This window comes from Ciconia boyciana, chromosome 27, assembly GCF_034638445.1.
Source record: "Ciconia boyciana chromosome 27, ASM3463844v1, whole genome shotgun sequence".
Lineage (NCBI taxonomy): Eukaryota > Metazoa > Chordata > Aves > Ciconiiformes > Ciconiidae > Ciconia > Ciconia boyciana.
This window is the reverse complement of record NC_132960.1, coordinates 1,311,974-1,443,083: the sequence shown is the minus strand read 5'-3', so window position 1 is coordinate 1,443,083 and position 131,110 is coordinate 1,311,974. Positions and strand designations below refer to the sequence as shown.

At 49.1% G+C, this 131,110-nt stretch overlaps 8 protein-coding genes, 1 long non-coding RNA gene and 1 pseudogene across 15 annotated transcripts; 6 read left to right on the top strand and 4 right to left on the bottom strand.

Annotated features, from left to right (window-relative positions):
* The first annotated feature begins 13,229 nt into the window (after positions 1-13,229).
* On the top strand, positions 13,230-19,497 carry LOC140644348 (interferon-induced protein with tetratricopeptide repeats 2-like; annotated as a pseudogene).
* On the bottom strand, positions 16,873-25,506 carry RACGAP1 (Rac GTPase activating protein 1). 2 transcript variants are annotated; one of them, XM_072847352.1, is made up of 17 exons: positions 25,418-25,506; positions 24,031-24,119; positions 23,368-23,570; positions 22,884-23,020; positions 22,607-22,676; positions 22,335-22,388; positions 21,546-21,623; positions 21,292-21,409; positions 20,966-21,096; positions 20,566-20,730; positions 20,049-20,144; positions 19,609-19,807; positions 19,170-19,275; positions 18,826-18,958; positions 18,539-18,674; positions 18,170-18,278; positions 16,873-17,848 (listed from the first exon to the last, which is right to left on the bottom strand). In XM_072847352.1, the coding sequence occupies exons 2-17, from the start codon at positions 24,113-24,115 to the stop codon at positions 17,773-17,775; spliced, it is 1,896 nt and encodes a 631-aa protein (XP_072703453.1). In that variant the 5' UTR covers positions 24,116-24,119; positions 25,418-25,506; the 3' UTR covers positions 16,873-17,772. The 2 variants fall into 2 exon arrangements, with proteins under 2 accessions (XP_072703453.1, XP_072703454.1); XM_072847353.1 differs by having other exon boundaries at positions 24,031-24,115; positions 25,418-25,463.
* Positions 25,507-39,353: 13,847 nt separating this feature from the next.
* On the top strand, positions 39,354-60,192 carry LOC140644502 (acid-sensing ion channel 1). Of its 2 annotated transcripts, XM_072847388.1 has the most exons (13): positions 39,354-39,726; positions 39,846-39,960; positions 40,378-40,772; positions 41,852-42,047; positions 55,513-55,663; positions 56,152-56,279; positions 56,503-56,653; positions 56,745-56,801; positions 56,882-57,035; positions 57,121-57,212; positions 57,475-57,554; positions 57,682-57,786; positions 57,992-60,191. In XM_072847388.1, exons 3-13 carry the CDS (start codon positions 40,408-40,410, stop codon positions 58,094-58,096), a joined length of 1,584 nt encoding a protein of 527 aa, XP_072703489.1. In that variant the 5' UTR covers positions 39,354-39,726; positions 39,846-39,960; positions 40,378-40,407; the 3' UTR covers positions 58,097-60,191. The 2 variants fall into 2 exon arrangements, with proteins under 2 accessions (XP_072703489.1, XP_072703490.1); XM_072847389.1 differs by lacking the exon at positions 56,745-56,801 and having other exon boundaries at positions 39,354-39,960; positions 57,992-60,192.
* On the top strand, positions 45,551-55,066 carry LOC140644490 (uncharacterized). The gene is made up of 2 exons (XM_072847361.1): positions 45,551-47,739; positions 54,389-55,066. The coding sequence occupies exons 1-2, from the start codon at positions 47,482-47,484 to the stop codon at positions 55,064-55,066; spliced, it is 936 nt and encodes a 311-aa protein (XP_072703462.1). The 5' UTR covers positions 45,551-47,481.
* A 315-nt stretch (positions 60,193-60,507) lies between the features above and the next one.
* Positions 60,508-64,237, bottom strand: LOC140644527 (uncharacterized). Of its 3 annotated transcripts, none has more exons than XR_012039799.1 (3): positions 64,064-64,098; positions 63,193-63,335; positions 60,508-61,721 (listed from the first exon to the last, which is right to left on the bottom strand). It is a non-coding gene; the product is annotated as an uncharacterized lncRNA (long non-coding RNA). The 3 variants fall into 3 exon arrangements; XR_012039798.1 differs by lacking the exon at positions 64,064-64,098 and adding an exon at positions 64,124-64,237 and having other exon boundaries at positions 60,509-61,721; XR_012039797.1 differs by lacking the exon at positions 64,064-64,098 and adding an exon at positions 63,548-63,655 and having other exon boundaries at positions 60,509-61,721.
* Positions 64,201-71,450, top strand: SMARCD1 (SWI/SNF related BAF chromatin remodeling complex subunit D1). The gene is made up of 13 exons (XM_072847444.1): positions 64,201-64,368; positions 64,495-64,682; positions 65,642-65,684; positions 65,781-65,903; positions 66,205-66,327; positions 66,811-66,927; positions 67,258-67,359; positions 67,444-67,605; positions 67,716-67,813; positions 68,491-68,626; positions 68,981-69,103; positions 69,348-69,449; positions 69,682-71,450. Exons 1-13 carry the CDS (start codon positions 64,201-64,203, stop codon positions 69,733-69,735), a joined length of 1,539 nt encoding a protein of 512 aa, XP_072703545.1. The 3' UTR covers positions 69,736-71,450.
* A 664-nt stretch (positions 71,451-72,114) lies between these two features.
* Positions 72,115-79,589, top strand: GPD1 (glycerol-3-phosphate dehydrogenase 1). The gene is made up of 8 exons (XM_072847445.1): positions 72,115-72,481; positions 72,676-72,853; positions 73,496-73,636; positions 74,015-74,153; positions 75,098-75,210; positions 75,542-75,775; positions 75,966-76,072; positions 76,357-79,589. The coding sequence occupies exons 1-8, from the start codon at positions 72,126-72,128 to the stop codon at positions 76,451-76,453; spliced, it is 1,365 nt and encodes a 454-aa protein (XP_072703546.1). The 5' UTR covers positions 72,115-72,125; the 3' UTR covers positions 76,454-79,589.
* Positions 79,590-79,705: 116 nt separating this feature from the next.
* On the top strand, positions 79,706-80,442 carry COX14 (cytochrome c oxidase assembly factor COX14). Its single transcript, XM_072847447.1, has 2 exons — positions 79,706-79,852; positions 79,956-80,442. Exon 2 carries the CDS (start codon positions 79,964-79,966, stop codon positions 80,120-80,122), a length of 159 nt encoding a protein of 52 aa, XP_072703548.1. The 5' UTR covers positions 79,706-79,852; positions 79,956-79,963; the 3' UTR covers positions 80,123-80,442.
* On the bottom strand, positions 80,420-100,325 carry CERS5 (ceramide synthase 5). The gene is made up of 10 exons (XM_072847446.1): positions 100,040-100,325; positions 93,455-93,560; positions 91,195-91,325; positions 90,129-90,186; positions 89,442-89,492; positions 88,659-88,751; positions 87,168-87,296; positions 86,776-86,882; positions 84,717-84,873; positions 80,420-81,732 (listed from the first exon to the last, which is right to left on the bottom strand). Exons 1-10 carry the CDS (start codon positions 100,237-100,239, stop codon positions 81,580-81,582), a joined length of 1,185 nt encoding a protein of 394 aa, XP_072703547.1. The 5' UTR covers positions 100,240-100,325; the 3' UTR covers positions 80,420-81,579.
* A 2,125-nt stretch (positions 100,326-102,450) lies between these two features.
* On the bottom strand, positions 102,451-130,055 carry LIMA1 (LIM domain and actin binding 1). 3 transcript variants are annotated; one of them, XM_072847189.1, is made up of 11 exons: positions 129,949-130,055; positions 126,059-126,194; positions 123,322-123,367; positions 120,815-121,273; positions 115,337-115,445; positions 113,954-114,126; positions 111,445-111,552; positions 109,075-109,132; positions 108,221-108,336; positions 105,084-105,217; positions 102,451-104,667 (listed from the first exon to the last, which is right to left on the bottom strand). In XM_072847189.1, exons 2-11 carry the CDS (start codon positions 126,175-126,177, stop codon positions 103,665-103,667), a joined length of 2,325 nt encoding a protein of 774 aa, XP_072703290.1. In that variant the 5' UTR covers positions 126,178-126,194; positions 129,949-130,055; the 3' UTR covers positions 102,451-103,664. The 3 variants fall into 3 exon arrangements, with proteins under 3 accessions (XP_072703290.1, XP_072703291.1, XP_072703292.1); XM_072847190.1 differs by having other exon boundaries at positions 113,954-114,114; XM_072847191.1 differs by lacking the exon at positions 111,445-111,552.
* Positions 130,056-131,110: the final 1,055 nt, after the last annotated feature.

The window sequence follows — 131,110 nt, the reverse complement described above, 5'->3', positions numbered from 1 at the left end:
GCTCATAAAGGCTGTGCCTCCTGCCCACACCTCTAGCCAGGACCCCAGTGTCCTGATTTGAGCCTCTAAGTCCAGATGATTTTCCTAAAGAGGAAGGGATGAGCAGAACACTCAGAAAAGTCACCCACCCCAGGCAAGGATGTTTCATGCTCTTTGGTCTGTTCACTCCACCCCTCTTAACATGCTGCTCAGACACAGCATGGAGCAGTTCATTGGAAAACAACCCAGAGAAGCTAATTCAGGCATGATAGCTGCTAGGAATTCCTGAAAATTACCCCCTTCACACTCAGTTTTGCCCCTGGCTTTATTGTGCCAGTTTTAAGACAAGTGCTGTATCCCATCAGAGCTGCTCAATCCAACATGCCAGAGAACGATGCTTCTCAAGCTTTCTCCTACTGGCAACCTCTGCTCTCACCAAACCATTGTGCCAATCCCATCATAAATTTCTGCTCCAAAAATGGCTAATTCATTTTGTGAAGCCAGGAGAACGGGGACTCTTCTGAGCATCTTTATCACCCACGGGGGAAGCTTCATACCTATAGAGTCATTGGATGGCTTGGTAATGAGACATTTCTCTTCTGAAACCTCAAGTCCTGTACCATGTTCTCTCTGCACAGGGGGCATTAAAACTTCTCTCCCTGTTCTGCCTGCTTCAGTAATGGACGTTTTTCCAGCTTCCTTTGAGTTCTGAGAGCTGCCACATGGGCACAGGCATCTAGTGGGATGCAGAAAATATAGGACAAAACCTGGGTGGCGACAGGAACGTGGACACAACTGAAGGAGTGAGAGGGCAGAGAAAGGGAAGGCTCTCAGGAGAGGTCTTCATGAGGTCCTGGTGGACCTGATGCTCCCTGAGAACACTGATTTTGATCATTCACAGATTGAAATCTGACCATTAATAGCTCATATTTTCCCTATCAACCACCACTTCTTCAGGGTTCATTTTCTGCCAGCTGCTCTTCATCCATCTCAGCCAGGCCCTTGGAGAGCCGGGACAGTGGCACAGACCTTGAGAAACTCTGGCTCTGTGCAAATGCATTTGAAACCCAGAACTTCTTTTCCGGTCCCCAATTTGCACCAGCCAGTAGGGATTTAACCCCTTGTTGTTTTGTCGCTTCCATCTCGATCCTGTGTGCAGGCAGGAGAGGGAGAATGGGGGGGAAAGCATCTGGTTGTGCAAATCCCTAGTCAGGAGAAGAAGTTTGATTTACTGAGGCCAGAGGTACTAAAGAGCTTGGACAGGAATTTGCATTAAACCTTTGACACACAAGACATTTCCCTTTCTGGCCAAGACAAACAAAGGAAGGAAGTGTCTGGGACTTTTAAAGCGACCTAGTGGAGACAGGTAAGGGCAGATAAGGGCTGAAGGAAGAGTGGGTTGGGTAAGGGAAGTATCTAGTTTTAAAGATTTGTTTGAATCCTTAGTATTCTGCAAATCAGACTTAGGGGAGGCAAAGCTGCCTGGGGAAGAACTGCTTGCAATGCGAGAAACAGGCTAAACATCCCTGAAGTGCTGAGTACAGGGTTTCTATTCGCCCTCCACTTTTTCTCTTTTTCCACATACTTTGCAAAGTTCTCCGTGTCCAATGCTTATCCCATGACTAAGGCTTACAGGGTTTTGATGCTCATTAGCTGACCACCATCAGGCTCTGTAAAGTCTCCTCTCAAACGATGCTGGGCTCAGGTGCCTGGGTGATGTCTGCTGGTACCATTCCTGTAGGATCCTATGATTTCTCAGCTTTATTGCTTGGTGTAAAAGAGTTTTTGCCCCTTTCCAGCACCTGTTCAGATCCTCTAGTAAAAAGAACAGCTGAAGCTGTCCCTGCCCTGCAAAAGGGAGAAAAACACTATATGATGGAGGGATTGAAGAAAAAACCCATGATTAATGGAAGGATCAGCTCTTCATTAATGCTATTCTCTGTCCCCATACCACTTGTATGGGGGACACAGGGGATCCTCATGTTTCCAGTGCTGGGAATGGGACCAGCAAGGAGTCTTCTGTAGGACAGCAGTCAGGATGAGGCCTGGCTCCTCCTCAGCCAGAGCATCTCTGCCTGACTCCAAGAGCATGGCTCCAGAGCATCTCTGCCTGCACCATCAGCTGCTGTGGGAAGTCAGGCATCTCTCCAGCCTAGAAGCAAACAATAAGAACCTTTCCCAATTTAACGTCACTGATTCCTCATCCCTGCAGCAAATCATTGTTAGAAGACTGTCCCTGCTGACAGACTTAAAATACAAGGATTAACATTGCCCGCAGAGGGTTGATTTTCCTCTCAGGGTTTCAGTTTCTCCTTGGAGTTACCTGTCTGGTAACTCCACAGGTCCCCAGCATGAATCCCTCCATTAACTATTTGCTCTTTGACCTCAACTCTCCATTCTCCACAAAATTGCTCCAGTTTCTTTTTAACCCTTTTTTTGACTCAGGATGCAACACAGCAATATCAAGTCACAGCATGGGGAGGCTGCTGATGTTTCTCTCTACAGTACTCCAAAACACAGGATGGATGGAGGATATATTTTGGCAAGATCCAAGGGCCAGAGGGACCAGGAAGGTCCTCAGTGCCCACAGCTCTCCCATGCCGCAGAGTCACAGATCCTGCTCCTCGGTCTTATCTTGTTGGGGTATTTTGCATGCTGTGAGTCATTAAATAAAATGCCCGTCCAGGGACTGGTCTCCCTGGCCCTGGCTGCCAGGGTTCAGACAGGCACTCTGCTGAGGTTCCTCCGCATGTCCAGTCGGAGATCATGAAAACAAAGCTGCTGCTTTCTGGGTTATTTATAAAGCAAGTTGGACAAATAAACTTTTCCTACCCAGAACAGTCAAGGTTATGAATCCATAGTTCTCCTTTCCTATGGGGACCTTGTTTGTGACTCATTCCCGGCAGACGCTTGGGGGCTTCCAGTCCATGAGCTGGAAGCAACGAGCCTTTCGAAGGGAGGAATGGCTTGGCAGAGGCAGCTGAAAGCTCCCTGCAAGGGCTGAGCCCAGTCCACCCTCGTTTGTTACTATTAAGCAAAGACCTGCACAGAAAAGCCATCTGTAATGTATGCAAATTCTTCTAAAAACCCAGAAAATTGTCTGGAGCACCATCTTGAGGCAGTTTCTGGAAGCTGTGGGCAGATCATCTCTTGTAACACCTTTCACTGGGCTGGGGGGATGAAGATGGGGGTGTCCCTCTGTGAGCACTGCTTGGGGTGACATGCAGACATCAGCGGGGAGCCGCTGCACAGCCTCCGGACTGCAGCTGGATCCAGCCAGGCTGAAGAGCTCCCATCCCACCAATAACTACAAGGATACAGCGTGACCTTGCGATTCAAGGTCCTTGAATAGCAGGTCATTATCCTATTCTTCCTTTCTTCAGCCGGGTACCCTTGGACAAAGTCTCTGTTACTGGATATTCTGCCATGTCATCAGCTAATCTGGCAGGTGGCCCCGAGATGAGGTTTTTTCACAGTCAGTCTCTCCTGTGTCCCTAGAAACCAGGAGGGAGTCCCTTGCATCATACTTTTTTCCTCTGCTGACTCTAATCTGTGCATTTATGTCATCTGTGACCATGGTGTAACTTTTTGCCTATGTTTCTCTGCTCTTCATTAGTGCTTGTGACTGGAGTGCAGGTGGGTCTACCTGAAATTAGGAAATGCTTCTGTCGCTTTTCCAGAAATACTTGGTTTGTTATTACTGTGCTTGATTTGTTATCGATTTTTCTAAGATTTTCTTTCAAGATCCAGACTGCCAAAGAGTCTGCCTATATCTTCTGCTGGTTTTGACCACAACTTTATTATCCCACTATATCTTTTTTATAGTATTTGGCCAGTGCAAAATGCTGCTTCTGTTTGCCCTCTGCAAGTAGAAACTATTATATTTTTTAATTCTGCTGATGCTGAAAAGAGCTACAATTTCTAAGAAGTGATCTTGTGCATGCCCTGACATGTTTCACAACTCAACGCCAAGCAAGCTGGGCTTTGCAGCGTTCAGTGAAGAGGCTGGAATTGTTTTTTTGTGGGGATTTGCTTTCTGTAATCTGACCATTCAGGTTGTTCACAAAGACGACTTGATTTTTCAATACGCGCAAGTCCGTGATCAGCTTTCTCCATGGCTGATCAAGGTTTCCTGCACAAAGAGTCGACTCTTTGTTGCCGATTCCTGAGGAATTCTTACCAAATACTGCACGGGCTTAGAAAACCTTTAGCCTTGCTGCGCGTGCCCTAAGCTCCAAGGCCGCTTTGGGGATGCTCACCCTTGGCAGCAGTGAGTTAACAGCTCAGGGCGTACAGCTTTAAGGGTGATGCATCTTGAAGTGTTGTTTTTCTCTATATGTCCTATGTTCACAATATTAAATACTTCCTTCCCCTTTGGCCCTGGAGGCTGTTCTGAAAGCTGGAAGCCCAGTGTCTGTTTGAGCAGGGCCTCTCTATCACCAGAATCTGCTTATCTGCAGCTCAAAGGAAATTCTGCTTGGCTGATGTGTTCCAGCTCCGGATGAAACGCCTCCTGCCTGCACACACAGAGAGTTTCATAAGCGAGGGCCTGAGATGCTGTGAGCTGCTGCGAGACTGCTTCTCAGGAACGCCGTCTGTGAAAATAATCAGGGGTTCTCGTTTCATGCAGTCAGCGATTGTGGGGCCAAAGTCGCCGCTGGGATCATCTGAGCACCACGGGACTCCTTCAAAGCCTTTCGGGCAAGAGATTTCAGGAGTTCAGCACTTCAGAGAGAGGGGGTTGAGGAACTCGATAAATACTTACATGAGGAGCAGTGTCTTGAAAATGAAACATCAAATAAAATCCCGTCAAATGAAATACAATCGCAAAGACTGAATTAAGCCACGAGAAAGTCTGGGAAGGTTTAAGAGCTCACTTCTGTTGAAAGAGGGAGTTTTATATTTTCAGGTGTCTTCGCATCACCTAGCAGCATGCCTCAAGAGCGTGCTCTTGATGCTGTGCTAAAAATAAACCATTCAGGAAGGCTCTGACAGCCTTCTCAGCGCTTCAGGTACTTTGAACTGAAAAAGGAAAAAAAACACAAGAAGAGAAAGTCTTCATGGGCCACCTGGGTGCCACGTGACCCTGGAGAAGACTTTGGCCAAGCAGTAGACAGCAGATACAAAGCCAGTGTCCACCATGGTTGTACCAAGTTGTGTCCCCAAATGTGGGCTACAAAGATGCTATAAACATGAGTACCACACGTTTCTTCTTGTCTAATTCAATGTATATTTGAAGCCACTAAAACAGCTGGTGGAATGGTACTGGCAGATATACACAGCACCATGTCTTTGCCATGCACCAGTGATAGCTGTTGGCTGAGATGTGTCCTGGATGAGAACAAGTCGATGAAGCAGAAGCGAAGCTTCCAGGAGATGCTGTTGTGAGCGGCTGAAAGCACGTGGGAAAACCTGCCGTCCTGGTGAGATGTCTCGTACAGGATTAGGCCATTGGACTTGCCTAGGTGAGAAATGGCCAACTTCAGCTCCGCTTGATAGAGAAGCGAGCAGGGAGCTGTCTTCTCACTGGGTGGAAATTATAGTTTATATAAAACAACTTCACCTCTGTCACTTGGTTTCCTGAAAGCTGATGGAGGAAGAGTCAGAATTAGGGAGTGATAGAGTTTGTTTTCTTTTTCTAGAAGACATTGTATATTTTTATTCTCCCCCTTCTTTTTTTTGTGTTTAGATAAAAGTTAGGACAAAAAGATTTTGCTGAATTGGTTCCAAGTTAAAGCCCAAGAAAACAAGCTTCAACCTTCAAGGCTGAGAGGTTCACTGGGTCGTCAAACCCAGTTTTGCTCGCACAGGAAATCACACCATGTAATCTCTTGTTTGTGACTTTGGCCAAGGGTAGAATCCTTCTCAGCAAGGGTGTGCTGACATTTCAGAGAGCTACATCCCAAGAGAAACACAGCATTTGAAGGAGTAGGGATTTTTCAGGAACAGACAATACAGTGGAGATGTGTTTGCAAAAATATCCAGGTTCCATCCCTGTTTGGGAGAGCAGGCATCCAGGCTCAGTTTGAGCTATTTCTTCATGAATTAACACTTTTAGAAGCATCTTTCTGTCAGTAGCTACTTTACACTACATTTTTGTTATCTTTAATTAGTTAAAATTGCTGACAGCTTGTTGCAAGGTGTGTTTTACTTTCCCACTTGCAAAAAAAAAAAAGCCAAAACCAAAAAAATTTTTTGTTTGTTTGTTTCATGACAATTAAAATTGCATTCTTTTCCAAAATATCTACAGCAGTCTCCATCAGTAGAGGTGAGAGAGAAATATTCTCCTGCCCAATCAAGGACCAGTTACATTGTTCCCGACCCATTTCTTTAACCTGCTCTTAAAAACTTGCTTTGCTTCTATCCTTCCACTTTGCAAGGAAACCACTGGAAATTCTCCTCTGCATAGGGCTCGTCACTCAGTCTTGGATCTACTCTGGAGTGATTTTATCTGAACTGTTTCTTTAGCTTGCTCGTGTACCATGTGGAACAGTGTCAAAAGCCATAAAACTGTATTTACTGCCTCTTCTTGGAGTGCAGCGCTCATAACATCATTGTAGAAGTAAATTATCTTCACTTGGGATGGCTGGATCTTGCCAAATTACTATTGCCTGTTACTCATTTTCTTTGGTGGTGTTCTTTAGGTGCTGACAAACAACGTGTTTAACTGCTTGTTCCACTGTTTTCCCAGATCCCAACACCACATAATTCTCTCCGGATCTTCAGTCTCCTTTTTAATGGAAACCTTGGGCATTTTTCTTGACCATTTGCCATCCTCCCCAGGTTAGTGGAGGCTCCCTTCTCAGCTTTCTCCCACCCGTTGAGTGAATTTAATCTTGCCCAGATGACCTGAAAGTATATAATGAACATAAGTGCATTTCTAGCTTGTTTTTTCCTTACTGTTGTGAGATTTCTTCCCTCTTTACCACTCTTGTCAATTATGATGTTTATCTGATCAACTGACCTTTGAAGTTAGACTGACCCATTTCAACGTTCTTGGCATTACCCGCTATTAGCTTCTTTTCTTGAGAAAGGCTTAGATCTACAGTTTCCTTGGTCTCCCCTCTCCACGTACAGAAATTTCTCCATTACTTTCCAGTGAAATAATCTCCTACCCAAGGAAGAATCCAAGGAATTGTAGAATCAGCTACGGTTCATCTCAGATACACCCAGAATAATAGGTTGTCCTGAACTGACTGGTCACAGATGTCTGGCAGCCCTTTTCTTTGTTTCCATGGGACTTTCTATAAGCTCAGCCACATTTCAGAACTTTTACATTCTTTAAACCTATGCAAAGCACCTAAACATTTCACTGGGGAAGATCTTCTTGCCTACTCTCACCCACAGCTGCTGTTAACTAGTCCAAGTGTACCATGTTCTGTTTTTTCCTAAGTTGTGCAGGAATCAGATTCATTCTTCAACAAGTATATTATTTTCATTAACACATTAAATCATCCACTGGCTATTTTTTTTTTTTTCTTTCTACACATTACGTTGGGTTGTCATCACTTCAGCTTCTCTTCTTTTCCCATTGCTCTCTGAGAGTTTGGCTCAGAACTATTGCAGCATATTGCTGCTGCAATCTTATCACAATCTTAACAGTGCAATTTCTCATTACTTTTCTGCCACGATAGTAGGACCACGTGCCTTTGGACCAGCAGTTGGCTGCTGGAATCAAAGGATCTGATTTTCTCTCGTGCTCTGGCTTTCATTAGTTAACAACCCTGCAAATCCCATGGATCCTCTTGTACCCTTTCCTGTGGTCTGGAACTGGAGTTCAGCCCCAACCCTTTTGCCAGAGTTAGGGCCATTTGCTGCCTCCTTCGGCAGCCACGAACGCTCTCAACGCGGAAGGCTGCCAGCCGTGGTCATCTCAGATGCAAGTCACTGCTCACCTAGGCAGCTCTGCTGTCCTCCTCCCTTTGCTGACCAGCAAACTCACTCCAAATCCAGAAAACAAGGAGAGACCCTCCCCTAGCCACAGAAGAGAGATTCCAAATCCAGTGAGAGAAATACAGAATTAGATAAATAGTTGGTTTGGAATAAAGAAGGCTGGAACATTGTGTCCTCTGCCCCAGGCGGTCATTGCTGTGGGAAGAGTTATGACCAGATAGGAACTAAGATTTCTGCAATGCCTTGGCTTCTGAGAAGTGGAGGATTTGGTCTTATTTCTGAGCTATTGCAGCCAGCTGCCTTCCCCACATGTCCTTCTCCCACCTCCTCATCAATCATTTCTAAAGAACAAACCAGGCACACTCTCTGTGCCCCTGTTACACTCTCAGCTGAACCATCCTTAGTCCCCTTGAATGATATGACTGGGTCCTGGCCATTTCCACCACTGGAAAACCTCTGCTCCCCAAAGCTCACATCCTCACTAGCGTTAAGAGCCATCTGAATTAAGCGACAGCTACTGCACACAGCACAAGGGGTGCATCAGTAAGAGCCACTTTTGGCTTTTACTGCCCATGCTTGCAAGGTAGCTCTGCACTACTGTGTCTTGGGAGATGGCATGAAGGCTACAGCCCCTTGCAGGGAATGAGCTGGGTCAAAATGGAGAAGGAATTGTTAATAGCTCTCTGGATCCGAACTATTCTGCATGCTTACAGCAGGGCTGGGTCGTTGCTGCTCTCCACTGCCAAGCTGCCTGCCCTAGATCAGACCCTGGTGCTCTGGAGTTTCCCAGCCTCGCTGAATAGCAAATGCTCTGGGCTTATCACCGCATCAGAGCAGTTGGAAGACAGTTGAGTGTCTCTCTAAGTGCTGATAGAAGGGAAGGCTTTGCTCTTGGAGATAAGAAGCCCTCCCTGAGGAGCCAGGGGAGTTCGTTGGTATCAGAGTGTCTTCCAGCACTTTGCAGACATACCCTTTGTACGTGGAAGATGGTGAGGCGGTCACGTAGACAGCAGACATTGAGGGCTTTGTTTTTGAGGTCAGTTAACTGAACCCCTCACTATCATCTATTTTCTTTTCCCTAGAATTATTTTTCTCTTGTTGATCAAGCCTTTGCAGTAACCTCATTGGCTCACCAAGCTGTAAACAGACAGTCGAATCCTCATCTTTTTGGACATAGATTAATTCAGGAGAGAGAGGCACTTCAGGAAGATATTTCAGCCTAAGATTTTGAAATGCTTAACAGCTCCCTTTTTCTCCTCTCTGTATGTGCTTGAGAAGCTGCCTAGTTCTTGCTGCAGGTTATAGAAGACACAGTTTCATAAGCACCCCCTGTCCAGTCTGGGGGGAAACCAGGAGCATCTGGAGTGAAGCCATCACTGCCATATCCAGATAGAGCTCCTGCGTCATCCCATGGCAGCAAATCCAGTCTCTGGTGGTTACGTGTCATCTGATGCTCGGGTATCAGTAAAGCAGAATGTCTAGGCCACCTTTATCAGGAGGAATTCAATAGATCTAATTGCCAGTATCAGGTAATTTGGATGAGTGTAAGAATCAGGGCATGCACAGAGAAACTCTTCTCTGCTATACACTCAAAGCATTTGAAAACAAGGTGGTCAAATATTTTGGTGAGGCAGAGGCTGTTTTTACACAACGTTGCTGCCATTAGATGGAAAAAAATATTTCCTTTTTCTTTTTAAACTTGCTGCCTGGTCATTTTCTTGGGCCCTTCATAGGTCACTTGTGAAGAAGGACAAATGCCCTCCACAGGCAGCTCATGCTCTCTAAGGTCCTGGTCTGTTTTCCCTCCCTCTTTACACCCAAGGAAAACTGCCACATTCCCAAATGCAGGTCTTTTCATCCAAATAAGGGGCAGGGAGGGAAACGGGAATATTGCTAAAAAATAATTGAGCTGCAAGGCAGAAATCTAGAAGTGGTGCAAAAGCACAGCTGCTTATTCACAGGCTGGAGAGAGAATGGCAATGCAGACACCCCCACCTTGTGTCTTACAGCTCATTGATGGAAATCCTCTGCCATCTGCTGGTACAAATTACTAAAGAAAGTCTGTGGTTAGAAGCGATCACCTTATAACATACAATAGGAGAAAATAGGCATCTTTGAAGTATATAAGCCCTTGTCTAGGGGAAAGGTTACCTATTTTGGTCTAGTAAGAGATACTGCAAACCTCTGTATATCCTCTAGCTTCCAAGCAGGTAGAGACCACAGGCTTTTGGCAACATAGCTCTCAGCCAGGGATTTGTACAGTGACCAACAAAGCTGCATGAATCAAATGCTTCTGTGCAAGTATTGATAGACTGGCAAAACTCTGCTTTTGCCACCTTCTTGCCCTGGAGGAGTGTGTACATCCACATACAAAACTGCAAGTAGCACAGCCTGGAGTAGTAGAGTCAATATGATCCAAAGAAGTATAATAGAAACTGAAACCACCTTTATGTTTCTACAATAGAAACTGAAACAACAAAGTTACCTGCCTTCTTACTCATAGAAGCCTCACCTGTACTTGCAATGCCAACAAGGAAGTTAGATACAATTAACAAGAGAAAAGTTTTAAACATTCAGCCAGGACTCAAACTTTGTCAGGGAAAGCCTGCTGCTGCACTTCAATGTATTTTTGGCCTTTGCTACTCAGCTGAAGCTCCTTGAAATGTCCTACCCCTGCAGGCACTGTTTTCAGGAGAACAGCATTTCCAGGCTCTAGCTTTTCTGCTTCATGTTGCAGGCCACTTCGGGGGTTCAGAGCCCTTTCATTGTGTCCAAGAAGAATCAGGCTAAGAGTCTGGATTTTTGTTCTTCCTTTTCCTGCTTGATAAAGGACTCTGAGCCTACAGGCCTGTCTGCATTTCCTAATCAGTTCATTCAGTCTTATAAAGATTATTTATTCCTACAGACCACGCCACATCTCTACTCATAGATTATCGCAAGTACAATAGCGATTACAAAGGAAGATGAAAACCGAGGCTCAGACGTACAGTCTTGCCCAGTAACAGCAGCAGACTGCTGTGGGTAAAGGAACAGATTTGAGAGGAAGCTTGAGAGGAAGACAGGCGGTTCATTTCCAAGGCACGGAGGGGGTTAGAGCTCCAAGCTGGTTCAAGCCCTCTCCATTCCTGAGTAGGCAGCAGAGGAACTTTATGACAGACAGCTGTTTTTCCAAACTCGGGAAATGTCTGGGCCAATAAACCAGGATTTCCTTTCAATCAGCTCAGAGAATTTGATCAGTATTATTTGATGTAACATAACTGTTTTGGAACCAAGGACTGTTTTCAAGCTGTCTCCAAAGCTATTTGTATTCTGCTTCTCTGCATCTTGTTGCAGCTCTCTTGCTTTTCCTTCCCACCCTTTATCTTTCACAACACCAAGCCTTGCCTGTACTTCCTGTTTGGCTGTGTGGTTAGTAGCTTTCTCATTTGCTGTTATTTTTGACTTCCATCCAAGCTTTGTATGATATTAATAGCTATTTCACAGAACCGTAATCTTCCTCTAACCAGTCCTAATATTAGCAGAAGAAAGAGCCAAGAACCACTGCCGAGGCCCGAGGGACTTGAGCTCTGAATTTCTCCTCCGTTCTGCCAGCACAGCCCACAGCCCAGCTCAGCCCCTGCCCCAGGGAGTTAAAACCTGTGTCCGTCACGCAACTTGCACAGCCCCATCCTGGCCACGACAGGCAACGGAGAAGCAGCTTGTGCAAGCCAAAGCGCACAGAAAGAACATGCTTATGTAAGGATTCAAGAATTAGAACTTATTGGTAGTCTAATTAATGCCTGTCTAATCAAGATCTAGCAATCACTTACCATTCATCCAGTCACAGCAGTGCTAACAACTAATATCCAAATTACTCAATTTCTACTAAAGGTTGCCAGTAATAGAAAAAAAATAAACACAGTAGATAAAAGTATCTACCCCATTCTTCTAATGATAAATTTTCTCTACTTCCTTTGCATTGCTGCAGTTGACTCATCAGCATCCTGAAGGGGGAAAATGATATTGATAGGTTTTTTCTTCTTCTTTGCTGGCAGGAATAGGATTATAAGGTTGATGGTTTCTTCCTCCTTGCTTTAGGGTCTAACTTGGGGCTATTTTTTTTTTTTAAATGTATTTTCTATTACTCTCTATACTTGAATCTCTCTTCGCAGAGCTGCAATTCCACGTTACATCCAGATATACTATATATATCCTATGTTTTACCTATATTTTTTCCTGTTAACTCTAACACTGGTTTCTGTCATCTGCCAAAACTGTGTTCTTCAATGATCAGTAATGGATCACCCATGAGTTGCTAACAGCCCTGGGCCCATCCTCTGCTCAATGACTTCAGACTGACCCTCTGTTAGCGCTGCCTGCTCCTTAAGGAAGTACATCAGATTTATCACAGGCATCGTACCTCAGTTACACAAAACTATGCAAATTCAATCACTAAAAATCAATCAGATAGCAGCCACCTTGTTGCTAGGCAGTTGCTCTTACAGGTAAACAAGCTAAACTATAGCAAAGTTTCAGGCAGGCCAGGACAGATCCAGGCAAAACCAGCCCGACATGCCCCAGTGCCAAGGTCTTACAGAGTCATACGGAGCCTTTGGCCTTTTCATGATAACGGCAATGCCATATTTACATTCTGTAGCCCAGTATCTTTCTCTTCTATCACCTCAGCCCTGTTGCTTTCGAGAAGCTTTAATGCTAACAAAGTCCTTTTCAGTGGGGAGAAGGTCTCCAGGGGGGAGTTCGGATCCTGCTGCTCTGGCCACTGGGTTTCCTTTCTTGTTTATCCGGACTCCCATCCCATTTTGTGAAGGGAAGGCAGTAGCTTCAAGACAGGGTGACCAAGATACTTTCTTTCCTGGTTTAAGCTTTTGTCTTTCAATTGTGTTTCCTCCGAGACAAATTGTTTAATCGGACCCTGCCCAGAAGGAAGTACTTTCTCTATTTAAGGATCAGTCAATAAATTAGACTCTGTACTGCCCAGTGTATCTGCTGCAGTGTGGAAGAGGCACAGGCTAAGCCATCGCTCCCCGACGGTGACGCTACACCCACAGCAACAGTGAGGTAAGTGCACAGCATCCATTCTTGTAGCGGCTGCCAGAAACAGTAGCTTTGGGTTGACAAAGCTCAGCACAGTGTCCTTGTTCAGAACCACAGAATGGTTAAGGTTGGAAGGGACCTCTGGAGGTCACCTTGTCCAACCCCCTGCTCAAGCAGGGCCACCTAAAGCAGGTTGCCCGTGACCACATCCAGACAGCTTTTGAATATCTCCAAGGATGGAGATTCCACAACCTCTCTGAGCAATCTCTGCCAGTACTCTATCATCCTCAGAGTTAAAAGAAGAAAAGTTTCCTGATGTCCAGATGGAGCCTCATGAGTTTCAGTTTGTGCCCACTGCTTCTTGTCCTGGCACTGGGCACCATTGAAAAAAGCCTGGCTCTGCCTTCTTTGCACCCTCCCTTCAGGTATTTATATACATTTCTAAGATCTCTCTGAGCCTTCTCTTCTCTAAGCTGAAGAGTCCCAGCTCTCTCAGACTTTCCTCATATAAGAGATGCTCCAGTCCAACATCTTTATGGCTCTTTGTTGGACTCTGTTGAGCCATCTCTTGCTGCATCCTTCAGATGAAGGCACAGCCCCCATTTCCATGGGGAGCAAAGAAGTTTTCATCCTGTGGTTTTGGCTAGCTCTACTCTTTCAATTTCTCGCAGTCCATCCCAGGCCCTTTGTCTTAGGTAAGAAGAAAGAGCAGCCCTGGCTCCAGGCACTGGTGACTCCCCTTTGGAGAGCAGCAAGCCAGGAGTGAAGCCTCCCAGATGCTTCCCTGAAAATGGGCTGATTGGAACAAAGATTCACAGGTTCTTTAGTAGCTTGAGTGCAAGGGACTTGTTGAACAAGTGGGGAGAACCCCATCCTCCACCCCTCCCTCCTTTTTCTTTCATGTACAGCTCTGTGTGGGTACCACAGGACCCCACCCCTCCGCATGCTGCCTTTTCATAACCCACATTTTCCTCTTTGTAGCAATGAACAACTGGAGGAGGAGCTGGATGCCCTTCAATGCCATTTCAGCTGGCATTTGGGTGTAACAGGCCATGTTGAACTGACACGTCCTGCAGAAGCTGGCTGTTGAAATCAAGCAGACACCCCACCAAAACCAGACAGCACTCCTGGGGCTGCAGGCATACCCGTACCAGCTGAAAGGCCAGAACAGAGCAGCTCTGCAAAGCCTTAAAGATGCTCAAGAGCACAAGAGACAAGATGAGCAGCAGGCAGCTGCTGCTGGTTCTTTGATTATCTGTGGGAATTATACTTGGATTCACTACCTTCAGGCCTCTTATCAGGAGGCTGAAAGCTATCTGGAATGAATTCAGCAGCTCTGCCCAACTCCTTGGGATGCACAGCTGATCCCGTACATCCAGGCCCAGAAAGACTGGTCCCTCTTGGCTATCAGAGCCCATAATGGGGAACAGACAAGAGAGTACTTTGAAGTGGCATTGATACTTGAACCAGGGAATGGATATTTCCATGCTGGGCTCAGAATGGCTCTTTATTCCTCCTGGAGTTACTTCTGCTATCCCAATATTGCAAGGAAAGCCATAATCCAATTGCAAAGAACTGTCCTTGAGCAGCCAAATAACTACAGACCCAAGATATATTTAGCCAAGCTACTCGAACACATGGATATAGAAAGGTCAATTGGCTCAATAGAAGAAAGTGCAGAGAATAGCTCCGATCCCCGATGTCCTCAAAGCTTCAGCTTTGTTCTGGCTGCCGACAGTCTACAGAGCAAGCAATTGAGATATTACAGCGAGCCTTGCAGCAGAATCCAGGTTACCACCTTCTCTACCAAGCCTTGGCCAAGTGCTAGAAGATAGAGTGGCTTACTGCAAAGAAGGAAGACAAGAATAATATACTGGAGGCAACCAAAGACCTCAAGCAAATTCTTCAGAAACATCCAGACCTTGACCTCGTGTTTGTAAAGCTGCAGTTAGCAGAGTTCTATGGCACAAGACACCCAGCACAGGAAGAGATCTACAAGGACCTGCAGGAGAGAAAGGACACCTTGAACCCCAAAGGCCATCAAGCCCTTAGTCTCTGCTGGGGAAAGTTCTTCCTCTACAAGAACTCCTCACTTGATGAAGCGAAGTTTATGGATGGTTACAAAATTCCCATGCTGACAGAAGAGGGGAAGGAGTGCACACAGAGGCTGACAAAGATGGCTTGGCACTGTCACAGCGATGATGCTGATGCTACCCACCGCTTCATCCAAGAGACTGGCCACCACTTGCCCACAGAATTTGCTGGAACCGATCTAGACTGATGGTGGGAGCCCCAGGGTATCCTTTTTGCAAAGGTAGAAGGCATCAAGGACTAGTGTCTATCTGTCTTCCAACAGCAGGCCCATCACCTCACATAGATATAAGGGTTCTGTCAGCTTCTCAGACCATGCCATTGCTCGTCCATCAAATACAGGCCTACCCACACACAACTGACCGCCCAAAGTTTACACCCACTGCCCTCAGTCCTGCTTCTCAGAGAGGAGGGAATGAAAACAAAGGTGAGGAATTTGGCTTATGGGGTCTGAGCACAATCCTTTGCAGGTGTAGACCTGTGTCACTCCCTTGGAGTTGCTGTAGATCAGAACTAAGCGCTGCTTAGGGCAGCGTGAAAAATTAACGCTCTTCAATTATCAGAATTCTATCACTTGCAAAAAATAAGAAGGTGGCTTCCTCCATAAGATCACTAACTGCTGAGGGGTCTCGATGAGGGTGTGAAGCACTTGCGTACAGGACAGAGAGATGGTCTCGGGCCTGTCCAATTGCATTAAATGCAAATGTAGCAAGAGCTAGCTGCTGATTAAGGAGCATATAGTTGTGATTATACCTGCATTAATCCTTGGAAGTGTGCACGCTTGCCCCTGCCAGAACATAAACAGGGGGTTTGCTTTCTTGCACTGAGGAATTACTAGGAACAATGTATTCATCACTGTTTCTGGGGCCAAAGTGAAGCTTTTAATATTCTTTGATCAATAGATACTTCAAATTCTTTTCTACATGATTTCTCCTGTGCAACAGCTGGTGTCTCCTGGCAGCCTAAAGCAACCAGAGCATGGACTGCCAAAGATACACCCTTGCTTCACAGTTTTTGCCATCCATTGCCCCCAGGCTCACGTTAGGTACAGCCCTTTCTCTGCAACGTCCTATCCACTTGCACATCCCACTGTGGAACTTGTGCCCTTCCCTGCAGGCACAGGTGGGCACACACCCCCCCATCCCAGCACTGCAGCCACGTTTCCAAGCGCTGGCAGGGCCACCTCTGTGCCCAGCAGTAAGCAAGTGGGGCTGGCTTGCTAGGGTGTCCCCAAGCCCCATCTGGCCCCAGAGAGTAGAGCCATGGGGACCAGGGCAGATGTCCCCCAGCAGATCCCGCTGCAAATCAGTTTCTGCTCCAACAAGGAACAGGCAAGGACCCAGTTTGGGAGAGGATGCTCCAGAAACAGACCAAGCCAAGTGTGTCCAAGACACAGGATGGGGGGGAAGGGGAACATGTCTTAGTGCCCCCCTCATGCACATCTGGTGTGCATGAAAACATCAGAGGCCAGAAACACCCACCTGCCCTGGGGCCCGCAGCCCCCAGCTGCCCCCTCCCCTTCAGTGGGTCAGAGCTTGGGTGAAGACATGGAGAAGACTTCACTCTCCAGACCCTGCAACCAAAGGGAAGAGAGAGAACCCAGGCCACCACATTCAGCCCAGGCTATTTCACCTCCTGATACAATATTGGGGACCAAAACTGTTCTTCTCCTTCTTCCTCGGGACCCATGAGCCACAACCTAGTGCATGATCCTGCACCCCAGCAGCAAAGACTGCCAGGTTCGTTAGACCTTGGAGCAGAAGCTACTCGGAGCACAGCACCTCAGCATTACAGCGTCACTGCCTCCTGTAATGCTACACAGGCCCTGGTTAAAACTCTTTAGCACAAGTAAAAAGCATTAGCCAGAGTACAGAATCATAGGTCACACAGAACATCATTTACTTAACTGCACAGATCAGGACAGTTTTCCAGAGCTCAATAAAAACAGCCACTTTATGAATTTCTGTATGTATTTCACAAGTCTTTTCACACAGCACTGGGCAAGGTCACATATCCTGATTTGGGAAAGCAGGGACTCCCAAAAGCAAGGGTGCTATTAAACTACCCTCATTCCCCTCACCAGTATGAGCAGCACTAGTAATTCATTTAGACTACCCAGGAATCCTTTAGGTTTACATCTACAGACAGTCTTCCACAAAACTTCCCCTTGTAAACACAGTATCAGGAAACACTTCTTTAGAAAGAGTTACAGTCCCTCCGGCAGTTAATTAAACAGAGCAGCGTTTGCCCATCAGACAAATGCAACACTGCCATCCTCAGGATTACAGGCTGCACGACCACAGCGCGAGTCAAGAATTACAGAGCTGTGTGCTGCTTGAAAGACTGGATTCTGACAAAGTTCAATGGGGGTGTCACTGCTGTGTGAAGAACAACCTATGGAGTTTTTAAAAAAAAAAAAACAAAAACCACCACACAAACAACTTATGATCCTTGTATGACTGTTCCACTTCATAAGGGTAGAAGACTGGATGCCACTAAAAAGTGTCAGTGAGTTCCTCTAGCAGTTTTTTATTAACGCTTTGAACAAGTCTCCTGCTAGTTACTTTCTTCACAAATACTAAATTCAGCACAGCGTTAGATAATAAAAATACATTGCACAATAAAATCCCATTAAAAGTCTTAGTTAAGCTGAAAGATAAAAGGAAAAAGATCTTATTACATAAGCTGCCAAGGGCCGCGGAGAAGACTTGCGTTTATTGTACTCATGCATATTGGTGTGCAAATGCTAGGACGACACTAACTCCCAGGTCCACTTCACTTCAGCATAGGAGAGGCAAAGAAGTTGCCCTGATGCCCAAGCTGGGTTGTTGACTTGCTTTTGCTCCCAAATCTAGTTCAAGAGAAGTAGAAAATATCAGGTTTGGATTTGGGATCTAGAGGTCTAACACTCTCCCTTTTCCCAGGGGTCATTCACCCAAATTTTACCCACCTCCCAAACAAAGAGTTCCTCTCCCTACCATAAGACGACACTCGCTAACCATTATGCAGCTTGCACTGTTACTACAGCACTGATTAAGCGAGAGTTGACTGAGTAGTAAATCCAGGCTGCTCCCAGAACTGGGTCCAAAAGTCTGTTTTTAGTTCTCCTATGAATACCCAAACCACCTGCAGTCATCCCATCATCTCCACAATAGCATCCATTGGCACTTACTTGGGGGTGGTTTTGCTGAAGGTAGACCGGACCCTCTGGGACAGGGAGCTAGACGACGGCGTCTTGGAGAGCTGCTGTTCTGGAGTAGTGAGGGGTCCAAGCATGCTCACTGTCAAAAAAAGCAGCAGCAAAGTGAGCAACATGAGGACAGCTGAAGTTTTCATTGCCATGCAAGGAACATTAGACATTCCCTAGCATCTGTCAAAAATGCTAGACAAATCTGGTATTTCCTGGCACGCTTTTCTTCCCTCTTCCTCCATAAAGCATGCAGGCATGGCTAGCTCCAACAGTCTCGCAAGCAGCTTTGACTGAGGGTCATTATTTTTAATACAGCAGCTTCACAGCCAATAGAGCAGACCCAGGGGCTACCTTTCACATCTGGTGTCTGTGGAGTGGAGTAGGCATTGATATTCTCAATTACGTGCGCTGGGTCAATGTTTTCTTGCTCCACCATCATCAACTGGCTCCAGTAGTCCATAGGCAGCAGCAGAAGTCGCTCCACTACCTACAGAGACACCCGTGAGTAGCTGATGTTACAAACCAGCACACAGCTTTGGCACACTGACACCAGGCATTGCCTCAGCTCCCTCCAGCAATTCATTTGAATTCTTTAAGTGGGATACATTCACCCAAGTCAGTCCTTTCTGCTGACCTACCTTGGGTTGCCGCTTAGTGTCTTGTAGGAGCGTCATAGGGTCAGGATCAGGTACCGCATGGGCAACTATTGTGGGGCCAAAGACTTTGGCCAAGTTGGCAATGTCCATTTTAGTGTCCGGGCTCTGAGCCACCCTGTATTAAAAAAAAAAATATTAAGAGAGGATGTAGCTTCTCCCCTTCACTTGTCATACAACTCCACCATCCCACACACACTTCAGCCTCTGAATAAGCACGTTTTTTCCAGAATGAAGACTTTATGCTCACAAGCAGAAACAAGAGCCAATTAGAGAAAGCACCAGTGGCAACATCCCCTTTTCAGAACTACCAGTCCATTTGAACATACCTCTGCAGGTGGATCATGAGGAAAGCTAGGGTATCCCTATTGGCCTGTGGAAGTTCACCAACTGCTTGGTACATAGCAGCGACACTGTTGTCCTCATCCAAGATTTCTGGGGAAAAAGTGTTTAGACCTCAGAAAGTGGTCCCAGAGGCACAGCTATAACAGTCCCCTCACAGTAAGGGCTAGCCTGTGAAACAAGGAAGCCAGAAACTTCACATGCCATCATAATAATTTTGTATATCCTGCCCAAGCACTTGAACTTGTTTCTTTCCTCTTCCAAAACAGTACAGCAGATGAGATCTTCCCAGCGTATTGCACATCAACACAGCTGCAAGCTTGAGAGCTCCACAGAACGCTGCGGTCTGCCAGTTCACACGACAGCTAAACCTGTGACCATCAAGCCTAGAGAAAGAGTTGGAGATGTCATTTAGCAACTCCTTACCTGCAGCTTCCATAAAAGTCTTGTTTAACCGGAAAGTGAGAAGGGGTTCTTTCAGGCTGCGTAGAAAGTCCTTGAGAAGACCGCAGATAGCATGGATATCATCCACTTTACTGAGCAAAGGAATATTTTTTGCTCTAAGAAACTTCTCTTTCAGTTCCCTCACTGTCTTGTCACAGCCAGATATCCGGTAAAGGCCTGTCTGTTAACAGAAAGCATTGCTTAGAGGCAGAATATCAACTGCACATGTAAAGCTGACATTCTTCTGTTCCCACTTTCTCTCCACACCTGAGCACTCTACACAGACACTGTTACTCACTCACAGTCACCCACTGAGCAGCACTACACACACCATAAATAACAGATATTTGGGTTAACAATTTGTTTCCCTAACACCACAACCCATTTCATTAGCACTGTTTCACACCTAGTCTTCTTTTTACCTCATGCAGCCCTCGCTGCTCGATCTCATTAACACAGTGCACTATGATCGAAGGGATCATTGGAGGAGTAGAAGGGACAAAGTCCATCAAGGTCCCCTAAGAGGCAGAAGAGAAAATTAAAAAAAAAAAAAAAGATACTGAGTCTTCAAGACATGGAAAATACTCTCTCAGGAATTCACAGTGAGATCTAGGCTTAAAAAACAAGCATTGTTTCTTCTTCATCAGCCCAGAGAAGAGCAACACTATATCCATCAGCACAACGCTGCAGGATTGCTTACCCAGAGCTGCCATGTTCACAACTCAACACCCTCCTAACATCGCATCCCTACCACCCACTACCCTGGTTACTGAATGATACATTAGCAAGCTCATTTGCGTTTTATTATGCAGCTCTGAGCAACAGGAGCTCTTCTGTAAAGGCAGACTTGTTGGAACCTAAGCACGTTCTAACTCTAACCAAACGTTAGCCCGTTTGTGTTGGCAGCCGTACTGCCCCGAGCTCACCCTACAGACTTACCTCTCCAATCCTGACAGGAGTCCCTGTCAAGGTGGGGATACAGGGAAGAGGACAGCGGTCCCGACACTCTGGATGAGCGACCACACGGCAGTCTCTGCACTTCAGAGAGATTTTCCCAAACTTTACTCTCTTTCCACATGGAACACACGATTCTGGCTTGATAACCTAATGATTCAGAGCATACAGATGGGAAGAGATTAGTGCAATGTAGTAACTCAGCAGGACTTAAACTGGATAACCGTATAGGATAACATATTCCCTGATCCATGCAGGTAACTGGTACAGTTAATATTGACTTCAGACATAATGCCTGGTAGCCTCTTATCAACTAGCTTGGTATCACACACATTTAAAAATGGAAGGAGCTGCTTTTTCAAGTTCTTCCTGCCTGTAGACCTACCGTCTTCGAAACAAATTCATGCAGCCTCACTCCCCCATTGTTCTGCGGGGTGCCAGAGCCATCAGTCTCCGATTTGGATTCCACCTGCTTGCTGCCCATGCTTGACTCGCTGCTCCAAGGCTGCAAAGGACCTGAAAGACAGAAGAGGAGGAGTGTTGACTGAATGGAATCACCCCCCTGCATAACCTTTGCTTCAAAACAAGTGCGTTGTAAACCACAGGCAGCTGCCTGGGTCCTGGAGGGAGGTAACCGTAACATTTCAGGATAGCCTCCGGCCTACAAAGTAGTTGCTTCAGGACTAGGACAAACAGAGACATGACACCTACCACTCTTCCTCCGGCTTTTCAGACTATAAGGCACAGTCTGGATAGTAGAGATCGCTTCAATTGGGCCACCATCATTGGGGACCATGACAGTTGTCTTTGCTACTATGGATTCATTTCCCTGTAATGAGAAATATGCAGTTAGTGACAGCAATACTGACAGGACATGGGATTTTCTAGTTCATTGGCCCTAGAAACAGGTGTGCAACATGACCAGCTACTTTAAATGCACACAAACCCAGCTGGAACCACCATACCTGATCCACCGTGGAGCCAATTGATCTGGTTTTCTTCCGAGGACCTGGTGGGCCTTCAACAAACTGCCTGGAAGACCGCTGAAAAGACACAGTATATTTTTGTCTATGAGGCAGGTATGCTGTTAGCTTGGTGTTATATTAGTGCAGTATAACTAGAAGGACTGAACAATTGTCCGCACACCCCACAGATGCATTAAGTTCTTCCATGGTACCTGTTCTTCATGGCAACCTTGAAGAGTATCAGGACACCTCAACATACTGCTCTTTCAAATAACTTTCCTAGCCAGCTTTATAATCCAATTCAGAGAAAAGAAAGAAAGAAAGAAAGAAAAAAGGGGACAACTAAGCAAATCCCAGACTCTTCCAAACTCTGCTAGTGATGATTTCAGGCTGTCCTTTCCCACCTGTGCCTACCACATACTAACAGTGGACCAGAACAAGCACAAGCTCCTTTACAGAATAGAAAAATATCAACTTCCTACATGATTTTCCCTAATCTGGTAGCTGTTAATAATCTTCAAGTGCTTTCTTGCAAACTCTAGGCTGTGACAGAACAAGATATGCGAAACCCCACTCCAGTCATTTTCAGTAGACAAACAACATCAGAATTAACTTTCAAGCTAAATCTACACAGCAAGTCTGAGTTATAGTAGAAGCACATCCATCTGAAGTTTGACTGTGATTAGTAGCTCAGACATCATTACAGGTGGCTGTGAGATGACAGATGGTGACATTGTGTCAGCTAAGGCTAACAATGGAATCTATTTGAAGGGGAAGAATTGAACATACCCGCTTCTCTCTCCTTTTCAGTCTGACAGCTTTCACCACAGAGGAATCCCAGTCCTGTGGGAAATACACAACACTGGTTAGCTCAGTGTAAATACCATGCTGCCTCTGGCCAGGACTTTCATTAAGTTTAGCCAATAGCACACCAGAGAAATGCAAATCAGCTCTACCAGTTTAATACCACAGTAATCTAAACACAAGGCGTCTCTAGAGATTACCCCACACCCCTAAGGTTTTACAGTGGAGGAAAACTTTAGAACTTGGAGTTACATTACCAGTGACTCATCAGTCTTGTCAAAGCTGATGTCTGACAGAATTGAGCCAGATTCATCTATTGTAGACAGCCTAAAAAATCAAAAATTAGGAGAAACTTGTATCAGTTTGGCTTTCAGTCAGCCATGGTTCCAGAACAATCTCACTGACTCAGAAGAGCTGTCTTTCAAACTGGAATAAAAAAATAAAACTCTGTTGATATGGGTGCAGTACATATCACAGAGGTACGCAGCTGGATTGATATTTGACACTTACATTGCTCAGACATATGTTGCCTACCTTTTGTTGCCTGAACCCCCTATAGAAACCTGTGGCCTGTTAAGAAAGGCGAGGGCAGACTTCTGTTCTTCACTTAGCTGAATACTCCCAGATGCATCACACATGAGTAGCTCTCGAATCAGTTGTATTTGCCTCTCCTGTAAAGGTAGATAATATCAGAAGCTGCCACAGGACAAACTACATTTAATTACTGTATGAACTAATCTGAAGTGTTTGAGATGCCACACAGATAGTCAAGTTCTGAGAGCCTGCTAACGGAGCCCGTGCTCTGCAGCCAACAGGTAATGGCAGCTCAGCTCCAAACAGCAGCCAGTCGCCTTTTTCCAAACCAAAGCAGGTGGCTACTACAAGGACCCAAGCCAGTTTCCTCCCCGGGGAAAAAAGTTCTCATGAGTGCCAGTCCTTATTTTCCATAGATCAATGCAGTTTAATCCCCGTGTCTCCACACTCTAAAGAGCTAACTGGTAATAAAGGAATTACTCACCAGCTTTTCACAGTCCGTTTCAGCTTTTTGCCTTCGTTTGATCTCCACATCCACTTGATTGCGAGCGTGTTTCAGCTTCACATCCAAAGCACTACGTTCAGCTTCAGTTTTCATGAGAAGATCTCTGTACCTGCCAAGCTCATGCTCCGTTTTCTGCAGTTTTCTCCGATACTCTTCAAAGTTCTTCGCTAACTGAATAAACTCTGGAGAGAAGACATACGCATCTTTAGCTACCCAGACAAGCAGACAAGATGCAGCAGCCCTCCTTTCGCTGACAGCAGATATCTATTAATATAACCTGCTCCCGACTGAAGAGCGGAGAAGCTGGCCTTTTGGCAAACCCACCTACACTCTAGATGTTCATGAGATCTTGCAGTTTTTCAGACCAAGTCCTTCACGTCAGTATCAACCAGAAGAGCTAGAATATGAGACCCTGCGTGGATGAAGTCAGCTTGCTACAAGCAGAATGCGCCCTGCCTAGAAGTTCAGCCCGTGACTTCATATTTCTTGACAATGAAAAGCCCCTCAAATCTGACTACCTGTAGCAGTCTTATTACCTGTAACATCATCGACAGATTCTTCAATAACAACTAATAATGTTTATTTGCATGTTTATACTCTTATAGCAAACGCAGCACAAGCCACTTCAGAAACAGAACTTACGGCATTCGTTTCCTTCACTTAAAACTTCAGCCTGGCGCATAAGTTGATCATACAGACTCCGTAAGTTCAGCATCGCAGTCTCCATCTTCCTGCCAAGAAACCAGAGCTAAACAAACAGTCCAGCCCTTTCTTCCCACTTCCAAACAAAAAACATTACCAGCCCAAAGAAAAGAGAATCAGCTTCAGAATTAATGATATTTTTTTTAAGGTGAGTTTTAGAAGCTGCACAAACAAAGATACATTAGGAGTTATGTTTTATGGAGATATAAGCATCTAAATTCTTTCCTAGGGAATGAAGATCCTCACTCCTCCACAGCTTATGGATAGCAGACCCACAGAGAGAGGCAGTGTAGCTCCCCACCTTATTGCTTCAAATAATCTCCAGTATACTACAGAGGCTCAGAACCCAAGGCAAGATAAGGGATCCCAAATCATTATCCTTCTGGAAGGCTGCAGAACACAGCTCACGCCCTGTCTACAAATAACTTGGTACTATATAGGCCACTAAAAATCTGCAAGCTCTCAGAGCTTCATAAGATAAAAATAGGAGCAACATTCTGGAGAATTTTAATACAGTTTTAAATTTAGCTGCATTTTAAGTTACAGCTCCTACTGCAAATAGCTGTTAAAATTCAGACAGTCAGCACATTTTCCTCAAACAGTAGCAACAATGGCATAAACAGAAGCAATGAAGAGGAAAGTCTCCAGCTCAGCAACACAGACATTACTTCGCTAATGCAAGAGGTTGCTGGGGCACACAGGACAGCCTTGACTAATAAATTAGCACTAGAAGCAGGTGCAGAGAGAGCTGGGAGAGGTGCCAGGAGGGAGTACGACACGCCAGCTTAGCACTCCCGAGGCCACCGTAGAAAGCTTTGAAGTACTCTATTCACAGTTACAGCCTCTACAGACACACGGATATCTCGGGACTTTCTGTAATACGTGGACTACAAGGTGTGGGAAAGCCCTCTACTAGAAGGCCCTCCTCTGTTCCTTGTAGTCTGCTTAATTCATGGCAAGGGGCACTTCAACGGTTTCGTGCTTTAATTACCAGCACCACGATCATAAGCCCCACGCCCAACTCGACGGCAGAAGCCGGGGAGGGCGAAGGAACAAGGCCAGCCCGTAAAGCACCCACAGCCGCCCTCCAAGGCGCGACCCCTGCCTGGGAGACAGCGAGGGAAAAGGCCTCTGAGGAAACCGGCGCCGGGCCCGCCCAGGGCGCCGGCCCGCGCTGCGCCAGGAAGGCGGCTCCCCTCGGCCGGTGAAGGGGGTCCCGCGGCCTGGGCGAGGCCCCGGTACCGGGAACCCGCGGCCTGGGCGAGGCCCCGGTACCGGGAACCCCACCGCTTGTCCCTCAGCCACCCTCACGCTCCCGCGCACTCACCTGGCCCGCCGGCCCGGCGCGAGCGCCGACTCCAACCGCCCAGCCTAACCGCCCCGCACTTCGGTTTGAATCCCTCCTGCCAGCCAATCCCAGCGTGCTCCCCGCCCTCCCGGCCTCTCATTGGCTCTGTTCACTGGGCGTCTGAAGCCAAGCCGGCGCCATGTCTGCTGAGGGCGTGGCTTCTCTGCTCCACTCCCCGGCGCGAGGGCGGACGCGGGCCCGAACGGCCGCGTGCTGAAGCCGGCCAGGCGCCATCTTTACTATTGGTTGCTGACTCCAGCCCCTGTTGCTTAGCAACAGAGCAGGCCGGCGACGCCGGCGGGGCCTAGGCCCGCCGAAACCGAGGGCTGCTGCTTCTCTGAGAGCCCAAGCGCAGCCATTGGCACCGGAGGGGCTGTTTTGGGGAGAAAAAAACTGTTCTCAGGCCGAGCCCCGGTTGCGATTTTAAGCAACACCATTGGCACACTGTGCGGGTGGGCCTAAGCCCCCCGCGCGCTGGTTCTGCAGAGTGCCGTAAGGCCTGCGCAAGGGGCTGGATGCAACCCACAGCTGGTTCAGAGCATCGATACTTCACCGGTAGGTCGGTTATTAAGTGTTCTCGCTTGAGAAATGATGCCTCAACTGACTTTTGTCTTTGAAACGTTGATCTGAGTAACAGCCGGCAATCCGTCCCGCGTGCCAAAAGGCGAAACCCCATTTCAAGCCCTGTACAAGTCTTCCATTCGCAGGCGTTTAATATGCAAACCGATAAAACACAAACCAAAACCCAACAATTACAAGAAGCGAAATCACATAATCATAAAACAACAATGCGTTTTAATCTTTTAAATCTGAAACAAAACAGCGGGTAATTGAAGAATGGATATTAGCAATTAGAAAGCAGAACTAAATGCTTAAAATTGCTAAGTGGAAAAGGGAGTTTGTAAAGCAGATTGCTCTCCAACATCCAGCTGCTTTGTCAGAACTGCTTTATTTAGGTTATATAGTCTGCTTTAACTTAATTAATAATAATTAATTCATAATAGATTGTAAAAAGCCTCAAGGTCCTCTGAAAAGTAAACATTAATGAGGCTTCCTTGAGGAAGATAGTCAAAATTATCTATATTTTATAGGGGAACTGAGGCCCAGAAGAGACACGACTCATCCTCCGAGTCAGTGGCGAAGCAAAAGAAAGGCACTGACCTTGATATTTGACCTCGTGGCACGGAAAATCATCCACAAGCCCAATTTGCCCCAGTCTGGAAAGCAAGTTGGAGGCTGATAGTTACACCTGGCTCTGCTGAGAGCCTCTTGTGCATGCACATCCCATCCGGCACCTCCTGCACACCCATTTCTGAGGAGGTTCAGCTGTTTCAGTGTCAGCCTCGGGGCCTCCTGCAGCTCCTGCCTGTAATTAAATCTTCACAGCTAAGATGTCTCTATTGGCAGATCATATTTATAGGCAGGTGAGTTGGTTTAGCGTCATTCTTAAGAGTTACGGAGGCTTTTGCTCATAAGCAAATGCTCTTATCTTTTAAATTGTCATCCGCAATCTCATGCCAATAAAAAGGCACATTATTTTTGACTATTGCCCCCGTGGTGCTTGTAGTGAGTTACTGCGTTAGGTACTGGGTTTCAGTGTTATGCAAATTAGATATGTCCATATGTGTTCAGACGTCGTACTTCCAAATCCTCCTCTGAAACGTGATGGGTGGGAGCTCCAAGGGCATCAGGAACTGAGTACCCCAAAAAAGCTTCTCGGAAAACCCCTCACCTGCTGATGCGATGTGGACATGGTAAATGGGCCATGTCCTACGGCACACGCCACTTGCTCGGTCCCAGCCCTGGTCCCTAAAAGCTTTGTAGAGTTTTTCTTTCCTTCTTCCTGACTGATGCATGATGAGACCAGAGAGGTCAGAAGCACCTTTCATATATAGCTTTATTTCAAGGGAGAAGAAAAGGCAAAAGGATTGAGGGCTTTTTCAGGAGCTGCTTTATTGCAAAGTAATTATATTCTCTTTTGTTTGTGTCGGGGAGGGGAGGGAGAAGCCTTGAAATGTCTCATCTGGGAAACCGTTAATAGAATTTATGCTAATTTGATGATTCCGGCGATTACTGGCGGAAGCACTTCACATTTTCAGGCAGCAGAAATTCTCCTCCAGTTCCTCCTGCAGTCTCGCTCCGTTTGGTCTTTAGCCTATTTGCCTCCTCCAGCCGCCGGAGACTCCCTTGCTGGGCAGGGCTTGCAGACCCCATGATGTGACCAGGATTTTTGCTTATGACGATGCTGATGGGCTCACTGGTGACGCCATGCCTTGATGTTTTGGGGCAAGATGCAAAGAAATCTGCCCCGGTGCCTCACTGTGCTAGCAAGCAGCCCTGCAATAACAAACCTTTCCCTCCCAGCCTCATCCTCTGGTGGAGCTTCACAAAGACAAATCTCTCTGCCCGGCTCCTGCCTAATTAACTCCAGAATTGCAAACCCATTTGTGCAGCTTTGTGCTCAGGGGAAACCTTTATTAAGTTCCTTTTAATCCAAAACCAGTTAAAGGATGATGGTCTTCATGAACAGTCATTCAAAAAAAAGGGGGGGAAAAAGAAAGCGGAACTAGAAACTTTAAGACAGCAAGCTTTCTCCAGGGGAAAAAAAAAAAAAAAAAGAAAAAATTATCTTAGGTGCATTTCTCTTGATGCGTTAATACAGCACTGGTTTCAAAAAGGAATGATTCAGTAGCGTGAGGAAAATACCCGGCAGGCGGAGCAGGGAGGGCAGCCTGGGTTTAGCCGGAGGAAGCTGGACATTTTTGGGGAATTAATTCCTAATTTCTCACGCCTGCCCGAGCCGCAGGCCGGCAGATGGCATCACGCTCATGCCGTTGGGTGGGAGCAGGAGCTGCGAGGCCTCAGCCGTCGCTCGTCTGTGCAAAATATTGCTGGGCGCATCGCCTGTGCGGTCTGCAAGGAGGGTACCAAAGGAGCCGTGGTTGCACCGTCGGTCTGAACGATGAACCAGGTTTATCTGTGATCTGCCTGCGTGAACCCGGGATAATTCCTCCAGCGGTGACGGGCATCGGGGTAAAGAGCACTTGGATGGGATCAGCCAAACGTGTCTGCAGCGACATGCGGTCCATCCTCTCTGCTCCTCGTAGCGAAACGGTGCATTAATGTCAGCAGAGAAGCCATGGCCTTATCCTGAACTCGTTAAAAAACAATGGGAGTCTCTATTGCCTTCATCTGGCTTTTAATGAATGACCTCTTGTCGCAGGGAGCTGCGTGGAGTGACAAAGGACCTTTGTGGGTTGATATTTATGATTTCATTTAAGCCAGGGAGTAAGCTAAGGGAGAGGGCTGGAAAATAAGAGCTGAGCTGATGTTTCCTGCTTTAAACTCAAGGGATCTTTATCTAGTTTTTGTATTAATACAGTTGTCATCTCTTAAATATTTGAGCAACCCGCAGCCGTGAATGCTCCCACACTGGAAGGACACACAGGTCACGCTTGGCGGCAGGGCAGGGAATGACTCCTGCTCTCCCAAGCCCAACACATTCCTCTGGGCCCTAACACTGGGGCGGGGGGAAGGTTTTGCATTTTCCTAGTGCCCCCCAAAAATCGCACACACATCAAGCATGCCAAGCCCTGCTGTGAGAGCCTGCGACCTGCTTGCGGGGGGCCGGCACGCAGCCCTGGGCTCAGCGCAGGTCACCGGGTCCGAACACCCCTCCCCAGCAACTTGCCAACGCTGATAAATTTTTGCCTTTTCCTTCGGCAGGCCTTGGTGGCGGATTAAGCAGCTGGGAGTCTGGAATGAGAGCGCGTCCCCTCTCCTTTGCCATGCAAACAGACGAAATTAATCTTGCAGCTTCCTCTGATATTTGCGCTGAATTACAAGCTGGGAGCGGAGATAAAGCACGGGCAAAAGGAAGGTACAGGTACAGCCGAGAGCCTGGCTGCCTGGCACAGGCCTTTGTCTGTGCAGATAACGGCTCTCCTCCCTGTGTCATGCATAATTCACCAGCACTGCCTCCCTCCAACCTGGTCATCCCTCTCTCTGCTTTCACTGCTCTTCTTCTACAGAAACTGGAAGCCTTTCGTCCAAGCAAGCCCGTGCGTGTTGGCTGCATGTGTGGGTGCAGAAGCACACTCATGCATGGGGAGCAAGCACACGTGCGTGTCCAGAGGCACAGCAGCAACGTGCAAATCTCAGCTGCAGCGTAGCTCTCTTTGCAGGTTTGCCCTGGGACAAGGTAAGGGGACGTTGTCCCCTCTGCCCGGAGGTTGACGGAGCTGGGGTACAACGCTGCCGCAGCCTGTACTGGGACAGGCCACCGGTATCCTGCACGCAGCCCGGCAATACCCGACACCAATCCAGCTAAACCAAACCAGCACGTCAACTTCTGCAAGGGCCTAGGGGGTGATTTCGTATGCCCATCACATTTCAGCTTCACTAACCATGCTGTCTCCCTCTGATGTTATAGTTGGATAGAGGTTACATCCTTTGGGATACCAACCCCAGCATTAACAGACACCAACTGCATTTTATTTGGTCGATCGTCTGGCGGCTTCTCTCTACTTTCTTGACAGAACTGTGCCACACAGAGCGGAAAAGCCATGGAGGTTTTCCATAGCCGCTGAGAGTTTCTTTCCTGGAATAAAGCAGAAATAACCCCGGTCACTCCCAGCCAAACAATGAACATAGACACCTGCTTAATTATTTTTGCTTTGTAAATGAAAGCAGTGCCGTGAGTTTAATAACCACTGCTTGGGAGTAATTGGGGTGATTGTATGGCCCAGAGGGAAAATTGCAGCTTGTTATCTCCAGGGAGTAGAATTAGGATCCAGCAGATAATCAGAGGGTTATTTGTTGCACTTTAGATGACATTTCTCCTGGATTTAGAAGTGATTGATAGTGATCAAACCATGTTGTCAGAGCCACCCCCAAACTGGGGAATCTAGAGACCTCTGAGCTAAACAGCATCTGAAGCTGCCCGGGACAGCCGCTCTTCCAGCAGGACAGCACAAATAACAGACATACATGCCATATTTGAGCTCAAACACTTCCAGGTCTGAGTATCACTCATCTCTTTTTTAAAATTTAAATTTTTTTAAATTTTAATTTGATCCTAAGAGAGATGACACTCAGGATGCTGCATGAGAGGATGCAAAGGGGAGATATCAGCTCTAACAGATGCCGCCAACCAGATCTATACGCAGTGATAAGGTTGCTTGAGACCTTCCCTCCTCTGTTTTTCCCTCCTCACCCCAATCAATAGCCTCTGCCTGTCCTCTTGCCTACAGCAGCCCTGAAATTTGAGGCTCACTCAGGAGCAAGGCTCACACATTGCTGCAGCATCAGGACTTTTCTCTGCATGGTCTCACAGACACCATCAGCACTGGGCATCCTCTCCATGCATTCCACAATCGCTCCCCGTCGCACAGCTGAGCAGCTCCCATTGCTGTCGTGCTCTCCATAAGACATTTGTGCACCTTCAGGTAGCAGCTTTCAGCTCCCGGAGGGTTTCTGAGCTGGGGGAGCCAGTTCCAGCAAACCCAGACAGTGGTGGGTGGGCAAGATGCAGCACAGCTCCCAGCAATAGCTCCCAGACACTACCCCTTCTCTTGGCACCCCAAACTGTGCTCATCCAGCCTGGCCACATGGGCAGAAAGAGGATTTTTAGCAAGGCTAAGCCCAGCCAGAGCCTCTGGTGCTCTCTCTTTTGTAGGTTTGCTGCACAGGAGTGTCCCCAAATCCTGGTTTGGGCTCTGCTCCTGGGGACGGGCTCGTAGATGACACGGCAGCACCTCGGCCCCTGCACAACACCAGCGAAGACGACCCTGCCAGGCCCAAGAGAGCACTGAGCCAAGGCAGGCTCTGCTATCGATCCCCCAATCAATGACAATTCAAGGCCTGGAAATGACAGCGCCTTTTCTTAATCCTCAATTCCCACCCAAGGCTGGGCACAGGGAGGAGGGAGCTCGCTCAGAGGTTTAGCAATAATCCAAAGCAGGAGCAGAGACGGGAAGAGCCTCTCTTGCAGCAGGTGGGTTGTTTAACAAATTGGACACATAACGAGACAAAAGGCACAGAGGAAGGAGATCTGGCGGGACTGGACCTTTATCTCCAGCACGTTGGCAGCCAAATCTTTGTGCAATATTTATCAAGGGTGAGCGGGCAGGAGAATTGGCAGTCGATGCATAAGTGAGGAATTAAAGCCACCGCCATCCTTATCTCCCAGGCAGATACGCAAGGGGAGGGGTGGACGGGAGCTGCGAGCCAGCCCAGGGCAATCGTGTTTGAAACCCTTTGCGGATTTAACAAGTCCGAACTTTATTAGCTCAGCTGATGAGGAGCAGAGCGGAAGCACCAAGGAGGGCAAACCAGCACATCCGCATCCTCCTGCTGCCAGAGCAGAGCACGCTGCCTCCAGGCAGGCAATTTGGCTGGAAAGACCCTCACATCGCTGGGGAGGCATGGCAAAGCTGCCCCAAAGGCACACCAGGTACGGGGCCAGTGGTCTTTCAAGCCCAGTTAAAATTCGCTTTTAAACCAGGGAGTTTAGGAGCTGCTACTCTTTCTCTCCCAATTTTGCTCAGCAGTGAGACAAAGGCAAAAGATGCTCTGCCCTCAGGGATATTCGTATTTTCAGTCAGAGCCACAACTGTCTTGTGGAGAGCAGACTCTGCTTGGCACTTCGCAGCCACCCCGTGAATATGCCTCACGAGACACAGCCAGGAAAACTGCAGGGAAAGGGACAGATACGACCTCGATAATATCTGCAGAGCTCCGAGTCGGTCTGCCAAGGGTTTTTGCAGGCAAGCCATCCCCAGGGAGGGCAGCTCAGCTCCCTTGGTGGCCAGCTGGGTCCCCTGGCCCCTCCAGCATGCACAGCTCCCGCAGCTGCGGATGGCGAGCAAAGGGCTGCTTCGTCTCCACAATCCCCTGGGAATCCCCAGCTCTCACATAACACACTGGTAATTAACTCACTTATTGGCTTTGCTTTTGCTGAGATTGCACATTCAAGATGGGCTCCATCTGCTCCTTGCACAGGCTTGGCTGCCAGGGGGAGGGTAGCAAACCCCCCCTGTTTATGATGAGAGAAACATCTCATTTCTGTAAATGGGGGACAACAATAAGGCCATGCCAGGGACCAGCAGCACCCCTCCAACAACGGCTGCGGGTCCAGGCTGCCTAACTCCACCAGCCCTTTCACCACACACCAAGCTCGTGCCAGCCAGCCTCCTTCCCCAGGCACCCACCAGCCCTGGACCCAGCTCCACCAGGGCCACCGCAGCCACCAGCTTCATTAAATTGTTTTAGGGGATTTGTACGTCTCCATTTCATTTCTCTTCAAGGCAAATAAGAGCACAGGAAGCCCAGTGGGACCTCATTTTTGGAGATGCTGGACTGCTCTGTGTCAAGCGGTTGCTGGGAAGAAGACGCACTGATCTATATGCCTGGAGCATATAGTGCTATATTCCCTCCCTGCACAAAACAGTTCCTCCTGGAGAAATGGGACACGTTTCTCCTCCTGGAGAAATGGGAGCAGCAATACCAGAGTAACTCCCAGCTACAGCCCTCCCCAGGCAGGTTCCCCCTTTGGCCCTGATGTGGTTCCCATAAATCCTCCCCAGGTTATTCCAGCCGCTGTCACGGAGCTGTAGCAGCAAATCTCAGCTTAGCTCCAAGCAAAGCAGCGCAGAGCACGTGGTGCTCGCTGGGTCCCCCAGCACCCATCTGCACTGCCTTTGTCTCCTCAGCCTTTGAGCGGTGCTTTTCCTCCTCTCTGCTGCAAAGAAACGCATTAGTTGCAACATTGCTCTAATTTGTTTGCCAGCTTTCGGAGAGTGGAGAGGCTCGCTGCTCCCATCGGTGCTGTTTGGAGGATGTTTGCACGCTGGCAGTGTTAACCCTTTGGCTCCTGCGTGATCACTCGGGCTGCTGGAGCGTGTTTGCACGCCCAAGACACATGAGCTGCCTTCTCCATCACAGCTCCACAGCGCTCGGGGCCACAGCGAGCCCGTGCCGCTGGCCCGACCTGACGCTTACCAGATGGGGGGGATCTATTTCCCCTTCCAGCTATCTTCAGCCTTTCCTTAATGAGATGAGTTTTGTTGTGACCACAACCAGTGTCAGAGGGAATAAAAGAAAATGTGATCTGAACAGACTCTATGGCAGTGACAAGGACACAGGGACAAGCAGCCGCTAGCAAAGCCAGGGTAGCGCAGGCAGAGAAATGGTATCGGATGAGCAGGGCAGCCCAGGAGGACGGGCTGGATCCGCACCCAGGGAGGAGCTGGGGATCCTGTTGCCCTGTGCCGCACGTTGCACATCCCAGCATCTCACCTCCACGTGCACACACACAATGCCGGTACCTGTGCGTGGCCTGGGACTGCAGCAAGGTGTTTGCCTTTGCTGGACACATCTGCAGAAACACCAGCATGGGCACCAACAGCGTCGGGTGTTTCTTCTCATGCAGCTCCAAAACAGTTTTGGCTTCTGATGTGGAAATCAGAGCGGCAAAGAGAGCAAGGAGCCAGGAGGGATGGCCTCAGACGGCGCTGCAGGACCGCAGGCAACTGCACAGATCCCTGCTTGACCCAGCCACGGCCCAGCATCCAGTGAAATGAGTTTGTTTGGTCTCTGCCCCGCACTTCCAGATATGGGTCCTGTCCAGCCTGAGTACCTTCAGACCCTCCGGTCCAGCGGAGCAGCAGCTGGGCTGTGTGTGTCCCAGATGAGACGCTTTCTGGACACAGGGTAAAACAAGTGAGGATGCAGGAGCCAGCCAAGGCGGAGTTGGTGCACGCAGAAAGTCTTTCAGGACAGTCGTTGAGCAGTAGCCAGTGGTTTTGCATTGCCTCACGCTAATTGCTTGAACTAATGAAGCTGCACGCTCAGCTCAGTGACTTTCTGCAGGGTTTCCATCCGCCTTTGGTTTGCGATGTGCCGTTCACAACTCTGGAAAGCTGTGGCTGATCGATCGCAAGATTTCCAGAATGGCAAAAGAGTAGAAACAGCCCTGAAGGGACTGTAAAAAACAGAGCAGCCCCAAAGCAGGTGAGAGGCACCCAGATCCGAGGGTGGTGAGCAGCAAGAGGAGGAAATCCCAGCTATTCAGACCCAGGTGTGCAATGTCGGTGCAACACCGATGCAGCGATACGGCTCTTCCCGAGGCTGCTGGTGAGGAGGTGTACCTGCCTTCCTGCAGGAGACAGGCCCCAGGGAGTTTGTCTCCTGGCCCGTGGGGACAGTTCCTGCTGCCGAAGCCCCAGGAAAGCCTGAGCCACCTTCCCCATCGCTCTCCGTGTCTCCAGGTCCCCCGCACCCGCGCTGCAAGGTGCCTGGTTGTTAAGCTATTCAACCTCCTTTTTATCCTGAGCGCGGTTCTGAAGGTTTAAATAGAAAGATATCAAAATAAAAGATAATTGTTGAGAAAGATGAATAGGGGGGAGGAAAAAAAAACCCATCAGCACGGAGGAACTCTTGTCTAATTTCTCACCCACGCAGAGCACAGCGATATTAGTGCCTTCAACTCTGGTTCGTAAAAGCTTTCATGGCTTTATTATCAGCTCCCTGAACAGCTTGTCCTTTTAATAAGCCAAGGCCTCCAGATAGTATATCTGCCCACGGGAGATCCCCTCAGGACATGGTTAATCTGGGCAGAAATAGCACAGAGCATCATTGCACTCACCTGACCAAGGAAGCCCTCATCTGAGGCAGGAAAAGGTTAAAAATATCCCAAAACACAAGGGGGAGAGGGGAGGGTGGGAGACAGGAGCCACCTCTCTGCCAGGGCCTCGCTGCTGTGGCAGTGGCACCCGATTAATCGGTGCTGCCGGGTGTGCTCGCCTTCCCCGTCAGCCCTGCTCTCCATAGCCGCCAGCTTTGGCCATGGAGGCCTTTAATTATCCAAACTGCTGCCCCTCACAAAATTAAATGCTGCTGAGGATGACTCAGTGTTTAATGGACTGGCTGCTCCTCGCTCCGGGAGAGCCAAGCGGGTGCAAGCGAGAGCACAGCACAACACGGTTTAAATCAGACGGAGACACTCTGCACGGGGGTGAGTGACCCAGCAGCTCAGAGCAGGGAGGAAAGCAAACTGCTGATTTTAAACAGTTGCATTTTTACAGCATAACTCCCCGTTGGTGACTCCTGCAAGCAGCAGCTCCGGGTGCTGCGGCTCAACCCTCCGCCCAGGCTGTCTTTGACCCTTCACATCTACTGCCACTTGGGTGACAGGGACGTGCTTGATTTAGAAATCCCATGGTATCACCAAGCTGCTCATGCTGGGTTCCTGTTTCTCAGGATTTAGATACAGTGGTTTGCTTTGGAAAGGCCTCAGGTCGGGCATGGTTTAAACACCAAGAGCAAATAGGAGCCAAAAGATGCAACACAAGGCTTACTCTTCCTCCGTTTGCTGACCTGGGATGGCAAGGTGCTCCGGGCCAGCCAGAGCCAGCAATGGCAAGAAGCATCTCTGCTAATAGCCTCGTTAGTCTCACCAAGATGCTGAGGCTTTGGCTTCCAGCAGATAATTAATGATGGGCTCATGAATTAGGAAGCCCTGGACCTCTACCAGGACCTATGTAGAGGTAATGGAGCTGCTCTTGCTTCAGAGCTGGAGCAAAGCGATGCCTTGAGGAGTAGCCCAGAGCGATGGGGATGGCCAACGGGGACTGGCTCTCGGGGCTCGGAGAAGGTACCCAGCCCCACCCGGATGCAACAGCCCCCTAATGCTGGAGCTACCCCACCCGCGCGGAAGGCACACGTAAAGAGTCCTAGTAAGGCCCCACAGTGCCTCATTTGAATACAATTTACTGTTGCTAACGATGCTGATGGTTATTTCCCCAAGCTAGGAAGTGTTTGGCCCCAAAATGGGCTCCTGGAAGCAATTTCAGATGAGCAATCTGTAATACTAGAGCTGATGGAAGCAATTTGCAAGCCATTAGCAGAGATCGGCTGTGAAGATATTTTACATGTCACTCAGCCCAGGTTCAAGGGGGGCTTGATTTTTTGCCCCTCTGCCCCAGAACTTCTGGCCTGGATGGGATGGGGTGACAGAAAGGGCTGCGAGGCCGGACACTCCACCAGCCTTGCAAAACCCACCAACATCAAGGGTTAGAGGACCACCAGGCACAAAGCACAGGGCAAACAACGGCACCGTCCTCCCAACACGTAGCTGAGCGCCAAAGTGCTGCCTCCGTGGCTCAGACAGTGAGTAGAAAGGGCTTTATGGTATGCCACACCGGTGGCCTTTTAATTAAAACTCTCACCTTAAATACACGATGCAATCCTGGAGATTGCAGGGCCAGTCACCCCTGGGAAGGGAAGCAGCGGTGCCTGGCACCTCCAGCACCCACAGTAATTAATAGACTATTATGAATTAAATTGCCTCCTGTACCACAGCTGGGTGCCAGGTACAGATAAAGAAACAATTTGCAAGCCAGGGCTGCCTTGACAGAGGGAACGATAGCAGGGCATAACCCCAAAAAAGCATAGAAAAGCATCTCTTACCTGTCCTTGCAAACCCATCCTTGCCCTGGGGATGCTCTTGCCCTGCAGATGCTCTTCCAAGAAGCAGGTTGGAAGTTTGTTTCCATAACAGAGGTGTGCATGATGGAGCAGGGATAAACGTTGCTTGGAAGGCAAGAAAAATAGCGCCAGGGCTTGAGTTATTCCTTGGCCCAAGCTCCCAAGGTGTTCCCAAGACACGCCGGTGCCTGCCTGTCTGCTGGAGCCTGAGCTGGGAGCCTCAGCACTGCAGCACCTTCCCTTAATTACTTTTTTCACACTAATTGGATCTCTGGGCATGCCCAAGGGGAGCCCTGGCTACTGGATCTGAGCTGGGGCTGTGCCCATGTTGCACAGGAAGGGTACAGGTACAGCCACAGCAGCTCACCACCACCTCTTCACACCCACTGCCCATCACTCCCAGTTCCCAGCCCACCCCTTGGCTACCTGCCTTTAAGCCTTGGTGCCTGGTATTTTGCTGTTAGCAATTATCACCTGGGGCTAATTATTAGCCCCTCACCCATCCCACAGCCCTCAGCTGGCCCCGCTGCCTCTCCCAGCAGGAATTAACACAACCCTCACGTGGCTCCCCTGAAAAATAACGCGGAAATGCTCGTGCTCCCCACGCTCCACTAGACTCCAAGGATGCAGCTGCATCCTTCCTGGCCGGGGGCCAGCGGTGAGGAAGTTTCCTCCGACCGCTCGCCTCCTCGCCGGCTCCCACAGGAAAGGGTCCCAGGATGTTGGGGGGTCCCGCCGGCCCCCCGAGGCCTCCAGGAAATGCGCTTTCCAGCCAGGGTGGCTTGGAGATGCAGAGCCTCTTCATTGGGGTTTCTCGTGCAGTGGAAAGCAAGGGCTTGCAAGCATGTCCACGTGCGCATCCGCTCTGGCCTGAAACCCCATCCCTCCCTGCGTGCAGCCTCGCCGCTGCCTGTGGATTTACTGTCAATAAAACCACTGCAGAGAATGACTTCTCATCTGGAAGAAAAGAAAAGGCGGGGGAAACAACCCCTTTTAAAATGTTCTTATCCCTTATCCAAGCAGCACATCCTTCTCTGGGCTTCTATCAGGAGCCCTGATGGAGACGGCTATCAGCAGACCGTTGTCGTCCAGGCAAGGAGCAATGCCGACTCGCTGCAGAATGGAGCGGGGAAGGGAAAGGCAGAGCTGGTGCCAACTGGAAACGCTAACGCCGCTCTCCTGGCCTTGCAGCCGCGTTTCCCAGCGCTGGCAGGGTCGTCCCTGTGCCCAGCGGGGAGCAAGGGGGGGCACTGGCTCATGGAGGTGTCCCTGGGCCCTATCTCTGACCCCCCCAGATGTTCCCGAGCAGGTCCCACTGCAAAACCCTGGGCTCCTGCTCGGACAAGGACCCAGTTTGGGAGAGGATGCTCCAGAAATGGACCAAACCAAGTGTGTCCAAGACACGGGATCTGGGGACAGGGTACGCGTGCCTGACCCTGCTGCACCCCGAACTGCCCATGCTCCCATTGGCTGCAGTTCAGGCAGGGACGGCGCGCTGGGAAGGCACCTTTGGGCAGGGACACAGCTTGTTGGAACGACCCTGGGCTCTGGCTGTCCCTTTCCAATGTCACACTTGTAAAGGACATTGAAACACTCTTTTCCCTTTGAGTGCAGTCACCTTACTGGGAGCAATGGGCAGGCGCCTGCTGCAGCCTCTGCTCCCTGGGCTGCTGCCAGGCAGAGGTTGGCAGTGGGGTGCACGATCCCCAGCTTGGCTTGGGTGATGAGGGCACCCCGCTCGCCAGGGCAGTCATGGGGAGCAGATGGAAGTGACGTAGGGCTGGAGATGCAATGGTACTGCGGGGGAAGCTGGGAAGCACCATGCAACTCTCTTGCTCTGCCCTGGGAGGAGGAGAGCACCCAGCACCCAGTGCCTCCTGCCGTGGGGAGCACCCTGGGGACAATGGCACCTTTCTGATGACTCTGTAAATGGCAGAAGGTGAATAGCTGGGAAAGGGGCAGCACGTCTTGTGCAGGGCAGGGGCAGGAGCCCCGCGCCTCCGGCAAGGTCTTGTCCCCATCGCAGCGAGCATCGTGCCAGCGACCACGCCAGCCGGCAGCGAGGAGCGGGGCTGCACCCAGTGAACCTGGGACTGATGCTCGAGGCACCGCGGTGCCCCGCTGCCGCCCCAAGCAGGCAGCTGGAAAGGGCTGGAAGGCACCCGCCTTCCATCCTCCCAAAAAGGACCGACCCAAGTGTGTCTGAGCACCCGCCCCAGCGCTGGAGCCACCCGTGGGTGAAGCCTGCAAGGGTGGCGGAGGCCGTGGCAGGGAGAGCCGGGTCAGGACTGCATGGGGGGGCTGGGGGGGCTCTGGCGGAGCGAGGAGCTGGAGCATCGCTGGCAGGCGCTGGGGGATGGGAGCGGCACACGCACGCACACGCACACACACACATTACCCACATGCACACGCCAGCAGCACCAACAGCCCCTGCCAGCAGCCTGCAGTCGCTGGAGCGCCCCGCTCCTCCGCCTCTCCCTCCTCCTCCTCCTCCTTCTTCTCCTCCTCCTCCTCGCTGCCCACCGGCCTGCGGCACCCCTCCGCGGCCTCCGGCCCCACCAGCGCACAGACAATGACTTCATGCGGATTATGCATCTGAAGAAATCACCAGCTCCCAGATAGCCACAGGGGGAGGTATCCATGTGTTTGGCAGGGAAGCAGCCTCCTGCTCTCCTTCCTTCTCCCCCTCTTTTCTCCTCGCACCCGGCAGCTGCCTCCTCTCCGGCGATGGTCGCCTCCGGTCCCCCCGCACGGCGTTGAGCGAGGCCCCAGCGCATCCCCGCTCCCACGCTTGCACCAAGGTACCGCCGAGGCTATTTTTATTCCCCCCCTTCTTTTCCGGTTCGCCCGCCACTGCTGGGCTTGGTGCCTTTCGCACCCTCCGTGCCTGCGCGTCTCCCGCTCCCGTCTTCCCACCCAGCAGCGAGAGGTGGAGGGAGACTCGTCCCAGCCCCGGCACCCGCGTCGCAGCGGCAGCCGCCGTCGCGGAGCAGAACGAGCTCAGCTCCAGCCGCGGCCGCTGGCCCTCATTCCAGGTTTGCATCCTCGATTCCTTCATCTATTTGTTGATACGCCGGTGCCATTTGGGGGAGGTGGAGGGGGACCGGGGAGGGGGGCAGGTGGGTGGGGAGGGGTGGATACGGCGGGGTGCTGGGGGGGGCACGGTACCCAGTCCTGCCACGGGATGGGGAGGGCAGAGAGGAGGTGGGAGGGGAGGAAATGCAAGAGGCTGCACCCAAGTAAATATATATATATATATACATGTATGTGTGTGTGTATATATATATATATAGGCTTGGGGAGAAGAACAGGGCACAGCAAAGCATCTGCCCCATGCGAGGGCTGCCGGGTGCATCCCCAGTATCCCTGAGCGGAGATGCCGCGGGCTGGGCAGCGGCAGCACCCACAAGGCTGCCGCGGCACCGAGCACCCACGGGCTCCCTTCTCGGCAGAGTGGCCACCCCGGGGTGCCGGCGCGGACCATGATGGACCTGAAGGTGGACGAGGAGGAGGTGGACAGCGGGCAGCCGGTGAGCATCCAGGCCTTCGCCAGCAGCTCCACCCTCCACGGGCTCTCGCACATCTTCTCATACGAGCGGCTGTCGCTGAAGCGCGTGGTCTGGGCACTGTGCTTCCTGGGCTCGCTGGCACTGCTCGCCCTCGTCTGCACCAACCGCATCCAGTACTACTTCCTCTACCCCCACGTCACCAAGCTGGATGAGGTGGCGGCCACCAGGCTCACCTTCCCCGCCGTCACCTTCTGCAACCTCAACGAGTTTCGTTTCAGCCGGGTGACCAAGAACGACCTGTACCACGCCGGCGAGCTCCTCGCCCTGCTCAATAACAGGTGGGTGCCGGTGCCGTGAGGTGGCCCCAGATGACGTCTCCGTGTGCCCAGGGCAGGCCACCGCACGTGGCCCCAGCCACCACACCAGCCCCGCACCACATGGGGCAGCGAGTGCTGGAGAGGTGCGCTCCATGACTAGCGTGGGCGGCATCTCCTTAGTCTCCATGAGGAAGCAGATCCTGAGTTAGTTCAGCTCTGCAGCTGGATGCGGCCACTGTGCGGCAACACGGGCAGCCGAGAGCCGCCAGGTCCTGCTACTGCTCCTGCTACTGCACGTGGCTCCCACACTGGGCTGCCCTGGATGGATCCAGCACGCATGGCTCTTGTCCCCGGTGCACGGCACATGCAGCAAGGCCAGGGCCACCCTGGGATGCCTGCGGGGCGGATCCAGCATGCGTGGCTCCCACACCATGTCCTGGGTGCCTGACACATGCAGCGAGGCCGGGGATGCCAGCGGGTGAAGCCGCTGAGTATCACCCATGCACCAGGACTGGAGGTCGGTGCCATTCCTTGGGCCGCAGGACTTTGCGGTGGCAGGGTTCACGGGGAAGCCCCTTGCCCCCCCTCCCCAGCCCATCCCCATGGCTCCAGCAGCTCCTTGGTGCTGCCAAGCCACTGCTGTGAGCCAGGTGCCGGCAGCAAGGCGCACTCCCTGCCCATGCCATTTGCCAAGGGGTTTCACCGCTGCCCCTACTCGTGCCCCAGGGAGGGGTTTGCAGCCACAAGGCCACCGCCTGCAGCCGTGATGCCACCAAAGGCACGGGGCAGGTGGCTGGGCTGGCCTCAACCAGGGCCAGTGCTGCGGGACCAGCTCTGGGGCAAGTGGGATGGGTTTGGGACGTGGCCGCTGCCGCTGCCCAGCTTCTCCTCCTCGCTCATCCTCCTGCCGCCTCTGATGTGTCTCTGGGCCACTTTGTGCTGTTGAATGCTCTGAAAATGCCACGTGCAAAGTGCCTGGGACTTTGCTGAGCCCACGCCGGGATCGAGGCAGACGTAGCTCGTGTGAAGCCCAAATGGCTTTTCCAGCGGGAGCAGCCACCGCCGTCAGGCCTGAGCTTCTGCCTGCTCTTTCCCCTAAGATACGAGATCCCAGACACCCAGACCGCCGACGAGAAGCAGCTGGAAATCCTGCAGGACAAGGCGAACTTCCGAAACTTCAAGCCCAAACCTTTCAACATGCTGGAGTTTTATGACCGGGCTGGCCACGATATCCGGGAGATGCTGCTGTCCTGCTTCTTCCGCGGGGAGCAATGCACCCCCGAAGACTTCAAAGTGGTGAGTGCCCCCGCAGCCCCGGGCCATGGCGTTTCCCCCATGCAAGGAGGGTGTTTGTCTGCCTGTAGCCGCTCCTGCCTCCTTTCAGCTCGGAAAGGACCAGCAGCATCTTCATTCAGTGGATGCCAGGGGATGCTGCAGGGTTTTAGAGGTCCAGGTGCTCCCCAGGAGCGCACGCTGCTCGGTGCAGCTACACGGGGTGCTCCCACATGGGCAAAGCTCCCCGGGATCGCTTGGGCTCTGCAAAGCAGGGTTGTGCGTGCCAGGCTGGAAACCTCACGCTGGAAACTGCCGAGCGGTGAGGAGGCACCAGTGGACCTCACGCTGGAAACTGCCGAGCGGTGAGGAGGCACCAGTGGAAAAGCAGGGAGAGCCGTGGCGATGGCCAGCGGGGGCCCGAGGGAGCCCCGCAGTCCCTCGGGGAAAGCAGGTCCCGGTGGCACGGCACAGTGTTGTGCCCCGCCACAGAGGTTGCGTCTCGCGCTGGTGCACGGGTCCAGCACACAATAAAGCCTTTATCCCCCTGCGGCTGCCTCTCCCCCGTCCAGCTGGGAATTAAACAGTGCCGGCTATTCGGGTGCTGCCTAATAAATTCGGCAGCCAGGGTGGCTGTTCCCGAGCTGGCTCCAGCATGGAGCGTGTGGCTCTGCGCTGTTCGGGGTCCCTGTCCTCATCCTCAGCCTAGGGATGTCCTGCTCACGTCCCACACTGAGCGAGGACGAAGCCGCCGAGCACGCCAAGGCACCGGCTGGGCGCCCGCGGAGCTGCTGCCTGGGTACCGGCACAATTCGGGCGATTTTAATAATCTGCACTAAATTTCCTTGACAGGCTTTTTACATAGAGCAGTTCTCTGTTGTCAACCGTCAGGCGTTTTATTTGTTAAATGGAGGCAAGTTGCAGCCCGGAGGGGGCTGGATCCTCTCCAGCGGGGCTGGCGAGCGGGGCCAGGTCCCAGCCTGCGTGTGGCCACTGGCTGGTTTCGACGCCGGGCTCTTCCCGGTGCACGGTCGTGTTTTCTGCGCCAAAGCATCCTCAGGGACCCTCATCCCGGCTCCCTACCTTTATCTGTGGAGGTCCAAATACCCTGCTTTCTGCATCCCCTCCAACTGGCAAAAGCAAAATAGACTTGCAGCTGTTTGTTATTCCTGCCTGGATTATTCCTTGCAAGCAGGTTGGGATGATTTAATGGATTTGATTAGAAAAAGCTGGCTCTGTGCTGTATTTATGTTGCTCTTTGGATTCCCCTTGCAGCCTTGCACGGGCGGGTCTGTGTGCGGTGGGGATGGTGCTGCCTGCGTGCAGGGTCCTGGCAGCTGCCCTGTCTTGCTGAGCTGTTTAGGAAACCTTTGCCCCGTCCCTGCGCGGGGGTCCTGGGACTTGCAGAAGCTTTTAGAGGGCTTTGTTTGACGGGTTAATTCCTGCTGCCTCGCTGCTCCCTCCTCCCAGCTCGGACCGTGTCCGCCCAGGCTGAGCCAGGCTCGGTGCTGCTCTGGGCCTGGTGGCACCGGTCAAGGCTGGTGGGTGCTGGGAACCATCACCTGGTGATGAACCATCATCCCCCCAGCCTGTGCCACCCCGATGGGGGTCCCGCTGCCCCGGGTAGGGGCTGTATTCACCTCTGCATTTCGGGAAGCCCCTTGCACCGTCCAGGCTAGTGGGATGCCCCGAGCAAGCGCTTTTGCAGCCGGTGCTGCCCCTCTCCTCTCACTGATATAGAGGAGATGCTGTGTCTGGAGAGGGGCCTTCCCAGGGAGGATTTTGGGGCTGCCCAGACCCCACCGGCTGGGGGGAGCTGCCTGCGCGCAGGCAGGGATGCATGTTGGTCCTCTCCCTGTGCCTGTCCCCTTTGCAGCCATTTAACTTCGGTGCCGTGGCCGGTGGGGAGAGCCGGGGGGCCAACGGGGACAGCTGGGGGTCAAGTGGCCGCCCGGGCAATGCCGGCTGCATGCTGATGCTGGCCGACGCAGGAGGCGACGGGAAGAGCCGTGGTTCTGCCGCCAGCGCCGCGGCCCCGACACGCCGTGGCTGCCGCGTTATCTGTCCCTGGCAGAAGGGAGGGCTCGGGGGAGACGCGGTGAATGCAAATGAGGGGCTGCCGTAACCAAAATATCCGAGGTGACAATAAGGTGGCAGAAGCTGCCTCCTGCCCACGTCCCCCATTGCACCGCCGGACGGTGGGAGAGCATCGCCGGGGGGCAGCCGGAGCAGCACAGGGCCCCCTCCAGTGCTGGGAGCACTGCCCGTGTGCCCCCCGTGATGCACCCACCCAGGAGCATCCCGGGGGACTGTGGGCAGGGTCTCAGCCCCCGCCCCAGCACACAGCATCGCTCTGCAGCCAGGACAGGATCCTCCGGCACACGGGGCTTGTGCCGAATGCCGCGGGGAAGCCCATCCTGGGATTATATGGGCTTTTCCCACCTCCTTTTTCATCCTGCATCATCACCAGGCCACATCAGGGGGTCCCTGGCATTGTTCGTTCCCCTCCATCTCCACCCACCCTGGCCGGCGCACCGCAGGGGCTGGGTGCTCCCCAGCAGCAGCTGTGTGCAGGGTGCAGGGATGCTCCAGGGACAGAGGTGGAGCTGAACGGGCTTGGACTCATCCCGTACTGGGGATTGAACCCTCTGAGAAAGCCCAGGGGGAAACAATTGACCCACCCCAGCTCTGCCCTGGCTCTCCAGCCCCTCCAGCACCATGGAGGTGTCTGGCATCCACCAAAGCTCCCCTGCTGCAGCAGTCCAGGATGGGGAGGACACACAGGGAGGTGCAGCCATCTCTTCTCCTCAGCCCCAAAATCCTGGCACGGCCTTAAAGCCCAGAGGGGCAAACACAAGGCTGAGGGGCAAGTCTTGACCCCCCTCAGGGCACGGCCCTGAGGGACACGGGCTGAGGACGTCCCCATCACCGGGGCTGTGCCCAGAGCCTCGTGCCCACAGGGCCACACGTGGGGTGGGCAGGGGGTGGCCGCCCCGTTCCCCTTTGCAGGGAAGGGGGAATCGCCCTCGCTGTCACCTCCGTTTCGGGACTGCGCTCCCCAACGTGCTCATTAGCAGCAGAGATCAATGTTTCACACTCGCTACTTCATTATTTATAAGTTCAAGCCCTCGCTCCTCTGCGGGAATGCGCGGCCCCGCTGGCTCCCAGCTTGCATTTCCTCTCCCTCCCTGCACTGCCAACGGACCCCTGGAGCCCTGCTTATCCCCCGTGGGTCTGCTCCTCTCCCGGCAAGGGAAAGGCCCAGGAGTCCTGTCTCTGGGCTCTAAACCCCATTAATTTTCTTTCCATCCCAGGGAAAAAGGAGAAATCCAGAGGATCCATGCCCCAGTGTGGCCCGTGGGACAGGAACTGGGGTTGCCCCATGTAAAACTGGCATAAAACCTTGGGACGGTGCCCCGTGCTCGGGAAGCCCCTTTTCAGGGGTCGGTGCAGCCGGGGCGATGCGAGCAGCCGTGCCTGGTGCGGTGCGATGTGCATTTGCAGCTTTTCCTTCTCACACCCTGTGAGCCCGTCCCTGGGGGAGAGCCACGTCCCCAACTCCTCGTCACCATCCTGCTTCAGGGCGCAGTGGCTGAGCCTGGCATGGGAGCTGGGAGCCCTGGGGCAGAGCACACGGGACATCCTCGATAAACTGCAGAGGATTAAGACCTCTGGACCATTTCCATGAGGCTCCGGGGCTGAGCTGGCACTAGGGAGAATTGAGTTTGACATGGAGATCATGCCGCTGCCTTTTGCATTGGATTCTGCATCCTCTGCCCTGGAAATACCGAGTGCACAGAGGAAGAGCAAGGGAGGGAACAGGAAAGGTCTGGAGCAGCCCTGGCAAACCCTGACCACACTCCTCCTCTCCTCCTTCCTCCCATCTCTGGAGCAATGCAGGAGCTGCTGTGATGGAGAACGGATCCAGCGGCATCTTATTGTACCCCACTGCACCCCATTGCACCCTGCTGAGCCTCCCCACTGCCCTTCTGAACGCCACTGCACCTTGGTGAACCCCCCTGTACCCTGCTAAACCCCGGTGCATGCCCCTCGGCACACCCAAAGCCTCTCTGCACCCCTCTGAACCCCCTGCTTAGCCCACCTCACTCCAGCTGGTGGGCACTGGGAGTCAGCTCCTGCCACCCCAGGAACACCGTGGCTTTTCCCCCTGCAAAAAACCCCCTTGTGTCGTTCAAACCCACCCCATTGGTGGGTGCCGGGGTGTCCTCCAGCACCCGTGGGAGCTCAGAGGGAGGGGTGCAATGGGGCACGCTCAGGCTGCTGGTCTCAGGGTACTCAACCAGGGGATGCTGCTGGTCTCCCTGCTCTACCTCAACCCTCAGCCCCACGGGACCCATGCCCCAGCACCCACCGGGGGACCCAGGTGTCCAGCCCATGGCACCCCGTGGCCTCATGTGGAGCCACGGCAGTCACAAGCCCAGGAGCCCCACGGTGAGCGAAGCTCCCCTGTGGTGCAGCGTTAGTGGATAATCATAGAGCTGGAGTGAAAAGCATCTCCAACACAGCTGGAGAGACCGGGCGCAGGAATTACTGATACCCAGATATTTCCTGGAGCTTTAGACAGTTAATAAACAAACCGCATGGGCCCATCTGGCTCTGGAAAAACAACTTGGGGACCATGCAGGGGCAGCAGGGACGGCCACTGGCCCCAAATAGCGTCATCCTCCTGGTTTGGGGCTGGTCCCTGGCGGCACACCGAGCCCCAGCAGCTCCCACCACGGTGCTGGTGCGTTTACAAATTCTGTAAAACATTCAAGTGATTTATGTAAATCACTTTTTAAAGTGGTGCATGGGCTCCTAAATAACTTATAAGCGTTTGAAACTGCTCGCGTGTATCTTATTTCTGAGCGGCGATTCACCTCCAGCATCCTGGCGCTTCTCCCCGGGGCTCGGCCACGCCATCCCCACCTGCATCATCTGCAAACTCCCGGCCGGGCTCACCCTCTGCATCAGCCTCTTTCTGCTGTCGAACAGCAGCATCGCTTGACCCCAGGGGTTGCATCATTTTCCAGACGAATGAAGCAAACCCAGTGGGACATGGGCTGCCTGGTGCAAAATAATTGGAGGTGATGGAGCAGAGGAGCAGCCACGCACAGGACCGCAGCCGTGGACGGGACCGCAGCCGTTTGCTGGCGGTGACTCGGCTCTCCCGGGAAGCCCAGCAGGTCAGAGCACCCCGACTCCGTCAGCTCATCTGCAGCTCGGAGACTTTCAAGTATCATGGTATTTTGCTCAAAGCAAATCATCCAGAAAGCAGCCGTGAGCCATTTAGCCCTCGGGCGTGGAGCAGAGACGCCGGCGAGCGTTGCTCCTCAGCTGCCTCCTTTCTCCAGCTTCATCCAAGCTTTTCCAGACATGGCCACACGTGGGGTGCAGGCAGGAGGACTGGGGATCCCTCAGCTGCTTGTGGCTTTGCTCACCCCGTGCTGACGCTAACATGGAGATGGCAACTCTTGTTCGAAGCCAGTTGCATTTCACGCTCATTCTGCAGCAGAACAGTGATGCCGCGGTGACCCCAGCACCGTTGCTGCATGGGAGCAGTGCCACTGAACCTGCCATGATCTTAGCCGAGCCGGCACAGAAGAGGGTCAGGAACAAGCAGGCTGAGGACATCGGCGCTGGGCACGGCACGGCAGCAGGCCGACATGTGCCTGTGCCTCACAGCCTCTTCATTAGCAGCTCTGCAATGGAGCAGGTAAATCATTTAGCACCTCGAACCTCTAAGCACTGAACAACATCGCTCCCGCCCGCCCTGGCAGGCAATTAGGAAAGGAGAGAGGACACACAGGATCAGGATCAGGCCCAGCCGGGGGTCATTTAGTCCCTGGCGCTGCCCAGGGGCAATGGCCGGCCCCAGCAGCATGCACAGCCGTGCCCAGAGCCACAGGGCAGAGCAGCAGACCCCGCACAGGAGCACCGCGCACACCCAGGGGTGTCAGGCACAGCCAAAACCCTTTGCACACCCGGAGGCATCGTGCCCACCCGGGAGCACTTTGCACACCCAGATGCACCATGCACACACCCAGATGTGTCATGCCAAGAGCTCGGAGCAGTTCAGAGGCACCTCAGGCCATTCCCGCTCCTCTTGCGATGCCTTTACACATAAAGAATCATTAACAAATGAATTATTAATTATTATTAATAAGCTTTAATGGCATCTGTGGCTGCTGGAAGAGATGAGGAGGCTGTCGAGTGCTGTCTGGCCGCAGTGGAGGCAAGGATGTCACGGCTGCAGGCAGGGTACCCTGGGCATGTGTGCCCCACGGACGCTGGCCCCCAAGGGAGCCGCAGGCTAGAAACACAGCCCTGGACCACCACCTGCATATGGCATTTTTCCAAATTGTTCCCCCTTAATCTCCCTTCGGTCTTTATCCAAGACCCAGGCTGAGCGGCAGCGAGGCACGTGGCGCCTTTGCCGACTGTGAGTATTTCAGAGAACCTGCCCAGGAAACCTCCTGGTGCCATTTTCCCTCTCTCCCCCCGCTATCAAGTGGGGAGAAGCTGGGACGGAGGGGGCCAGGTCCCCCGAGCGCGCAGAGCCACGCAGGAGGCAGAGAGCTCCACAGGGAGAGCTGGGAAATTAACTGTCTCGCGGCCTTTTGCCTCAGTTTTAATTTATCTGGCTTTTTATAGACGGCTTTGTTTTATCGCCTGCAGAGAGTTTGGCCGGAGCCGGGGCCCTCTAAGCAGCAGGCATCACTGCAATTCCTGCAACAACCATGACTCAAGAAGCTCCTCACCATCTCAGGCTCTTATTTATTTATACAGGCCCCGACACTTGGATATTACAACCTTTTTTTTTTTTTTACTTTCTTTTCCTGTATGGAGGGTTTGGTGCATTTGCATCCAGACTCTTACTGTAAGGACAGAGGTGGGGCATGGGACGGTGCTGGGGCAGGGTGCTTCCCACTCACCCTCCAGGTTATCAGGGATTTTAAGCCCCCTGCTCCTCGCTCTCCTGGCAGCCTCCTGGCCCAGTAAAGCGACAGGGAGACCCATCCAGAGCAGCCGCATGCCAGGGCTGCATAACCACCCTGCTTGGATTAGATTAGATTTGAAAACCGTGATGCATGCAGAGCCAGAGCGGGCGAACACAGCAAGAAAACCAGATAGGAATACCATTTTTTTTTCCCCCACCAATAAAACCGTCAGCTTGAATCTGCTTGCACGAACTGTCTAAGCAATTGTGAGGGATGTCGGAAAAAATTGCAACCTGCTTATGGATAATTCGTGATCGGCAGGAAACACAGAAAGGCACTGGGATAAGTGTCCACACAGAATAATCCCAGGCGCCTGGGAACGAGCGGCACCTTGGCAGCATCCTCCGCATCCCAGCAGGGCAGGAGCCAGCACAGTCCCAGTGACCCCTCCATGGCACAAAGGGACACCACCAACGGGCAAATCACCCGGAAAGCTCTCTGCATCATAAACTGCTTCAATTATAGGAGCATAAATAGATCACCAGCAAGAAGGAATAAAGTGGCTGTGGGAGCCATCACAGCAGATGCACGGCAAAGGGCCTGGCCACAGGTACACACTCGGCCGCCCGTGGAGCTGCGGGGGCTTCTGGCTGAGCCCCCCGGAGACCCCGAGCCAGCGGGGCTGCAGGTGGCCTCTGTGCCCCGGGCAGCAGCACCAGCACCCAGCTGGGAAGCGCTCGGCAGCGCTGGCCTAGGGAAGCTTTGAAAGATTAATGGAGTTTAAATGGAAGCGTTTGGAGAGGAGATAAGGCTCATCTGATAGGAAATCATATGGAACAACGGGAGCCAGGGAGGCCCTGGGTCCATAATGAAGTCCACTTAGCACATTACTCACCATAATGTGCTTTTTATTAAAGTCCTGTGCTGCAGATGCTGGGTCTGCAGCTGATAACCCGGGGCAGGATGGCACAGGACCTGGAGCGCCTGGCCTCTCCACCCTGAGCCCTGCCACCAAAAGCAGCCAGGACAGGGCACGCCAGCCCTGCACGGTCCCAAAAAGGGACCTTTGGTTTCCCATCTCCCATGCGAGCCAGGGACAGGGCTCCCGCATCACCCAGCACCGTGGCATCACCGGTCCCCACGGCTGGGGCTGGGCTGCCTGGGCCCGCGGGGACGGGGTGGAGAGGAGGCGGAGGTGGGGAATAATACAGAGGAAAAACTCCTTTTTAATCATCAATTTTTCTGCATTAGAATGTGACATGCTAATCCACTGTGAAGCGTCTAATCTGGGGGATAAAGGGCCGGATAACACAAGCTGCGCCTGGCTTGGCTGGCGGAGCAAGCAGAGGCAAGGTGGCAGCATCTGATAAGGGGCGGCAGGATTAGTCCCGGCAGAGATCCCGGCTGCCCAGGCAATCCCACCTTGCTTGGCTGCCCCGACTCTGCCTCTCACCAGGGTCAGGGAGGGGATCTGCAGCCGCAGAGCCGTCCCAGAGTGGTGACGGAGGCACTGCGGGTGCCACCACCAACATCTTGGCAGCTCTGGGAGCCACAAAGCACCTCCATGGCCCAAGGCACATTGCAAGCCTGAGTTTTCTCCCCTCCAATGCAATGCACCCAGCCGCATCACAGGAGCGGGACAGCCCAGCTGCAGGGTGCCCATCCGCCCCATCAAATATCCATCCCCCAAATCCTGCTTCTGGCTGCTGTGGGGTCGCACCCCATCTCATCCCTTCCCACCGGTCAGCTCCGACCTTCGGGCACCCCCAGGGATGATACCCAGCTCAGCGGGTCCTTGGCAGGGCAGGCAGCACCCCGTTACAGAACCAAGCAGGTCCAGCTCCCGGGGCGCTTTCTGCGACAGCCTCCCCAGGGCTGGGCTGCTGCTTGCAGGCCTGGAATAACAGAGCTTGCAATGTTGTTTTCTCCTCGCCTCCTCGGGGATTGGTTTATCTCTATGAATAACTCCATCCCGGCTTTGATCTCCTCTGCCATTAAAGCGTGACAGGCTGTGAAATGTGCTGTTGCTGCCGTCAAATCCCCCTCCCGCTTCCCCCCCCACCGCCTCCGTGCTCCCCCGCTCCGGGGAACCTCCTTTCCTGGGCCCGTGACGAGCTGCAAAGCAGCGAGCGAGGCCGAACCGCCCTGGGACAGCGGGCAAACACTATGTTGGAGCCAGGAAAAACCAGGCTCCTTTCAGCATCCTGTGTCCCTCGCTGCAGCAGGGAAGAGGGCATCGAGCATCCCTGGTCCCCAGCGGTGGGTCGGGGCGCGGCGGCATCATCCCAGCACGCGCCGCCACAGGGGCTGATGTCACGGCTAATTATAGCATCCCCGGTCCCTCTCCCCCACCAAAGCTTTACCTGAGAGAGGGTAAAAATAACTCCTGGCAAGGGAGGAGCTGGAACGAGCCCAAGGACTCCTCCAACATCTCCAAAACTTGCACAAACCAGGACAGCACCCCCCTGCCTGCAACATGGGGACACGGCCACAGTTTGTCCCCAGTCATGGAGTCAGGACACCTGAGTGCCAGTGCCACCGTGCTCCTGGCTGTGACCGTCCCCAGTCACCTTCACTCCAGCTCGAGTGTCAGCTCTGGGACAGGCAGCGGTAACCAGAGCCAGGGCAGTGCTCATCCTCGCCGCCCCGCACAGCCGCTGGGAACCAGCCCTGGCACTCTCCACAAGCTGTTTAAGCTGAGCAAGGCAGGTTAATGGCCCCAGCGGATGATGGAGTGTTTTCATTACAGCATCTCCCTCTCCCTACTGCAATTGCTCCCAAGAAGACACATTAAACCTCCCCATGCCATGGGATCAGGTCAGCCCCTCACTCACACCATCAGGGACTGTCCCACAGGGCCCCGGGCAGCACTGCTCACCTCTCGGTGCCCTGCCAGGACTAAAGAAACCCCTTCAGGCTTCTCTTCCATTTTCCTTCTTCCCTCTCTCCTACAGACATTACACAGAAAGTCCCTGGCCTGGAGCTGGGGAACACCAGAAATCCCACCCCAACCTCAGCCAGCTCATACCTGCTCAAAGCATCCTCTAGCACTGGTCTGTGTCATCAGCCCAGCTGGCTCCCAGCCGGCTCCCACAGGGCTGAGCCAGCCCAGTGCCCCCAAACCCTCTCCCAGGTGAAGCCCTGATGCCTTTATAGCCCAGCCCTGCCCACGGTGCAGCTGCAGCTCGTCTCCGTCAAAGACAAAGGGCCGGGATGTGACCTAGTCCCCATGGTGTGGTGGCTCCCAGCCACCCAATCTGCCTCCCTGGTCCCATTTCCCAGGATGAGTGTCCAGCTCAGACTCTCTGGGTTGCTCCTGAAACGCGTGACCTTGCTCTTGGCTTTATGAAATTTTGTCCCGTGGCTCTGGTGCTTGTCCCCAAGGTCACCCACCCTCTCTCCCAGGTGCTGACGGTGTCCCCAGCTTTGTGGCAACTGCCAGCATCCCTCTTACACAAGGGTCCTGTTGGGAATATTGAGCTTGGTGAGCCCCAGGATGGCCCCTCAAGGGACAACCTGCTGTCACATCATCGGTCATCATCTTGGCTGAGCCTGCCCTGGTAGGGATCCCCAGCACACACCCTGCCCATTACGCCGGCATCACTTGCTCGGGAAGAGCAGATAACTTTGCACTGGTATCAGATCAGATTTGTACAAGTTTACTGGTTGCATTTGTTCGCCCGGTTTGGGGGTGCCCGTGTCCATGAGCCGGGATATGCTCAGGGACCGGGGGCCCTGTGCATGCAGGGAAGGAGGCACAGCAGCCAAACTGGCAGGCTGGGGCGTGCTCATCACAACGGGTATTGGCCAAAACCTCCCGTCCAGCTCTTGCGCATCAAAGCGCTGCTGTATTTAGATGCTCCCCTTCCCCTCGGGCTGGCGATGGCGGCTGCGGTGCTGGGATGGGGCTGGAGATTGCTCTGTGGTCGCATCGGATGCTTTTATGAAGTGCTGAGCGCAGGAAAAAAACAAACCGCAAGAAGGGGCTGTGCTGCTGCAGGGCTGCAGGGAGGAGATGCCTTTGCTCCCGGCAGCCAGCCCGGCTGCTGGCTCCATCCCACCACCCCACGTCGAACTGCCGCCCCAGGACCCCCAGCCACCAGCATGAGCCCTGGACGCCGTCCCCTGGGGGACATGGTGGCTCCCCGTGCCCCATGGGGACACAGAGCACAAGGTGATGCACTGTGTGCTGGCTGGGCTCTATGGGAGGAATGGTCACCCGAACCATGGCAGCGCCCCAATCCTGACAAAAACAGCCCTGGCTTGGAGGAGGACGGACCTCGCACTGCTCGGGACATCGCCTTCGCCGGGTGCCCCTGCGCACACGCCGGTGCCCTGCGGCACGGGGAGATGAGCCCACAGGGACGGGTGCTGCCGGGGCAGGATGAGCACCGTGAGAGCCTGGGGACACCACAGCATCCTTCCGCCCTCGCTGGCACCGCCTGGGCAGGCGCTGCAGCAGGACAGCGTCACAAGCATTTTGGGAAAACCTCTGGCTCCAGCTGCCCTGATGAAGAGCCCAGAGAGCCTGGCATATGGTGGCTCCGGAAACAGCCTGGCACCCGGCGGGGAGGGCCTGGCTGGAGCAGCCGGTCAGGCTGCCAGGGCCGTGCTGCCCCGCAGTGAGGATGGAGGATGCGGTGTGGGTACGCAGCACGCCGGGTGCCTGCACACACACCCGTGCACGCCCGTGTTCCCCGGACCTGGCAGCCCCTCAGGACCCCCAGGCAGCACCGGGAGCTCCCAACGCATCGGTGCTTCTGGAGCCGGCAACGTCTCTGCTCCGTCCTGCCAGCCGCAGCCGGCCGGTCCCGGGGGACCTGGGGAGCCCGCGGAACCGCCCCTCGCTCCTCCTCTCCTCCTCCCTGCTCCTGATATACCCTCCTCTCTCCGTCCCCTCTGAGCATCCCTCTGCTCCTCTCCCTCACTCCCGCTCGCCTCTCACTCCTTTTCCCTTCTCCGTTTCTCTTCTCTGAACTTGCCCCTTCCTCCTTCCCTGCTTTCCCCCAGCCCCTCTCACCCACACCCCAAGGAACCAACCGACCGTCAAAGACCCCCAGGTCGTGGCAGGGCGGGGGCCAGGACCCCCACGCTGGAGCTGGGACCTCCACGCCGCAGCTGGGACCCCCACGCTGGACAATGCCTCTCCAGATATTCTGCACCATCTCCTTCTCCAGCGAGGAAGGACCAAGAGATGCTGCAGCCACCGGGAGGGGAGAGGACGGAGCAGACAAGTTCCTGTATGGGCAGGAGGAGGATGAAGAGGAGGAGAAGGACACAGGGGCAGCCACAGACTTCGTGGCCTTTGCCAGCAGCTGCACACTGCATGGGCTGAGCCACATCTTCGTGGAGGGCAGCCTGGGCGCTCGGCAGGCACTCTGGGCGCTGGCCTTCCTCCTCTCCCTCTCCGTCTTCCTCTACCAGGTGGCTGACCGCATCGTCTACTACCTGGAGTACCACCACATCACGCTGCTCAGCGAGGAGGACAGCCCCGAGATGACCTTCCCTGCCGTCACCTTCTGCAACATCAACCGCGTGCGGGTCTCGCAGCTCAGCTACAAGGACCTGCTCTACCTGGCTCCCCTGGTCGACTACGAGCCCGGGATGGAGTTGGGCTTCGCCCCGGCGCAGCCCAGCCCTGGGGATGAGGACGAGCCCCTAAATTTGTACAGGTTTTTTAACCGCACTTGCCACCAGCTGGAAGACATGCTGCTGAGCTGCAGCTACCGGGGCGAGCAGTGTGGCCCCAGCGACTTTGCGGCGGTGAGTAGCCCCAAGGCGGCCAGGCACGGGGAGCAGCTCCGGCCAGCATCGTGTTGGATCAGGCACGGCGAGCAGCGCTGTTCTTGCCAGCTCGCTCAGGGACAGGCTGATATTTCAGCCCTGTCCGCTGCCACCTGGGCGTCTCGCTGGAGCTGGGGACGGCACCGGCTGCAGAGACCCGCTGGCGGGACACAGAGCAGCCCGAGGGCTGTGCTTGCAGAGGAGGTGCCTGGCACCTCCATCCCAGCGTCACCACCGCCCATGGGGCACCATGCGCTCTGCAGCCCGCTGGCCTCACACGCCCCTTGCCCAAGCTGGCAGCAGCTCAGTGCCGTGTAGACATGCCGGCTGCCAGAGGCGTTAGCTGGAACGGCCAAGGAGGGACGGGGGGGTCCAGGATCCCGTCCAGCCCCGTCCTCTGCAGGGACGGAGGAGGGCTTGGAGGAGGTGCGGGTGTAGCGCTGAGTGCTGCCGTCTTGGGGAGCTGGGGCTGCCATGGGGTCTGTGGGGTCGAGGTGCTGTAAATCTGCAGTGTGTCTCCTCCGAGTCTATGCCATCCCTGTGCCTTGGTGGGGAACGTCTCCTCCTCTATTGGGGCAAAGACGGGCATTTCCAACAGTGAGAGACACCCCACAGGGCAGGAGCCTGGGTTGGATTGTACCCCCAGGCTGGGGACAGCTCTGTTTCAGGGCTGGTGATGCCCTCCCGGCTCCATGCCGTGGTGCCGGCAACAGTTTGGTGCTGGCAGAGGGGCCCCAGCCTCAGCCCCGTGTCCTCTCCTGCAGGTCTTCACCCGCTATGGGAAGTGCTACACCTTCAACGCAGGGCAGGACGGGAAGCCCCGGCTCATCACCATGAAGGGGGGCACCGGCAACGGCCTGGAGATCATGCTGGACATTCAGCAGGACGAGTACCTGCCAGTGTGGGGGGAAACAGGTAACCAACCCACTGCACCAGCAGCTCTGCCAGCAGGTCCACTCGGTCACTGGCAGCTCCTGCAGTGCTTCCCGGCCCCTTCCCAGCTCCCCACCCCACGGGTCCACGTCCCTCAGGCTCCCTCCTCTTCCCTCCTTCCAGTTCTCATCACTTCGGGTCCTTTTCTTTCCTTTTTCCTCCTTGTCTTTGCTCTTCGCCATGGCAACTCCCTATCGGTTTAGACAAGCAGCCATCACTTGTTTATAAATAGAGGCAAACACTTTCCCTGCCGCTCTCCCCGGGTGCTGGAGCAGGACGGTCAGAGGCGGAGGGGACAAGGACAGGGTGTAGCAAACAGATGGACGGATGGATGGACACGTGAATGAGGGAATTTGCCCAGGGGAAGGGTGGGAGACAGGAGAAGTTTTGGTCCCTCTTGCAGCAGGGCTCGGCGCAGCCCTGCAGAGCAGGGTACAGCGCCATGCTCACCCTGCTTCTCTCTGCCGCAGATGAGACCTCGTTCGAAGCCGGGATCAAGGTGCAGATCCACAGCCAGGACGAGCCCCCGCTGATCGACCAGCTGGGCTTCGGGGTGGCACCCGGCTTCCAGACCTTCGTGTCCTGCCAGGAGCAGCGGGTAGGGACTGGGGGGGTCTGGGATGCTCCCTCCCACCCTGCGCTGTGGGCTGGACCTGCTGTGGGACGCTGAGCCTCCTCCCCGTGCCCCTGTCCCCTGACCCCCTGTCGGATAGAGAGGGGGACCCGGCCCTGGGGACCGACGCAGCGAGGGTGTCTGTCCCCCCACCATGCCGGGGACCGGTGGGCTTCTCTCCTCACTCCTGGCTTCTGCCCCCTGCCAGCTCATCTACCTGCCGCCTCCCTGGGGCGACTGCAAGGCCGTGGCGGGCGACTCGGAGTTTTACGACACCTACAGCATCACCGCCTGCCGCATTGACTGCGAGACCCGCTACCTGGTGGAGAACTGCAACTGCCGCATGGTGCACATGCCAGGTGAGCCCCATGCGCGGCAGGGTCCGGCCCCCACCGGGCTCAGCTCACCAACACAGTCCCACCGGGAAAACCCGCTTCCTCTCTCCTCCAGGCGATGCCCCTTACTGCACCCCGGAGCAGTACAAGGAGTGTGCGGATCCAGCCTTAGGTGAGGCTTTTCAGCCCTGTGGGACTGAGCTGTGGGTGTTGGGTTTCTCCATCTCTCCACTTCCCTCTCTCCCTGCCCAGATTTCCTGGTGGAGAAGGACAACGAGTACTGCGTCTGTGAGATGCCCTGCAATGTGACCCGCTATGGCAAAGAGCTCTCCATGGTGAAGATCCCCAGCAAGGCCTCTGCCAAGTACCTGGCCAAGAAGTACAACAAGTCGGAGCAGTACATCGGGTAACACGCTGCGGCCACGGTAGCAGGGTGGCATCTTGTCCTTCCATCCCAAATCTCAGCCTGACGCTGCTTATGTCCTGCACAGGGAGAACATCCTGGTGCTGGATATCTTCTTTGAAGCCCTGAACTACGAGACGATCGAGCAGAAGAAGGCGTACGAGGTGGCCGGCTTGCTGGGTGAGTGTTGGTGGCTGTGCTGGGGGCCCTGCAGCAGCACCCAGCCGGCATCCTCCAACAAGGTGGTCTCATGTTGGCCCCGTGCACCACGGCCCTGTTCCCGAGGCACCGAGACGTGCCGACAGCGAGGATGCAGAGAGGGGCACTCTACTGCCATGGCCAGGCACCGGTCACAGCGGTGACGAGTTCTGCCCTTTCTCGGCTCCCTCTGCCACCGCACGCCAGACTTGCACCACCCTGATGACTTCCCTCTCCTCTGCAGGTGACATTGGAGGGCAGATGGGGCTGTTCATCGGGGCCAGTATCCTCACAGTACTGGAGTTGTTTGACTACGCCTACGAGGTGAGTGTCTCTGCCGTCCCACGGCTGCCAGGGGTCCCAGGTTATCCTGGAGCACTGAAATGCTCATGTGGGACATGGGGAAGAGCCGCCCATGAACCCCCACGGTACTGAAATCTGGCTCTCGCAGGTGATAAAGCACCGGCTGTGCCGGCGGGGCAAGTGCCGCAAGAACCACAAGAGGAACAACACGGACAAAGGCGTCGCACTGAGCATGGACGACGTGAAACGCCATGTAAGTGCCGGGCACGTCATAGGAACTGCTGGTCCCCTCTTGCAGCTCGGAGGCTGCCCCAGATGTGTCGTGGGGTGGGGGGCGAGCACTTAGGGAAGGAGCAGAGGCACCAGGCAGAGATGCTGTGGGGAGACAGGACTCGGTCGCTGCAGAGGTCTGGGTGCAACCAGTGACCCCAGCATCCTGTCCATCCTCTGCCCCGCAGAATCCCTGTGAAAGCATACGGGGCCACCCGGCAGGCATGACGTACGCAGCCAACATCCTACCTCATCACCCGGCCCGGGGCACCTTTGAGGACTTCACCTGCTAACCGACATCTGGATGTACAACCTGAGCTACCAAAGCCCTCCAGAGAGCTGCCCTTCTCCCTGCGAGTGCCAGTGGAGAGACACATCTAGGGGACATTGCTCCTCGCCACGGTGGGACACGGACAAGAGCGACGGCCTCGGATTTCGGGGCAGGCGATCGGGTCGGGTCATGCTTGAACCTGGCGTGCAGCCCCCGTGGCAGCTGCTCCGCACCTGCCCCGCTAGTTCAGAGACTCGAGGACGCTCCAGCCCGGCCATCCTCGCAGCGCGGGGAGCGACACGCACAGCGGGCTGGGGCACGGGCCTGCCCCGTCTCCTCCCCTCAGCTCCCCTCGGCCTTTTTAACTAGAAACCCGGAAGCCAAGAAGAAGCAGCCGTTCGGCCGCAGAGTCTCCATCCACAGCCCTGTCTGTCTGTCCGTCCATTGTCTCCATGCCCATCCTGCTCCAATGCCTTGGCCGGCGCTTGCTGGGACCCCCGTGCCTGGCAGGAGGGATCACTGAGGAGCGCCACAGCGTGCCCGGCAGGCACGGCAGCGGGTTTGGCAGTCCCAGGAGAGCCTCGCTGTCCCCTGGGACCGTGGTGGCCCGCAGCCCACCCTCGCCTGGGCACTCCTGGCCACTCCATGCGCCTGAAGATCGGGCACCTCCGCCTCTCCGAAACGTCTTCCTCGGCACCCTGCCCCAGGGATGGTGGTGCCCAGCCACCGAGCTCGCTGGCCGACCACGGGCACCAGAGGGGGCTTGGCCGGGGGGTGCCGCCTCGGCACTGAAGACCCCACCGCCCGGGCACTCTTCCTCAGCCATGTCGGGTCAGGCGACGGTGTGGTCTCCCTGCCCATCTCTCCCGGGCTCCGCGCAGCCTGGCCAGTGCTAGCCCTGCCCCACAGTCCCTCCCGTCCCCAGGGAACCTGGGGCTACTCCGTGCGGCCCCCAAAAACAGCCATCCTCGGGGAGAAAGGCGGAAGGAAAACTCCTGGCCCCCATTTCGGCTGCAGCCACTGGCCCGGCTCGGCCAGGGGCGTCACGAGGGACAGCCCCTTGGCACTGCTTTGGCCAGGAGGGCATAGGAGCCCCAACACCAAAAGGGTTCATAGGTTGAGGGACACCCCATGGCACAGGGTGCTCTGGTCCACGGGACCGCAGGCTCCCACCCCGCTGAACCCCTCGACAGAAGTTGCCCCCGGGCACCGTGAGCCCTGGGCATCTTCAGGGCGCCTGCCGGCTCGCTGCCCCGGGACTGCCGCTGCTCCTCCCGCTGCTGCCCTCTCCCCGGCACGCAGAGACCTGCCCTGGCAGCCGGGGTCCGGCCGTCCGGCACTGGCCGAGTCTCTGCTCCCCTGGCCCGCAAGCGCACCGCCATTTCGCTCTAGGGTCAGTGGAAATCGGCCTCCCCCAGCCCCTGCCAGCTCCCAGGCCCCACACATCAAGCAAGAGCCCTCCCAGGGCTGAAGTGCTACTTATCTTTAAGAGCTTTTGCAATAAGTCTTTTTAGTAATTATTATTTCTAAACTGCAGTTTTGTTTTTATTATTGACATTATTATTATTATTTGCTTCCTGACCAAAATTAGGAACTGGGGGTCAGTCCTTTGTATCCAGCGATCGCCCAAAGATGACGGGTCGGCCACATCCATAAATTTTCTTATGGATTTTTCCTAATGTTTCATTGCGTTTCATTTATTTATTTTCTTTCTTTCTTTCTCTTTCCCATTAAAGCTTTTAAAGATGGGGCTGGGATTTGACCTTGACGCTCACCTGTTGAAGCATACGCTTTTTTGTTTGTTTCTATTATGTCATCTGCATTTTATATTTCTTATATATAATATATATGACTATATATATATGTGTACATATATATATATCTCTCTATATATGCATCATATCAGTGTAGATACCCATCTAGTAGCATTAGGCCTTGTTCTTGTGCTATTTTTTTTTTCTGTTACTGATCTCTGAATGCCTTCAAGTGTATAAAGTGTTGAATTCTCTCTGGTATCTGTACTATGTACACACATTTTCATAGGAAGCACAATAAGATGACAGATGCATTGTACATCAATACCTGCTACTCTTAACGATGATATAAAGAATTATATAACTCATGAACACCGAGCCTTTCTCTCTTGCTGAGCAGCTGGAAATGTTCCCCAAGGAGGCAGGTGGGGACGGCATCATCCCAGGATGTTCTTGAAGGCATCACTGAAATCCTGGAGCCAAGACCAAAAGGAGAGGGGAAGGATAAATCTTTGGTCCAGACTTCCAGTACTGTCTTTAAATGCGCACATGAATACCAGCAACATCAGAGCTCATGTTGAACAGAGTCACGTTAAAGCGTCCCTTTGCTAAGCGCTGTGCTAAGGTGGCGATTGCTCTGGGTACCTAAGCGAGCTCCAGCATCGCTGCCTGGTCCTGCGCTGCCATGTCAACACACCCCAAGGGACACTTAGGACTGGAGGATGGGAACTGACTTTTGCTCTCAAGCAGGGGGAGGAGAATTAACATATGCGTAGCTGCTAATCTTTGACAACTCTTAACGCTTCTGTGGTTTGGGACAGACACCTGAGATTCAGCAGAAATGAGTCACTAGCTTGAACATCACCCATTTTTATTTTAACCAAGTTAGTAGCAGTTGTAGCACAAGCCATATGTAAACACACTTCTTTGTCCTAAAAATTTCCAGCTACAAAGAGCAAAAGTAACATGCCAGATCCAATGCTGGGCATCCAAAAAAAGCCCTCGGGACCCCATAGATACTGAATAATAGTGAGCGGGCAGTGGGCAAAGAATACTGAAATGCCAGACTCCCTCCGGTCACTTGGCTCTGGCCATGTCCCTGTTGCTCCTGGAAATGGCAGACGGGTGTTTTGCATTTAAACTAGAACAGTCTTACTGCTATTCTGGTCCTTCTCTGCCAGAGCTGGTGCTGCAAAGGCCACAGGGTGGGCTTCGAATAGGAACAAGGCAATATAGCTAAGCCCAGAAGGGAGTTAATGAACCTAAATTAATTGCAGCCAGCCACTGTGAGCAGCCAGAGCAGCTGACCATGCCTGCTCCCTCCACAGAGGCATCACAGCAGCTCCTGTTGCAGGGGGCAGGCAGTGACCCTGTCTCTGCAAGCTGTAATCTCCTCCACAGCTCCCCATTAACCTGCTGGGCTGTGCTGGGAGCAGGTCACCCCATCCATCTGTCACAGCCTCACATTGCAGAGGCGCATCCCCAGCCTCAGCACGGCTGTCTGAGGTTTCTGCTGCCACTGGACATGATGTCTGTGAGCCACAGCCTGGAACGGACTCGCGGAGGAGGTGCCTGGACCCCAATGGCAGCACAGACGATGCAATTCCCATGGGTGTACAGCAGGTAGCCAGACAGGACACCAATATGAGCAGCTCTCAGATGATATGAAGTGGAAAAGCTGCACATTTTCAGACTCGAGGCTCTACCGTGCATGCCATCCGTGCACGGCAGGACACCGTGCACGGGCCGGGGAGCTTCAGCCTGTTTGGGATTACGGCAGCTCACGGATGGGCGCACCGTGCGTAGGCTGCATGGGGCTGGCAGTCTGCAAGGTGTGTGGTGCAGGCAGCTTGCGTGCATCCGCGTCTGTCACTCGGTGGTGCGAGACTCACGCTGCGCACAAGACAAGGAGTTAATTACATTTCACGAGAAGCATCTCCGATGATCCACGCGAGCACGGGATGTGACACACCTAGGCCTGAGATGCTGGGAAGCACCTGTTTGCATGCTGCTGTGTTTACCTTGCGAATTGTGTGGCTGCTGAAACCCTACAGAGCAAGGATTAATCATGCAACACGCATATAACCATGGCAGAGATAGCATCACCTCTTCTCCTCCCTGGCAGTAATTCCCAGTTACCACTTGCTCACTGCTAAAGCTGCCAGCAGAAACAGGCACTGAGATATAATTACACAGTCCTGGATGCTGTTCGGCTGCCTGGAGCCAGAGCCATACTGGTTAGGGAAGAAGGTTTCAGAGGAGCTGCCTTGTGCCAGCAGGTGCAGTAAAATGAAGGTGCACGGGGTAGCATTTCGCAAACCATTTCCACTGGGAGGAGTGAACCAACCAAACCCTCAGGGCAGAGGAAAGGAGAAAGGACAAGTGTAAGGAGACACTGAGCCAAGGAAGCTGGGGTTATTTATTATAGGTTATTATCTATTATTTATTAACACAGGTTGTTATCCCTGTGTTTCTTAAAAAACGCAGCTAGGATCAGGGGACAAAGAGGACTGGTCAGAGAGCATCCCTGGGGACAGAGGGCTGGGGTTACTCTCAGCTCAGCTCATGCAATGTGGGGTCTCTCAAGGCCCTGCAGCTCACCTGCTCCCTGTGCCAAGCTGAGCAGCTCTCTAAGTCTCACTTCCCTCTCTCCACTTCTCAGGTTAGCCCTTGCTTTCTCTCACTCTCACCCCTCCTCACTCTGTGTCCCCCTCCCAGGAGGGCCAGGCAGCTTTCCAGCTTGCCCAAAAGGCTCCTGCCAGGCTTTAAGTCTCAGTCAAAGTTGCATCTGAACAATAGAGAGCAGATAAGTTCCACTGCTTTTACTCCCCATGAATATTTCATAAGGCTGCTGGGCGCCAAGCCTGTCGGAGGTGGCATTAAATTAACTGCATGGACACATGGATGCTGAGACAACAGTTAATGGCTGTGCTCAAAGCTTCATGTTTTTCATCAAGGATAGGAAATGCCATATCTGGCAGAAAAGGTGCCAACACATCCCCACTTCTTTGCTCAGTCAACAATGCCATGCACTGTACAGGACAGCCTGTGAAATGACCCACGATCATCATTAACTGCTTAATTAATACTTGTGGTGTGGCTGCTCACTTGGCTTTTTTTCACAGATTAATGCCGACTGGATTTGTGTCCCTTTTTCTCTCTGAGCAACTGCAAGGGTAAGTGCTCCAGGGAATAGGGAACTTAATGCTAATACTTGCAGAAAGTGGCCTTTAATTCTAACATCATGTTTTCCATAGCAAACCAAGTAACTGTCAAGGGAGATAGGAATCCTTTTCCCAGGTAGTCAGCCTAAACCTGAACAAACTGACTCCATTCATGTCCGTTTATACCCCCATAAGCTTACTTCTTAAGATGTTAAGGACAGCGGTTCTGGTGAGAGGTGCTACTGCCAGGTCTGCACGTCGGAGTCCTCCATCCCCGGGGCAGGCAAAGCCGCCTTCCTCCGAGCATATCCCAGAGCAAGGGAGGCTTCAGGATCAGCATCTCCTGCAAGAGACACACATTTATAACAGCAAGTTATGGCCTGGCAAGCGTGGGATTGACACCCCAACCCTCCACAACTCCAGAGCAGCTCTGACTGTAACAACTCCTGTGCAGTAACTCCAAGGGCTGCAGTGGAAAGCAGCCAGGCTAAACTAGGACAGGAGAGATCAGAAGGAGATGTCAGCTGAGGTGGGTAGACAAGTCCCTGAGCACACCTGAAGGGAGCTCGAGGGCTGCCAGCCTGAGGATCCAAGGAGCTGCAAATTCTCTTACAGGTGGTTTTGCAGAGAGATGAGAGCCCCTAGCACACACCCTGTTGCCTCTCCCACCCTGCTCCTAACACCCACAGGACTCTCCACCCCCCCATGGCCCTTGCATCCCCACAGGCTCCCCATCACCATTGCCCCTGCACCCCCAAGAGCAACCCTCATGGACCCTGTACCCTTCCACAATCCCCCAGGACCCTGCACCCTCCCATATCTCCCAGGACCTTGCCCCAAGACCCTACACCCTCCCATATAGCCCCAGAACCCAACACCCTCCTCCCCCCAGAACCCAACACCCTCCCATGTACCCCCATGGCCCCAGCACCCCCAAGACCCTGCACCCTCCTATATACCCCCATGATCCCAGCACTCCCAAGACCCTGCACCCTCCCATGTACCCCCATGGCCCCAGCACCCCCCTAGGACCCAGCCCCAGCACGCCCAAGACCCTGCACCCTCCGTTACCCCCCGCCACCCCCTAGCGCGGGCCTCCAGCCGACAGAGGGCGGCGGTTGTGGGCGGCACCTCTCTAGCGCGCCACCCTCTCGAGCTCTCTATGGCGAGCGTCCGGTTCCGGCCCGCTCCCCTTTGTGCTGGAGAAGATGGCGGCGCGGGCGGGATTCCAGTCGGTGACTCCCAGCGGCGGTGGTGGTGGGGCCGCTGCCGGGGCCGGCGCGCTCGGACCGGGCACGCCGGGCGGGCCGGTGCGCATGGGTCCGGCTCCGGGACAGGGCCTGTACCGCTCGCCGCTGCCGGGAGCCGCCTACCCGGTGAGGCGGGGGAGGGGCCGGCGGGGGCGCGCGGGCCGGCGCTGCGCGGGGCGGGGCGGGAGGGAGCGGGGGCGGCGGGGACGGCCCCTCCCGGTGGGCACTGGACCGGTTTTCTTCTCTCCGCAGCGCCCCGGAATGTTACCGGGCAGCCGGCTGGCGCCGCAGGGCCCCTCCATGGGGCCGCCCGGTTACGGCGGGAGCCCGGCGGTGCGGCCCGGGATGGCGCAGGCCAGCCTGGACCAGGCCCGCAAGAGACCGGCGCCGCAGCAGCTCCAGCAGGTGCAGCCGCAGGCTGTGCCCAACCGCAACCACAAGTAAGGGCCGGCATGCCCGGGCAGCGAGGGCATCCCGGGGCATTCCCGGGCATCGGGGCATCGCCAGGCGGGGGCGCAGACGCGTTGCCTCTCTCCCCAAAGGCCCCAACGGGGAGAGGCCGGGTATGGGGGTGCGGGCAGGCACCCCCGAAATCAGAGAGCGAGCGGTGAGTCCTCGCTGAAGCGGGGACTGGGCCGGGCAGCGGGAAGCGTCAGTCACTGACTCGGCGTAATCGGCTGGCCGCGCTTCGTGGCACAGAGCTTTTCTGTTCGGCTGTGCCTGGGGTGCTCTGCCTTCGTGCTGCGCTTGGGCTTCTCCTGGCTTCTTCTCGTTGGGTGGCTGAAAGGGACGTCATCCTTCTTGTGCAGGTCCTCTGGGAGAGGAGGGCTTCCAGCAGATGAAAGAATAACGTGCAGCTGCTAGACAAGAGCAAGTTTATGTTAGGTTTCTGGCAGTATAATGTGATTCCCCAGTAACGCTGGTAATTCATCCCTTGATTTAAAATGCATCTCCTAGAAAAGTCAATCTAAAGCTAATTGAGGCTAGAGAGTCACTTTGATTAGGCGTTGTGTCGGTACGCCCTTTCCAACTTTCTGTAACCCCGCTCTCCAAGCTCTCGTAGGGGATGTGAAACTCTCCAAGCTCTCGTAGGGGATGTGAAACGTTCAGGTAATCAGTTAGTCACGCTGCTGCAGGGTTCATCAGCTTTGCAGTGCTGGAGGCCTGGCAGGGGCTGTGGGGAATAAAGAGCCTGACTCTGCGCTGACGGTAACAATAAGTGCCTCTGAAAATGAGAGCCTGGGCCCGAGACTGGCATCCAGGCTGAGAGCACTGCTAATGCTGCAGTACTAAACCAGAGAATAAGCTGTCATCTTGCTCCCTTCGTGAATGCCTGCAGTTAATTTGCACAAAGTGGTTGCCATTTTAATGCCTGTGTGTGCATCTCCTCCCTTACCAGCGCTAAAAAGAAGAAGATGGCTGACAAAATTCTACCTCAGAGGGTGAGTGGCACATGCAGTTGCAGCCTGTGTTGATACGAAGTAGACTGGAGAAGTGCGGGCAAGCTGACGGTGATTTGCATTCTTGATTGGCTGTAGATTCGTGAACTTGTACCTGAGTCTCAAGCCTATATGGACTTGCTGGCCTTTGAAAGGAAATTGGACCAGACGATCATGAGGAAACGCTTGGATATCCAAGAGGCTTTGAAGCGACCCATTAAGGTAGGGGAGGGCTGTGTTCATGGTTATCATAGGCAAGGTTTGGAGGCTCTTACTTTAGTTAAGACAGCAGGAGGGCACTGAAGCTTGGGTCGTGTCCCAGTGAGCATGGCATATCAGGAATCTTAATGCTCTACACATAACTAAGGAGTGGAACCAGAAATGCCTCTTTCCTTGCTGTCTGCCCTGGGAGAGGGGGAATATGAGGCAGCTAAAAACATTAAGCCTAGTTTTAGCAAAACATAAGCAAGATAGTCAGCCCTTTATTTCAGAATTAACACTGAGCCGATGCTTTTTCTCTTAGCAAAAACGAAAGCTACGTATTTTTATCTCCAATACCTTCAATCCAGCCAAGTCAGATGCAGAGGATGGTGAAGGAACAGTCGCCTCCTGGGAGCTTCGGGTGGAAGGACGGCTGCTGGAAGATGTAAGTGTGAAATACGCAACCACATAGGTGACTTCATGGACCTGGCAATGAAACCAGTTTCTTAGTGTCTGAGAGCATAGCTAGGGGCTTGATATCCTCCTTCATCTCTGTTTTCCAAGGAGTCTGATGGTGACGCGACCGAGAGCCCAACTTGGAGACCGATGGGTATCCCCATGGCAGGACATGAGTTATACAATGGTCTTATAGCTATAAGAATTAATGGTGAGAGCAGATCAGTAGCACTTGTGTACCCTGGCTCTGAGAACCAGGGCATTTGCATTGTATGTAATTGCTGAGTGATTTAATTCCTGCAAGCTCATCTTTAGCTCGAGTCTTTCACTTTCTGACTTGCAACTTGATTTTCAAGCACGTGTTGGTGAATTTAGGTGTTCAGAACTTAAAGGAACGCTGTTGTGCACGGTGGCTGTGCTTGAGTGCTGAGACTTGCTGTCCTAACACTTTTCCTTCCTGTGTTGCTTGCAGTCTGCTTTGTCCAAATATGATGCCACCAAGCAGAAAAGAAAGTTCTCATCCTTCTTTAAATCTCTGGTCATTGAACTTGATAAAGACCTGTATGGCCCTGACAATCACCTAGTAGAGGTGAGCTTCTTTTTGCTGTGTTACCTCTAAAAAGGGGTTGGTGTTTCAGCAGGCAGGGTTTGTATATCACTTGTAACTTGAGAGGTGGGGATACTTAAGGCTTGAACAAGTGGCTGGGAGCCAGGAGCTCTTGAATTCTTATCTTAGCTTTTCCTCTGACTCGCTGGGGGTCTGAATAAATGTATTAACTCTTGTTTCAAGCTGTAAGTGGGAATAAGGTGAACTTTCTCTAGGTGGGTGGGATTTACTGGCAAGCTGGTTGGGTGCCAAGCAGCAGGAGCAAGGGGACCCAAGTGTGGGGGTGCTTCTAAATGCCCTCTCCTGTTCCAGTGGCACAGGACTGCTACAACTCAGGAGACAGATGGCTTCCAGGTGAAGAGGCCGGGAGATGTAAATGTGCGCTGTACTGTCCTTCTGATGCTGGATTACCAGGTAAGATGTTGGGAGTAACAGTGCTGGGCATGTACTGGTAGCTGTACCTGTGGCCATCTCAGCTTTCTGTGCTTTTTGTTTCAGCCTCCCCAGTTCAAACTGGATCCCCGCTTGGCTCGTCTCTTGGGGATTCACACTCAGACCCGTCCAGTGATCATCCAGGCATTGTGGCAATATATCAAGACCCACAAGCTCCAGGACCCACACGAGCGGGAGTATGTCATCTGTGACAAATACCTCCAGCAGGTAACAGTGTGGCTGGAACAAGCGGCCGTTTCAGCTTTTCTTTGTCAGCAGCCAGTGATCACTGGCACTGAGCTCCCATTCCTTTCCTTAGCCCTATGTTTCTGTCACAGATATTTGAATCTCAGCGGATGAAGTTCTCTGAAATCCCACAAAGGCTTCATGCATTGCTTATGCCCCCAGAACCGATCATCATTAATCATGTGATCAGGTGAGACTGGTCCACTTGACTTCATATTTCTAGGAAGAAGAGTGGAAGGGATGGATGAGGTTGGCACAGGAAGACGATGTAATATGTTCTGATTTTCAGCAGCAGTTCACATGTTGCCTGTCATTGTTTCTTTATACGTGAACAGCCGCCTCTTTCATTTACCACATCCCTCTTTTCCGCAAGGCACTCCCACGTTCATGCTGTCCTTTGTATTACGGTTTTGTAGATAGAAATCTGCTTGGAGCAATCACTTGGTCCTTGTGCTGCAAAGCCATCAGTGGAGCTTTGCTGCTTGGTGTTAGAGCTGAAGCTAACACTAGCGTGGGACCACATGTACCCCCACTCTGTGTGCACATATTTCCCCCTTTGAGAACCCATAGAGCACCCCCCCATGCAAGCCCCTATATCCCTCTTTCGGACCACATATAACCACTGTGTTGCTATATCTCCCCCTTTGGGACCCCATATACCACCTGTATGCACGCATATCCCCCTTTGAGACCCCATATACACTTATTTTGGACCCCATATATCCCCTGTGTACCCTTATATCCCCCTTTGGGACCACATATATCCCTGCCTGTGGTCCATATGCTGCATCATCTTAGAGGAGCTACAATTTAGTGCTTTCTTGAGCTACTCGCTTATTTTGGCTTCTTGCTTGTGGATGCCCCTAGTGTTGACCCAAATGACCAGAAGAAAACAGCTTGCTATGACATTGATGTGGAGGTGGATGATACCTTGAAAACGCAGATGAATTCCTTTCTGCTATCCACAGCCAGCCAACAGGAAATCGCTGCTCTGGATAACAAGGTAGGAAGAGCTCCTTCAGGTCTGCCCTCCTCATTGCTGGGTAGGAATGTGTCTCTGGAGCAGGTGAGCCCTGAACAGGACAGGAGTTCAGCTTTGCTCCGTTGTGCATTTGGAAGTGGGGTCAGCCGCGCTTACAAAGAGGTGGCTTTACCTGGAAGCATAGTTTTAAAGCAAATGGTTAGTGGGAAAATTGGTAATATTTAGAGCAGGAAACTGGGAATTGAAAATCCTGTCTGACAGGTATAAGTCAACCAGGGAGTATAAGAATTTGCCTTCATGTGTTGGGTCCCTTGATGTTTCTGCCTGACTTTTTCCCCTATTCAGCAGTTTAGTTGCTGTGCTTATCTCCTTCAGATTCATGAAACAATAGAGACAATTAACCAGCTGAAGACCCAGCGTGAGTTCATGCTGAGCTTTGCCCGAGATCCTCAGGGCTTCATCAACGACTGGCTACAGTCCCAGTGCCGGGATTTAAAGGTAAAAGCTTTGTTTTGTGTGGAAGGTGGATCCAGTCATATGCTTCCCTCATTATAACCAGCTCCCACAGAGAGAGAGGGAGGCAATCTCCTGCTCAGAAAGCGAGACTAGAATTGGAGTCAAGCGTAAGAACCTGACCTGACTGTACTGAAATTCCTTTGAGGAAAAGGGAGGGGGTGTGGGTTTGCTCAGCACAGCCAGAGCTCTTGCACTCCTGAACTGTTTTGTCCTTTGTGCTCTCCAGACAATGACTGATGTCGTTGGGAATCCTGAAGAGGAGCGTAGAGCTGAGTTCTACTTCCAGCCGTGGGCTCAGGAAGCCGTGTGCAGATACTTCTACTCCAAGGTGAGTGTCCCCAGGCAGGGGTCCCTCTCCATACCCAGTGGCTCAGAGTACCTGTCAGTCCTTGCTGGTGCTGGAAAGCGGTAGTGCTAAGCTGCACTTGTAGACACTGCTGATGCATCTTTGTCCCAGTTTGAGTTCATCCTTTTCCAGCTGAGTCCTGTGTTACTCAGATGCTGTGGTGCTGCACCATCCGAGTATGTTAATGCTGCGATTCTGGCTTCTTCTCTTGCAGGTGCAGCAAAGACGGCAGGAATTGGAGCAGGCCCTGGGAATCCGTAACACATAGGCTGCTCCACTCCTCCCCAACCAGAAGGCATCAGAGCTATTTGTGGAGACAGAGAGCTGCAGAGTACGCTGTTAAGGCTCACATAATCCCACTCCAGCAGCGAGGCCCACATCATTATTCATCCTGGCATTGTCCCTGTTGGGGCAACTCCAGGACACCAGGGGTCTTCTGGGGTGTGGCAAGCAGACAGGCTCCAATGAGCACACGTTTCTACCTGGTTTTCTTCCTGACTGTTGCGTTGTCAGTCCCAAGGCTTCTGAGAGCCTCCCCTTGACTCCGCACTGCCTGTAGTGTCCCCAGTAGCCAGTACGACTGCTGACTTGGAGCCTTCCTCAAGTTCAGAAACCACAGCCCATTCCTCCCTGACTAGCATCTAGTTGTGGCACACATGAGACCTGGGTCTGGGAAGCCTGGATCTGCTGTAAGGGTGGAGTTCTGTGGTTAGTCTCTTCCCTGCCTCGTTTTATAGCAAGGTGCCGGGAGATGTAGTGGGCAGGATGCCATGAGCTGACATACCTCCCTGCCCTTACTCCCTCGCTCGGAGGGTGCTGCTGCACTGGGCTGCCTCATAGGTCACTCTCCTCCTTGAGGAAGTTACTGGACTGTATAGAGAATTGCTTCTTCCCTTGTCCCTTTTTCCCAGCCCTGTTCTCTTCATGTTCTTTGACAGACTGTCATAGGCCGGGATCACAGGGGAGATGAGGCATTGGCTTACTGCAGGGATGTGGAAGCATTGGAGTGGTGAGACTTCTCTGCACTTCAAAAGACCTACACTTGCGGTTCCAGCAAGCCATCTGGCTGTTTGTTTTCCCTGTAGCAGGGAGAGGGGATGCAGCAACTCCCTGGTGGAATTGTGCAGGGCTGCAGTGTTGTAGGCTCCTTCCTTTGGGACAGTTATCTTGTGTCAGTTGTTGTAGGGACCAGAGGCTCCTTTATGTGGATCTGAGGGTGTAACAGGACAGTCCTTGGGAATGGACATAGCTCCAAGCATATGCGAGTTAGCAGGTGTTTCCGTGCTGAAGCTCCTGTGGTTTTTAGTCAAGTTTTAGGTTCTGGGGCTGTCATAAGGCCCAGCATGGTTCAGGAATGTACAAGTAGATTTTCTCTGCTGTGGGGAGTAGCAGCCTAGATGCCTCTTCATGGAATGAATTACTAGTGAACTAGTGGTCAGGCGTAAGAGAATGGCTTCTCTTAACCCGGATCTCAGTATTTCTGCTCGGGACTGTAATGCAAATGGACTTGAAAGTTGGGCATATTCTCTTGGAATAGCTGCAAAATCGTTACTGACAAACCCCCTTCATCCCCGCACCCAGCTTTGGTGTGTTTGGGAAGGTTGCTATGAATTTGAGAGCCTGGGTGGCCCTACTCCTTGTGTCTGTGTTACTACATGTCTGTGAGTAATAGACTCTCGACTCCCCTTCTCCTTTGCCCTCTTATGAAACGGCTCCTTTGTGGTACTGGGGTGAAGGTCTTGGTGCTGATGAAGCAGCCCACTGACTCCTCAGGGTAATCACACATGAAGGATGCTGAGTACTGCGTAGGCAAACATAGCTGTTGCAGAATAACTGCTTTTCTTAACTGAATATTATGGTTTTTTCCATGGACCAAAATTTTTTTTTTTGTACTGTATCCTTGTAGACGTCACCCAGTTTTAATAAAAGCCTCCTGTGAAGGAAGCTGTCCTCCCTCCTTCTGTGCTGACAGCATGCTTTTCTCTCAGCAGCTGCCTTGGTGGATGACACTTCATGTACTTGCCTGGGAAAGGACAGGATTATCTCCACTTTATTTCTGTTTTTTTAAACAAAGACAACTGGGTTAAGAGACGGGAGAGAAAATGTTCTTCATATTTGTCCTTTTATAGAGCCTTTCATGTAAGGATCTCCTGGCTTGCAGAGTCTGCTAAGCCTTTGCAAAGTGCTTTTGTGGTAAACAAAGTAACTTGAGCAAAACTGGAAATCCAGTGGCCAAGCTGCTGATAAAACCTAGACAGCCCAGTTTCCATACTCTGCTGCTTTGCAGAGTTGTGACAGCCTGTTACAAGCCCCATGGGAGTCAGGCATAATTTTGAGGAAACTATTAAAGTTTCCATACAAGGGTTTAAAACTATGCAAAAGGGGCATTACTGTTTTTCACCCTGCCTTGTTTATAAAAGGAGAAATGTAATGCTTTACAGAAAACCTGTAAGCCCTTGTTGCAAGGGAAAGACATCCTCTGTGTATAGAAGAAAGGGCAGTTTGCCTAAGGTCAGGCAGTTAGTGCTGCTGCTTAAGGCTGTGAGATTAGGGCAGGAGTTGGGTCCTGGGTCTGCAACCAGATGGTTCATATTTCTTACTTGGGGGCGGGGGGGGGAATGGCACTTCTTAGGAAGAGCGGGACCATAACATGCTTTTATGCAGAAAAAGGGGGAGGGAGGCTCAGCAGTCACGACTCCCAGTTCTGCTGCGATTTGGGATCTGAGCTATTTCACCTGTGCTTCAGGGGAGCAATTTGCACCTGCAGCACAGCCCCGCATTGCCGCCCACCGAGCTGCGAGCACCGCCTGTGCCCGGGAAAGCGGCCGGCTCTGCCACCCCGGGGCACGGGTGCCCGGTTCCCCCCCGGGGACGAGGCGGGGCCGGAGGCGGGACGGGGCCGCCCCTGCTCCGGGCAGCCTTGAAATAGCTACGGCGGGCTCAGCGCTGCGCAGTGCCCCGGCTCCCCGCACCATGGGTGGCAAGAAAGTCTGCATCGTGGGCTCTGGCAACTGGTGAGCACCTGCTGCCTGGGCACCCGGGTCCCCTCTTTGAGCACGGCGCGGTCCCTGTCCTCCCCGGTGCCCCACGGTACCCGGTGCAAGCCGTCCCCGTTTCACCAGGACGCCTAGTGACCTGTGGTGCGCTGGGCTCCCTGGTGCCAGCGGCCTCAGTGCCCACTGCCTATGGCTCTGCTCTGCCCACGCAGGGGCTCGGCCATCGCCAAGATCGCTGGCAGCAATGCGGCGCGGCTGAGCACCTTCGAGAACCAGGTGAACATGTGGGTGCTGGAGGAGGAGGTGGGTGGCCAGCGGCTCACCGACATCATCAACACGGAGCACGAAAATGTCAAGTACCTGCCAGGGCACAAGCTGCCCCCCAACGTGGTGAGTGTGGCCCGCCGGCGGCCTCTCTGCTGAGCGCAAGGTCCGGTGCTGACAGCTGGGCTCTCTGGTGAGAGGTAATAAATAGCTCTGCTGGGAGCTGCTGGAGTCCTGGTGTCCTGGACACTGGGTGTGCGAAGGTAGGGGATGCACCGGGCTGCACGGACCTCAGTAACACCCTCCCGGTGACCTTGATCTGTGCTTGGACGAGCTGCAGCCCTGGCTGCTCTCGCTGCCCACCTTTGCCCACGCTCTGGCATCCCACAGGCTGGGCTTGAGGCCATGTGGCTGCCTCCGAGCTGGCATAGGCAGCATGCAGAGAGCCCACGGGGCCTGCTGCCCCACGGCCGTACGCTCAGCCCCTCGGCAGGCACTGGCCTGGTGGGGTTCCCAGAATGACCCCGGCTCTTTGCACTACCCTTGTAGGACCAGCTCAGGCTGCTTTCGCCCTTGCTCTGCTCCAGCCCCTCTGCCCTGCCAGCCCTGGAAGGGGGCCTCGGGGCAGCGACTTTGTGCCCTTCCTTCCCTTACAGGGAAGCCCCCAGCAGTTGCTCTCGAGCCCTTGCTCCCCTTGTCCTGGATTCAGGACACGCTCACTGCGCAACTACAGACACAAGTCCCTGATGACAGTTATACTCTCTTCAGGTAGCAGAGCCAGACCTGCTGAAAGCCTGTGCTGGGGCCGATGTCCTTCTCTTCGTGGTGCCCCATCAGTTTATTGGCAAAGTCTGTGACCAGCTCAAGGGCCATGTGAAGAAAGATGCTGTTGGGGTGTCGCTCATCAAGGTGTGAGCAGGAGGAGCGCTGCCCGGGCAGCTCGCTGGGGCACTGGGCAAAGGGGCTTAGCTGGAAGCAGCCTGGCTCGGAGAGGCTGCAAGGGAATCCTGGGGTTTTGGAGCAGAAACTGGGCTCCGGGGTTATGGGGGGGCATGGGGAGAGCGGGAAGTGGGGGCAGAGTCTTTGTGGGGATTTGGAGGTGTATTGGTGGAGGAGCAGGGTGAGGGTGTGTGGGGGATCTCAAGCGCTGTGAGGAGTGGGGTGTAACTGAGCACTGGGGGGGCTGTGAGTCGGAGCATTGCAGCACAGGGGATGATGGCATTGGGGCAGGTGGGGCCAGTTCACTGGGGGGGCAGATGCTCATCTCTGTCCCTGGTTGTCTCCCAGGGGGTGGATGAAGGACCAGATGGGCTGAGGCTGATCTCGGACATTATCCATGAAAAACTGGGAATAGAGATGAGTGTCCTCATGGGGGCCAACATTGCTAATGAAGTGGCAGAAGGGAAGTTCTGTGAAACAACCATCGGTAAGGAGCCGACATCCCTTCTCATTAGCAGCCTTCATTTGTGACGAGCAGGAAGAGGCAAAGGGGTGAGCATAGTGCAACTTAAACTACTGCTGCCTAGGGTGAGCCGACCCTTTTTCCCTGTGGAGGCAGTGAGACTCCATAGGAGCTGGATGAACTCATTCACAGGGTTTAGGATGTGATTGCTCGCTTCATTAAAAACAGAGTTGTGTGTCTAAAAGTTCCTGCCAGCACGGACTCTGAGCATCAGGCAATCTGCCTGGCACAAATTAAAGGGGAGGACACCAAGAGGCCCTTTAGAAATAGAGTTCCTACCTTCATTTCCTTGGGCTTCAAGGGACGCTCATGTGGATCTCATGTCATTGCCAGCCAGGGCTGCTTGAAAGTTCATCTGGTGACTGTTCCTAACATCCTCCACACTGTTTGTGAATCATGCACAGCAGCCAAAACCAACAGAACAGTTTGCTGGGTTAGAAGTTACGGGATTCAAAGTGTCTGTATTTTAAACAAAAGCAAACATGCTGTGCAGGAGGCGGCGGAGGCTGGAGAGGTATAAGCAGAGCATGCTATCACTGCAAGCACACAGAAATGCTCTCGCGCAGGACTGCAGGAATGGGGAGAACAGCAGTCTCCAAACTCAAATTTGCAACCTTTGAAGATGCCTTTAATCTACTGGGCATGTCATTTCTGTCTTGCTTGACACAGCAGTACGGATTGTCCCTGTCTTCTGGGAATTCCAAGGTTGAACCTTGCTTATCTGCCAGGCAATGTGTGCTTCGGCACTTTGTGGACCTGCAAATGTTTAGCAACATCCATCAGTTGGGCAATAGGTTCCTCTCGCTGCGCTAGCTGCAAGGGCTGTGCTGCAGGAACGCGCCACTGGGCAGGAGAACGGCTTAGGGTCTCCCCCATCATCTTCCTCCTTTCTCCCTTTGTCTCATCAGGCTGCAAGAACATGCAGCATGGGCAAACACTGAAGGAGCTGATGCAGACACCGAACTTCCGGGTGACGGTGGTGCAGGATGCTGATACCGTAGAGATCTGCGGGGCTCTCAAGGTGGGTGAGCCGCTCACCGGGGTTTGCAGGTCTTGGTTAGCAGAGCCTGCGGTTCTCTAGGGCTCTGCAGGGAGCTCTGGGGAAGAGGCTGCCAGTTGAATGAACCCCACTGGATATTGCACTGTGGCTCGCCGAGACCCTTGGGTCAAAGGCCAGACTTTGAAGGGAACTGTGGATGTGTCCTGTTCAGCTGCTTGGAGGGATGATAATCACTGGCATAGGCAGGGGTAGGCAGGAGCCTGTGCTTGGGATCACACAGGCGGCTCATGGACACAGCAAAGCCCTGAGCTCCATTGGGAACATATCCCTCCATGCTGCTGCTGTTTTCCAGAACGTTGTGGCTGTAGGAGCTGGTTTCTGTGATGGCCTTGGCTATGGAGACAACACGAAGGCTGCTGTGATCCGTCTGGGACTGATGGAGATGATTGCCTTTGCCAAACTCTTCTGTAAGGGTCCCGTCACGTCCTCCACCTTCCTGGAGAGCTGCGGGGTCGCTGACCTCATCACTACCTGCTATGGTGGCCGCAACCGCAAGGTGGCTGAGGCTTTTGCCAAGACTGGGAAGGTAAGCAGAGCGGGGAGCGGGCAACGTTGATATCTGCGTCAATCTGCTGAGCTGGCAGCAGGATGGACCCAATTAGAACCATGGCAACCTGCCTTCACTCACCGAGTGCCGCAGCCCAGCTCCAGGGAGGGAACGTGGGGCAGTGGATGGGGCTGCAGGGTCCAGCTCCCTCACTGTTGGGTTGTTTCAGTCTATTGAGCAGCTGGAGAAGGAGATGTTGAATGGGCAGAAGCTGCAGGGTCCCCAGACGTCTGCTGAGCTGCATCGCATCCTTAAAATCAAGAACGTAGTGGACAAGTGAGTGCTCTCATCTCCCTTGTCTGCTCTTTTGGGGTGAGGCTGGGATCTTTCCTGCAGCTGTGGGAGGGGAAACCTATCTGTAGTGTCTCTGCTGTTCAGGTCAATCTCTGCCCTGCCCACATCAAACCAGCTGGGCAGGAATGGCCTGTTGGATGAGGCACCATGCCACTGTCCCACCTGCTCCTGCCCAGTGCTCCTGCATGTCGCAACAGAATTGAGGTGCTCTGACTCTGCCAGCTGTGGTGACAGGGCAAGGGGTGACTTTGTTCATCTGCCCACAGGTTCCCCCTCTTCACAGCTGTGTATCAGATCTGCTACGAGGGCAAACCTGTTACCGATGTCATCAAGTGTCTCCAGAACCACCCTGAGCACATGTAAGCGGGCTCTGCCTGCAAAACCACCAATCCTGCCGAGATGAGCGGAGAGCTCCTGCCTGCACCAACTTGCTGCTGCTACAGCTTTGTAAGGAGTCCGGATTTCTTGGGAGCCTTTGCAGAGTGCTGGAAGGGCAGAGGTTCCCTTTCTCAACTCTGGACGCTGCCAGCCTGAGCCTGGCATCTGCACAGAGGTACCTGCTGATCTCCCTCTCTCTTTGAAGGGCTCGTTTAGCTTCTGCTGCTGTCTAGGGTCTGCTCTGAGCGGGGCTGAGCGTCTTCCTCCTTTCACTTTCTTTTGCCGTGATGGATTCAGTTCTCACAGAGGGACTCTGCCAGGTCATCTTCATCGATACGGGCTGTGCAGGAGGCACTGCCTGGGAGGACAAGCTTTGCTATTAGCCCCATGGGGCCACTTTGCATGATACCAGCCCTTTCCTGCTTGCTGCTGTTGCTTTTGGCTTAACTGTCTCATGGAGGGGGCACAGTTCCCTGCCAGGCTCCACCAGGGCGAGTGAAGTTCCTAAGGACTTTCAAAGGGGCTGAGAATCACTCTTCTTTCTAAGAAGCGCCAGCACAGGAAGTAGCATTCTTTGCCATCCTGCCATGTGCTGCTTCCCCAGCCACCGCCAGCTGCTCCTGTCGAGTGGTACGGCCAATGCTTCGCATCTGAGGGCAGCCCCAGAGTGAGACTTCAGAGCTTGTTTATTTAGATTTTTTGCTCTCACAATCAAACCTGGCCCCTGCACGCGGGGAACTCCTCTGTTGTCACAGACTTGCCTGCGCTAATTCCATGCCCGCTGACTGTCCCTGAACAGTCTTTCTCCCTCGTATCAGTTTGTCCTCTGGCTGGCTTTGGCAATGCAGGGACCAACTGCCCCAAAGTCTTTCTGAGTAGCTGGCAGGCTGCGTAGCCCTTGGCAGCGTACCTGACAAAGCAGTTGGGTCATGTTGCTTTTAGATGACTGATCCACAGCAGCTTTTTGCCTTCCCTCTGGCTTGCTCCAGTCTGTGCCTTAGCCTGGTCTTTGCTTCTACATGGCTTTATAGGAGCTAAGAAAGCAGGTTCCACACTTTCCCTGCTGCTCCTCCTGTGAGGGTGCTGGAAACCGCCTGCTAGCACAAGGAGCAGCAATGGACATGTGATCCACAGGAGGTACAAGGAGACCTCTAACATCACCAGAGAGGACAGAGGTCTCATGCCTCATGCTGTGCCTTTGAAACTTGCCCCTTGTCCAGCCGGGTGCCACGTGCCTCTCTGGTCCTTTGAAGCTGGCTCACTCCGCTCGTGTTTGCTCAGGCCAGCGTGTCCAGCGGTTCACTGATCCCTGTCTGGGCTGGCAGGCTGGAGCTGCTGCAGGTCTCGCTGTCCACCCCCGTTCTGGGTCCTAGAGCTGCTGGTTCTCTGACTATCAGCGTACTTTATGAAAGTTTAAAATAATAATAAACTTGGAGAGGAGAGGGGAGACATGCTCTTTGCTCTGTGGCTCCAGTGCATCATTGTCTTTGGGTTGGTGCCTGCTGGACTTGCTAAGAGTGCAGAACAGGGCACTGTCAGTTCCCTCCTGGCTCTGCACCCTTGTGTGCTGTCCCAGAAACAGCAAGAATGTCCCTGCAGGTCACTGTTCACTCACAACATAACACAGTGTCCCACTTGCTTTTTCTCAGCAGCCGTTCCAATGTTAAAGTTTGGCTGTAGGACCGAAGAGGGTTGAGATGATTGCAATACTGAACTGGGTACAGAATCCTAACCCGGGGCCTGCAGGAGCTGGGCCAGGACCCCACTGTGCCCCATGTACCCCAGGCCTTCCCTTCTGTGATGTCTTGGCTTCTTGGGACATGCTGTGTTGTTTTATTCATCTCTTCCCAACTGCTTTTCCTGGACTTGCCTTGTCCATCTTTCTTTGAAATGCATCTCGTACTGCGTGACCTTTCCAGGACTGTTAGCCCTCCACTCAGCCTCTTGCTAGGGGAATTTAATCTGCTGGCACTGCAGTTGTTTCTGTGCCTTTTATTAGACGCGCTTTCTCACTAGGCACCCTACGACCTTTAAATTCAACTGAGCTATCATACGGAAAGTAGCCAGCGTCGGCTTCCTCTAATGAGGAACTTTATTGAGGTTGGAGGGAAGATAAAGGAAGTCCAGCGTGTTCCTGCAGGGCTGGCACAACTTCTAGTTCCCTTTGTCTTGAAGTGCTTCAGGAATCCCAGCTCAAGTGTTTGGACATGAGGCTCATATAGGAGAGAGGGTGTCTGAGCTCTCCTCCCGAGACACGTGGCGGTCTCTCACCTTGGCTTGCTAAACTCTTGCCAGCGCCTGCCTGGAGCTGCAGCAGGATCTGGAATTGTGTTTTGGACTTGCATTTAGATGTTAACTCCTCAGCCGTGGAAGTGCTTTGTGCATCCCTCCTCGTGTGGGTTTCTTTCTTTTTTTGACGCTATGTGCTGCTGGCAGTGCCGAGTCCCTGCAGGCCCTCCCAGCATTTGCTGAAGGTCCCAAGTCTCACCTGGGGGTGGCCAGTGCACAAGTCTCTTGCTTTTACATACCCCATGTCTTGCACTAGCGCTGGAGTTCATGAGCTATAAAAAGTCTTCCCTTTGCCATTTGGAGTTATGTTCTGCAGCCTCAGCACATCCAGGCGCTGCAGGACTCTGCAGCCTCGGGAGCCGCTGCTGTGCAGCGGCCTGGGGAACGGACAAGGGAGGGCAGGGCGGCCTGACTCTTGCAGCCTCAGTGCTTGACAGAGCCTGCAGAGCAGTGCTGCGGCAGCAGCATTCAAATGCTAGCAAGGCACGCTGGGAGGAGAGTGCCACTCGGTGCCAACAGCTGCCCTAGTGCTTTTGGAGGAGCACGGTCTCCTAAAGTCCTCTTGAAGGAGGCGCTCTGGCTGTGAGCATAGGCTGGGCCCTCAGGAAGGGTGGTGAGGCCTCTAAGTGCCTCAGTGCTGGAGCAGGACTTGTGCGGCCTTTGCTCCATCCTGTGTGCAGCTGAGGATGGTCCCCTCAGGGCAGCTGGTGCCTCAGCCTCACGCAGGGCAGGCTGTGGTGTGCCTCATGGTGAAGGGCCCAGCTGAGAAAGGCCAGTATCAAGGGCTGTGCTGAGGAGAGCGGGGCCTGGGGCGTGCGTGCAGAGGGGGCGGCCGTGACCTGCAGGGCTGCGCCGGGCGCCGAGCGCCTGAAGCGACGCCTGAGGTGAAAGAGCGGCGACGCCGCCACCCCCCGCGAGGGGGCGCCGCAGCTCCCGCGTGAGCTTCCCGCCTCCGCGGACTACACATCCCAGCAGGCGGCGCGGCGGTGGCGCCGCCGGCCTCGCGCCCTCACGTGACGGGCGGAGGCGGGGCGCTGGTCGGAAGCGCACAGCAGCGGAACCGCGCGCCGGTCGTACCGGAGCCCGACGGTGCAGGTACGGGGATGGGGGAACACGACACACGGGGCGATCCCGTGTGTCGGATGGGGCGGGTGAGGGAGAGCTCCCGGCCCCGCTGACCGCCGCCCTTGTATTGCAGGCGCAGCCATGGTGTCCGGCAAGCAGCTGGCCGACTTCGGCTACAAGGCCTTCTCCGGCTCCATGGTGCTGCTGACGGTCTACGGCGGGTACCTGTGCGGCGTCCGCGCCTACCGGCTCCTCCAGCGCCGCCGGGAGCGGCAGGCCCCGGCCGGCCCCGACAGCTGAGGGCGGCCTGGGATCCGGTACCGCGTTTCCCGGCTAGGTGGAAGCAGGGAAACGGCCCCACGGTCTCTCCAGGCTGGGAAAGGAGACGGAGCATAATAAAAACCCTTGAAACGCCAAAGCGTGATGCGGCGTGGTGTCTGCCCCAAACAGCGCAGAGCAGGACCCTGTTAGTCTTAAAAAAGTGCTTCTCAGAGGCAGCACCAGGGCCTTGCCTCAGTCAGCAATCCAGCTGCTCAGAATCAGAGAAAAAGGGCATACAGTGTCCTTGCTTTTACGTTCTCAAGATGAAACGTCAACCAAGTTTCTGAAGCATCTTTTAATCAGACAATAAGAGTAAACAATGGTATAAAACGGTAACAACTCAAGAAGTTTCCAAAATTCTGGTCATGATTGACACACAGGTCTTCCATTGCCCCCAAGTACCATTCAGTAAAAAAAAAAAAAACAAAACAAAACAAAAAAAAACCCCCGAAGCCTATGGTGCAGCTGCCTTTCCAGCCCAGTGATTCCTCCACCCGGTTGCAAAATCAGAGCAGCAACATTCACTTCTGTCTTGGAGTAGAGACAAGCAGGGCTGAAACATCTTATTTTGTGGAAAGTTAAACACAGCCCACCAGTACTCACGTCCCAGCTTAGCCAACTGTATCCAGTAGGTCTGGAAACATCTTCAAAAACACAACTTGCAACAGAAAAAAATTTTAAAAGGCATGTATTGTGATAGCTGTCTCAGGGGCAATAAACCACCCCCCTCCCCCATTTCAGAAGGCTGTAGTCAAGACTTCAGAGGGGCTTGCAGCACCAAAATAGGCAGCAAACGCTGGCCTGGTCCCTCGTGACAGCAGAGATAGAAGCTATAACCTCCTTAGCATACAGCACCCCGATGGCAAGTTAGAACAACACTTCTGTTGTAGCACAGTCCAATTCGAAGCTTGGCTGTAGTCCAGAGCGCTCGCAGCAGGACCGAGAAAAAGCATCTCTGCTACAGCCAGGGTAGCTTGGACGTGGAACCGTGGGACCCTGCGTTCTCCATGCTCTTAAGTGGCTTCTGGAGTGCATCAAGGAGATATGCTGAACCTGCCCTGGAGCAAACCGTCACTGACATGGCACCGTAACCCTCCTGCGGTCAGCAGCCAGCCTAGTCCAAACTTGTTCCGCCTTGAGTTGATCCTAGTAAAAACCAGTTTGTCACAAAGATACCTCTGCAAATATCAATGGGACTAAGATTTAAGTACAAAATGGCTTAAAGTGAAATCGGCAGCTTTGTTTTTGCCCTAGTCATTGGCTTTATCCCTTCTGTTGTGCAAAGCCTCTGACTGGTCTGGATTGTGCCCATTTCAGATTTGCTGGAGGTTTCTGGGGAAGGGGTGTCTTGATTAAAGATCACTTGGGAATGTGGAGCTCAACACATCTAGATATTTAAAGATAAGTTCGTGTTTGCTCAAGGCCAACCCATAGCCTTACTCCTCTTCCATCCACTGGCCACTAGCCACATGGCCGTTAATGCGGTTGGAGCCATTACTCGAAGTGCTGAAAACTCCTTTTGTGCTGTTGGAAGTCACATCCTCCTCTTCAGAGCTGCTCTCTACATCACTGCGGTCATCTTTTGATACCTAAACATTTCAAATGAAATTTGGTAGTGGAAAGGGGAGAAGGGAAGTTGAAAAACTCACAGAAAACAGCAGTTAGAAGGTTGTGCCCATGTGATTAACCAGCCTCAGTTAGCTACATTTGCCTTCTACATTTGATCCTGAATCCCTTCAAACTTATAAGGGGGAACCTATCATCACACACAGAATGCAAGCCACAGACACTGAAAATGACAATTTGGAAAGAGGAGTTCCATTCTCCAAATACTCTGTCCATCTGTGAAAGCACTACACATTTTTTTTGCTCTCACTGGATCAGAGGAGACTATAGATCTTTGGTTGTTCTGGTCTTCCAAGAACTGCACTCTAGATCGGTTAAAGGCCGCTTTTCCAAACAACAGATTTGTTTTGAATCCAAAAGCTTCTCACACCATAATAATCAGTGGGTATGATGACCAAAAAACACGATGATGACAAAAAACCATGTATGTATCGGTTTCTGAGAGAACATTTTATCCTACAGGGAGTGGCTTTGATATTTTAAAAATTAACTAGCTATATTTATCACATTACTGTTTGCACAAAGTTCCTCCCATTTTCACAGCTTGTGGTTCATATGTGAGAACTCATTTAGGAGCAAAAGCCTGTCTGGACAGTGGGCTGTAGAACAAAGACAACTACCTAATCCAGCAAACACCCGTTCAGGAACAGAAGGAGCATCTCAGCCCAGAGACCTAGATCTGCTTTACAGAGTTATGCCTTTAGTGAAAAGACTGACTGCAAATCCAGCCGAATTGGATTGGTACGTGGGATTTTGAACCTTTCGAAGCAGATCCAGGCGCACTTTGCTGCCGGCTGCTCCGAGTGCCGCAGGAGGGCACTGCACCAGCACGGCAGAGCCAACCGCACCAGAAGGTGAAGGGAAGAGATTCTAAGCCCGGCCCTAACTGCAAACAAGCACCTCGGTTGGTGGCAGGGTGCCAGAGCCATAAACTCACCGGTGCCGAGCAGTGACTGCGTGAATGGCCCGTGCTTTGCATACCCCAAGGCAGGCTCTCCACACTTCTGCCGCTGCCACTAACAGCCCTCATTTACTTAATGTGCAAGCACTTTGCGGCTAGCACCTTTCCAAGGATTTCAGGATTTCATTCGGCTCTGCTGGCTTTGAGTCAGGGTTAGGGCTTTCGAACAGCACCAGGCAGGAAGTTTTTGAACTCAAGGGAAGATCTGGCAGAAAGCCAGGTAAAGTTAATGATCTGCAGGATTGGTTTTGACAGGCCTGTTGGATGTACTGGCTTCTGTCTGTTGCCAGAGCTTTTGATACCTTTCCCCGCTCTCCTGCTATGTTAGAAGTTCAAAGGGTCACTGAAAGGAAGCAGAAATCCCTTGAAATTTTTCCCATTATTTGGGGGACAAGTGACTGTTCTACTCCTTTTCACAAAAACCATTGCATTTCTCCTGTCCTCTTCCACTCCGCACAGTGTTAATGAGCGCTAAAGACGGATATCAGAGTCTCTGTGGGCGTATAAAAGCAGAAAGGTGAAGGTCATGCAGCCAGCTGACAGCAGATAAGAACAAACCCTAGGACACTGCTTTGACCTTTGGAAAAACCTGCATTTTAGCATACTGTCAGAACCGGCACTGTATCAACCAGGGAGGGAAACATTTTAAGAGAAGGCACCAGCCATCTAAAGCCCCAAGAGCATAGCTTTGCTTTTGTCTTAGCCTTGAAACAGATGGAGATGCCTTTCAGTGAACAAACAGAAGCACAGATCACACTTACATGCAAAGGATGAAACTGCCCAGCTCCAATCTGGCACAGAGAAAAGGAGAAAAGAATGAAGAAGACAGAGCTTAGAGTCCTTTCTCTGGCTAGGTCACCTGGACAGGAGAGAACCAAGGAAAGGAAAAAGGTGTCGACCTCAGGATACAGAAACAGCTACACAGACAGAAAATAAGACATTTGCAGTAGCAGCTGCGGGGAACAGATGAAAAGATCACGTGCATATTCTGAAACATGCCTTCCCCTGACAATCACGGCCACAGACAACTACGATATAAATATTTTTCAAGGTTACATTCCATGTGTAGGGGCAGCTAAGAAGTCAAACACAAAATAAAGTAGAGCCATGAGAGAAACTCAGATCAGAATACCAAATATCTGATTAAAAAAAAAAAAAGGCATTTGTGCTATGAAATCAGCTGCTGCTCTCTGGTAGCTGCAAAGGAAGTGGCTTCTCTTGATGGGTAGGCTAGGTGTCAAATTAGTTCCTAGATTGGCTTGCCCTGTCTCATGCTCCTTCAGTTGAACTATACGTTTTTGCTTGGCAACCAAGGTTGCAGCCAGAAGACAACATTGCTCACTCTTAGGGCAGTATCAGTTGCTAACCAGCTGCTGGAGTTTCACCCTTCCTCTCCCTAGGACTCCCAACACAAATTAAAATTAGAATACTCAGGACTGAAGCTAGACTGCACCCCATTAGCCCAGTGACAACCAGCAAACTCCACTGCATTTCTGATAACCCTTTCTCCTCTGCATGCTGCAGCTCAACGCCTGGCCTGCACTGACAGCCAGAAGCCTGTGTTAGTGCTAACAAGTGGAAGATGCATCCCAAGAACATCCCAAGAACGAGCTGAGGTTGGAAAGGTGGAAAACGTACTATATCGTTGTTCAGAAAAGAGCCTACTACCACCTGAAACTCCAAAGTACGTAAGTCTTTCATAACAAGCCTGTCATCATCACTTTATTACAGCACCTGAACATACTGGAAAATGGTGTTATTTCCCTGCAAGACCAGAACAGAGAGGAAAGCATCCCTGCCTTTGTATATACCTGGCAACTCAAGTGTGCAGAGCAACCAAGGTAGAAAAACCAACCTTCTACAAAGCACTCCTGATGCAAATCCCTCAACAACTAGTACCAGCCCTCACTGAAGGGCCGAGTTTCTCATGATTGCTTAATAGGGCTTGTAGGAAAGAGGACCCAAAACAGTCACCAGCAATCTTACCTTTCCCCGCACGAGGGCCTTGTAGGCAGTGCGAATGATGAGATAAGACCAGATGATATGCAAGATCTGCAAGGTTATCAAAAGCCCATTGAATAGCCACCATGAAGGATAAGGACCAATCAACTCCCAGCTTTCAAATAGGGTTGTATTCAAAATCCTAAAAGAGATCCAGAAACACATTACAGATCGGCTGTGCTAGTAACATGGCTTCCAGCTCTAAATTAAGATGACTGGCCAGATGCACAACAGTTTGTATCTCATTTAAGCATCTGTTGCTTTGCTCCTGTCAGGGCAGCGATGCAGCTAGTCTCTTGCCAGAGTTAGGAGACAGACTAAAGCTAATTAGAAACATTTGAACTGAGCAACAAACAGGAGATGTGAATGTTCTGCAATTTGGTTACACATACAGATCTGCTGCCAATTTCCGTCTCAAAGGCATGAGCATTTATAACAACTTTACAGGAAGTGATGTCAAGCTGCACTGCTCATCAAAACAACTGTTAACACACTCATACTTGGGCAGTCTTCACCCATATTTAAAGATCAGGAAGGAATTTTGTTCCCAGTAGGCCTCCCTCCCTCTGCGCTATTCTCTTCCCTCAGATTTTTATAGATTCCTCCTGCCAAACTGGAGGACTAGAAACCGCTTTATGGACAAAGCTTTGTGCTTTCTTTCATTACTGTTTTGCTGTTCTTGTCACTGGGAGTTATTGCCAGTACTTAAGTAATTTAATAAACACTTTAGATTTTATGAAGTAGAGAGGTATGAAGAGACCTTTAAAGACGTCATTAATTTCACATAGCTTTTAACATTTCACAAGACAAGAAAAACAAGCCTTTCAAAGAAGAACCCAAGTCCCCCAAAATGCAGCTACAGAAGCATCTAACTCATAGCCAGTTTATGGATTAATTAAATGCAATTCCAGAGATCTGTTAATCTTTTATACTACTAATTAGGAAAGGGAATACAGGTGAAGTGAAATAGCATAGGGTCTGCAATACCACTGCAAGCTTGCCAGATTTCTCTACAAAGTTGAGGAATTACATTACAGCCAGTGGAAAAATACATGAAAGATTTACAGGACTGCTGAGCAACAGCATGATGCAAGAGCATCACCTCATGACAGACAACAGCAATAAAAACAATGACAACTATCTCATCCGTCACTGGAAGGAGCCTACGAAGACATAAGAATTAAAGCTCTTCCTTATCCAGACTCCTTTGATGCGTTTACTGGAAAACAAGCAAGAGCTTTAATTGCAGCCCTGATACCAAAGCTGAAGTATTGTTTCTGCCTACCGTCAAGGCACCCAAAAAGAATGGGAACACAAGCTGTCCATTGCCTAGGAAATAAATATATGCAGCAAAACTGAAGTAAACCGAGTGTAAAATAAACTGAGGTTACACTGAGGTGTAATCGAATTTTCACCACACTCTTTCAACAGAAAGAAGAAGTGGATAACAGCTCATCAACAGAAGAACCTCACCAAACCTGACCTATTGAGGTGAGAGGGAATCTCATTATAGGATGATTAGCTACAAGCCATTTAGCCAGGGTGTTACCTCCCAAGAAACCTAAGACCTATTTCAGGCTCTGAACAGTCACGACACAAGGATAGGACACGAGTGTCATAAGAATCAGAAACTGCAATGATGACTAAGCCAGATACTCAAAAATCAAATTTACCTCAAGAGACCATGCCTCATTTGTAACTATTTCCAAAACTTCTTCAGAGAGGCAAACAACCCTTCAAGTCTTTCAGAGCAGATACCAGCTGACTTGGCTCCAGCTAATAAGCACTGTCATCACTTTGCAGTAAGAGGAGGGGGGCCAGCTGTGCATTAGGATTCTGGTCACTTTTCACACTCCCTCAGCTGACTGTTGAGAGGTTTCTTCATATGCCTAGTTGAACGTACTGCTCCAAACAGTACTTGGGCTGTCTGCAGCTTCAGGCTGCCTTAAGGGACAGGCTGGAATGCTTGCAAGAAGTCTAAATACAAAGGCTTTGCTTAAAGGATTGGAAGAACAAACAAGACCTTCCAGTTCAAGGTGCTTACCAGAAAGGATAAATGCCCAACCGTGTAACAATGAATACGACACCAAAGAGCATGAAGAAAGCATCACATAGACGTTGGTACTTGGCATAATTGGCTAGCTTTGCAGCCTAAAAGAGACAAGAAACATGAGAATATTATTCCCTTTGTGCACTCATGTAATTACCAGGCTGTAGAGCTTCAAAAACCCTCAAGCCATCACATTTGTAAGGAGTTTGGAACATTTAGGGATTATTCTCAGCACTAAAGCAGTTATGAGGAAAAGCTGACAAGGCAGGATCAGCAGCACAAGTTTTATGGCATATTTAATGCAGTTTATCAAGAATGGGAAAGTCAGCTTGCTCCCCTGAGACCACACTAGCATTAGGTACGCAAAAATTTGAAAGGAAACTCACCTCTAAAAGGAAATCTGATGCATCATGGAGGCACAACACCAGAGTTCCAACCCGCACCATATTATTCATATAAGAGAATGTAATGAGTCCAATTGTAGCCAAATGATGGACAAACATGATCAGGAAGTCCTGGAAACAGAAAAAAAATGAATGAAGACTCTTTGGCTGTCAAACAAATACAAAGGTTTGGAACAGAGCCACAAAACTGACTAACTGGGGTCATAGGATTACTTCAGTTCAGATTCTGACTCCACTTTATATAAGCACAGCTCATCACACAACATCAACCATCATCACTGAAGGTTCCAGAAAGGTCTCTGCCAGCATTTGTGCTCCTGTGAAGTCAGAACTCTGCATACACAGGCACAGCACAGTGTCTTTGGCACACACATGCAAGGTAAAGATAAGTATGCCTGCAGAACATACCTGCAGGTATTGACAGGACAACATACGGCCCTTATTTTTGGCTCCTTTTGGTTTTACAGTCGTATTGCTAGCCCTTTCAGCTCTTGGCACAAATTTTAAATACGCTGCTGTTACTGTTGTCAGTGTGCAAAAGCCTGCCAGAGCATAGCAGGCATAGAACACAAGATAACCCAACAGCAAGAATTAGGCCACTTCATTAAAAAAAAAAGTTTAGAATGCATCTACATTCAGGGCTGTTTTTCAGTTTAGCCCCCTGGGTACCAAACTTCCATGTCAATGTACCTTACCATGCTTCCAGTGGGGAATGTAATCCACTTTGTTAAAGTCAGAGTACAAAATTAAACATCATAAACAGTATCACAGATGCTGTTAATCATTCCCTTTCTGCAACTCCAAGATATTCTGTAGTGCCTCACCTGCTGATATTTCAGTACAGAAAAAAATCCCAGGCAAACTTTTCCTTTTGAACAGTCAATGCAAGAATTGGGATCATTTGCTACTTTGCAATTTGTATAACAGAAGCAATAAAACCATGATTTACTATGAACTGTTTTCCAACAGCAACAACAAGCCAAATCCTAGAACGTAGCGCAATGGCATTAGATTCCAGCAATCACAACCAGTCATCATTCTGCTACACACAGATGAAAAATTACTATCAAAGCAAAATTTATTATTGCTTTAGTGTTTGCCATTTTCTCACCCGGCTCAGCAAGGTACTGGTTTGAGCATCTCATTTTCATGTTTTCTTGCAAGCCTTCTAATTAAATCTTTTTACACAATGATTTGGTAACTTTTTATTGGGAGGTATTGAGTGATTCTGTTCTCTCCCCTGGAAGGTGAAAGGGACTCTCAAGGATATACCAGGTTGCATATCAGGCCTCCTCCTCCCTTCTTCCCAGGACTGGGTAGCGATTACAGAAGGAGGTAGGCTACACAAAGATGTGAACGAGGAAGAAAATGCAATTATTGCTATGCTTTAGCTTTACTGGCCAGGCACTTTCACATTTTTTGTTAGTCCTCTCTATTTAGCAAAGTGGTTAGTGCAATTCTGGTTAATCTCACCTTCCGTTTAATGTCTGTAAACTGAGAAAACATGAGAGACCAATAGAAGGCCAGCTCCAAGATATAGTAATAATAAAGCCTGGATGTTAGAGGCTGGAAAACAAAGATAGCACAGTTAGAAGACAAAGTACTTTAAAATGTACATTAAAATCAACTTTTTCCTTCCTTCCTTCCCATCCCACTCTGTTCCTCCAGAATGCTGAGGCGTAAGTTAAAAGATCCAGAATTAAGGTTTAGTAAAAACAAGCTTAAGCAACAGATGTCTTACTCTAGGCTTAGTCACAACATACTTGTGTGTTTGAGCTTTATTCAACAGGAGTATGATTCCCTTGTCAATATTTACAACTAATACTGCAACCTCTCAGATTAGGAAAACCAGGCACTGAAACAGACTGGTTGGCCTCTATACAATCATACTTGCTGCATAATGAAAACAATACTATAGATAAGTTACCAGTATAGTTTTATGCGGTTTTTTTTTCCACAGCAGCAAGTAAATATAAAATTAATATGAACTGAATCACTTCTATCTGAGGTAACACTGCTGTTGACAAACCTAACCAGGATCTGAAGACATAAAGAGTAAATGTCATCTTTGAGCCTTCCAAAAGGGATGGCCATTCACTCACTAGAAAGCTTACCAGGTTGCAGCCTGTGCAGCATCCACCCCACAGAATAATGAGAAGCACTCAAGTCTACTGAGTTTCAATCTGCTATCATTAACAAAAAATAAAAACTGAAATTGTGCAAGAAGTTGGAATCTAGTAAGTATTTATGTCCTACCTGAAAAGGGTAGTTGTACCAGCACTGTCGTGTGTCCCAAAACCAGGGTGCCTAAAGGGAAAAAGGTAAGTTATTATTCTGCTGCGTTTTTTCTTCCCTATCATCTAAGGCAGTTGGCCACTACACTACAATACTGTTTCACTGAAATTTTATCTTGATTCTACCATTCAAGCTAAATTTATTGTAAGACATCCTAGTGATTTAAAATATTCTTTCTGCAGTCAAAGGCAAGTCATACTGCAATGGAAATTCGAAGAATAATCATACAGCTCTAATAATAATGAAGACCCGAAGAGATGAATCTGTATCCCTTCAAGAGTGAGATGAGAAAAAAATATCAGCTCTCCATAGAAAAAAGAAAAAAAAAAAAGAAAAAAAACCAAAACCAGTTCTGTCCCATTCTGGGGTAACAGGAAAAGTAAGTTTCTAATATTTCCTTAATGACAGATCTGTATAGAAGCTTTCCTATAGTGTAAAGAAGGTCCTTGAACAGAAACCCCAGGACCTCAAAAAAGGGAACATAAAGATGACTATCACCACTAAACCCCCCTTGTTTTAAGTTAGGTGCAAGCACTGAAGAAGTGACATAGGTAGTCAAACCCCCTATATTTCAGCAGGACAGCCATAACCCAGCTGCATGCCACACAGAACAACAAGGGCGGGGGTGGGGGTGACAGACCAACTCACCGTCCAGAGAAACCTGATTCCATAAAAAAATATACTTAAATAAAATGTAAATCTCCACCTGGAAAAAGAAGCAAAAATTAAACTTACGAACTAGAAATAGCTTCTGGTTAACATTTGTAACAAAAACTGGAACAATTGTGAAAAAACCCAATTCTGACATGTGAAAAGCTTTCACCCACCAAATGGTAATCCTTCATTTGTAAACATTTCACGTAAGGATAGACCTATTTAAGAGTTTTCACACCACACATGAGTTTGCATCAACAGCCAAGTTTGAAATAAAGTTCAGAGTGAACATGCATCATTCATATGCTTTAATATACAATAACAAGATAACAACAAGATAAGTTATTGTTATCCAGAAGGTATCCTAATATATGTATTTGTCCCTCTTACCTTGTGGCTTTAAGTAGACAAAACCATACTGGGGGGAAGAATTAATATGAAGAAAGTTACTGGAAAGGAAAGAAACCAGCACAGAAGAAATAACAAGTCAGGAAAAAATACTCAGATGCTACTACACTAACAGAGGTAACTGCAAGCATTCAGAAAGAAACAAAGAACAAAAGAATGAACTGAAATGAAAAGAACAGGAATCCAAGAAGTGTCTGTATAAAAGTATATACATCATTGTGTAAGCCATAAGGTCATTCTGTCTGGGAACAAACACTGGTCTACAACATAACTGAGCAGACAGCGCACTTGTCTTCAGTATAATTACTCAAGTTGTGCACATGCATATGCATACATGCACACACATGCACACTGAAGCACTACGTTTGCATTAGGGACCTGGTCCACTATCTAAAGCTGCTCATTGTTGACAGGAATAACTGCTGTACATGTGTTCTGGTCTCTCATGCACATATTGAAAATATTTTAGAATACTGAATTCTAAAAGGCCCTCCTAACTTCTTTCATTTGCTTATATAAGAATTTAACTTTCAAGAGCCAACCCCAAGACAATAGTCTAAATTAGCAGCTGACCACAGTTTCAGTTAGAAAAAGAGAACACAGAGCTGGAGCTTTAAGATGAAGCCACATCTTGGCCTCTGCACAAACATACATGCTCTCACAAAATTTAGTGAGGGTGGTGGGTTTGTCCTGGTTCCTCCGATGACGAAACCAGCGCTGGATCTTTCGAACATCCCAGTCTAGCTGCTTTGACAAGCCTTCTAACCTTTTTCCATCTGGAGACTGAAGGAAAATGAAACAAGTGTCATTTCTCCTACTTCTCAGCCTACTTTCAGTCTGAGATCCCCTCTGTACTATGATAGAAATGATGCACAGATAACAACACACACACTAGGAAGGCACTACGTATAGGCTAGAAGCAGGAAGCCATTGCCACAATTGTTCATTCAAGTTTAACCTTCATAAGCCACTAATTACTTAATTATTCAGAATGCTTTTGGTTTAACATTTCCTCATCTATTTCATCATTTGACAGCACATTGTGACAAAGAATGCAATTGTTCTGTTTCTTAATTTGGGGGGAGGAGCTTTTAAAATGTCCTGTCCTACCTGTTAAAACTTGCACATCAATTCAAACAGTCCAGAACTCAGGAAGACTTTCAAAGCTGAGTACATTTAAGGGTTGCTACTCACTGCAAGTTTAGGGAAACTTTAAAGTAAGAGTTGGTTTAACACACTAGATATTTGTATATTCCAAAAGGGCATCGTAGAGATGGCATTATTTCTGTTATCAAAGTTTATAAATAAAATTAAATTTTAAAACTGAAATAATCGTATGATAAAGAATATATCACTGTTCTCTGAGTGGAAACTCTGCTGGCAGTTTATTTGTTTGAAGAGTGACATAAATGGATTTATAAGAGACAAAGTGAACAAAACCTCATAACTACCTCTAAAATGGCCCAGTGGTGAGATAAGCCACGTTAGTTTCAGACCAGTGTCCTTTTAACAAGCTCTGCCAGGGAGCTCTTACAACTGAAAGATGATAAACACATTTTACTACTTGAGTTACATACAAACCCAAAAAACTATGTGGAATGCTGATTTAAACGAGTCACCAGACTGTTCAACTGAAAAGCAAAATCATCTGTCATTTGATTTTCAGTATTGAGACCATGACTTTCCTGTAATTCCATCACCACCAGATCTCTCTGCACTTTACTAGGCTTTAACAGTTCGGGCTACCTGACACTTCTGCATTGGAAGTGAACCTGCCTCAAAGAAGAGCTTACAGAGCTCCAATTTCAGAACAGCAAGGAAATCTTTCCCCTGCATCCGTGCCACCCTACATTCCGATTCTCAAAATCCAACAGCAGACACAAGCATACTGGTACAGTTAAACGCAGGTCTGTTTTCATAAGCTAGATAAATTTTGCACAGCATGTGTCCTCATGGGTTTCCTAAACATTAATTTCAAGGACATCCCCTACATAAAAGTCCTACCCACAAATGGCATCAAATCATAGGGACTTTTCAGTTCACACGTCATTCCAAATACCTCAAAACTTCAATGTTCCCATGAGACGAGTTTTAGTAAGGTTTTTATAGAATTTCCCTTCCATTCACTGAGCACTTTATCTGCTCCACTCAGAATGAATCTCAGCATCACCAAATCAGAACATAAAACCTTCCATTTCCTTATCTTTAATGAAAATCTGTCATGCTGTCTGCGTGGATTTCACTGTACACAGAGTACAGACAGTGCGGAATTCTGTAATTCTGAAGTGAAGGAGCACTGTCAGCTTCAGTGAAAGAAAGGCCATGAAACAATCAAAAGAAAAACCTACTGTCAACATTAGATGTCCTACCCTTTATCAGAGCACACTTCCATTGACTGAATGCTCTCCTTAAATAATTCACTTCCACTGTGACGGCTGTTGTCCAATTCCACAGTAGATGGCAAAAATAAGAGGAAAGCATTCACACAACTGGCCAATAAAACCAGCAAAGGAACAGATCTCAAGGAAAAGAGTAGCACTTTTCCAATAGAAAGTGAAAGATACTGGGAAATTTCTTATTAAACCAAGAATTACCACCCATTACAGGAGTTGTTACAATTTGAACAAAGGCAGGGAACTAAAGGAAGAAGCCTCATACCTTTCTAAAAAGATAACTTTTTATTTTAAAAAAGATTCTTCTGTGCACAAAAGCATAGGTCAGCCATAAAGAGAATTTACTTTGCTACAAGAAGGACATGCCAGAGGCAAAGTAAAATAACGAAGAGCACACTCATTGTGCATGCACAGTGTGAAATGCATTTCTCTTAAACTAGAAAGTGGAAGCAAAAAGCCACACCCCCCACCCCTTACTTATAGGCCTCTATTTCTAGCAGAATTCGAAGCATGACTCACCTTAGTGATGGATGTAAACACTTTCTCTAAAATTGCATTGGGCTGGGCTCTGTGAGGTCCACTGTCTTGAATGCCAAGGTTTATGGCACATGGCTTGGCAATAAACCTGAAAGAGAACAGTGAGCTAGATTAAAACAAAATATCTATTTCTCTCCTCTGCCTAAAGCACAAGAACCCTGACTTGTCACCAGCTGCAAAATCCATCCAAAAAGCTTTTTAAGATCTCCACTCACTTTGCTTAAAGAAACTTCACTGGTGAAGTAGTATCTTTTATTGGTCCAAATGGTAACTGCAGACAGCACGTACAGTACACACATCTAAAATGAAAAATTACATCTTAATGTCCTTGGCTTGTAAGGACCAGAATGTGTTGCCCCAGGGTGATTCTCATTACTCAGAAATAAAATAATAGATCACTGATAGGAGTCTTCTGCAAACATAAATGCTAGAGCCCTTGTAGCCGTATAAACAAAATGCCTTACTTTCCAGAATGTGCCTTGGTGTCACATAGCTCAGAAAAAAGGGAAGCTCAAGTGACACAGTTCCTAAAAGACACAGGTTTTAGGGGTTTTTTGTCTTCGGGGAAAAATAAAGTGGCTTATTTCCTCTGGGGGAGTGAGGAAGACGTAAGAAGTCACCCAATCTGAAAGACCCAAGATCTCAGTATCTCAGTCCTGTATGCACCGCGTATTCCAAAAGCTGATCTAACACTTTGTGAATGTTATAGCACAGATGCTCTGAAAACAAGCCTGGTTTTGCAACTACAATGAATATATACATGTTCAAAAATTATTAGGTTTTGCTGTACCTTTGTGTCAAAATGGGCACCGGATTCTAAGAAAAACACATGTGTTACCTGAACATGAACTGTTTTCTCTCCTGTTGGTGGGAAAAAGATGGGAGTTTCAAGGAGTAATTTTTTTTTTTTAATAAATTATTTTGAGAGAGAGCGAGCACAAAGAACCTGTTTCTCAAAACCGATTTTGAAAAGGACCCAATATTTGCATCATTAAATCTATTTTGCTTCAAAACAGAGATCGTTTCAGAGACAACTGAATTGAAGACAACAAATTACACACACATATTCCATTTAGCAGACTCAGAGTGCCATCAAGCAGAAAATGCTGCTTTTTCCAACCACTACATTTGTTACCATTTCTCCTTGTGTTTAAATGGAGAGATTAAAATTCAGGAGAATCACGACTATAAGTGTTCCAACAACAATCATTCTCGGGAGTATGTTGTTAGTACTTCAGTAACAAATAGCTATGACTGGGTTTAAGAACAGACACAGGTTATGGGGTTTTTCCCCTTGAGAAATTACAGATCAGCTCATGACTAATCCCAAAGGAACTCCCCTGCTCTCAGAAAATACTAAACAAGTAACACACTGTGGCCCCAGGTTTCACTGTCCTGCCCCATTTCTTCATACGTCCTGTTCATTTCAACAGTCATAGCTTTAAAAAAAAAAAAATTAAAAAAAAAGGAAAGGGTGATTTCCTTTTAGCTTGGCTCAAAAGGCTCACTGCTTCCTCTATAATCTAGACCACCAGCCAGAAATCATGTTCTGATGTTATGAAACTTTTGGCTAGACCCCCATAAAAGTGTACATCTTTATACTCTTCTTTCCTACAGGATATACCACAACAACAGCAAAGAAGTACACATGTGCAATTACAGGATGCCAAATATTTTCATTTCATTTTCTGGGACACAGTGCTTAGAAGTCTATAAAAAAAAAATCCTGGCCTGAAGATACTCAGTTTGGGTTGGTTTCCTCACATAAGAGAGGAAACCTGAAAAATCTAAAAATCTGCACATTCAATTAATTTATTATTCAGCAGTCTTCTTTTGTTTTAAGAACTAGTAAAGAACAGAACGAATGGTTAAGAAAGCTCATAGTGATCCATACAAAGTCTTGGCATTATTCTAGAATTCAAAACCTGAAGCATCAAGGAAAGAAGAAACAGCATCTCCTCCCACAAAAAGATGCAGAAATAATTCACTTTGGGACAAAAAGATTGAAAAAACAAAACAAACAAACAAAACAAACAACAAAAAAAACCCAAAACAAAACCAACAAACACACCACCACCACCCCACCCCCCCCCTCAAAACTTTGCTTTAAAAAAACTTTGCTATGAAGCTATTCCTGAGTAGTAGGCTTCCTTCACTAGCAGGCTTAGGGAAAAAATATGGATGTTTCCAGAAATCAGGGGGTGGGAATCAAGAGCAAGCCATAGGCTACAGGAACAGCACAGGACTCAAGTTGCTCAGTCAAGCATGCAGGTGACCAAAGAGCAAACCAAAAAAACCTGCAAACATTTCTAGGTGCACAGAAGCAGACAGACATCAACACAAGCAAACAGACAAGTCACAAAAATGGAGGCAACGGAGGTAGTCCCAGTCACAGAAACAGGAAGGAAAAAGGATGGCAGCAATGGATTTCATTACTTTTAAAGAAGTCTAAGCCAACACCGTAATGTAGCTTCTCTAATTCCACAAGTAATGGCTTCGTGCAATGGAACTGCAAATGACAACTGTCCTTCCACAGGGCTTCCTGACTAGCCATGCAAGGTGTTTTTACCTGGGCTGGGCATGGCTGGCTTACACTCATGAGTCCACTGAACAGTCACAGCTCAATTGCTCTGCCCAGTTACTACCTTGCAGGTGGAATGTGAAGTGAGTGATGAATCCTGTTGTCAGTCAAAAATATCAAGATGACATGCTATTTCCTCTAGGAGTCCATTAAGGAAAACTCACACTTAAAACCTCTGTGGCATTTTATATTTTTGGCCCCAGAATAGGTCTTCAGATGTGCAAGTTTTGCCCTATATCCCACAGAGAAAAAATTCTGCATAGCAATAGCAGTTAAGCACAAAAAAAAAAAAAAAAGGCTGCTCAGATAGTAGGATTTCCATTCTTGGGGATATTCAAAACTGAACAGCACAAGACCACGAGCAACCTGACTTGACTAAAACATTGGCCTTGCTTTGAAGAGAGGATTGGACAAGGTGACCTCCAGAGGTCCCTTTTAATCTAAATTATTTTATGATTCCACGGAAATCTTAACTACAGCAACTATTCCCAAGGTCAGCTTACTGCCACACCTTCCCAGCAAGGAATTACCATCACTTCAATACTTATATTACACTCTTCTGAACAGGAATCTGCTCATTGGCTTAAGTCACACCTACCAAGCTACCTTTTTCACGCTAGTTATTAAGATGGACTGATTTTGAAAACAACACCAATTTTCAAGTACACAGACTCATGTGTTGTAACAAATATTTCTCAGGCATGTTGTACTTCACAAATCCAAAGGCAGAATCCTTCTTTATGCAACATTCATGCGTGTCCAAAGAAGGGCAACGAAGCTGGGGAAGGGTCTAAAGCATAAGTCTGATGAGGAGCGGCTGAGGGAACTGGGGTTGTTTAGTCTGGAGAAAAGGAGGCTGAGGGGAGACCTTATTGCTCTCTACAACTGCCTGAAAGGAGGCTGTAGAGAGGTGGGGTCGGTCTCTTCTCCCAGGTAACAAGCGATAGGACGAGAGGAAATGGCCTCAAGTTGCACCAGGGGAGGTTTAGACTGGATATTAGGAAATTTTACTTCACTGAAAGGGTTATCAAGCATTGGAACAGGCTGCCCAAGGAAGTGGTTGAGTTGCCATCCCTGGAAGCATTTAAAGGACTTTTGGATGAGGTGCTTAGGGACATGGTGTAGTGGTGGTCTTGGTAGCATTAGGTTTACGGTTGGACTCAATGATCTTAAAGGTCTTTTCCAACCTATATGATTCTGTGATTCAAGTTCAGCTGGTGACTCCCTATTACAGCTCTGAAAAGGAAGAACAATCTGCAAAATAGTAAGATTTATAAAGTATGCACTCAAAGTAAGAGTTCATCTTTCCATAATCTCTGTTTCACTGTGTTAAGATTAAACCACCTCATTCCACAACTGTCCCTAATTTTCCAGACAGACCTGATGAAGTAACAACTAAAATCACTTTTTTCTCCCACCCCAGCTTGAGCACAAGCTGCAGATCCTTCCTCAGACCTATAGGGTAACAAGCATATCTGCTACTGAAGGGCATTCCAGTGTAATTATAAACACATTATATGAATAACAGGCTCCAGGTTTTCGCAGACACCTGGGAATTTTTTTGGTGCCTGCAGTGGGACAAGATATGTAAGGAGAAATAGTATAACCAAGAAAAGGTTATACTATTTGCAAGTATACTTGCAAGTATAACCAAGAAAAAAAAAATAAAAACAAGCTTGTGGGCAGAAGTCCTTCTTTATCTTGCCTGCACAAAACTCCACCCCCCTACCACTACATCAGGACTTTACCTTCCTCTGCGAGTCTTGCTCATCTCTGTAGTCATATACTTCCCACAGACAGTCAGCCTAATGAATATTTTACCAACAATGCGATGCAAAGGTTAATTTATAGGAGCATTCACTAACAGAAATATGTGTCAGTGTTACAAGTGTCAGTGTCACAAAAGCACTTCCTCACGCTGAAGATCTACAGCAAAAGGAAAGATAAAAAAGAAAGAAATGAAAAGAAACTTAAACAAAAGAGCTGCACAAGTATATAAGTCAAGTTCTGAGTCATCAAGCCCGACTGCCAATTGTGTGGCAAGGAAGACATTTGAGACAATCATCCCCAAAGCCTGAATTGGGGTATATGCACCACAGGATTTTATTAAGACAAATCTGAACTTTTATGACATGTTCAAAGTGGCAGGAGGAAAGAGAAAAGCATTTCTTAAAAAATATGATTTCACTTAGGTGCACAGTTTGCTCTCACTTCAGGCTACCACTATTGAGACACACTATAGCAAAGACACAGCTGAAAAAAAGGAACAACCCTGTCAGGAACCAGGCCATGGCCTCTAGGTTTTACTGCATTGGCAGAGGACTTAATTTGTCATTTGACTCCTCCCCAAATTAACACTGCAAAAGAAATTTCACAAACCAGGTTCACATTATCAGGATGAAGTAATTGCTACCAGGAAGACGGTGTTACTAGGTGCAGTAGGATGCACTGTATCTCTCCTAACATCTCATACTCCAGAGAAGAGAGAATCTTTTGCACTTCTTCCCCAGACTAAGACACCTGGACTAAAGAGGCCTTGGAAACTGAGGAGACCTTCCTACAATATCCCTTTCAGGGGTATCATTCTGTCTTACAACTTCCTTTCCTTGTCTGCTGGCAAGCGTCAACATTTGGCCGAGACTACCAGTAGCATGCCAAGCTCAGATGAGATTTTGGCACTGCCACGTGTGTTCCTGGGTCCTCTGCGCTGGTTTGAACTGCCAGTAGTCTTCTGAAGCTTTTTTTTTTTCTTTGGAGGGCAGAAAGATAAGATGGAGAAAAAAGAGCCTCTCAAATTTCTCTCCTAGTCTGCTGACCTGCTTCATTTTTCTCCACAGTTCACCTATCTTTTTACTTCACCCCAGTCCCCTCTTCTTCTTTAATTTCTGAAAGCTCAAGAAAATTCACACTTCTTACAGAAAACCCACAAAACAAAACCAACTCGATTCCTACTCACTTTAGTCCTACAGCCCTTTTCATGCTTAGAAATACTTCTGCCCTTTCAATGTAGAAATTTAAATCAATCTTTAATGAATTACTTGAACAGGAATACAAGGTGTCTTGGTCTGCTTCACCTAATGGTTTTCCTAAATAAGCCACTTTACTAATTAGCGTCTATGTCACCCAGACAGTCTGCCCTGTGTGTGGCTGTAAGAGATACACATCATGGAAAGGATAAACCTCTGCCCCAGGGAAGAGTTAATATCGTATGTTTATGGATACTCAAGTACATGAGAAATACTGTATTACACCTGTTTATGGGCAGATATGATGACCTGCACACACTTCCATCATGCCCATGATGCAAGGGATCCACAAATTGTTTAATAATACACTAGGCCATGTGAATGAGTCCTATTTCCTCATCCAGGAACTTGCAAGGAAAGTACAATAAAGGCAGAGACCAGCAACACAAGCAAATCAACTGCAGAGCAGCAGCAGCCCATTGTCTTTCACTCGCCCAGCTGAGGTTCTCCTGGACAGGAGGAGAAATAAAAGTGAATCCCCCAGACTTCATTCTTGCACTACCTCAGCATAAGGTACCGCTACACCGGAGGAGCCTCTCGGGACCCAAAGCCAAGGGAGAGAGGAGCCCTATGGGCTTGTGTATGTCGTGACAGACACAGAGAGGTTTTTCCAGGGTTACACAATATTCCCTTTCCACGCAAAAAGAACCTCGGGAGACGCCGCGGGCGGAGAGCCGGCCAGGGCCTCCACGGAAGGCCTCCGCGCTGCCGGAGGGGCGAGCGAGGAGCCCAGCCGAGCCGCCCCGCGGGGCCCGGCCCGCCCCACCTCGCCTCCGGCCCGGCCCCGGGGCCGCCCGCCGCTCCCCCCGGGGCGCTCCACAGCCCGTTGCTAAGAGACACCGGCGGCCTCACCGCGCGCTCGCCCCCGAGACGGGAGCGGGCGGCGTCCCGGCCGCCTCAACCGCCTGAGGGCCCCGCCGCCCTGGGGGCGCCCCGCGGTGGGAGCGGTCCCGCGCTTACCTCTCGAAGAGCAGCCGCACGGCGAAGATGCCGAGCGCTAGCGGGAAGGCGGAGAGGACGTGGCCCGCCCGCGGGTACTGCAGCCCGCTGTCCGGCGGGCCCGGCTCCCCGGCCAGGTCCGCCCACGTCACGTTGTGCGGCAGCCAGAATCGCTCATTCCAGAACCAGGCCCGCAGCGCCGCCGCCGCGGCCGCCGCCATCTTCCGCCGCCGCCTACCTCCCTCCGCCTCCCTCCCGGCGGCCGCAGCTGAGGCGGCCACCGCAGCCGACAGCGGGGCGGCGCCGCGCGCCAGCACCGCCCCTCCCCTCCCGGCGGCGAGGGGGCATGCGCAGGCCGGGCACAGGCGGGCGGGGCTTCGCCGGGCCACGCCCCCTCACCGCGTACCGTTAGCTCGGAGCAGGCGCAGTGCAGGGCCCGCGCGCCCGCCTCTAGGCACGGCGCCGCGCCGGGCGGGCTCGCCAAGGAGCAGCGCGCGGGCGCTCCCGCCGTCGCCTTAGTGCTCGCTGAGGGGACGCGGCGCGAAGGCGGCCCGTCATGCGCTTCCGAGCCCTGGGGTGGTTTTCCAGGAACAGAGACGCGTTGTTCTGACTGAAAAAAGTCCTCAAGACAGTCTTTAATGGGGCCTAAAGCACGCGCTCTTGAGGGGAGTCCGGTCTCTTCCCCCGGGAAGGGCCCGGCTGAGGCAGGCACCGAGCCCAGCCCGAGCACTGTGGAGACGGTTGCTACTCAACTGCGGTAGATAAACCATCTCCCTCTCACCCCCGAGGGGCAGGGTTCCTCAGACGGGCTCACTCAGCCCGTTTCACTCACCTCTGAAGGGAAGGGCCCCAGAGCTGCAAGCAGGACAGTGCAACTTCTCATGTGAAGAGTTTATGGTAAGATACCAAGGATTAGCTTTACTAATATTAATAGCGATGTGGTTTAACATTTAAGCACAAAACAGAGAGCAAGAGGTACACTGGTTAGCAAAGTTTAAGATATTCCTTATAGCTTTTAAAACATTTAAGAAAAATTTGTGTTTTAGCCTGACAGTCTTGAGATGAGGGTTACCAAGTAACAAAGCCTAGCCTTTGTGTAAGCTTTTCAATTAGGTTCATCAAACCTTCCATAAAGGTGGTCAGCATCAACTTCCTTGTACATTGTAGCAAATGATCCATCTTTTGTATAATAGCTCTTTTGGCATGTGTCCAGTTGAGAGCAAATTAAACGGCCCATTAAGCACTCAAATACTATGATAACTAATAGATTCAAGGACAGGCTAGTTCATGATCTGTTCACTTTTTTTTAATCAATGATGTTATTTAAAAGTACCACTTGTGCTAATTTCTCCTTGAAGATGTTCAGCCAGTCTGAGTGAACAGTGAGGGTCCTTGTATCTCAGACTCACAGATGCCTCAGATTTAACCAGAACTAATGATGTATAACCTTAAAGTCTCTGGTAACTGCAGCCAGTATTGCTTTAGTATCATGTAACTGGGGATGCATTGTAAAATTCAATTGTGTTTCCTAAGAAACAAGTAGTAGGCATATTCAATAAATCCAAGTCCAGAACAAATATTCTTCCCTTCCTTTTCAAATACACTTAGCACAATTTCCAGTCAGAAAGATCTCCAATCGCTTAGTGATTTGAGGAAATCTGATACCAAATGCATTTTGTTAGGAAGAGATAAAGGTGACAGAAAGCAGCACATGCTTGCACATCAGCTTTCTTCATTTTGCCATACCTCTATCTGTACAAATCAAGTCTTACTTCTCCCTTAAAAAGAAAGAAAAATTAGCAGTAGGTTGTAAACCTCATGATGTGCAACTGCTAATACCTTCCAGCCAGGTAGCAGGCTTCTTTTCCTTTCTCTTTCCCTCCTTCCCCTATATACATCATACACACGTCCATTTTCTCGTGCTGCTGCAGGACACTTATAGCATTTCTTCTAGGTCTTAGCTCCTGTCTATCCCAACCAAACCCACCTTAGGCTTAAGTTAAGTTAACTGCAATACAAAGCAGCTTATAGGAAGGGAGGGGGGAAAAAACCCCCACAAACCTCAGTTGTCCTCAGCTACCATGCCTGAGAACCACCTGCAGCCAGAAATGGAAGTGTAAAATACCTGCACGTCCGTATTTCTTTTGCCCATCCTGTTCTAATCCCTCTTCCAAGGGATATGCATATGCATATTCCCTCTTCCTCTCATGTGCAAGACTGTGCTCTTACATATGAGAGCACAGTCCGCCCATTTGACTGTCAACCAGAAAAAAGTGGACACACAGTGTCACCTAGTGGCACCACGAAAATCACTGTCTGGTCTCCAGCTTCCAGTAAGAACACCGGCATTTCACCCATCTTTTCCCACAGTCTTTTTAAAATGCCGCCCCTTTGTGAAATGAGTATGAATTCAGTCTTCAGACAAATTTTAATGTAAATGACCAAACTTTATTGAAGGTTTTGTAGTTAGCAGGACTGTTAAGAAAGCAGAATATTTTACACCTCAAGTATAGTTAAGAGCTAATTCTCATGAGAATACAGTACAAATAAAAGCTAATATAAAAGGGCATCCTCCTTCCACCGTTCAAGATTTCATTATTTGTGAAATAAATGAAGTCAAGTTTAAAAATGTACTAAGCTTCAATGCTAGCAATCAGAAAGTTTCACTGTTCAGGTGGTTTTATTCCAGAGATTTTTGCAATGCAGCATAATTTCACAGCCATAATGAAAAGATTTACGGCAGCTTGATACAAGTAGGATTTCAAAGTTGTCAAGAGGCCTTAAAACTATTATCTGCAGTTTAAAATGAATGATGATGAACAAGTGAAAAAAAAAAAAAGAAAACAAAAAACCAAAAAAACCCCACTTCAAATGCATATGAAATGCAAAAGTAATGCCCTGCAGGCTACTGCAAAAGTGTTGACTTGTCCTCAAAGAGATCTGTCAGTCAGCACAGCCCCTGGATAAGCACTAAAATACATATGCTCCAGCAATGGGCACACCATTCCAGTTGCACAGAGAAAAATAAAGAGAGTAGGGAGTCTTCAATTGATCACAGGCAGTTTTGAGAAAGAAAAGCACGTCGCACTCAGTTTAAGATGTTTTAGTTGTTGGATACTATGCACAAACAAATGTTTTTACTATGAAAAAAAAATCCCAGTTGTGCCCTTTACATGTATTAAAGTGCATTGAGTCACCATTTTTAAAGCAGGCCAGAAAGTCCCTTTGAAATTGGTCCCTAAGCACTGCAGTAGCATTTGTAGTGGTAAAAGTAGTGTATTACAGAAAGCCTGTTTCACACCACCATTGTGAAGACAGTGAAATTCCGTAAATTGTTAGTGTAATATGTATTGAAGCTCAAAAAGGATGAGACAGTAGGAAGACAGAACAGCTCTGTTCTCGTGCTGTGGACAGAGATTACCTGTTGAAGCTATCCCACAGCCAGATACTTGTTTCCATGCACCTAAATATACTCTGCAGGCTTCCAGAGTATTTTTCTAGTTGAGATCGTTTGTACACAGGATTCCCTTAATGTCGATGTGCAGTATAGCATCGCTTTCATGGAGGACAGCTGTTTGTTAAAGCTAAAAACACCGATTTAAAAAGGCCCAGCACCTTGCAGCAAGTTTTCTAGTAAAAGGCCAATTTATTCTTCATCATCTTCTTCATAGTAACGATTCCTTTTGATCTGTTCTTCCACAGATAGATCTTCCACATCTTCACCCTCCCAGAAACCAACATCTTGGGATTTGCGGTTCTGGTTAGGAGATGATTCCTTAGCAGTCACGACATTGGCTAAGCTGGAATGCTTAGGAGAATTTGGTTCAAGGAATTCTTCATTGGGAATTTCCTGCTCTTCCATAGTGTGTTCTTCCTCATCTGTCTCTGCATTCACCTGGCCATTTTCTACGAAGTTATGCTCTACTGTTTTGATACCAGACAATTCCTGTTCTTCCTCTGCATTTTTCTCTTCCGCACTTTGGATGTTCCTATTCTCAACCTTCTTTTCCTTTTGCTTTTTGTCTACCATGACGTCTCTCTCCAGTTCCTCACTTCTTTTCAACATGTCTCTCTCTGCCTTAGAAGGAGAAGATGAATTCTCTGTTTTATGGCCTTTAACAGATACTGTTCTAAACGAGGCTGCTACTGTAAAGGGACGACTTCTTTCCTTCAGCGAGGAAGATCTTCTCAACTTTTTGAGATCCAGATCCACGTCCTCCAGCACATCTGGCTTGGAAATCTCTTCTTCTGGGGGCCATTTGGGTTTGAATACTTTGATGCCCTCATCTAAGGCACTTCCTTGAATACTTTGGTCAGATGGAGGCGGCCAGGCAATCCTGAGCTTTTTTGTTTCTGCTGGTCTCTCTTCTCTTTCAGGCAAAGCTGAAGCTTTTGCTTCCATACTTGCTGCCAGAACTCCTACTTTTGCAATTGGGGCATCCTCTACTCCTGAGCTTTGCGGACTTTCTGTCACATTTACACCATGGACAGTTTTCTCCAGGGGTTCTTCACATTCAGTTTTGCCTGCCCATAATTCCTTATGTTGTTTGTGTCCAAAGCCTTCATCATAATTGCCTTTAGATTTGAAGAGCTGATTGAAGTGAGGCTTGCAGTAAATATTCCCACGCAGAGATGCATATGTCCCAAGGCTGTTCAGGAAAATAGGAAGTCAAATGTTAGCATTCTGTGTTTCAGCCACTGAGATGGCTGTATATTTTAGTTATGTTACTGAAGAGATTCAATTTCAGTCTTCCAACATGTTTAGAAAATACAAGCTTACAGCTTTCACGAGTTTGTACGGTTCTCTTTTCAAACGCCAGGAGTTCTTTACAAAGGTGGACATTATATTTTTCCCCACATAAAATTACATTAAGAGTTTAAAAATAGACTGCATCAAGTGCAAAAGCCACTGGCAGAACTAGGTCTGCATTACCACTCCTGCACGCCTCTCCAATTTGCTGGGTTATGGTTGCCTTCAGCTCAGCTAAGCCTGAACAGCATCTTACTCAGCTGCTGAAAAGGAAAGCTACACTTCCTCAACAGCAGCCAAAAGCAGAGTGTTTACCTGAGTTTACTGTTGCAATAGGAACAGCGGAAACAGCTGATGTGAAACACCTGCTGGTTGGCAAAGAGCCTTTCCATCGGGTACACAGTCTTCTGACACCCAACACAGGTTTCCTTTGCTGGCAACTGAAATTTCTACGGGAAGAAGAGAAAGCTTGTTAACTGGAAAATGAATCAACTGCTAGGGGACTTGGCTTGGGTTCATGCACGGCTTCCAGAGTTCTCAGAAAAATTGCAGCGATTCACTTTCTGCAACTCAATGGTAATTATGGTAGAGTGGGTTCTGCTGGGCAATGAGTGAGGAAGAGGCTATAGCAGGCCCACAGGGTTGCTGTGGCTTGACAGTGGGCCAAGATTTTGCCCCAGTGAATTCCACAGCTGAAGCATCACAAGCTGAGCAATGGTTGAGAAGGAACAATGAAAATACTAGAACTCAGTTACAACTTTGACTGAGCCAGTTCCCAAAAAGCTGTCTAATCTATTTCTGCAACCTCAATTTTTCTTTATAGGAAAATGATGAAGAAATATTCAGGTAGACTACAGTCAGTATGAGACTTACCAAAATTAAAAAAAAATAGTGTAGAAAAAGAGCTGAAATAACCTCGAAATAAAAGGTAGAGGGTGGGAGGGGAAAGGGGTGGAACAGGCTGCTCAATGGTTTGAAATGATCCCCTTTTGCTAAATGCTCTCCTCTCAAAGAGGGGGAAATAGTCTCAGCACAGATGCAGGCAGCAGGAAGCACTTCTGACTTCATTTGTAAGCAATTCCAGTTCTATCGCAAAGAAACTATACTCAGGTTTCAAGACACGCAGCCCTCAAACTTGCTCAAGACTTAAAGTGAGCAGGGCTTTGAGGTTAAACAGCTAAAATTGTTTATGTGCTCAGTAAGAGAATTTCCTCTGAGAGCTTAGTGCAAGGGTAAACTTAAACGCTAAGGAGTCAAGTGTCACTGCTGTGCTGTATGGGAACGATTTCAGATTTTGTTTTCTGACAACATCAAGGAAGCAAGTACATTGTCCATGAGAAAGGTCACTTGATGCCATTCACTTCTTGGAATCTATTAAAGCTTGGCCAATAGGGGAGACACTTTAAAGGAAAAATTAAATAACCTACAGTTGAAAAATTGGCAGTCTCGGGCCGCACGTTGATTACAACTACTGTAGCAGCAGGGTAAAAGAGTGCCTAGGCTCCATACCATGGGTCTGCATACACATATTGATACTGTAGCTTTTCTTTGAGAAAGAATTACCTGCTACAAACTTACTAAAAAGCTTTAAGGAAAAATATGATGGCTAAAGAAAAAACAGGAAGGTCACAGGAAGACGTAATTACAGCAATTTATAACAGACTAGAAACAATGGTTAGGCAATGAAAGTTACAATACGTGAGGGACAGATTGCTGAAGACAGAGCCAGCTGAAGTCAGTTTGTCACAACCATAAAGTTTGCTGACAATTTAAGTCCAGTTTAATAGGTATTTCAATTTTGTTAAGGCATTGCTTGAAGTTATAGAAGATTAAAGTTCTAATTATGATGACAGCTTGACCAACAAAAGTTCAGAGTTCCTTTGGGAAAAAAAAAAATCCACAATTTCTAGGTGCTGCCAAAACTGCATACGAATTCTGAATTTTGAATCACTAAATTAAATCTAAAAAAAAAAAAAAATCAGAGTTTACTGATGCAAACAAAAATCTAATCATCCATGCTTGCCACAGGGAGCAAGGCAGCAACAATTTGCTTGCCCATCAAAAAGTAACTCTCCCTGAAAGCTTAGTCTTGCAAGATGACATTACGGTGCTGGCATGTGCTTCTGCAATGCACATCCCCATCTAAGAGGAGGAACTTACTTGTATAACAATGAGCCCTATGGCTGATGGAGAGGCGTTTTGGGATGTGAAGAGAAAGAAATTCCTTTCCAGGCATACTACAAATAGGAGCTACAGGAGGAAGGTGAGGCCCAGTAAATATAAAAGAACTTGAGAGAAAGCTGAGAGTTGAGCTCACATTAGGAGGGAAGCAGAAGGCAGGAGTAGAGGTTAGGAACCAAGAACAGGAAACAGAAGCTGGAAGAGACAAAAAGGAACCTTACATGAATAAATAGCATCTGGGTTTCTATCTCGGCAGTGCAGCATCTACAGCAGTAACAAGGTAGAGGACTACAATGGTTCTAATAATATAAAGAGACAGCACAGAGGACCAAGACACACAGGTTGTGTCCATCTTGTATGCTGTAACAGACTGAGATTACAAAAGCGTTACAGGCAGCTCTAATTTCGCATACTGGCATTTATACTCCAGAACACTAGGAAGCCACATCTCACTGGTCTTCGTGAGGTCAGTGCTGTTGCTCTCCAAGATGGGGAAAACAACAAAAGCACAGTTGTTTCCTCAGGAGTGAGCCAGGAAGTCTGTGGCAGCCCAGGGAACAGGCATCCTAACTCCAGACAGCACACGTGACAAGAAAGTACAGTGTGATCAAAATGTTCAGCACTGCCATTTGTGTGTCTAATAAGATTAGCAAATACATTCCTATCCGAGAAGTTCTCCATCTGCTTTATGCTTTATAGCTCCTGCTAAAGAAAATGTAACATTAAGGACTTGCTATTCAGAATGCCAAACTCGGTCTTTGTGGAGTCAGTCACCACAGCGCCCTTACTAGAAAGTTGCTACCACTTGCAGTTACCTTGGGAACAGCTGGAAGGGGAGGCAGAAAGCCAAGTCCCAGCCTACTAAAGGCTCTGAAGAGCAGTATCAGGACCTCAGTGCCAGTCTCTAGGAGCACTGACTTTAGAAGAGGCACAGACAAGTCCCAATACGATCCCCTGCTCAAACCCCTTTTCCCACACTGAAGAGAAACTGCCTCTGTCGTAGGGGCATGCTGTGTAACAGCAGCAGGGCAACTCCCAGCAAGCAACTCAAACTTTGAAGAAAAACTGACAGTTTTGAGATGCTTTTCCATTCTGAATTAAAGTTCCCTCACGAACACAGTCTGATAAGGGCAGATCAGGTATTGATACAGTTACTGCCAGACCCTTTGTGCATTAAGACCCATTGGTTGCATTAAGGCTTTTCAATATTAAATAGAGAAGTTAGTTGGTTTTAACCATCGCCAATGTTTGAGAATAAATAGCCGCTTTACCTTCACTGCTTTTGGCAGAGATGCGTCTGTCTGGCCAGCTGGTTTAGAACCAAAGTTTTGCTGCTTTGTGCTGACAGGTTTCTGAACTTCTGTCTTGCTCTCCAAGTTTTGTCCAACTAAGGGAGCACAGGAGGAAAAGAAGGTAATTACAATGACTTTAAAACCATAGAAAGCTTATGCTCATAAGACCTAAGAGCAATCCTACCAGCTAAGGGCCAACACATTTTTTCTTGAACATCTGCTATTAAACCTTTAGATCTAGATACTTAAACATGATCATTCTACTTTTCTTATTTACCAGGAAAGTTAAGTTGATATAGAAGGGAAACTAATATTCAAGGATCCAACACCTAACTTCCAGGAACTGTTCTTCATTTCTGCAAAGTGCTCACGTGTGGACTTGAATTTAGGTGTAAAGCTAAGGCAACATGAGAATGTGCTTACATACTTTACTGAACAGAAACGTGTCTATCTCTGGACAACACCAAAGACACTTGGTAATTGCTCTGCATTAATAAGTACTTCAGCCTATTGACTGATGTAGTAGTTGCCAGAGCTATAAGTTTAAGTCCAAATGGTGAGGAAACTACACTTAAATGTGTTCAATCAGAGCAAACAAGAGTTACAGATGTCTTAGAATTACAATTGCAAATGAATAGCTAAACCTGAAAGAAATTCTTATAAAGTTTGAGTTAGGCACAGGACAGATTTTTAGTAGAAGACAGGTTTTTATTGGGTCAAATTCATCATTTCACAGGACTAATCGTAAGCATCCTACACACAACTGGGCAGAGTTAGTGCTTTTCCTCAGCCACGTGCTTTACTCTTGTTGAGGCAGGAGAACGGGTGCTTACCATTGCCATCCTCTAGAAGATCAGAGTGGAAAGACAAGCTGTTCTCACCTACAGAAACCTGCAAGAGAATATTAGACCGTGAGCACCTTTGACCTTCTGAAGTCTGAATAATCACGGCCTGAGTAACACAACAGGCAGTTTGACACTGTAAGCACTTAAACAGGAAGACACTGGCCACACTGAGGCGCACATGAAGCTACTTTCTGTTTTGTAAGGCACAAGGCAGAGTCCAGCTGACCGCCAAGAATGTTAGACCTTGCTACAAGGTAGACATCCTCATAATTTTACAGCTCTTGCAACATTCAGATCATCTTCCATAGTGTTCACACACACAAACATCATATTTTTGTTTTCCCAAACACCTGCAGCTTGTACACCTTTACCTATTAGTTTTCAGAAATCCATGTTGATTTTGTTGATGTACCGCCCAGGATTTCTTACTTAGAAATCCCTTGACACCAAGCAGTACACATTTACTGGAAATCTCACAGCTCCCTCCAACATTTGACAAATCTATGACATTTAAACTTCAGCAAAGACAGTGCTTTTGGGAGAAAAAAAAAAACCCACACAAAAACAAACAGCTGAATTTTTAAAAAAGCTTTTGTAGAACTAGAAGTCTACTGTTCCCAGGTTGGGACAAACATGCCTGGACCTATCCTGTTCATCCTCCTTCAGAAACAGATTAATATTTAAAAAAAAAAAATTTTTAGAAGAGTTGAATATAAACCAGTTTCAGATAATAAACATGTTACAGATAAAGCTCTCGATGTAGATTTCTTTATTAAACTTAGGACTATTGCTATTAAATCAAATAGTTGTATAGCTACACTGAGAAACTGAAGTACCATAACAAGATTAACTGCAAATCATCACTAATTCACTTTAACGATTGGAAGGTCCATTGCAAGCAACTGAAGTTTGCAAATTAATGAGGTAATGAGGAAGCAAGTTACATATATTAACATACTCCGGTCTACTGAAAAAATAACTGTAACACTCGTATACTGGGAAGTGCATCAGCATGTGCTGTGGCTGTTAAACAGTCACACGTCTGGCTACTAAATCTTTCATGGATTCAGTGTGAAAAATGACAGAGAAGGTTAGCAAGTTTCTTTTGTTTCCTTTTTGCCAGAGGATTCCCATTTCTGACATTTACTACTAGTAGTTTTAATTAGGCTTATTTCCAAAGTTCATCATGTCATTTCAAACAGACAGTCCTGGCTCTCAAACAATGTCCTATTCAGGTTTTTTATTGCACCTGGACACTTCAACAAGTAACTTCACAATTACAGCTGCATACAAGAAATTTTATTCAAATCTTCCATTCAACAACAGGGAAGTATTCTGATTTAACAGGTGTTCTTTTAATTAACTCACCTTTTAGCAAAAAGCAGCCTCCACCAGTTCAACATGAAGCTGCTCAGCTGTCAGTGAGGAACAGCTGAAAGCAACAATTTGGCCCCTTGCCCAAGGAAGGCTGGAAAGCTCTAAAAGCTCTCCTGGCATTAGGCTGCCACGTGTTCAGAATGGCTGGAATACACAGTACCCCAATTATTATTCAGCTACTTTTATCCTGTCTGCTGCCCCCAGTTTAGTATACAAATGCTTGAGCGTGCTTTATTATCTCTAATTCACAGAGTAATTTAGTCTCAATTTACAGCTGAAGCTCAAAACCAGGAACAAACCCAAACTGGCATTCTCAGTTACCTTAAAATTTAGCCACTAAATGCAGAAGAAACAGTAACAAATTCCTTTTACTTGCATCACACAAAGCTTCTCGTGGGCTTTTTTTCTGGTCTGTTTCATTTTTGGTTTATTTAAAAAAAAAAAAAAAAAAGAAAAGAAAACCCAAACCACAAACAAAACAAATACCTAGCTGTGAATCATCTTTTTACAGTTAGGGAACATGACACAAAAAAGTTTAGGTAGCTTCATCAAAAATTAATGGCAAAGTAAAAAAAATCACCAGAACAAAAAACCCCCACAAAACCATCAGAGGTTTCAGCCCTAGTCAGCTACTGAAGCCATCAGAAAATACATAAGTATGATACTGAAGGATTCTGCCACACTACAGGCATGTAATTACTGAGAAGACAAGGGAACTCTCCAAGAAAACTTAAAATTTGTCTCTCATAGTCTCTACAACTGCTTAAAAGTCTTCCACAGAGGCTTGCTAGCTTATAATTCAGACAGTCTAAAAAAATAATTAAAAAAAAAAATCAGGAATTCTGCAGCATGTAAATAGTCTGCATCAGCTGCTCATATTCGATTTCTAGATGGCATGTGGAACAAGTATATCAGCTGTGCTTCTACAACTAGTTCCACTTAAAGTGAAGTCCTTGATCTTCACCAGCACAAGCATCTTACCTTCTCCCCATCCTGATAGGAAATGGAGTCCTCAAGACTTGGTGGCATATTCTCCTTCTGCTCAGATTTGTAATTCTTGAGTTCACTTTCACTGGCTTGAATCTCATTCTATAGAATAAAGCACTTGAAAGTTGACAGGTTCTTTTCCCCTAGGAAAGTACTTGCTTTCCATTTTTCTTAAAATCTTTTTTAAACTGTTTTCTGAGTACATACAGTGATAATTAAAAAGGAAGGGGCATAAAAATCTATACAAACTTGGTAAGTGATACATTCTAATGAAGAAAAAAGATAGGGCTGTAGAATTTTACTATACTCTATGGACGTAATGCCAGCATTTTTCTAAACAACCCCTTTTCTCTACTTCCAGATTCCTGTTTAAAGTCAACTCTCATTTCCCCTGCTGAATCCACATCTTCCTTTTCCAGAAATGTTAACTTTTCATTTGAAATTACAAGTATTTCAAGACAAGCACTATCTAAAGCACTGTGTAACTGAAAAATACAATTCAACATAAAATCCTACCTTTGCTTCAATACTAGTCAAAAACCTAATTCTGTTATTTACCAAGACTTTTGTTCTTGACAAAACGACTTAAGATTTTCACAAAAGAATCTTTCAGACTTAAACAAAATAAAATCCAGTGAAACCTCGTGTTTCTTTCATTGCCACAGGATACAAGATAATTGGAGAAAGACTCGTCCCTTTCACAAGGCGTCTTCTCTGTAACGTGAAAGAGAAACAGCCAAATGCCAGCACCAGCGTCTTACCGGATTTTGTAAAGAAGTCTGCACAAAACCAACCACGTCTAATAAGTATGTAACTGAATGTTAGAATTTTAATGTATCGATCTCTAAATATGCTGCCCATCAGCTATCCCTCCCCTTCCTGTATCACTTGAAATGCATAGAAATGATTGCTTCTCACCCTTACTCTAACCAACTGTAAAAGTGTCTATCAGTTTTAATCCAGGCCTAATTACACCACAATGCCCTCAAAATAGTTGTTCCCAAGAGAGATTATGGCTTTCCTTTGTAGCACAGATGTGACACATTTTAAGAGACGGGAAGTACAAATACCACACTACCATATCAAAAGAGCCCTAGTTGCTTTGTCAGCAGGGAAGGACAATATCCAAGAGTTATGGCTGCTATTGGAACACAGAAGTAATGCAAACATTGGACTCAGAAACCGTTGTTTGCTCTGTCTTATGTGCTGCCCTTGTCGATGTGCCAGGCCAAAATCGAACGAGATTCTGCCAAATGGGACATCCTAAGAGCATCAGGCTGGACTGACACTCAAACAGATAGCATTGGGGATTTACAAACAAGAGTCTCAAGGGACATCCATGGCAAATCTCATGCCATTAAGACATAATTTAGTGTATCAGCTACCGCTCTGAGCCACAAACTGGAAGAGGCAATCTAGCAAACTGAATCCAGGAAAGAAACAGGATGCAGAAATCGGCAATTAACAGTTAATCACATTTGTTGCACTGGCTGCAATTATTTTCCATTCATGCAGTGAAGATTACTCGACTTTCCTCCCAAGGGCTGGAGAATTAGACCCACACTGCATGTGAAATTCAGAAAGCATTTCAGCTGGGTAGAGACTTTTGCCTTTCTACAAAGATACCCAGGAAGCATGCGCTCTTCTGAAGCTTACAACCATCGTTTTTGGCTTTTATTACCAGTGCAAGTTTCCAAACTTAAGAAGGCCTATCCTCTTTAAATTTATTACTCTGGTTAATAAAAGTCATACTTAAGCAATAAAAGTTCCCATCATTAGGCAAAAGTATCAGACAGTTCCAGCAAATGTACTTAAGCACTTTTTAAACAAAAGCTAAGATTCTTGCAGTCTCTTCAGCTGCAATACTTTACCATGATTCATTAATTGCTCATTTCCTGATGAAATATCTGCAAAATTGGCACAAGTTCATTCACTGCAAGAGTCTAATTGGATTCAGATAATGGGTGAGAAGACTTGAAGGGAGGTAAAAAGCAAAAGGGAGGAAAACTGACTAGAGATCCCAAAGCTGCAGGCCAAGAGATCCAGGTTCTAGGCACTGTATGACACTGAAAGTCGCTCCATCTTACTGTGCCTCAGTTTCCCCCAGCTTATAGCTAATGTACAATACAGAATTGAGTTTGGTTTTGGTTGTTTGGTTTTGGTTGTTTGTTTGGTTTTTTAAAAAAAACACAACAACCACGCAGAGAGCTACAGACATGCAGAAAGAAAAAGAATGTCAGCTATGTTTCAGAAGGACCTCAGTCAGGGTGCCAGCATTAATTCCTTGGAAATCTTTCAAGATTATTCCAAGAAGATGCAAATACTTATTTCTTCCTGCAGCACGTAGAGGCAATGCTTCATTAGAAATGACTCCTCTGGGCACAAAGTTATTTTCAAAAGAAGATGGCATTATCTTCAAAAAGCCTGGCTTCCATAAGATCTCCTTTCCAGTCTCAGGTTGGGACAAAAATTCACTTCTACACAAGCCAAAGAACAGACTTACCGTGGTGGTGAGGCCTGTGGAACTGCCCTGCTTTGACACAGCTGCCTGATACTTTGCCAGCCTATCCTTTATTGACGTTTCTGTTAAGCGAGGCATCTCCAGGCTTTTCTTGGTCTCTGCCTTATCTGGGCTGAGTGCTGGACTAGTATCTACAAGATGCCCTGGAAAAAGAACTACATGAATAAAGGGTAACTTTCAGGAACACCAGTAGACCTGTCTACAGAAAGATTGACAAATCCCATCCCTTCACCACTCCCAAGACCACAGAAATTCCAGATCTGAAGAGCACAGAAATGCTTCAGTCAAAGGTTTATGCTCCAAGTTTCGTAATTAATCCAGCTATTTTCAGAAGTAGCGTATTCACCACATGCAGCATCCAGCCAGCAGTCTCAGAAGTAATGAGCGCCAACAGTTTTAACATTGAAGATTGTTCTGCTGTTATTGTCAAATGAAAGCAGCTGCTACAGTGGCTAAATGGAAATATACATCATTCCTGTAGTGGAATAGTTGTCAAAGTCTTTTGGGGAAAACATGGGAAGCGAGGAAGGAAGTCTCACCTGCCACTTCCACCTTCTCCATGAAAATAATTTATCGCATGACATGTTACAGATAAGGATCTCAAGACCAAACATGTTATGAAATAATTCAGTTTAGTCTCGCAGGATCATTTGAAGCATCCATTTTTATCTCAAGAGGAAAGAAACATTTGGGAGCTTAAGTCTTTGCATAGGTGCAAATCTCCTGACTCGCAGAACTATGCCCCATTACTTGCCATCCACCTTTCATTTTTGCTGTCAGATGTTAGCCAAACAGGTTTAAAAAGCCAGCTCCTGTGACTGCTCTGCTGTCTAACTTCCTTGTATAATGGTCAGGTCTTCAGTAATAGCTTACTTGTTCAATAAAGAATGAGAAAAAAAAACAACCTTTCATAAGGCTAGCTGTAGTTACTGTGTCTGGACAAGGTAGGAGGGATGAGAATTAAAGCAAGAAGGAAGAAGGCATACTGTCTTGGCTGTCTGTTCACTACTTTCTAAATTAGTTTGACTATTAGAAGTCATCCTAGGATTCTCCTCGGATCAAGACACAGGGAAAATATGGGTTCCATTCTTTAACTTGCTAGTTATCTCCCATGCCTTGGTTTCCCGTGCTTAAGAGTATAATGGTTTAAAATTCACAGCAACACTTAATTCATTAAATGCAATGCTTGCATGGACTTTACAGATGGAAGATGGCTGCACTTCCATCCAGTTCTGAAATGCAAAAATTATTTCCATTGTATTGTATAAAGTAGTTTTATTTTAGAAACTAACCCCCCCCCCCAAAAAAAAAAAAAAACCAACCCACAAAAACCAAAACAAAACACAAACCATAAGATTTACTGACCTGATGTACTGTGGCTCTTCTCTCCTTGGCCAACATCAAAGTCCTCCGAAGAGAGGCTGTTTTCAGAAATCCTCCTACCGACTGCTGTCTTCCTCTGGTCTCTAGGGACCTGTTAGAGACAAGACCCACCTATCAGCTGCCTGGACAAGCAACGATTGTTGCGTATAATCCTTTAAGATGCACAGGTGTCACTAGCAAATCTGCTTTACTGGAATAAACAAGTCTAGCAGGTGACATCTTATTTAACCAATATAAAGTTTGATCACAGAATACCTGACCCTCTGTCACCTGGAAAACACTTTCTTGATGAGGTCTGTAGATGCCCTTTGACTAGCTATCTTTGCTGAAAAGTCAGAGAACCACAAAGATCAGATTTTTAGGCATTTACCACCACAAATACAAAACTTCAGTCTAGATTTTTGTATTTCATACCATTTCTTTTGAAGCTAATGTTCAAGGTCATTTTATGAAGATTTAGAATCAGAAAAAGGATGAAAGGATTGAGCTATCAAAAATTTGCATTGATTTTCAGCAACAGAAAGAAGAATACTATTGTAATAAAAGTTATCTGAAGTTACTTGCTTTGATTTGGATAGCTCATGCATTTGGTACAAAATAATTCCCTAATTAGGTCTGATAAGGCTGAAGCTTAAGCAGGAGAGTGCTAGAGATAAATATTCTCAGATATCCAGGATAATCACTATCGGCAATGCAGTGCTGGACAGGGTGTTTTGTAGCACTACCACACAGATGCTCTGGCTGGCTCAGTCAGATTTGATACTCGTTTGTTGAAACCAACTCCCCAAAATCGAATGCTCGATAAAAGTAATTGTGAAAAGAAATTTCAGCAGCTTTGATAAATACTCATGAAGTGCAGATTTTAATTTGACTTCATCAAGATAGGATGTTTTCACAGCTGAAAGACAGCCTATAAAATACTAGAAGGTGATAGATCTTTGTTCCCTCCCTACAAAGAGTTAAATCACAGAGCCAGTTGGAAATTAAGATTGAGGCTAATGTAGGGAAGAAGGCAGGTTTGGCAAGATGCTCCAACCACACATTCCCCCCACCCCACCCCCCAACTTCCAACAAGTTTCTTATTTGCTGGTCACCAAACTGAAGGAAATTCCAAAGTTTTATTTTAACAGAACTGCACTGTAAGATAATCACTGTGAAAAATCAGGCTGCTTTGGCATACAAAACAGCAACTTTACCAGGAAAGGAAAATGCAGCTGGAAAACCTCTTTTTCCATTAGCATGGGAAATATTTTCTATTTCTGTGGTTTAAGACTTTGGTAACTTTTCTTACTGGAAAAGAGCTTAGCTATGACAAGTCTTTTCCTTCCATTGAGTGTGTTGATAGGTTCAGTTTGGGAGTGTCTGCACACTTGTAAGGACTTGCAGATTCCTCATTCTGTGCAAACTATCCTTAGATGATTCTTATTCAGCCTATGTCCGCTTTAATGTCACCTTGAGCCCACAAGTCTGAAGTTCTTACAACTCAGAAATTTATCGTTCAAAGGGTCTAGCTTTTGACTAGTACACAAAGATGATCATTGTAGGCAGAATACACTTGAAGACAAGATCCTTTGAGGATGCAGAAGAGAAAACATGTTTATTAGCCCACTTGAAACCCCTGACTTTTTATCGCTGCCCTAGGTTTGTTTTTTTTAATTTCTTTGGTGTGAGGGGGTAATAATATGGCACCACACACATTTTCTTGCACACAGCAGGAGTGACAAAGCTACAAATGAAAAAGCAAGTTTGCAGTATAGACACATGGGAAGTTTAACTGGCAGCAGAGTGCGTAAGGAAGTTGTCACTACTAAGGAACAAAGGTCTTAGTTCAAGTAATTTAGATCCAGCATCTGGGATTCCAACCTCCCTGAAAAAAACCATCAGCACTTTTCAGGAGAAAAAGACAGTTAGAAATCAAGATTGGAAACTTGTTCAGGTTGCCTCTTCTCATTCTCCTCTGTTTCAGAATCTCATTTAAATTTATTTTCACTGTAGTCTTTCTCCAGTAACATCATGCTGAACTGCCCTCATGTGGAGAAGACAAAGAATTCTCAATTATCGCTGAAATTAATAATTAAACCTCTAAATAAGAGTTGGCAAGGGGCCAGTGTGTTGTCAAACAATTATGACAAGTGTTCAGGTAACGACCACCAACAGGAATTCTGGATCAGGGTCCAGCACCTCATCTAGACACACATGCAACATCAAGGTTTTCTTCCAAGCAACCAAAAACCTTCATATTTTAACCAGCAGTAAAGGATTCAATATTCATCAGAAACAGACTCTTCTCCTTGACTTGGTAGGACCTTCCCAAAGGCTAGCGAGTTCTGACTTAAGAGCAAAGAGCTTTCCCCCTGTTGTACCACCTTGCTGTGGAATCCACTGCAGCAGGAAAAGTTCAATTATCAGAGGCAGCCATCTCATGACCAGCTAAAACAGACTGAGTTAATGAGTACTCCAACTGTCAGCTGAATCACCTCCACAGTCCTGCTGCTCCTCTCCTCCTGTCCTCTTTGCCACCTCACATCTACAGGTATTACAATTTCACTCGAAGAACTTTTCTGCAGATAAGTCATATAACACAATTAGCCTAGGTCTTGAGAGTAAAACTCCAAGACACGAAAACACGAAAGCTTTAGTTAGAGTTTAGAGATATCTCTGTACACCTCCTAGTACTAAATCCTACAAATATAAAGTCAATGTTGTGTAGATTTTATATCAACAGTTTTATATTGTGGGGAAAAAAAAGGCAGAGTAATAGGAAAAAAAAAGTTTAACAAAGGGAAGATGAGGGACTTTCTCCATTACAATCAATAGACTGACCAACCACAAGTAATTAGGGTGATTAGAGCTCGTGGAAGGTAACACCCCTCGTGTGCAGGAATCCCTGACTCCCAGCCTTATGCCCATGCCACTCAGTTCGCTTCACAGCCCTGGCTGGGCCACAATTCTCATGCCACAGCTTGGGCTACTTGCAAAATGAGATAAAATATTCCTCATGTCTGGAAAGCCTCTAGGTTCCACGACAAAAGAGGTGAGTGCAAAGACAAAAGAGGTACCACAAACAGAGTTAACAGCATTTTGCCTGGGGCACAAAGAGCTGTTGGGCAAAAGACCAAATAAAAGTTACACCTATTTAATTATATCCTGTGTCAAATGTGACCCTGCACATAAGGTTAGCTACACAAGACTAAGTTTTTGCCTTAAAGGAAAAATACAAACCAACTTGGAGACAACTTTTTAAGAAGTATTGCAGATCTGCTTGCTCTTTCTTTTCTTCTGATCTTCCTCCTCTATGCATTTGCTATCACTTACAGGAAGAATTCTTTGAAATTGATAAAAGACCTGATGTTCAGTCTTTGCTTAGTGCTGAGCCTGCCGCTAACGTAGTTAGAGCTTTTTTTTCCATGAAGATGCAATAAAAAAAGATCTGCTTTGTATCTAAATTGCAGAAGACAGAGCAAGATCTGAATGAATGAATGAATAAACTAGGAGGTTTTGCTTATAACCCTGAAAATGAGAATAGGTTTGTTTAGAGTGGGTGATTGAGTCAGGAAATCCAGGCTCTAATCTAGATTCTTGCCAGAGACTTGCCCAGCAACCAGGCAAGTTGTTTTATCTTCACTGCCATGAAGTTACAGCCATGTTGTTACTTACACAGATGTTTTGTCAGCAAAGCTCTGACAGCACTTATACCTTAAGACTGAAGTAAATACCAAGGAAAACTGCCATCTCTCAGATGAAGCCTTGCCTCCACTTAAACCAGGGGTTTATCAATGGACAGAGCTCAGGAAAAGCATAAATGGAAGAGGCAACTGCAGAGCTTGTGGTTAGCCAAACTTGCATCCTTGCTGTAGTTGCCTCCTACCTTAGTGAAAAAGATCTGTGTCCCCATAGCGCCTAACTATCCTTCATTGTATGTGACTGCATGACATCATCCTCCAGTCCTCAGATAAATTCCCAGAACCAGAAATCTTACAATAGTGCTTTCTAATGACAAAGACACCCCCTCCCCCCATACACTTAAACTTTAGAGGACTTCCTGCCTTTTCCCTTCTAAAATTAAAAAGTAACCAGACTAACTTGGAATAGGAACATAATTTGAACCTAACCTGAATAGTTTCACACCTACTGTATGGTATGTACTGTGTTCAATTGGTTTTCAACAATATTTGAATTACTAAGCTTGACAGAACTATCAGTTCCAGATTCAGTCAGCTCCGAAACAATTTATTCCCCAGGCTAAGATAAAGTTGCTTGAAGCCCATCTGCAAAACGGTACTTTCCTGTGGAATCCTGACTGATTAATCCTACAGCAAGAGTTCAGAGAAGTGCTATCGGGAGATCAGGCTACACAGCCCGCCCTTTCAATGGACGTGATAGTATGGGCAGCTCTTACATCATGACAAAGACTACAAAAATCTAAGTTGTGAAATTACTATATACAGACCCAAAACTCACTTTAACACAGAGGTGCTCCTCTGAAGCCCTTAACTGTTACATATTTAAACAACTTCTGTACAAAATTTGTTTGTTTTACTCAATACTGCAAGAAAACCACCCGCAGTAAAACAAAGCCAGAAGTATAGGAAACTATGAGAAAACTGGAAAATCCACCAGCATCAAGGCCTCAGGACTATGTTGCAAGTCACTAGCATATGCAACTCATTTTCTAGTTAAGCAATTCTCCCCGGGGACACACAGTCTGCAGTCCACATGCAGGATCAGATTTCATGAGCAGTTGTACGAAAATGCAAGCCCTGTGCATTTGCAAGTCAAAACTAGTGAAGGCAGGAGCTTGTCTGGCTATCTCTGCTTATTTTTCCCCGTGAGGATTTTTTTTCGATAAGAAACATTTGTTAAGATACAAAGATGAGAGAACAGCAAGGAAAAGATGGGAGTATTTCGTGGGGCTTATATATAGCTCTCTATATGTGCATATGTGTGACTCACAGACTGATACGTATATAAAAAAACCCTCTTAACTCTGGCAGTACTTCCATCCCAACTGCAACCGCCCGAGATTGTTGAGCTCACTTCAAACAGTTACTTTTTCTTTTATATATATATAAATATACACAGATATATTTTTACACAATTCATGTTTGCATAACTCATCTTAATCTAAAGACAAGATACAAACAATCCCAACTTGCTTTTAAAAAAAACTTAATAAATTCCATACTTATTTTTCTCTTAAGTTGTACCCCTTTCACAAGCAAATTCGGTTTACATCTCCAATGCGTGATCACAAATAGCCACAAATCTAAGCACTCTGCACATATTTGTATAGCTCCAGTAAGTTATTAACACCAGCTACATTATGGTTCAACTAAGACAATGAATACAATTATTTGCAGAGTCAATAGTTTGGAGCCACTCCCTCCAGGGACTTTTCCTGATGCCCAAGAGGCAGCAGAGTTTTAGTTTCTCTTAAGATTTGAAGGGACAGATTCTTACCTTGGTCTGAGTCGCTTCACCCTTTTCAAACATCATCTTGAGTTTGTTCAGCGGAACGCTGTATTTCTCGATCTTCCCCGAAGAGTCCCTGTTTTCGCTGGCTTCAGGCTTTTCCACTTCTCTGGACTCTCTCAGGCAGTTTTCCATTTTACCGCTCTCCAGTGAGTGGCTTTGAAACCTTCTGCTGTCACCACCAGGACACTGCAGCTGGCCAGAGGTGCTGGAAGGAGCCTGGGCGTCAGATGTAGCACCAGCCCCCGGGGTTTGCTCCGCGTCTGGGGAAGAAGCAGGGCTGCTCCCGACTCCGAGCCCGGGGCTGCCGACCTTGTGCCTAACCTCAGCACAGCTGCTCCGCAGCGTTTCCTTCCGAGACTCCGTTCCCAGCACTGGATTCTCCCACTTCTTCTTTAGTACACTCAGATTCCCCCTTTTAAAATGAGAGGGAAGATTTTCTGTGTTCTACAAAGAACAAGAAGTTAATTCCAGTTATATGCCTGATGAAGCATTAAAGCACTTCCTTTCTATGCAAAAGGAAGCTAAAGGCTCAGTACTGATCCCAGCCCTCTGCTTTTTCAGACAGCTGTGAACAGTTACAACTGTGCCACATGGAGAAAGCATCCAGGATAGGAAAGGAAGGAGGGGGGAGAAGAGAAAAGTCAGGAGCTAAAGCAGGAAGTGAGCAAACAGGATGGCCTTATAAGGAAAAAGGGAGTCAAGCTCTAATGAGTTAAATGACACACAAAAGGCTTGAATTCACACATGAAGGAAAGGGGACCAAAATCCACACAACAAGGGTCTCTAGTCCTAGAACAAGCAAACAATAGCAAAAGCAGCCACAGGAGAGATGGGTGGTGTGCCAAATGTTGCAGTGTCTCCCAGGTGGTTCAGAAGACAACAATTAGTAGGCCTTCCAAAAAGCTACAGATTAGCTTTCAGAAAACATTACTTTTTTGGAGTTATGTATTTCTACTATCAGTTAACAGTAGCGTTTTAGTTACCAGAGATCTGTCTTCAGTATTTTATACCATGCAGCGTAAGGCTCAAGCTAAGCACTGACAACAAATGTCTTTTTGCTCCCATTTATAAATACCAGATCATTTGCTGGAATTTTTCTTCTGTTTCACTCAACACATTGAAAGCTCTTGGCAGGAAATAGGCACACAAGTCACAAGCGCTGCCTTACCACTGTAATGTGTGGAGCAGTAGTATCCCTCATATTCAAGTGCTTTTCAGACTAGTTTCGCTTACAAGTAGTTACCTCTCCCCAGAGTAACAGACCAGACCATGTTTGATTCATTCAAATCTCATACCTGCCGCCATTGCATTTTTGCTGTCTCTCCCCTATGGAGACCGCTACGTATCAAACTCATTGCAAGTGGAACAGGGCTGCAAGGCTTACAGGAATTAAACAGGATTAGCAGCTATATTAGGATTTAAGTCTCTCACCCTATTACTCTTCTGGTCACATTTTGAACACTGCTTTGCAAATTAACTTGAATCCACCTAGGCTACAAAAAAGATCAGCTTGCTTGCTGACTGTGTTTAAAAGAAAGTACTAAAATTATGAGGCAAATGTTGTAATGCAACAGAAGTACTGAAAATTGCACAGCAGGTTTCTGCAGGAACACCCCTGGACATGCCGCCTATGGAGTCCCAGCAGACTTCATAAACACAAGTCATTCTGACTTGGGACTTGCCTGTTCCCTGATCACCCAAACAATGAAGAAAATTTAAGACTGGAGAGTAATTTTTAGAATGCTTATTTTACCACACCTATATCCCAAACAGAAAAAGAATGACTCCCCAAGCATTAAAGAGATCAAGGCAGCATGGTCTAACAAAGACTTACCTATATATCCTGAAAATATTGCTGGTCTTTTTAAATAAAAATTAAACTGAGGATCCACTCATACAAAGACCTGCAATCTTAGTGCCTGGTATTGCAGCCAGTGTCCCCTGACCCCAGAACAGTAAGTGCAATGTAGTTTACAGAAGGGAATGCGAGGCTGTGACAGAGCCAAAAAGGATGGCTCTCCCTCATCCGGGGGCATTCTGAACCCTGTAAGCCACTTCAGAGAAGATCCCCCTTCATGGACTGTACAGCTATCAAAGACACACATGTTAGATTTCAGAGAGGCTGGTAGCTTCTTTTAAGCAGACTTTTACATTCAGTTAAGAAAGGCAGAGGTACCACATAACTGCCTACAGCTAAGAACAAAGAGGCGGATATTCATGTGTTGTGGTTAACTCGTTTTGCCTTTTGCTTAGGAGCGAATTGGTGATTCAACATAAAGCTTTGGGCGAGGCACTTGGTTTTTCCTTTCATTCACACTGGGAAAGGGTAGGGGGAACAGTCAAAAGCAAACACTATGTCTAAGCCAAGTTTTCTGTAGGACACATGGCAGCAACTTTGATATTCCAAAAATCAACTGTCACAGAAACATAGCATGTAGGTGATCTGTTCTGATTGCAGGCTGTTACTTATTGCCTAGGACACAAATACTTACACTTCTTTTTTTCTCAGCAGTGGCTTCTTCAGCTGCTTTCTGATACCTTTGAGAGAGAGGAAAGAAAAGGGGGGGGGGGAACCACAAACAGTTTTTAACCAGAATACTGAATGCTCCTGAAGACAGCTGAGATTTTTTTTTTCCCCACCAAGGATTCTGTGCACTTCCCAGACCTATCAAATAAAACCAGAGGCTGGAAAAATAGCAGCAAATAGTACCAGAACAATGCAAAGTGATAGACAAATTTTAAGTAATTCAGTTTAAGATAATAGCATACATTAATATTTTTCATTACCTAAGCACTCTGATTCTCAAATAGAGACCGTTTACCTTGGAATAGCTGTATTGTTTCCGCCACCCAGCTGTCTGCTGTGCCCCCTTGCAGGAATAACTCAGCTATTTATACAGCAGCTGCTGAACCGTAACAAATTACAGCTTGGCATACGCAGAAAATCTACATAAGTGCCAGTTGATTTTACTATGCTAGGTTGTAAACGGCACCAATTCAGCAGTTGCTTCATGAGCAGCTGAACCATCCCAGCAGTGGAAACAGTAATCACAGCCCTCTGAAGATAAGCCACCCTGGATCATGAATCAAAGTCCTTTAAGAAGCTATAGAAAACTCCCAGCAATCTGCACACCACTCCACTGGGCATAAGTACATCCACAGCTAGGAGCACACAGACCGCGCTGATTGCTATACTGCGCAAGGTGATTGCACTTTGCTTTTGAAATGCACAAATTAGTCAGATGAGACAAATTTTGCCACTTGTCAATAGAGCTCTGCTTTTCAAAGGGGAGGAATGTCACCCAACGTCTGCTTGGACAAATGATGTTTCTGTCGTTCTGATCTGTGGAATTCTACTTTTCATACAACTGTGAATATGTTACAGGCAGTAACTGAGACACTAATATCACCACAGTAATCAGCTTCAGACTTTAAATAATTGCTGGTATCAAACCAGTAACTAATGTATATCACGGGCTCAGTTCCTTCTAAGAAAAAAATTATTACGTGCTGATACCTGCTCTATTACTCATTTTTTCTTTATAACAATTGATTTTTTTTTTCCTGCTGTGAATAGTGTGCTCCTGTCTAGATTTCTCCTCTTGTTACACTAGAGAGTAGACAAATTGCACCCTTACTTATTTCTGCTCTGCAAGCTGCATTTACCGTACAGACTGAAAGCTGCTAGAGGAGTGTAGCTGGCCCTCTTTAATCAATACAAACATATTAACCTATGTCTCTGTACTATAAAGGTTCAAAAATCTGAACGAGCCATGCTGAGAAAGTAAGTTTATGGAGGAAGAGAGATCAATAATGGAAGAAGCAACAAAGAACAAAGAGAGATATGGGGATGAAAGTGAAGTACCACGCTGGAACGCAAACAAGGATTGAAGAGTCCCAGACAGCACTCTCTCTGTAAGTTAGCCTACCACAGCACACTGTTTAAGTCTCTGCTGTTGCAATTTGCATGTCTCTGACCTGACAAAACTGATAGTCTAAACACTATATGGAATGAAAAAAATGTTTTCACAAAGAAATATTTAGGGAACAGCAATTTAGAAAAATTATGCTTCTCACCGTAAGTGTCAGTGCTGACAAAGCCAGTAAGTAGGACTGTGTTTTTCCAAGGAACTAACACTGCTTATGTAGAGGGACCCTACTTGATTAAGGAATAGCAGTTTGGATTACTTCCAGTAAGCCCTTTTCAAAGGATTATCAACATTTAGCAAGATGACCAGGTTTTGTAATCAAGCTTCAATGGGTGAATAAATTACCTTAACAAGAGCAGTCAAAGCAAGCAGCTTCTCCCTAGGACAGAGTACTTAAAGAGTAACTTAAACAGCTATGTTTGTGTGAAGTCCAGATTGCAATTATCCTTCCCCTATAGACTCCATAAAGTTTCTCCCACACTCGATTTAAATACTCCAAAACCTTGCTACGCCATTAATGCAATAGCCTAGGAGACTTGGTTGCCCAAATCCCATTGAAAATCCAAGCTGTAGTCTATATATTTCTTTAAGGAAATAAAAGCTTTCCCAGAAAACATGTACAGGCTACCATCACTCAGCTTTCTCAGTGTATCAAATATTACTTTACGATTAGACTGTAACCCGTCATCCATCTCTCAGAGAAAAGGTATGGGTAATATTCCTTTTCTACATAAGTTTTGCGAGACATCTGGAAGGGGACAACTGTGAAGAACATAGCTACTGTGAAATTCTCTGACGGAACTCTTCCTGGACGGTTCCATCTATCACCCGCAGCTGACAGAACTACCATTTCTAACTGGTCTCCAATTAACTGATAAAGCATTACTGCTACTTTTTATAGTACCAGGCAGGAAATGCCATGTTAGCAGAGAAACCTATGTAGTTTACGCTTACACAGTTAAAGACCACTTCTGATGAAGTCAAACCCTAATGGCAATAGCCGCCTACATCCCAATACTCTGCCCTCAAAAACAAATTGCAATTGGTAGTTTGACAGAAAATGTTCTACTTTATTTTCTGACAGCAGAAAAAAGATATTATAATTCTGATTGCTGAACAATATAATGTCAGCAAGTGGAAAAACTTTTGCCCAGCACATATTAAACCAGAAACTTAAAATGCCTACAGAGCTATATTATTTTTAAGCAGCAAAGCAACTGTCAGTGAAGCAGTCATTGTTCAAGGTGTCAGCTGTCAACCTACACACACAGCTTGTGTTCAGCAGCCTCACGGCACTTACTTGGAGAATCTCTCCACAAGAGCTGATGACTTATTCTTGTTGACTAGAGAAAGCTCTTTCGCAGTGATTTTCAAAGACTGTGAAGCCCATTGTCTTCTATTAAATGGGGAAGGCTCCATCTTATCACCACAAATACCTGCTCAAGAAGAAAGTACAGTGTCAGTCAATGTGAATTATGTGAGCAGAAAAGTAGTTTCACAAAGTAATTCGATATTAAGTCACCATTTGGGTGCTCCCAGCATGCTAGTGCCACTAAGTCCTGATCATTCAGGATCTTGTCCATCAACTGACTTTAAAAAAGGGCGTCAGATTAAAATTATAATTTCCTCTGCAGATGCCATTGAGACGGTGCCCTTGATAAAAACACTAGCCACAATGAAAGGGGTGAGAGATAAGCCGTAAGCCAGAGTAAGAAGCAAGCTGTGATTGAAGAGGGTGCTAACCTGAAGCTCTGTGTTTCCTATACACACACGGGCTCCAGGAAGCCCTAATATGCCCCCTCTTGTTCTGGTTTCTAAACCAAATGTGCTGGCATTTATGTAAGAAGGCTTGAGTTATGAAACCTAAGAGGATGTAATTCCTATGCAAACATTTTTCATTCACTCTTGTGGCGTTCATTCTTAACGCAGCAGCCGTTTCCTCTGTGAGCTGAAACCAGTCTTCTGTTCACAGAGGCAGCTGTAAACCTCATGTTGCAATAGCTATCGCTTACCTAAAGGAACAGCTTTAACTACCCTGTCCTGCTGTAAACGGGAAGAGATTTTCTACAGCTTTTCACCACAGAAGCCAACAAGACTATATCAGATTTTTTTTTTTACATACTTAGTTTTCTTTTGTGGAGGAGGAAAGGAGGGGAGATTAATTTAAAGAGTTCTCTGATAAGACAAAAATAAAGCTTGTAGGGCAACGCCTTTCCTTTTTTCCTCTTTTCTTTTATCCCTGGTCTCATGTCACACAATGCCTGTAGCAAGTGCACTAACTGATCCTACAATGCTAACATCAGGCAGGCTGATCTCTTTCTCCTATTTTCCCTCAATTTCTTTAACTGATTTGCACCATTAGGTCACAGAACTCTAGAAGCCCGAGTACAGGTCTGCTTGACCACTAGTTACACTGTAAATGGAAGCACCTTAAGGCAACTCGATATAAACAGCCAATCAAACGTAGGAAAGACCACGTTTCTGAAATCCTCATAGGCATATAATGCAGCTGCTTAAAAATGACAAAGACTCGGGACTCTGCCACGCCTCAGTCCGAAAGAATTCAGCTGCAGCAAGCAGAGTCCCACTGATTTTGTGAGTTGTGAGTCTCAGCAATTTCCAGTGCTGAAAGGGGAGCGCTGGCTCTGTGAAGTGCCCGGCTGGTGCTGGAACCAGAGGAACCTCTCTAGTGCTGCACCCTGCTGCTGCGTAGAGATAAAACAGGCAGCAGATGACACGTTGCTGTCTTGGTGGATATGGACAGGAGAAATGGGACTTTCTCTAACATTCCTTAATTCACCTGATGTAATGGAGAGAATGACACACCGTGCCAGTACGTGTTTTTTCAAGACAGTGATTTAGATGGTGCTTTCAGATCTACAGGTTGAACTATCGTGGCAAACAAGAAAAGTGACGCTATTTTTGTTGCGATGTTGAAACACACTGAAACTGCTTATCAATGTTACATTTCCAGTTGCAGCTTACTGCAGCTTCAGACTCCCAGCTCCCACTTAAGGCAGTCTCTGAAGTGCATCCACTGCCCCTTCCAACTGGCAAGAGAAACTCAGACTGCAGAGTTACTTTCTGAAATTCAGGCTTTCTTGAAAACATTTTGCATCTCCAAGTTACCCTCTTCTGTTAACCTGCAAACTTGTGTCCAGACCGGACTAAGAGAAGGATGCTCTCCCTTTGGCTGGCTTAAAATAGTTACCAGTCTTTGCCAACTGCACAAATTATCATCCACAAACAAAAAGGATCTAATTAGAATATGAGGAGCGCTCGATTTTCTCCCTCTTTAAAAAGCATATTGCCCATGCAAATAAACACGCATTTCTGTGCTTACAGGATGTAGTCCCTTGTGTCGATGCCCAGTAGCAAACATTTAGCATATAGATTTAATAAAGCCACAGAATACCTATGCAGAGATTACAGATATAATTTACGCTTGAAAAATATAAGTCCACGTTAAAAAAGAATTCTGAATCAGACATGTAATGCTACAGTTTAAACTTTGTTTTACGATTAATCTTGAGCCAAAAGGAGATCACCTGAAGCCCCACTTTGCAGTTTAAATTGCTTTTCACAATCCAGAGCCAGTTTTGCCCAGGAAACAGTAGCAGAGCATTCGTTAGAAGCCTTCCTTGGCAGAGATAACAGATTGCTCCTTGACACGCACCTTACACGGAAGGGCAGTCTCAGTGAAATACTGAGAAAACAAAATCTAGTTTAATTGTGCAGAAAATAAGCCCAGTTTTGATGCCCAAGCATTCCATTGCAGCTTGTAGCGATCACTGTTTGTAGATGCATTTTCTCCCATTGTGTTTTTGTTCAGTTCCCCTACCATTTTCTCCATGAAAGCCACAGGTACGTTAAGACAATCAGGCCTGTTTTGGCAAAAATCTCTTTATAAAGGCAGTAGCTACTGCCAGGATGTTCAAAGGGAAAGTTAAGAAGCATATCTGGAATCTCAGGTGCTAGAAAAGACACCAAACAGAACACTGAGATGCCCTGAAACTTGTGCTCCCACATTTTTAACGCCATTCCACATTCTTAGCGCTTTCCCATACGTTTATAGCTTCATCCTGTTCAAGCATCTCTCTACTTTTTTTGCTGCTCCTTCTGAATAATTTCTTCCAAGTCATTTCAGGAAATAGTCCTTTATTGTACGTGTTTAAGTTTAAACGAGATCGTGAGTATTCTGCATATTGCAATAGAGACAGGTTATGTTGAAGACGGCATGGAGTCCGGAGGAGGGGACAGGGAATCTGGAGTTGTGCAAGACGCTAAGGAAGGGAGGGACTATGCTTTAGCCGCTGTAATGCACCAAATCGACCTCCAATAACTTTAACTAAGAGTTTAACAGTAGAATAAAAGTCCATACATCTGGAAAGATCCTGACAGAAAACCTTTTTACTAACACCTGCCCCAAAGTGGAACTGGTTGACTTACGGATGGTTAAAGCGCCTGCAGACAGGGACAAGCTGCTGACACAACTCATTCCCTACGAGCAGCTCGGGCATCGGCGCAGGGCACGGCACCGCCGGCAGCAAAGGCAGCGGTGGGCGCGCACCCTCCCTCAGGGGCTCTGTGGCTGCACACACGCCCTCGGGAGCTGCGTGCCCCTAAAACACCTTTTCCCGACGACAACCCACACCGAGCTGCGAGCAGCGGCGGTGCGGCAGGACCAGGCTTCTCCTGCTGCCGCTGCCCTCGCGCTTCAGCGGGGCACCGCGCCCCCCGCCCCAACGGAGGCGCTGGGCTGAGCCGCAGAGCTCCCGAGGCCCCAGTGCACAATGCCGGCGGCGTGCCGCCGCCAGCCCAGCCCGTTCAGCCCCAGACCGTGCGAGCCCACAGAGCCCCGGTGCCCCCCGCGGGCGCTGCGGGCGGGGCCGGGCACCGGCGGGGCAGCCCGGAGGGGCGAGCTCGAGCCCGCCTCCGAGCCTGCCTCTGGGGCGGCTAACGGGCTCCGGGCACCGACACGACCCCGCACGGCTCGCACCCCACCACCGGGCTGCCGCGGCCCAGCGCCCGGCGGGAGCTCCCGGAGCGGGTCCCCCTCTGGACAGCCCCGCGGCGGCCCCGGCCGCCCGCTGGCGGGGCCCCCACCGCCCCGGCCCCGCTGCCAGGGCCGCTGGTGGGAGCGCGCCCCCCGTCGGCCCGGCGGTCCTGCCTCCCCCCCGCTCCACGCACCTGCGGCGACCGGGAGGCGGGTCCCGCGCGCACACCTGTCGCGGCTGAAGCGGCGACTGCACCTCCGCGCCGGCGGCGGCGCCGGGCAGCCGCGCCGGCCCCGCCCACGGCCCCGCCCCGCCGCCTCGGGGCACGCCCCCTCGCCGGGGGTCTTCCCCAGCGCATGCGCACCGCCCCCGCCCGCCCGGCTCCACAGGAGCTTCTCTGCGCGCGTGCGTAGTGGGGGCCTCCCGGCTTTTGCGCGGCGGTGCTGAGGGTGGCGGGTGTGGGCGGCTGCTCGATGGCCTCCTCAGTTGTGAGGAAACGGGGGCTTTCTGTGTTTCACGGCCCCCCTTTTGGGCTGCTTCCCATGCAGGTGTGTCCTGGCAGTTGGTACGTACAGCCCTGAGCACCACAAGTGTGGGTTGGGTCTCTGGGTGCCCACAGGCTCCTCCTGAGTCTTGTGAGGCGAGGCTGGAATGAAGGCCTCGGAGCCATGGCTTGTCACCTCTTTCAGAAACGACCCTGTGCTCTGTGATTCACTGGTGTCTGGAAGGTGCTAGGTTGTAAGAAAGGGCTATGTGCAGAGAGGAAGGAGTGCCTGTGCTAGGTGTTGGGGTCCCCTGCAGACACGGTTTGTTTGAAAACAAGAAAAAGGGTTTTCAGCAGCCAAACTAGATAACCTGCATTCCTGAGATACTGGAAAGTTTCTGTGTCTTCATTAGCATGACATGAGTGCTTGCTTTCCAGCCAGCACAGCGGCTCCTCAAGATGTTTATCTGAACAATGCACTTTCAGGAATAGCTTTAGGTGTTTCTTTCTTTTTCTCTCCATGTTATTCTTCATAATGTGTAAAGTACCAAATTCCTGGCTTAAAAAAAAAATAATTGCATGTGATGAGCGCTATAGTTCAGTCTCCTCATTGCTGCTATTAATCAGGCCAAGAGTTTAACATGGCCTTTGTCATACCCACAGCTTGCTTCTACTTTGAGCTGTTCCAGATTCCCAGCTTTCTTGTTCAGTGCTTGCGAAGCGGCTCGTGAGCTTCCACCAGATCCCCTGACCATTAAGACAGGAAGTGACTAGTTAAAATTAATATGCTGGTATTACTTTTAGGCTAATCTCAGCATTGACGTGAAATTTACTCATTCCAGTAAAAAGCCTGAATTATGGCCCAGAAAAT

Coding starts and splice junctions, on each gene's coding strand:
- LIMA1 (XM_072847189.1), bottom strand. CDS start 126,177: ATGGAGCCTTCCCCATTTAATAGAAGACAATGGGCTTCACAGTCTTTG. Junction 109,133..111,444: donor CCTATCAGGATGGGGAGAAG/GTAAGATGCTTG, acceptor ATTCTCTTGCAG/GTTTCTGTAGGTGAGAACAG. Junction 104,668..105,083: donor TATTGCAACAGTAAACTCAG/GTAAACACTCTG, acceptor TTTCCTGAACAG/CCTTGGGACATATGCATCTC.
- LOC140644502 (XM_072847388.1), top strand. CDS start 40,408: ATGATGGACCTGAAGGTGGACGAGGAGGAGGTGGACAGCGGGCAGCCG. Junction 40,773..41,851: donor CTCGCCCTGCTCAATAACAG/GTGGGTGCCGGT, acceptor CTTTCCCCTAAG/ATACGAGATCCCAGACACCC. Junction 55,664..56,151: donor GCCAGTGTGGGGGGAAACAG/GTAACCAACCCA, acceptor TCTCTGCCGCAG/ATGAGACCTCGTTCGAAGCC.
- CERS5 (XM_072847446.1), bottom strand. CDS start 100,239: ATGGCGGCGGCCGCGGCGGCGGCGCTGCGGGCCTGGTTCTGGAATGAG. Junction 88,752..89,441: donor GGTACAACTACCCTTTTCAG/GTAGGACATAAA, acceptor TTTGTTTTCCAG/CCTCTAACATCCAGGCTTTA. Junction 86,883..87,167: donor CATCAGATTTCCTTTTAGAG/GTGAGTTTCCTT, acceptor TGTCTCTTTTAG/GCTGCAAAGCTAGCCAATTA.
- RACGAP1 (XM_072847352.1), bottom strand. CDS start 24,115: ATGGAGACTGCGATGCTGAACTTACGGAGTCTGTATGATCAACTTATG. Junction 22,677..22,883: donor GGGGGTTCAGGCAACAAAAG/GTAGGCAACATA, acceptor TTGATTTTTTAG/GCTGTCTACAATAGATGAAT. Junction 20,731..20,965: donor ATGAATTTGTTTCGAAGACG/GTAGGTCTACAG, acceptor CTGAATCATTAG/GTTATCAAGCCAGAATCGTG.
- GPD1 (XM_072847445.1), top strand. CDS start 72,126: ATGCAGAAAAAGGGGGAGGGAGGCTCAGCAGTCACGACTCCCAGTTCT. Junction 75,211..75,541: donor AGATCTGCGGGGCTCTCAAG/GTGGGTGAGCCG, acceptor GCTGTTTTCCAG/AACGTTGTGGCTGTAGGAGC. Junction 75,776..75,965: donor CTTTTGCCAAGACTGGGAAG/GTAAGCAGAGCG, acceptor GGGTTGTTTCAG/TCTATTGAGCAGCTGGAGAA.
- SMARCD1 (XM_072847444.1), top strand. CDS start 64,201: ATGGCGGCGCGGGCGGGATTCCAGTCGGTGACTCCCAGCGGCGGTGGT. Junction 64,369..64,494: donor TGCCGGGAGCCGCCTACCCG/GTGAGGCGGGGG, acceptor TTCTCTCCGCAG/CGCCCCGGAATGTTACCGGG. Junction 65,904..66,204: donor CTTTGAAGCGACCCATTAAG/GTAGGGGAGGGC, acceptor TTTTTCTCTTAG/CAAAAACGAAAGCTACGTAT.
- LOC140644490 (XM_072847361.1), top strand. CDS start 47,482: ATGGAGATGGCAACTCTTGTTCGAAGCCAGTTGCATTTCACGCTCATT. Junction 47,740..54,388: donor GCAGCTCTGCAATGGAGCAG/GTAAATCATTTA, acceptor TTCCTCTACCAG/GTGGCTGACCGCATCGTCTA.
- COX14 (XM_072847447.1), top strand. CDS start 79,964: ATGGTGTCCGGCAAGCAGCTGGCCGACTTCGGCTACAAGGCCTTCTCC.